This window comes from Ipomoea nil, unplaced genomic scaffold, assembly GCF_001879475.1.
Source record: "Ipomoea nil cultivar Tokyo-kokei standard unplaced genomic scaffold, Asagao_1.1 scaffold0925, whole genome shotgun sequence".
In the NCBI taxonomy this organism is placed as follows: Eukaryota; Viridiplantae; Streptophyta; class Magnoliopsida; order Solanales; family Convolvulaceae; genus Ipomoea; species Ipomoea nil.
The window spans coordinates 98,788-242,966 of record NW_017617353.1 but is presented as its reverse complement, the minus strand read 5'-3'; the positions used below and the strand labels follow the sequence as shown (position 1 = coordinate 242,966).

Here is a 144,179-nt window from a genome sequence, read left to right as displayed (position 1 = left end):
AATAGCTTTCCGTGCGGTTGTGCGGTTGGACGCACTTTAAGCATTAAAATGTCGCACATTAAATATTAACTTCGCGCATTTTAGTTTATAACACTGACGCACCTTAAGCACACAACACACGCACTTTAAGCGCAAAACTTACGCACATTAAGCATAAAACTCACACACACGACCGTTCCAAAAAAAAATTAGGGTCATGTGCAATATCTTAATTTGGTCCTTCTTTTTTCAAGTAATTTCTATATATAAATAATAGTTGTTCAAAAAGTAGTGTCAAAAATTCAAAATATAAATATTGTATAAAAAAAACATAAAATTTCATTTAAAAAGTGACATGCGCCGTGCATATTTAGATGCGAAATCATCCACCAAACTTTTGATATCAACTTCTCCCAAAATCTCATTTTCAATAGAGATTAAAGCTAATTCATTAAGTATCTCTTGCAACATACTTGCTCGTAAGTAAGATTTCACCTTTTCTTATACCTTTTTTAAAAATCTTGCAACAAAACAAGGCAAATTATATCGTGCACCGCGCTTCAAAACGACGTCGTTTTGTTAAATAAAAAGAAACGACGCCGTTTCGCGCCGTTCCGCAAAGAGTAACTTTGTTATTTAGTTTCATTTTGTATACACTGCAGTTTCAGTTGAACACAACTACAGTTTCATTCGACATTTATACACTCAAATATGTAAAAATGTTATTTTATATACAATATAGTTTCATTAAAACACAACTACATGATCATTTCGATATAACTACAACTTCATTGCACAATATACAGTCAAATATGTGAAATATTATTCAGTTTCATTTTATGTACACTGCAGTTTCATTTCACCACAACTACAGTATCATTTTGATATAACTACAGTTTCATTTGATAATATATAAAATAATACGTGAGGTAGTGTCGGTTTAGATACACTGTAGTGTCAGTTTAGATACACTGTAGTTTCAGTTAGTAATTAACACACCAAAAATGCGCGCTACATTACTATTAACGGCGCGCCGTTTCTTTAAGTCACTGCGGTCTACGATATAACGATTTTCTGAATATTGTCAAGTTTTCTGAATATACAAGTCAATCTTTCTGATGAAAATATCTTGTGTAAAATGCTGATAAAAATCTTCTAGATAATTTATCTTTAGGACCTTTATTTATTGATAAATCTCTTTTAGGACCATCTTTCTCAAGAATATCTATTAATTTAGAATCAAGGGCATCTCAATTTCTTGGATCATATATGTCAAATAAAAGCGAATCATTTGGTTTATCATTGTGACAACATCATTTAAACAACTATCAACATTTTTATTATTTTCATTGTCACAGTGATACCTATCATCGTTGTGCACACTATCATTTAAATTTTTTCCAATCTCACAATAATCTTGATATTCTATATGAAGAGTAACATCTAACAATTTTTCCTTAGCATCATCTTTTTGCACATCTATTTGAATTTTTTTTTGTAATGAATTTTTCAAGAGCTCCCTTTTGAGATTGAGTTAGTTGCTTAATTTTTTTTTTTTTTTTTTTTTTACGCTTCTCAAACCCATGAATATTTTTTAGAAGACATAATTATAGAATCCAAAAGAAAAAAATAAGAATTTATTTAGAATAAATAATTAATCAAGAAACAAATTCTTAAATATATTATTCTAAATTCAGAATTACTAAGTCATGCAAATAAAACAATAAATAAAAATTGTGAAATATTTAGTAATTTTAATTACCTGTTGTCATTTGTCTATCGTTGTTGTTTGAGTGTTCGTGAATGGTGAAATTTGCGTAAGAACTCGAGCTACTTATACAATTACTAGTTTTACACGCGCATTGCGCGAATAAGTTAATGCCCAATGTTTATAATTAAATAAATATTTGAAAGTACATCAATGCAAGATTATATATGATAAGTTCATACATAAGTAATTTAATGTCGAATTTGTTTATTTAAATATGTAACTCATAGTATATGAATACAATGTAATATAGGAGATTCATTATAATTGTTACTAGTCAAGCACCTTGTGCTAAGATGGCACCCGGCTTGGACTCTCATATGGGAGGTTGTGAGATTGAGCATCAGTGGAGGCGTTATTGGCTCTTTGTGATAGAGTCAGTAGCATTCAAAAAAATTATAATTGTTACTAAACTTTTTTAAAATAGTAACCAAGTATTTTTTGTTGCAAAATGTTCTAATATATTTAATGAATGCACATATATAAGATCAATGAATGAATCAATGGTACCAGTCCTTTAGGTGTTTTGCTCGGTGTGTTCATTTAGTTCAACCATTATTGTTGAATAAATTATTATGAATAAAGAAATTCCTAATTTAAGGAATTTAGATGTAGTAAAAATTTAAAAATTTTAATTATAATGTAACGCAAAGATATTGGACGATTGGTAAATATGATGTAACCCAAAGATCAAAATGCTAAAGAAAGTGTTTGGTTATTCAACAGTTTGAAATAACAATTTGTCCCAAACCACTGAAAATATAAAAATTTACAATTTACAATATTTTTCACTTAGCGTTTTTTAGAATGATTTCCCCAAAACACCTCTATATTAAAAAAAAAAAACCTTACTGTAGAGCCATTTCGACTCCTTGAATTACAAGAGCCAGTTTCACTGGCTCACTCTAATTTTTAAGGCATTTAAAAGCTTAAATAAATAACGCAATCTATCGTTAAACATCCAAACAGAGCATAAACTATTCGTGAGAGTCGGGGTGCTATGCCACACCTAGGTTTGAGAACCTAGGTGCACAGGCTATACATAAAATCCATAAGTTCAAAACACAAGCCAAGGCACGCAGGCCATCATTAGTACCAATACTAACTAAGCTAAGGCTACAAGTCCAACTAGCGCCTCCTTAGCTACTGATCATCACCTAAAAACATGTCGTAGTAACCGTCGGCGAATAATGCTGAGTAACCCACTCCCACACGTTAAGTACAATAAATATAAATATAGGAAATCATTTTGAAACTGGAATACATATATAATCCTGAGCAACTCTAGCTTTAAAACCAGGATCAAGACTCGAGGCACCATCAATAAGGCAACGTTTCGAATATTATAGAGATACTAACATGCATCCTACGTTTGCAAGGCATAATAGACAAGTAAGCTCATAAATAGCAATTAAAGGCAGCAATGGGATCCAATGTCAATCAATTAGCAAGTAATCATCAAAGCACACAATCCATCTTCCAACCTTATGCCAAGTTCCAATCTTTACTCCTCTCCATCCTTATATCAGTTCCAACCTGTACCTCCAGGTCACCCTTATATCGCCTCCCTTATTCCTCCGGAGCACGCATGCCCCACACTGAAACCACCAACAAGTCCACCAATATGGTAGCACCGAAGTGTCATTCGCATGATCCGTGCTTATAGCACTATAGTCAAGGGGTCAGCGCATATAGCTCTGACATGGCACCGCGACGCTTATACCCTAACCCAAGCCTTTAGCCAGCAAGTCTAAGGGGCGGTCCGTGCCTTTAGCACGATAACCAAGCACTCGTTGTGCTATCTGCCAACAATTCATTTCCACCAATCACAATCTCATTATCATCGATCTCAACCATCATTGCGTAATGATCACAATACACATCATCATTCAATCAATCAACATATAATCAACAATAACAATCAAGGTATAATAGCAACGATACGCACTACACATAAATTCCTAGAACGATACTCAAAGCATCATACGAGACTCATAAGCATCAAATGGGGCACAACGGGACACGGAAAAACAACAAACGGGGGGTGGGGGGAATGACCCGCCGCGCCACCCCGTCCCAGCGAGTGGGCGGTCACATTCCAGCGGGCGGTCGACTGCCCGCCGGTTGCCCGCTGGAACCGGGTAGCGTACTCGCGGGTAGGTGGCAGGGACTCATTCTCCCCCACCTACCCCCACTGGTACGAAGGTAATTTTGTGTTCGGGTGTTCATTAATGGAACCCAGAACCATGTCCAAACACATCCCAACGCGTAACAACAACATCACGGATTCGATTAATACAGATTAAACCAAGAACCATCACAATTACGTTCTAACACGATTCCTAAGCATGCCAAGACTCGACATCAAGGCACATAACGGATCAGGAGCATTTGGAACCTCAAGAACACCAAGCGATCTATATGCAAAGCCCTAAAGACAAGTCCTAAACTGGAATCAATACCTGAGCATGCATAAACCCACCCAATAACACCAAGAACATCACAACAACGAGATTCACGATATAAACCCTAGGGACAAGCTCTAGACATAATTAAATTCAAGATCATATCAATAACCACACAGGGCCATCAAGAATAACAAGAATTCATCGTATAAACCTAAAGACAAGCTCTAACAAGATATACATACAAAATCACTCAATCAATCATTCAATTGGAGCCAATCAATAAACAATAGCAAGGAAAATAGGTTTTGTGAGACATGGGTTACCTCTTAGCCCTAATCAATTTCCTCGGCTACTAAGGTTCTTCCCTAAGATTCTTCTCCCAATCGATCTTCATAAGCTTGATGGTGGGGGAATTCCTTGGCTGGATCTCCTGAGATGTATTTTCGAGTAAGAGAGAGGTGATGATGGTTCTAACTGCTTCCTAATCTTCTATTTATATGTTTAAGGGAAAACCTATTCAGAGTCTGGATGATAAAACTCACTTTCCTTATTCCTTACGGGCTTAAGGTTATAGTTCAGGCAAAGGTTCACGATCCATTGAGGACCGCATAAATTAATTAAGAGAATTATAATTGAATTAAATCCTTTTTAATTATTTTAATTAGCGGAATTAATTTAATAATTAATTCAGGTTTGAAGGCCGTAACACTGGGTGTTACACCCTTCCCCTTATAAAAAGCTTCGTCCCCGAAGCTTAGACGTGACGAGGTCTATCCTAATTTCTTAGCCTAAGGTCTAGTCTATGGTACTTTGAGCGAACAGGTCGGGGTAGCGCTCTCTCATTACGCTTTCGAGCTCCCACGTTGCTTCCTCGGTCCCATGATTGGACCAAAAGGACTTTAACCATCTTTACAGTCTTCCGGCGGGTTTCTCTCGTCTTTGTGTCCAGGATTTTCACAGGCTTTTCCTCATAGGATAAGGTGTCATCCAAGCACACTATTTTAGGTTGGAGTACATGAGTCGCGTCGTGTACATATTTCTTTAGTTGTGACACGTGGAATACGTTGTGTACCTGCTCTAGTTCGACTGGCAACTTCGTAGAGGTAAGCCAGGTTCCCGACTTTCTCTAGGATCTCGTAGGGACCAATAAATCTAGGGTTTAACTTTCCTTTCTTCCCGAATCTCATTACTCCCCGAGTGGGTGAAACCTTTAGCCAAACCTTTTCCCCTGCGGAAAATTTAGCTTGTTTCCTCCCTAGATCAGCATAGGACTTCTGGCGGTCTTGTGCGGCCTTCATTTTCTCTTGTATGTGTTTGACCTTTGTTATGGTGTCTTGTAAATACTGTGATCCCAGAGTTACTGGGTTGACCATGTCTTCCCAACATATGGGAATCCTACACCTTTGACCATACAATGCCTCGTAGGGTGCCATTCGGATGCTTGCATGGTAGTTGTTGTTGTAGGAGAATTCGATTAGATCTAGGTGTTCCTCCCATGTTCCCTGAAAGTCTAACATCCAGGCTCTCAACATATCTTCGAGGGTTTGAATTGTCCTCTCGTTTTGGCCGTCGGTCGTGGGGTGGAAAGCGGTGTTTAACTTTAGTCTCGTTCCCATGGCCATTTTTAGTGATCTCCATAACTGCTAGAGGAATCTAGGGTCTCTATTAGAAACGATGTTTCGTGGAACCCCATGATATTTGACTACCTGATTTATGTAGGCTCTGGCCAGTTGATTCATTGTCTAAGTGTAACACCCCAGAATTTTAAGATATTTAAAACTTATAAAATAAAGGCGAATCTAACATTTAAATCCCAAACAGAGCATAAACTATCCATGAGAGTCGGGGTGTTATGCCACACCTAGGTTTGAGAACCTAGGTGCACAGGCAAAACTAACCGAGCATAGTCAATCCATAAATCGATATTCAATTACAACCCAAGGCACGCAGACCATCTACTATGCTAGAACTAACTAAACTAAGTCCAAGGTTCCGACTAGCGCGCTCCGTAGCTAATGCTCATCACCTGAAAAACATTCGGTGTAATAACCGTCAGCAAATAATGCTGGTAACTCACTCCAACGTGTTAAGTACAATATAGGTAGATATAAGAAACTCATTTTGAAACTGGAATACATATATACTTACGAGACTCTAATTTAAATCCAAGATCAAGACTCAAGGCACATTAACAGACTCAACAGTATAGAATAGTCATAAAGACTAACATGCATCCTAAGAACGCAATGCAAGACACAACAGGCATGTCAGCATATAAATAACAATTAGAGGCAACGAAGGCATTCAAGACAATCAATTAGCAAGTAGTCATCAAAGCACACAATTCATCCTCCAACCTTATACCAAGTTCCAACCTTGTAGTTGTAACACCCCACTTTTCTTAATCTTATTTACAGTTCTAATACCAAAATCAAGATAAACTAAGCAGCGGATAAACAACTTAAATAATAAGCTAGTGGGAATGTCACCGCCACAACCACCTCACCACGGTGATTGCACAGGCTAAGGATGGAACTAAATCATTAAAGCAAACCAACATTCAAATTACATAACTTAAAGTTACTTGGGGAAAAACACCGCGATGTCTATCATCGAACATAAGCATCATAAGTCTACAATCCATCATCGAACATCATAATAATAAAGAGAGTTTAGACTACTAGATATACTAAACTAGTCTAACTCGATCATCTCTCAATTGCTGAGCCCACCTGAAAGGGGTTTTGCAAAACAACACATAGACAAGTAGGAAAACACCCGTTAGCACGAAGCTAAGTATAACCACACTCAACCCTGTAAAGTACTACAGTATATACTTTGGAAAAACATTTATTACAAACTCAATCAAACAATCTCATCACTTAGACAACTTAAGGTACATCATAAACTTTCTATATGCTTGCAACCTATAATATCAACAGGCATGCTTCAAATATAAATAGCTCTTCAACATAAATACTCCAACACATGTTCCTCATAACAAAACTCAACATATCGAACTCATGCTTACAAGCAATTGCATACCATCAATCAATACGAAATTATCTTCATGCTTTCAAGTTCTCATCTTGCAAACTAGATATAGAAGACATCAAAATGCAACTAAAGCAATCATGCTCAATATACAAACTCGGTTAATCATTCTCATTATGCAATCTCATGCAATACTATACTTAAATGCAATCTTGTGCAATACTATACTCAAATGCAATCTCGTGCAATACTATACGTATACTCATACACTCGTTTGTAAAATAGAATACTTTTCTGTGGAGGTTTCTTAGAGTCACGAAGACTCGCTTTCTTTCTCTTGAGTCTCTTGACTCGATATCTTTCCTGCTCAAACTTTCTCATACTTCTCATTTCTCTTCTTGTGCGAGGCAGGTACTCCGCCGCAGCGAAGCCCTAGCGTACGGTGCAATCTCGTGCATCCGCCACATCCGTAACTACGGAACCCCTAACTCATGGGGAGGTAGGTCTTCACGAATCGTGAATGGACCTAACCGGCTCGGCAATCTAGCCGGCCACATACTCAACTCGCCCACAGAACCAATCTCGTGGTTCCAATACTCATACTCTGTGGAATCAGGTATCGTACTTTTAGTGTGCACACCCCCTAACCAGGATTCCAAGCCTGGCGGGCAGTCTCCAACCTCGTAACGTGGGAATGCACTGCGTTACATGATAAATCTGTCGGATCACAATATCCGTTACTTTCTCTATTACTCCGAAAGAACATAGTCCCAACGGGCCCTCCAAAACCTCACTGATATAGATAATATATATATATATATATATATATATATATATATATATATATATATATATATATATATAGATGTGTATTCAAATGAGGACAAGTATATTATAGAGAACTGTGAGGACAGATGTAGTGTGTGCCATTAGCCGGTATGTCGTGTGCATGGCCGAATGTAGTCGTGTGCCACAGTTTGTATGTCGCGTGCTAGATTTTTTAATTTATAGAGCCTTGGTTCGAAACCTGATGTTTACATTTATTCTTGTGTGCCATTATGTATTAAGTTGTATGCCTGGTATTAATTTATTGTGTGCCCATTATTTGTCCTCACAGTCCTCTATATATTGTTGTCCTCATTTGAACTCAACCATATATATATATATATATATATATATATATATATATATATATATATATATATATATCATGTACCAAACCTATGCATGCCTCATCTCAACCACTTCTCAATGCAACAAGATAATGATATACCACATGCTCATGAATTTTTGAAAGTAATACTTAGGCTCACGTTGACCACTTAAGCACATTTAAAACATGATATACTTGGAATGCAAATTACTGTACAACATACTAAAAATCCATATATATCACATAGAACTCTCAAGAATACAATATCATGCTCGGTTTGCAACATATCAAACTCTATATATTTCTACCATCAAAATAGACTTCAAATTCCATTGAACATACAACACATTCTACTCATGCTTTTCTAATAATTCTTATTCACAAAATGATCATGCTTCACTATTCATTACATAAATAGCATCAGGAAGATATCATACAACAATTCTCAAAGGCAGTGAACACAAATTATACCACTGTGAAGCAATTTCGTCACAAAATCCACCATAACGTGCTCATTTCTAATCCAAATTCAACGAAATCAAAGCCAAAACGTGCGTCAAGACGGACGCGAGGTACCGAGCCACAAGGGCTTGTGACACCTGGTCCGAAACGACACGTAGCTGAGCCACAAGGGCCCGGCTACTGCACAAAGATAACTCAGGGACCATGGGGCGGGGCTCAGCATGGCCCGCCCCCTCGGACCGTTAGAATGTCGACCCTGGGCAACGGCCCTCTCCTAGGGCCATGGCTCTAGCCAACGGTCCCCTTGTTGGGCTGTTGGCTAGGGCCGTTACTTCATCTGGTGCACACTGTCTGTGCACCAGATGATCTCTCATCATCTGCAATTCAATCTCAACCAACTCCAACTCATCCAAAACATTATCAACACATCATAGACAAGTAATAGATACTTCCTAGCTCAAACACATCAAAATCTAGCATTTCTACTCATTTTTACCTAAGAAACAAGGCTTCACAAAGCCAAAATTCAAAGTGGGAGTCCATGGGGTTATACCTTTGTAGACTTCTTCTCTTGTTCTTCTTCCTTGTGTGGATCTCAGCCTCCACTCTACTCATACACCAATCCATTTGTAACACCCCAGATTTTCCATACCAAATTAAACTTAATCATGCAGATAATTCTAACCATAAAAGCATACACAGCGGAAGACTAGATATGGAATATATGGAAAACGTAGAGTGTTATGCCACACTCACTCAAGAGTGAACGCACAGGCGTAAACATCTGCACAAAATCCATTATCCAAAATAAAGTCAAGGACAGGAGGACTAAAGTCTAACATCGGCGCACAGGCCAAAACATAACCAAAGTTCAAGGGGTCTAATCTAATAGCCTCTAGACCGCGCTCTTGTTTACTCAGCACCTGAAAGAAACACATAAAATAAGGGACGACGCCCAGTCAGCGAATGATGCTGGTAACCCACCAATACATGTGAAATATCATATGTAGATAGTTTATATATACAAAATCATTTGCGAAACGGGATATAGAATATATATATAAGTTCAAATCCAAGAGTATAAGTCAACACATGACTCTTGCACTCACAATAAAGATAAGGGAACACATCCCAAGACACCAAGAAGTAATAACAACTCATAAGAACAGCTCAAGGCATAATCTACCATCACACAGTAGACTAACACCCGAGAATGAGGACACAACCATCGGCAACACATTGCCTTTGTGACAACACATGTCACAAATAGAGAAATACACAACAACGGCTACACAAGCCTTCGTGACATCACCCATCACGAATTAAGATGCCTTCCTTATGCCCGGTTCCAACCTTATGGCTACCCCCAACCTTATGTCTAGTTCCAACCATTACCTCCAGGGCCCCTGTACATCCAAGTCCAACCTTTTCCCTCATGGGACCGTCGTCCCCCACGAACAAGACCACCGATTTCATAGTACACGAGGGTACCGATCACACACACGGCAACACATGCCACCCAAGAAATACGTGAAGCTTACACAAAGGCCACAAACTCCATAATCGCGTCATGGCCACCACGAGGACCACTGTCGTACCTTGGTGACTAATGTCCCATACCATTAATCGTGCAATCCAGGTACAGCCACACACACAAAACCATCAAAGGAATCAATCAACGGATCACAACGAAGATATGAAACCATACTCAATCAAGGAATGGATCACAGTCCGACTCCAACGATGATTAACACAAGTCATCATCAATAATAGGAAAGTACAAACAACACACATGCTAGCATTTAAACACCGAACTAGCATGTTTATCAAACGGGAAAACCAAACATAGTTCCGAAGAACACACAAGACTCATCACGGGTCAACGAATCACAAGGTTGAACACTTAGCACGATTCAAGACACCAAAACCTACACGGATTCCTACCATATATTTCTAGACATACAAGACATCAAGAAGACGCTCAAATAGTTCCACAAAAGAACATCTGGAAGTCAAAAGACCAAATATCGAGTCAAAAGAATCACGGGGAACAAATCCCCCAACAACACCATATATGTACCCCACGGGTAGACCCCCACCCGTGGTTCCGCCCGCGGGTACCACACCCACCGGCTATGTACCCCGCGGGTGGGGCGGCGGGTGGAGCTCTGCCCGCCGTTCCGCCCGCGGGTACACTACTCTGTACCAAAACATCCCTTCGGGGATTTTCAACACCAAGCTCAAATTCAAGTCCAAAACATGCCAAATCTCACCAAATACAACAAAATGACTTGAATCAAAGGAATAGCCAAGCAATGACATACAAGAACCCTAATAACAAGCTCTAGATATGCATTTTCACAAGACAATGCATAAACACTCACATTTCATAGCAAAACACATGTAGAATCCAATAAATCATCATATAGGTAAGCAAAATAGATTTTGTAGAGCATAGATTACCTCTTGTAGACAAAAACCTTCACTTAACACTTCACCAAGCTCCTAATAAGGTTCACCTTCCACACCCACTTCAAGAACACACCAAAAGATCATAAAGATTCTAGTTTTAGAAAAAGATACCTTAGAAAACACTAAAAACACAAAAGGAGCTTAGATTTTACCCTCCTAGATGCTCAAAAGTAGGAAAGGTGGAATCTTGAAGACAAACTTGAAAGATCTTGATAGCCCTAGATTTAGCTTGGAGAGAAAGCTAACTAGCTTTTTAGAGAGAAGGAAGAGCTTATGATTTTGGAGAGTGTTTGTGAGAAATGAAATGTGTCTCATAGGTTAGCTTGAAAGACTATTGCAAGGGAAATGTCTTATTTACCCTTACTAAGATGAAATGTGTAAGGGAACAAGGGAACTATTCACAAAGCTTTAGGTACAACTCTTGACTTTGGGTTGACTAGTCAATTACTAGTCCCCGACCATTGAATTTTCAGGAATTTAAGGAATTAAATTATCAATTGGATTAGGATTAATTACTTAATTAATCCCTTAATTGAACTTCGGATTACGGGGTGTCACACCATTCACCACCTAGGCACCTCAAAGCGACCACAAAAGCTAGGCCTAAGTATCTCAGAGATTGGAAAGCTAAAGGAAAATAACTCAAGAAGCAAACTGAAGGGATGATGGATGGAGAAATGAATGGCAGAGCACTTACTGTGATTTCTTCTAAGGCTTGGAGTGAAGAGGCAAATGGAATGGATCAGGAGAAACAAGGAAGATATGTTCTATTTATATGGGTTCAAAACACTAGGTAGGAGGCCAATGATTGGTGGAGGGCAAAAGAGGAATTTGACTTGCTTTCTACTAAGATCAGACAAAGTAATAGGATGCTTGTGGTCCACCTTGTAACATGGACCATAGACTAGAAAGGAGAATTTAAAATAGTTTGGGGTCCAAAATACATTTTTCAAAAATACTTTCTAGACAACCACTTAATTTAGATTTCTCAGATTTCTCCCGGTTTCACTCAAATTGACTTTCAGATCAGAAACTGGGTATGCAATGTACCCGAGAATTTAGGATTTAGATTTAAAATAAGTCCCGGTGTTGAATTTATTTCAAAGCAGTTCAAAATAATTTATTCAAACACTGATTTAATCGCAAAAATTTTTATAGAGTGAAAATGGCTATTTTGGAATTTCTTAAAATTGGATTTATAAAATTAAATTTTGGGTTGTCACAGTAGCTCCCCTCCGTCCTTATATCAGTTCCAACCTATACTTCCAGGCCACCCTTATATCACCACCCCTTATTCCTCCGGGCAACTACATGCCCCCTCTGACAAACCACATATCAACCACCAACATATTAAGATGGTGCCGCAGTGCCATTCACATGATCCGCACCTCTAGTGCTAATATCAAGGGGTTAGCGCATATAGCTCTAACATGACAACGCAGCACTTATAACCTGACCCATGCTCAACGACAAGCTAGTCGAAGGTGGGGTTGTGCCTTTAGCGCAGTAACCGCTATGGCATGTACCTTTAGTACAATGACCGGACACAAGTGGTGCCAACCGCCAACAATTCATTTCCACCAATCACAATCTCATCATCATCGTCATCATTCACACCGGCCATTGCGCAATGACCACGATACTCATCACCATTCAATCAATCAACACATAATCAAATAACACTCAAGACACAACAACAATGACACGTATTACACATAAATTCCTAAGACAATACCCAAAACACCAAACGAGACTCATACACGACAAACGGGGTACAACGGGACACAACAGGACACGGGGAAACAACAAACGGAGAAAAACATCACGAACCACATCAAGTTTCCAGTGGGTGGGCGGCGGGTGGAAGACCACCCGGCAGCCACCCGGTAGCGGCGGTCATACCTTCCAGCGGGTGCCCGGTGGGCAGTCGCCTGCCCACCGGCTGCCCGCTGGAAAGAAGCTCGGGCAGCGGGTAGGTGGCGAGCACCCCTGCCCCCACTTACCCCCACTGACTCATAGGCAAATTTTCAGTTCCGGGATCTCTCGTGGAACCTGAAACCATGTCCAGACACATTCAAACACATAATGACAACACCACGTATTCAATTAACGGAATTAAATCAAGAATCACACCGAATACGTTCTAACACGATTCCTAAACATGCCAAGACTCAACATAAAATCATATAACGGTTTAGGAACATCCGGAACCACAAGAACATCAAGAAATCTATATGCAAAGTCCTAATTACAAGTCCTAGGCTAGACTCAAGACCCGATCATGCATAATCCCACCCAAATATACCAAAAGCACCTTAATACGAAATTCATGTTATAAACCCTAGGGCTCTAGACATAATTAAAATACAAGATCATACATATAATCAATCACAATATCAAGAACATCAAGATTATCAAATAAGCACAATATAAATCCTATGCAAGGGCTCTATCAAGACTCAATCACAGAATTACACATACGATTATCAAAGGAGCCAATAAATAAGATATAGCAAGGAAAATAGGTTTTGTTGAGACATGAGTTACCTCTTAGCCTTAATTAATCCTCCCTTGGCTATTAAGGTTCTTCTCTAAGATTTCCATCCGATTGATCTCCCTAGGCTTGGTGGTGGGGAATCTCTTGGGAATAATTTCGTGTAATATAACTATGGGTGGTAAGGGTTCTAATTGCTTTCTAATCCCCTATTTATCGTGTTAGGAATCCTAATCACAGTCTGAATAGTAAAGACCTACTTTCTATTCCTAACAGGTATATAGGTCTAGGATTCCTAATTAGAATATGAGTAGTAAATGCCCACTTTCTTTATTCCTAATAGACTTAAAGTCCCTATTATAAACAAGGGTCCACGGTCCTTCGTGGATCACATTAATTAATTACGGGATCCTCGCCAGATTAAATCCTTTTTAACTATTCTTTAACAGAATTAATTAAATAATTAATCTGGGATTAAAGAGCGTAACACGGGGTGTTACACTCTCTCCCCCCCCCCCCCCCACAAGAAGCTTCGTCCCTGAAGCTTAGAAATTATTTTGGGGATAAGGAGTCAAAACTAGTACGGTGGTTATAAATGGAAATTATCCTACGGGGGAGAATATATAATTATATATCTACGTATACTAGGTTTTGAGGAAGATTGGGGTTGGAAGGATAATGAGAGTGGACGATTCGGGTTTCAAACTTGAGGACAAAGTCAATTAGTATAGGAAATAGGATCAAAGTTTCCAAAGTTGCAACTTAGGAAATAAGGTTGCCACCTTGTATGGTATCATTTGAAATAAGGAAAAAATGAGTTTTGAAAGGGTAGAATGGGTCCCTCAACGAAACGTTATTCGATAGACAAAGAAAGGAAAGGAATTTGGCTAGAATGGGGTTAAGTATTCTTGACTTCGAGTGATTATTCCTGTTTGTAGCTTCGTTAGATTATGACATAACGACGAACTGATGGCCCCTTTTTGTCTTGGCACTGCCTGTCTCTAAGGTTTTCGTTGATCTTTCCTTCCCAAGCTAAAGTCTTATCCATCTTTACCGCTTTGGAAGGAATTCCCGTGATGAATTCCGTGCATACTTTCCCAAAATGCTCAAAAGTCTTGACCTAGTTGGTTAGCACAGTCAATCCTTAGGTCTCAACTCTCGATTCTTGCTGAGATTCCTTAAGGATCAAGGAACTTCGGGTTGGCTCCTTTGTCTTATTAAATTTCATCTCTTCCTTGGTAGATGAAGTTCTTAGCAAGACTTCGTGTCCTCCCTGAAATTTGGTTGTTGCGCCCCTTTTTGGTGATGTTTTTAGTAGTGAGAGCTCTTAGCACACTTCCCTCCTTCTTAAAATGCAGTCGGTTACTGATTCTTGTTGTGAAACGACTTGGCGATCCTTGCGAGTCATTTTACTTCCTTGTTTGATATTTTAGGGTAATTGAGGTCTGGATACCAGAGTGTTCCTTACACTTCCCTTGAACGTGCAATCCTAGGGTGGATGCACAAAACCTATGATAAGAAATGTCCCTTCGACTCTAATCGTCTTCTTTTGTTCTTCTTTGGACGAAAAAGATGTCTCCTTTATTCTACACGGATTCGAGGATCTTTGGTAAGGTAAACAAAAGGGCTAGGGTCTGGAATGGGCTTGCACTACATGTTTCGACATTCTTTCTCTTTACAAATTCTTGAAGGAGTTCTTTGAGGATGCGAACGATAATCAATATTGTAAGAAACTCGGCCCATCTTTAGCGCTTGACTTGAGGCCTTTGCAAGTCCATAGCAAAAGTTCTCAACTCGACTTCTTGGTTTGCATGTTTCTCTTTTTTGTCAATCATTCCTAGTTGGTTGAATCGTAGGGTTCAACTGTAACTTCACAACTAACAATCGATAATACCTTTTTGGAAACGAGACGTGGGTTTAAGTTGTTTACCAAAGTCAACACCTTGTGGTGACCCGTGGTTCCTTTACCCAAGGGTTCATGCATGCCCTTACTAATCGCTCAATAGGTCACGTCTCGTTCATAGTTGGCAATCTTGAGATCTGCATAAGGTAGCTGGCTGTAGTCCAATCTTTTGTCTTTCCCTTGTCTTGGCTAACGAAAAGCCCCATTTGGTCTTTCTTGAAGTTTGGCTTGTCGTCCGATCCCATTTAATCCTTTAGCGACCAAATGTTTAGTGATGCATTTCTCTTTCTTAGAATGCATTTGGTTAACTACTCTCGACGTCGCATGACGTTTGGCGATTTTGTGTGTCGCATGTACTTCTTACGGTGCCTTAAAACCATCAAGGTCCTTATTCCAAAGTAAGATCTTCATTGCAGTGAAGCTTAGTGCACGGTACTTTCTACGCGTCCGCCATCTCTGATTAACACGCCGAGTCCTTTTTAACAACTATCCTAACACTAACCTAATAAGCATCAATCTTCACGCCATTTAGACAAAGCAAGGGGTTTACACTACTTGTAGGGTTTTAGCAAGGTTTTGAAAGAGAGGGATACAAAATTAGAGCAATGGCAATGATTTCAGGCTCATAACGATTTAAGGTTTCTAATGATGAATTAGATGCAACAAGGAGTAAGTAAAGGCATAACGGGTGTTTAATTGCTTTCAAGGATAACCAAGGATTCGAGGAAAGGGTTTCAACAATTATGAATATCGAGAGGCTGGGATTCAAGGGCGAATGATATTTTAAGTTGGGACAAAGGGTTCACAAGTAAACATGATATACTTACCTCGCACTAAAGATTAAGCAAAGGTGTTGTTCATGCGCTACTTCACTTCCTTGCATTTAATTGGCGTTCTAGTTCTCTTTACAGGTGGTCTCCCACTTCCGTTACTCCTTTTCCGGGTCTGGTCCTGAACTCTCTGTTGTAGAGGTTGGGATTCGGTGAAGGTTGGCGGCGCTAGCGTAAGCCTCGTTGAGGGTCCTGGGCTTACTTACGGTTAGAGCCTTTTGAGCTTCGAAGTTGAGACCTGCCACAAACTTCTCTACTTTAATCGCCTCTGTGGGCACCAATTCAGGTGCGAAACGAGCTAGTTCGAAGAGTCGTTTGTGGTATTCCACCACTGTAATTATCCCATGTTTCAGGTGGAGGAATTCTGCGTATATAGTTGCCCTTACATGCGCGGGGTAGAAGCGTCCCCGTAACCGAGCCTTCAGGGTTTCCCAGTTGAATCCCGGTTCTTGCCTACAGGCAGGTCCCTCGTGAACCCACCAAAGATCAACCTTATGTCCGAAGTAGAATGAGGCTGGTTCCACACGGCGTCTTTCCTGGCATTCCACTACTTCAAAGATCTTGTCGAACGTTCGGATCCATTCCTCGAGGGTTGTAGGATCTTCTTCCCCTGCGAAGATAGGTGGGCGATGGCTCGAGACTTGGTGAGCCACGTCTGGGTTCCCATTCGGGGGTGGTCGGTTGTTGTTATTAAGGATGGCGTTGCTCAACGTCTGGGCGACCTGAGTCAACTGTTGTAGGTTCTGGGCTAACGAATCTTGGGTAAGAAGCTCGGGGGTTCTCGACTGGTTCCTCGTTGGCGCCATTCCGGTGTTTACAGGATCAGTACCGATCGTAACGGTAAGTTAGGGGTTCGCATCCTTACCTTGATGCTATAATTATGGAGAACTCTTAAGCTAAGCATAGAATAGAGTAAGGAGAAGTTAAGCAGACAATGATAGATAAATTCACAGCCTCACTGCACGTCCTAAGATTATTAAGTCCTAAGTATCTAAGCATTCTCACCCCACCACATACCATATCTTTAGCTGCCATAATACTGCGCCAACAATAGCTTGGATTATTTCCTAAGCATGCTTCAAAGAAAGTCTGCTTAGGATAATATCTTGCTTTATAAACCCGGGATACTAAAGAGCTAGTGTTAGTAAGCATCCTCCATGCCTGTTTACCTAGCATTGCCAAATTAAATGCTCTCAGATCTTTGAATCCCAAACCCCCAATATTTCTTTGGGATACACAATCTATCCCATGCTTTCCAGTGAATGCCCCGGTCAGTACCCTTCCCCACCAATAACGATTCATTACTCGTTCAATGGTTGTGCAAACAGATATAGGTAGCAAAAAAAACCCCATTGAAAAATACTCCTAAACTGGTCACTGATCTAAGGCCAATAGCTTTGAGTAATATGGTTTACAGAGTTATGGCTAAAATGATTACTCACAGGATGAAACCTATCATGGAGAATATTATATCTGAGTCACAAAGTGCTTTTATACCTGATAGACTTATCACAGATAATATATTAATAGCTGCAGAGGTAGGACACTTTTTGAATAGAAAGCAATGTGGGGTGGTTGGTTGGGAGCCTTAAAGTTGGATATAACCAAAGCTTATGACCGAATGGAGTGGCCCTTTCTACGAGGAATGCTTGTGGCACTGGGCTTTGATGATAGGTGGGTAGAGCTAATTATGCTGTGTGTTTCTACTGTATCCTATAATTTTCTGATTAATGGATCCAGGAGTAATCCGGTTACGCCCACGCGTGGATTAAGGCAGGTGATCCCATATCCCCCTACTTGTTTATTATCTGTGCGGAAGGGCTTTCTTTGTTACTACAGCAGACACGGGATGATGGCTTGATTCATGGGTGCAGGGTTGTTAGGGGCGCCCCCTCCCCCCCCCCCCCCAAATTTCACATTTATTTTTTGCAGATGATAGCCTATTGTTCTTCAAGGCTAATATGCAGGAAGCTACAGAGACTAAGAACTGTTTATCTGTTTATGAGAAATTGTCAGGGCAGGTGGTCAATTATAATAAATCCAGTATATGCTATAGTAAGAATACTTGTGAAAATGATAGGGAGGAAGTGACACAGATCTTAGGAGTTGTCCGGACTCTTAATTTTGGAAAATATCTAGGTTTGCCATCATTTATTGGGAGGAATAAGAAAACAGTTTTTGCGTATATTGAGGATAAAATCAGACAGCGAATTGGATCATGGAATAGCTACTGTCACAGGTGGGGAAAGAAATCCAATTGAAAAGTGTAGTAATTCAATATTTAATTATAATATAATATAATTTTTTTTCGTGCGTCTGGGTGCAATACTAATGTGCACAAAGGGACAAAGGATTAAAACAAACAAGTCTACTCTTTAATGATTAAAATCATTCATTTTTCAAAGTCATTTTCATCCTTTCCAAACGGACCCTTAATAATATCTATATCTATATTCTATATATCTATATCTATATCTATATCATCTATATCTATATATCTATATCTATATAGATATAAAAGCCATAGGGATTCAGCCAATTAGATTTTAGCATTTTCCGCCCAAGAAAAACACAGCGTTTAGATATATATATATATATATATATATATATATATTTTGTAAAGTGTTTGACCAATCAGAGAGTAGGTGTCGGGCTATATTTGTAGGGGAGTGGCCTATTGCGTCTTTGCAGAGTTGGTACTTGGTATCCACTCCTATTTGTAGAGGAGTAGCCTATTCAATTCACTACCTCACTTGCACGCTTATATATAGAAGATAAAAGATACATGTTTAGAGACTTCAACTTCAACTCAAATAGAAGCTGTAAAAAAAAGAAATTTCATATTTATGGGATCAAAGAAGAAGATGTCCACGGGATTGTTGGTGCGCAACTTCGCGTTGTGTGCTGAACTACAAGTTTCAACCTCCCGTCGATGTGCCGCATCCTCAAGGTAAGCTTTTTTCAGTTATCTTCTTCGATTGAATCATCTTTTGCCAATTTTTGGGAATGGATCTGATGGACTTTTGAGTTTCTGGAATAGATTATTCACCGGAAGGATATCCCAAGGATGCTTATCTTCAACCGTTTACCCGCGCCAAGGTTACCCTCCTCCCTCCACAGTACGCAGCCCCGCCACTTAAGCAATCTGTGTACTATATCTGGACCAATTTGGCTTCCTATGTATCTTCTTTTTTGGTCTTGTGTAAAGAAAGAGTGTAAATGCAGCACTCTCCTGTACACCTGCAAATGAATAGTATACATATTATAATTTTTTAAATTTATTAGGTTGTCATCATTATCTAGGTCATTAAAAAAATTCAAAACACTGCTTATGTATTTGTTGACATGTTTTATTTATAAAAGTTGTTGATACAATCATTTAAAAATAGTTGGAGAAACTGAAATTATACTTTTGATGGCATGTGAAGTGGAAAGAACTCTCAAAATGCGAAAAAAAAACTAACAAACTGTTGTAATTTGGCCTATCAACTTGTTAGTTCTCGCGTGATGATTACACGGTAATTACCCGGAGATTATATATAAGATTATAAAGTGTAGAGATGTAAGAAGAGAAGAATGACACAAGATGTAGAGCACAAACATGAGCACTTTATTTCATTAAGCCTTCACATGTATTTATACTAATCCATACAACCCTTCATATGCTTAACATAAACAATATATTAAGTAGAAGGAAAATGGAGAGTCTCAAGATTAATGGCCACTAATAAAATATTTATAACACTCCCCCTTGGCCATTAAATAACTATACTCATGCCTCGTTAAAAACCTCGCTAGAAAAATCCAGTGGGAAAAACCTAGACGAGGAAAAGAGTACACGAAGTATGTTAATCCATGTGTTGCACTGGTTGCCTCATTAAAAACCTTAGCCTAAGAAAACCTAGTGGGAAAAAACTTAGCCAAGGAAAAGAGTACAACCATAAGCCTTCCGGGCATAGTCTTCAAGATTTCAAGGGTCTTCAGGACTATCCACTCAAGTGCACCAACATCGGTTGCCTCATTAAAAACCTTAGCTTAAGAAAACCCTGTGGGAAAAACTTAGCTAAGGGAAAAAGAGTACAACCATATGGTTTCGTAGCATAATCTTTAGGATATCAAGAGTCCTCTAGATTGTCCATTTTAGCACAGCTAGGGGTTATCGCTCCCCCTGAAGATAACAATCTTCTAAGCCTATGCATCCCAATTTTATAAACATATTATTCAAAAGTGGATGTAGGCAAAGACTTAGTGAACATATCTACAAGATTTTTCAGTGGGGCAAACATTCTCAATAAGAATTTTACAACTCTTCTGGAGTTCATGTGTGTAGAAGGACTTAGGTGCAACATGTTTTGTAAGGTTCCCCTTAACAAAACTATTACTTGCTTGTGCAACACAATCTTATTTGTCCTCATATGGGACATTGGGGGTAAAAATATAACATAACCAGTTTTGGACTTAGCATCATAGGGATCAAATAAAAGAGCCAGTGCCCAAATAGCCCATCAAAACCACATATTGGTTTCTTACATAAACGTCAAAATATTTGTACCTCGAAGGTGCTGGAGGATATGTTAAATACCATTCCAACTTTCATTGTAGGGGGAAACACTAAATGTTGCTAGCAATTTCATCGCAAATTCAATATCAGGCCTGATGCGATTATGGAACTTCTAGTTCAATAATAGTGCTCCAATAGGAATGAAGTAATAGACTTCTAGTCCTAAAATATCCTCATTATCATCTTCGAGTCTAATTGGTCTTTTATCTACTTCAAGAGATTATTGGACAACCATTGGTGTGATAAGTAAATAATACTTATCCATATAAAACATCTTCAAGATATTTTTCAAGTAGGCTAACTGGTGTATAAAACTTCTTCAAGGAGAAGCTCGATCTTCAGGTCGAGACAATACTTGGGTTTCCCAAGTCTTTTATTTCAAAACTCCGTCTTTTGGCATGAGCTAATATCACCAAGCTCTCTTTATGTTTCAATAACATTTAAACCATCAATATCGACTGAGCAGATAAATAAATAACTCCATTAGCAATTCGTTAATGAACACATAATGGTACATATTATTTGCATATTCCTTCTTCAGGAGGAAAACACTCAGTCAATAATATTCAAGTCATACAAAGATTTGGCAATTTAATGCTACATGTCGCGATTTTCACTTTCTTTATTTCAAAAGTGTTCAATCCATCAGGGATTTACAAATAAATATTAGCGTCTAATGACCCATAAGTTTGTTGGTCATGACGTTCATCAACTGCATATCTAAATTTATAATTCACTGCCAATAATGTTAATTTGCGGAACGTAATGCCATATGTTGTGGGAGAGAATATTTGATCAAAATTAATTCAGGGTCTCTGCGTAAACCCTTAAGCTACCAGACTCACTTTATATTATGCCATCATATTGTTTGTATTTCTCTTTCGTACAAACACCCATTTGTAACCTACAGGATTAACATTAAATGGTGTACGTGTTATAAAGAGAATACAGTTTTAGCGAGCTGAGCTGTACATGCCTTAATTGCTCCGTTATACATAAAAAATACCAAGGCACAGCTGGTGCCTAGCTCTGGATCCAGATTATCATATAACGAGAACAGTTTGTAAAGGCAATTCTGTTGTCGACAACTATAACATTTTTCATAAATCTCTCCCATATATATAAAATAATGACAATTTCTAATTCAACCAGACTCTAGCCATTTTCCAAAGATATTTTTATCTGGTCATTCCGCATCCCCAGTATTATGATTTTGGGTGCACCTATAATTTTACTGGGGTTTTTCGCCTTCCGGACGAATGTCTTCTGGACGAATATCTGCAGGACATACTTCTTTAAGCGATTTCAAGAGTGACGAAATTTTCTACTAGCTTTAGTTTTCCGCGGATTCTTGTCTTTTATACCAACATGTCTCCACGCTTCTGGCGTCAAGGAGCATTGGTAAATACATACGGTCCAAGTTCGGGAAGATACATGAGACCTAGTCACTCTTTTTATCAGTATATATATTGGCAGATTAATTATCTTCTGAACTTCCAGTTCAGTTTACTTCTTATGAACTTCTAGTTCAGTCTACCTAGTATGTGGATTCAAAATATTGAAGATCAATCATTCATAGAATTTCTCGGCACTCTATAAAATTTGAGCTCTTATCTCCCCCTAATGCCGTGAAATAATCTTCATAAAGTGTGCAGTCAGCGTACATAATTATATATTGATCCCTTATCATGGGCTCTAAAGATTTAAATAACAGACGGAGGTTTATAATCAACATATACATGCCCACAATGTACGCTATGATGGTGATATAGGAAAAAGACTGCACATTGTGAATAAAACGCAGATGGGAAATGTTTGATTTTATACCACGTACTAGAGGTTAGGGGGAATACTTATGATATGCAGCAGGCCATATTGTGATAACAACAATAACATATAAAACTGATGTCCCCAACAAGAAAATATATAATTGCCCAAGGCGATGCACTAACTCATGCTATACTATAAAATCATGTGGGTCTATAAAGCTTTTAAAAGTGCATCGCAATATATGAAGTACCCAAAACATATATGCAATCATCTAAAAGAAACATATATAATCAGATATGAAAGCATACATATCAAATGATATTATAAGGGTACACAACAATCATAAGGAAGCTGTGAAGCTTGTCAAATAAAATAGATCTTCAAGATCTCCCAAAAAATCCTTATTCTCAACTTTACATTAGTTCACTCACTGGTTTGGAAATTGCTTCGTGCAAATTCACATGATATAATTCACTCCCTCATTTGCTTCGGGCAAACTAATATGAAATGATTTATTCCTTCGTTTGCTTCGGTCAAACTGATATGATATCATTTTCTCCTATCTTTCAAATTAATAACATATAAATCAATCATATCATGTAAGGCATAAGTCAAAGATCATTCTTATAAAGGGGTATAGTATACTACCCCTTAAATAACACAGAATTGCACTAAGCCATACTCGGAGAGGGATTCAACATTTTGACATCTTAAATTTAGTCAAAAGATTATTATCATAATTTATTGACAATAGCAATCCTTCCGGGATTGATAATAATTCAATTTTGAATTAGCAACCAGTTAATTTCATACGAGAATCATGTTGCATGAATGAGAAAAAATTTTCATGAGTAAGCATGCAAACTAAGAGGAGTAACTCCGAGAAGTAAACTTCCTCCGGAAAATAAAGCTCCAGAAAGTAAAAAACATTCGAAAAGTAAAATTCAAGAAGTAAGATTAGAAAGTTAAGCTTATAGAAGTAAACTTTCCGAATAATCACTTCGAGTAGTAAAATTAGCAGGGAAAAAGTGAAAAATAGCAAAGTAAAATCACTTTGCATTCATAATAATTTGCGTCCAAAAATAACTTAACTTTTCGAATATTGCGGTCAAGAATTAACTTTTCGGATGCTTCAGGCATAAACTAACTTCTCGGATGCTTCAAGCATAAGCTAACTTCTCCGATGCTTGAAGCATGAGCTAACTACTCGGATACTTCATGCTTCAGGCATGAACTAACTCTTTTTTTTTTGTTTGGCCATGAATATATTTTCATGCATTGTTTAAAACATTATCATGACACCAATCATTTCTTCATCAATACCTCGTCATTTCATTATCAGCATTTATCGCAATATTTGCTTCAGGCAAATTAGCTAGAATCATCAAGATGGGGTTCATTCTCCAATGACCAAATGCTTTGGTGCGCGGCACGTAGGGATCAATGCCCTTCACACCCACATTGATATCAAACCTGCTTCTGGCTAGAATTTTGCCTCGATGAGTTTTGGTCGTCCTTGAATATCTTGATCACTTTGTTTCTTATTCTGAGCTCGAAACTCATACCACACCGGTTATAATCTCGACTGCAACCCCTTATAAAGTTACTCAACTAGGTAACATTATGTGCTTCAGGCACCTGTGCAAAATCAACCAGACATGCATTTTGATTCTTCATCAACAACTAGTTATGTTTCTTAGCCACAAGAAGTGTTAAAATCAGCTTAGGATGCTTCTCATAATTTGTTGTCTTGTACTACTGTTGGAGTACAAATTACTCACACGAAAAGTTGGCAATGTCTTTTCAATTAAATATTTATCTAAAACTTCTTGTTTAGAGTTTCACTTCTGAGACTATTTTGTGCAGAGCTGAATTATAGTCAGTTACTGACTTATAATCTTAAAACTTAAGATTAATCTCTTCAAATTGTGTCTGAGGAACGACAATAGATGACTATTAGTCAAAATGGTCCTTCAGGGACTTACATAATGCAATAGGGACTTTTTCAATCAAATACTCATTTTTAATATCGTGGTTCAAGTAGTGACGTATGAAAATGAGAGCTTGTGCCTTCTGGGCATCGGTTCTCTGTGACTTAGCAACAAAAGTTTGGCTCGATTTCTTAGATGTCAAATATATTCCAATATCCAAAGCCTAAATGAAATAATTGCTATCGACATGAGCGAGCTCAATAAATTCACATTTCCAATGAAAGACATAATCTACAAGATCATCATTTGATGCAACTTTAGGAAGCAATGTGACAACTTGTGAAAAAAACCACTATTTTGAATACATGTTCAAGCAATGGATGAAAAAACACCTTTTACATAAATATGCATATCCGTTTCTTAGCATTCTAATACAAACACAATAATCCAATGCAAACATAATAAGGACCGATTATGCATTCGATCTCCATAATCATAGAACATACATGGATACATATACATACAATTTGGCATATAACCAAAATGTATTTACCATTTCTAAGCATCATGGTTCATATAGAACCTATCTCATATACATGAATTGAGAGAATAAATAAAGATAATATGTATTTACCCAAATTCTTAACCATGTCTTGATGAGGGGTTCATCACTCAAAAGTTGTTAACAAACATGAAGAATTATCACCCATTTCATAGAAAGAATAATTGAAGGTTCCAAACCAAACTCATAGCCACATATACACAAAAACAAAAATGGTGCAACACGAATCGGTGAGACAAACACCAAATTGATGCAGCAAGCATCGACTCGTGTTTATAGCGTCAACTCGTGCTACAAGCAACAAGACACGAATTGTTGCGGCAAACACCAAATTGATGCAGCAAGCATCGACTCGTGTTTATAGCATCAACTCGTGCTACAGGCAACGAGTGGTACGGTGCTTCACTCTCCAATACACCTAATTGATGCTCCCAAGTCATCAATTAAGCTTTAAAGTCTTACTCACTCTTAAGCTTCCACAAAATAAACTTTAACAATCTTAATTAAAAACCATTCATTCATTGCCTAATCAGGCATAAAAACGAATTGCTAATCACATGCAAACGACATATCATAAAAACATAATAATGCACTACATCATATGGTATATAACATACAAAGTATGCGAAATGAAAATAATATGTATACATATATTGCATCTTCATACGAAAAGCCACTTCTATTTACACAAACATATATATCACATGCTTTTCTTTCAATTTGAAGAATCAAAAATAAAATTGGAAATATATATTCAGGAATTTACACAATCATATATATACGAACTAGTATGTGCAATTCATATTTCACATTGTAGAATCAATATGTATCATATCAATCATGCATTTCATAATCATATCAAGAGGTGTAGAATCAACATGTGCCATATAAAAACATGTATTATATGAAACCTATGAACATGCTTGCCTAGTATAAAAACATGTATTATAACATGTCCGAGCATACCGTTCACCAAGGAATATGTTGGCGATTCGTGCTGATAACGTGTTGTAATTTGGCCTATCAACTTGTTAGTTCTCGCGTGATGATTACACGGTAATTACCCGGAGATTATATATAAGATTATAAAGTGTAGAGATGTAAGAAGAGAAGAATGACACAAGATGTAGAGCACAAACATGAGCACTTTATTTCATTAAGCCTTCACATGTATTTATACTAATCCATACAACCCTTCATATGCTTAACATAAACAATATATTAAGTAGAAGGAAAATGGAGAGTCTCAAGATTAATGGCCACTAAAAAAATATTTATAACACAAACAAAAATTCTGGAATTGTACAGTAGCACTAATCTTAATACTATTTTTCCACAATTATCAACAATATTCATGCATATAACATATGTAATATAAAAACGCAGCTATTAAATAGAAAATTAAAGAGAATATAGATTTTCTTCATTTTTTTACATTCTACAAATACCCAGATTTCCTTATAATATTATTTTTTTTTCTGTTTTCCAAATTTAAACTGTAGTATACATTAAAAATATTTTACAATTTTTTCATTTCTTACTTGATTTAGTTTTAATTTTAGATTTAGATATGTGGATTTAAGTCATGTAAATTCGTAACACTAAAAGCTATTATTTAAATATTAAAATTAAAATTATTGTATAATAATCTTTAAGTAATTCAATAGATAATCTTCTTTTTAATTTTTAAAAATTAATTTTGTAAAAAAATTGAATATGTATGAATTTAAGCAGGAAAATTATACAAATATTATGCATGCAAATAAATTCAACACAGAATACAAATTTTAAACACCAAAGGACGAAATTAAATTTCAAACAATTATCTAACCCTATAAAGAAAGCAATATTGGATGTACCACGTATTGTAATCAAACTATATAAATCGGAAAAAAACACACACACAAAAAAAACCAATATATACCTTTGATTTTGCGTAAGATTCGTAATTTCCAACATTCACGATCTACGATTTCTTGGTTCAAAATCAGTTACCAGGACCGGATTAAACTCATGTGAGAACCAAAATAGATAACTATTGTATAATTTTTCTGATATTGTGGATTATTTGGGAAGAACTAGGATGAGTTCGTGTTTGATTTTGGCAAGAGGGTGTGAAGTTTGTAGATTGAGATGGAGGGAGCAGAGAGATACGAGGATAGACACGATAAATTAGGGTAAGAAGAAATGGTCTTTGGGTATGAATTTTCTAGATTGAGATGGAGAGAGTAGAGAGACGGAAAAGTAGGGTAAAAGAAAAATTGTGTGGTTGTGAGGTTTCTAGATTGAGTTAGAGAGTGCAGAGAGACTGAGAAAGATCTTGATAGAGATAAGATATTAGAGCATCTCCAACCCATCTATCTCCAAAACACTAAATTTTTTCAACAAATGTCACATCAGAAGGAATATTCTCAACATATTCTCACACCAAATTTTATTCATCTCCAACCCATTTACACCAAAACACCAAATTTTTACACTAAAATAATTTGATTTTTCAATTATTAGTTCGAATTTAATTAGTTTAATATAACTTGTCATGTAAATAATAATTTTTATTAACATTAATTATTTTAAAAAATCGAATTTAACAATATTTTTAAAATTTTAATTTATTCCACACTAATAATATAGCATACAACATCTAGTACATTAAATTACATATGTGGTATGTATTTTAACTTTTATTATGTTCTATGTTTAATGTATTTGAAATTTTAATTAATATATATTCAATATTAGTCTTGTTTCGATCGTCTCAATGAGGTCTTTAAAATGGTATAAATTTTATTTAATTATACAAACTTTAAATATAAGTATTTAACAAAATAAAAAATTACATATAAAACAAATAAATGATACAATTGTAATTAGAAAAAGAAACAAGGGCAAAATAGTCCATTTTCTACCCCTTTCCATTTGCCGTGAATGAACAGTGTTGCGCCAAATTTGGCGCAGCATTGTTGATTAACGCCAAACCTTTTGGCGTTATGGAGTTTTGCAGACTCACATTGGAGTTGCAAAAATAGCGATATGGGGTTAAAATTTGAAGATTTGATGCCCCATTGGAGATGCTCTTAGGGTAAGAAAAATGTGCTTAGGGCCATATTTTAGCAACTTAATTAAAAATGGTCTTTGGGCCTAAAAAAAAATTAGTCCATGTCTTAATAACTTTTTTTTTAAGACTTTCCTAAAAAAAGTTTATTAACACTTTCCTAAAAAAAAAGTTATTATATATATATATATATATATATATATATATATATATATATATATATATATAATTAAATATTTCAAATAGATTAGATGAAACACAATGTTAATTCAATGTATAGTTTCTTATCTTAATATATATATTTCTAATATTGAGCGAAATTAATATTGTGCAATGCACGGGTGCTATACTACAATCATTTGTTAGAGTTCTTATGCCTTTGTTATCTACAATGTCATATGTTCATAATAATGGAACCTATAATTGATATGTATATTAAAGTGTATATATTATTTCATTTTGTTTTAAAATGTAGCTTTCATTTTATAAATATTATTTTTTTTCTAAATGTAGAATACAAATTTATTTGTGAATATTTCATGTATATTTATATCCACAATGTGTTTTTAATACATTTTTTTTTATAACTTTCTAAATAATAATATTTATATTTATAATATACTTAAAATTAATCAGTGGAACAAGAGTCATTAATTATCATCATATGAATAATGAAAAATAATAATTTGTAGGTATTGAAAAATTACTCGCTCACTCTTAAAGTTGGATCTCAAGTCAATCTACTGCGAAACATAGATCATTCAGCTGGCCTTTTCAATGGGACAAGATTTAATTATTTCTAAATTGGCAGATCATGTTGTTGAAGCCAAGATTATTTTACATAGTAAGTAATGCACTTGAACAAGTGGGAATTGGCAGTAATGCACGTGAACAAGTCTTGATCCCACGATTATCCCTTACACCGTCAGATACTAGGTTACCATTCAAATTCCAGCGAAGGCAATTTCCACTTATGTTGTCTTACGCTATTACAATAAACAAGAGTCAAGACCAAACGCTGTCTACGGTTGAACTTTTGTTGAAAAAAATAGTCTTCGTTCATGGAAAATCATATGTTGCTCTGTCTAGGGTTAGTAATCCGAATGGTCTTAATTTACTTATTTGTAGCGACAATGGAAAATATGTTTCTTCAACATCGAATATTGTATACAAAGAGATCTTTAACAATTTATAAAATTTATATATTATTAATTATTTGTTACCTATGCAATATGAAGTTATGAACTTCTATTTTACATACGTTTCAAGATGTCAATATAATTTGTATATTACTATTAAATAAATAAATAAATAATTATATATATATATATATATATATATATATATAAAAGTAAAATCCTTCAAACCAATTTTCTCCCCAAAACTTAGTGTCAGTTATGTAAATTCATATATATTCTGTTTATGAAAATAATAATTATAGATATAAAAAATTAAATATATTCATTTATATATACGTGTGATATTATACATATATATTAGATGTATATATTGATATTAATAATATATAAATTAGGTAGTAAAATAATAATTAAATATAGTAAATATTCCGTGTGATATATATATAGACATTATATACATTATACAATTAATATTTAATTTAATCTATATATCTATATATACTAATAATAATAATAATTTCATTACCTTACTTACTTTACTTTCTATATTTTTTAAATAAATTATTATACTTTTCTTTCGAATTACTATTTTCACCTATAAATACAAATTTATAGAATTTGGCATTCATTCATCTTCCCTCACACTACTGGTTGTTCATGATTTTCAATATATTCCTGCGTTTTCTTCAATCCTAGCAAAACTCATTCACTTAATCTCTACTTCAAGTAATTGTTTCTACTCTCCAAATTCTTTTGTTCAAATCTAAGTTTGTTGAGATTGATGATGATGATGATCAATGAATAATATGCTTCGCTTATTATTATTATTGGATTTATTTGATTCACAGGTTTCTTATCAAGGTGGTTAGGATGTTATTAAGGTTGATAGAAAGTTTGCCTTCGAGGGTAAGATTTTATATTCACCAAAATTATTATTTTCCCCGAGTATTGTATGTATTGATATTATATGTGATATTATATGATATATGTTATTCATGTGAACACAAGTACATTTATCGATAAATGGTAATATTGTGAGTGGTGATTCTCGAAATATCGAAGTATTGTATTAATACTGGATTATGGACTATAATTATATTTCGGACAAATCATGTGGAGAAAATTGTATTTCTTTTTTTTTTTTTTGAAAAATGTATTTGGAGAAAATTACATATTCTGGAGAAAATTGTATTTTGTGGAGAAAGTATTTATTTGTGGAGAAATAATGAAATTTTGAGAAAATAATATATTGTGTGGTGTCCAAGTAAGAGTGAGTATTGTTTACTTGACTATTTACTACTCACTAGTAGTTGCACCCGTGCGGTGCACGGCAATATGTATACATAATTATAAAAAACTAAATGGATAGCGAAGTTGTTGAAATTTTATTAAACATTATTGAATACTTCTCTGTATACAACATTTGTAGTGGTTTTTTTTTTTTATTTTACATTTTCATCCCAAATAAGAATTTTTAATCCCTTCGGATTACTCACTCTTGACACTGCTACATACAATTGACCATGATTAAAAACCGGTCTCTTCAAAAACAAACCCACGTTGGAGAGTGTCTGGCCTTGGCTTTTATTTATTGTCATTGCATATGACAACATTAGTGGGAATTGCTTCCTTTGGAACTTAAAAGGCAATCTTGGATCAGAAGGTGTTAAGGACATTCTTGGAATTAGGACTTTTGTACCGGCACTTGCACCGCATAGTATTTGAGCTTCTAACACATGATCTGCCAACTTTGAAATTATCATTCTTGTACCATTGCACAACCCCAATGAGTGATCAATATTTCTCAGAAGCATAACTGGAGACCCAACTTTTAGAGTCAATGAGTGATTTGGCACTCCTGAACACCTTAATCCATTTAAAAATTCAGGAGTGTGCAAATCAGCAAGCATGTCAACATTTGAATCTGATTTACAGACCGAGTCACAACTGAGATACGTCCTTCCTTCGGAATTATTGTAGTCATTCATGTATTCATTTACTGCATCCACAATATCCAGTGTTGGTGCCAAAATAGCACGATCTTTTAGATATTGAATATCACTATGACCTCTGCGAAACATAGGGAATATGCTATCAACAATTGTAGAAATTGGATCCTCAACACAAGTTAGCACAAATTCTTCAGGAATATTTATCTCACATTCTCCATGCAAAGACTCACCAATTGTTCCATCACCGATATTAGCAATCCACTTTGCAAATTTTTCAATCTGTTGAACATCAATTTCTGATTGCAATGACCTTAGCCTGAGATTCTTTGTTAGCCTAAATACTTTACAGCTTCTCCAAAGATATGATGCATTGACACTTGCTCCAACAATATCTTGCCTGGTGCCCTTTGGAATGACTGGTAGAATCTGTCTGAAATATCCACCTAACACCATGGTTTTCCCACCAAAAGTCATATCCAAGCTATTTGGATTTTTGGCACGCATGATATCTCTCATACTACGGTCTAAAGCTTCAGAGCAAAACTTATGCATCATTGGTGCCTCATCCCAAATGATCAACTTAAATTGCATTAACAATTTTGCCAAAGGACTGCTTTGGCTGATGTTGCATGTTGAATCTTCATTAACAGCAATTGGTATTGAAAATCTAGAATGCGCAGTTCTACCTCCAGGTAATAGAAGCGATGCTATACCACTTGATGCCACATTTAAAACTATATCACCCTTTGACCTTAAAGCAGACGACAATGCTCTCCATAAGAATGTTTTTCCAGTTCCACCGTATCCATAAACAAAAAACAGCCCTCCAAGATCGTTCTCAGCATCTTGCAAAACATTTGCATATATAGCCTTTTGCTCTTCGGTGAGTTGATGCACCAATTTTTCATTCTCTTCCTTCATGACATTAATATCATATGCTAATTCCTCTTGTATCATACGATTGGTGGTTCTATCATGAATCTCTAAATCCGGCATTGGCATCAACGGAAAGTCTTTCAAACTCTTTCCGATAGCAGAAAGCATTATTTCTATCTCGCGAAGTGCGAAATTCTTTTTCTCATCTTCAGATAAAATCAAATCTATGATAATATAATCAATCGCATATTTTAAGTATGTGTATACAATAAATCTGTACAAAGTGAAATTACAAATATAAAATTTTACCTGTAATCCCCAATTGAGCTCTAATTTTGAATTGTGCATCCTCAGCCAATAGTGCCACGCAGCTTCCCACACAACTTCAAGTTTAGCCATTGAGTTTGACATTAATAGTGTGGCAAACAATCTTCTCAAATTAACACCGGTCGCCCATTGACTTGCTTCTTCTATAGCATGAACATACTCCCTGTCGTCGTCTACTAATCCCCTGGCAGAACACGCATCCCTAAAAGAATCATATTGCACACCATCTACTTTTTTTATGTCCAAAAAACTCGTAGGCCCTTTTACTTTATTCAAAAGACATCTCAAATAAAATATCTCCCCCGTACCAGGTGGCACATAGAAAAGTCTACCGATGGCAAATCCTCTTTTCCTTGGTTGCCATTTCCTAACATCTTTCTTCCATACAAATTTAGTGGGCATTTCGCCATATGTAAGTTTTTTTGCATCTGGGTAGGTTTTATTAGCCTCAAACCATTCTAAGAACATGCTCTGCAAAATTGTTGGACGGCTTAGTATGTTATCAGCAGGATCGTCATCTGCGAATATAACACTTTGTTGATTGGGCAAGTGAAAGCTCAATCGCTCAACAGATGGTGTCCTTAATTGTATATCAAATCCAAACAATCGCCAAGCTGCTTCACACGGAGATATATACCGACAGTCATAGAACATATTGATTTCATCGATCACTTTTGGACTTTCGTCATCGCTGTTGGATTTGTAAAACTCTGCGGTAACCCTATCATGGCCCTTGTTTACGTACTTGAACAAATACTTGATTGACCGGGATTGATTACACCATTCCACATTAATATGAGCCCTATACTTTAGTAACAAATGTCTGTTGTGTGGTACTACGTACCTATTATCCAACTCAATACCATTGCGCATGACAGACCTGCCATTGTCTCTTCTGCGGTATATAGGATAACCATCCTCGTCCACAGTTGATGTATTAACAAACTTCTTGGGGAAGTGTTTAGTACACTTACCATTTGCCATACATGGAGAAGTCATCGGTGCTTTCCCGCAAGGGCCATGCATCATAAACTCCTCAACAACTTTGAAGTATTCTGGATCTCTTTCTTGGTCAGGTAATTCAGCTGAAATGATGTTGTCCAGATTTATCCCACTCTGTGCTCGATTGTTTTTATCCAGAAACAAAAGTATATGAGCATGCGGTAGTCCTCTTTTTTGAAACTCTATAGTATAGATCACTGTTAACAAAGAAATTGCAACATTCATCATATAATATATGGGTAAAATTGTGAAATTTGTATGGATTAAAAACTACAACATTAAAATAGTATCTTATTTTGACACGTACCTCCAATGACTGGGCCAAATAACTTGTTCTTTCGGCATTCTGATAGTAGAGCATCCAACTTCAATTTGAATATTCTACATATTATGTCTGGACGATCTTCTGGCCTCAGATTTCTTGAACTCAAGAACCCTTGTATCTCAGGCCACTTGGGGTTGCAAGTCAACGTGATGAACAAATCTGGATATCCAACCCATCGGCAAATCGCCATTGCGTCCTGGTAATTTTGTATCATGTATCTAGCACCACCGGTAAAACTCGAAGGCAATATTATTCGTTTTCCTTGAGCAGTGGGGTCAAGTTCACCTCTTGTTAATGCATCATTCAAGCAATTATATGATTCGCATCTCAAACTTTTTTGATGCGTCCGTATATATATCAACCTTCCGGACTCAACCATCGTATAAGCATCAACCAGGAATTGCTGGAATAGCCTTCTTGTATGCAACAATGTTGAAACTTCTGTTGTCCTAGACTAGATACGGTAAGAAAAGTATTCTCGAGGGCTTATCCTTTGACGACCACCAGATGTGTTCCCCTTTATCGTTGAGAAGGGAATGTCCTCCCTATAACCGTCTTCACCATAAGGAAACAATAAAGGATATTGCATTGGCAGGTAAGCAGGATTTAACTCAGTGATTCGTTGCAAGAGACCGCTCTTTGTTTCAACCAGAATGTCGCGTTCACCAATATTAGTATCGATATCACCAACAATCAACGCAGCAACCTCTGAGACCTGTGGCAAGTTGTATGTCCTAGCATCCCTTCATCTCTTACCAAGCAATTTTATCTTAACCTCAGCGGTTGGGTTTTTTTTGTAGTTCATCTCGTGCCATGCGAAAGGTTTTGACCAACACATTGTGTTCATCCAAAACAGATTGAATCACATTGACAATCTCAACATGAATGTCGTTTCGCTTACCATCTTGCCTAAAATATAAAACGGTGAACAATTAGATTTGTAATAAAACTACATCATAACAACATTTATAACATAAAATGCCACAGACTTACCTAATAGAATTCACACGGTTGTCCATTTCATTGTTGGTATCATAGATATACAGCTGCGCGAAATGCGGTTTCATGTCATCTACCGGCAATAGACTACCAATGTAATGGAAGTTCTGGCCATTTATACGGAAGATTGGGGGACCACCGTTTCTGTTGACGTTTCGGTCTATTTTCCCACCCATTGAAGTGAAGCAGAACATACTATTGTATGTTCTAATGTTGTGTAGAAATTCCTTGTTCTTTTCTGATTCTCCAAAAAAAAGATCATATATCGGTTGTGGGGGCATCAGCATCTATGACAATTGAAACTTACCATTGTTGCAACACAAGTTATATTTCGGGTGGCCGCGATTATCTGTTTTGTGTGTCCTTTCTTCGTACCAAAACAGCGCTCCACAGTGCTGACATGTTATAGTTGCATCACCAAGATCTTGGTATTCCACTAAGTAGATAATTAAAATAAAATAAATCCAACTGCACTAAATTTATTAAAACACCGTAATATAGTAAATATACCAGTATTGTAAGCAGTTGGTTATGTACCTTGATAGCTATTTGTTGGCTCATCACCGACGTGGCTACCATTTGAAGTCCCAACTGTCGATTCAATTCGTACTGTGACTTGGTTTGTGCATGCAGTCTCAAAAAATTGATTTGTACCTACCATGTACATAATTAATTTTTTTTAGAAATGTTTACAAACCTCCACAAAATATCGTAATGACATTGTTACCATTTACAAAATAATTACTTACCATTTTAACCTAATTAGATATGTTGTTGTGTAATTGGTGACAATCCTAAGCATAATATATGAAATTAGTTTCATATGACTTAAACCAAGAATAACAGGCATAAACATTTGGAAATTACTACTATTTAACATTATACGTACCATGATTTTCTTTCGCGGTTTTTGAAATAGTGTCCATATTGGAAACTTCTTCAAAATCTTGAAACAAATCCCGGTTGACAACATTACACTGGATAATAGTTTTACCCTTATCCATGCATTTTCTTTTGTTGCAATTTGTGTTACCTAAAAAATATATACTTTACAACTTAGCTAGCATAATTTAATCAACATTTATTAAGTTGTACAAAATGACCTAATAAATACTTACCATTGGATATATCGTTTAGAGGTGGGCGTTTGTTCTCAGACATTGTGTGGGTACCTTTTATATAACCAATTAAACATGGAATTTAAAAGAAAATTTTTGTAGCATGTAACTGGAATACAAACAATTAAGTAATTGTGGTCTAAAATGTAAAAACTCACCGTTAAGTATATCGCTTTTTGCACTCGAAGAGAATGTATTTCGGGATCCTAAAACAAAATGCCTTGATTTACTGTTGCTGGTTGTATATTCCGTACTACGCGTACTAATTTGTATATCCAAGGATTCTATATTAACTGAAAAAACATAACACGTTTGTCATATGTTATCCACTGTAAAGAAATTTTGTACAATCTTTAAATAGTTTACCTGTTGTGAGAGCACTTTTTGGCCTCTCACTTGAATTACAATACATTTGTGGTGTGTATTCCATTTGCGGATCATTAATATTTTCTTGTAGCATGGTATGGTTGTTCTCAACATTTTCTGCAAAGGCAAACATTAGACAATAAATAACTAACATATATAACTTGAATTATAAGCTATATATTATAAGAATTAGTGCACTTTTAAAAACATAAATACATTAACCATGGTCCACACAGTACCGTGATACATAATTAAAAACAAATTTTAAAAGTGCAAAATACAAAGTCAAAATGGAAACATTTTTGAAAAATATTACAACCTATGTATTATAGTGAATTAAAATAGTTAATTAAAACTATTAGAAGCTAAGTATTATATGAAATAAGTCATGAATTAGCATCGTCAATACATTGACCGTGGTCCACACAATAACGTGAACCATAATCAAAACTACAATAAAAAAAAATAAAAAAAAATAAAAATAAAAAGGCAAATGCAAATAATGTACATCCATTAAAAAAGTAATGTACCTTATATACGGAGAAACTTAAAACAATTAATCTGAATTCATAATCACCTATTTTTATTTTCGTTAGTTATTATTGAAGGATGGGTTGTATAATAATAGATGCATTAATAAAAATTGAGAATACATTAACCATGGTCCAATAAATATTTTTTTTTTTGGTAGAGATGGTCCAATAAATATACCGTGTAAATTACAAGCAAAAAATAAGTGCTCTTAATGGTAAGAAATTTAAACACTATTAGAAGCTAAGTATTATATGAAATAAGTCATGAATTAACATCGTCAATACATTAACCGTGGCCCACGTAGTAACGTGAACCATAATCAAAACTAAAATAAAAAAAAAAATTGTAAATGCAAATAATGTACATCCATTAAAAAATTAATGTACCTTATATACAAAAATACTTTAAAAAATTAATCTGAATTCATAATCACCTATTTTTTTGTACAAACTTATTATTGAAATATGGGTTTAAAATCTGCAAATCTCTATAATTAAACATTCCCCTAATCAAACCCAATATATAATGATTTTAATACATAGCCCAAACCATTCACCCATGTTTGATAACCCATACCCGGCCCACTTCTTACCCATAACACTCCCCTCACACCCTCCTTCCTCCCAGCTACCTCTCATCCATATCCGAATGCGGACATCCCTATTTCTTTCTTCGCTCTTGAGCTTTGTACAATTTCAGGAAATAATCTTTATGTCCTAAAGATCTTCATGACCTTTAACATCCGATGAGGACGGATTTTCAAAACCCTATCTTCATTTCAATATTTATCAGCCGATCTTCGTTCTCATTCGAAGATCGTGGATTTGAGTGCCCGATCTTCGTTTGTTAATCGAAGATTTTACTATTTTGTGGGCGATTTCGTTTTCACTCTTCCAATCTGAAATTGTGTTGCCAGATCGTCGTTGATTACTCGGAGATCTTCGATTTGAGTGTCGGATCTTCGATTTTCTTCCTCTCGCTTCGTTTTTAGTAGGCGATCTTCAGATCAATCGGAAGATTTGGGTTTTGATTAGTCCATCTTCGCTTACAATGGTATTTTGAAGGTTCTAGGGTTGATGTCACGATCTAGATACAAAGCACTGTAATCTTTTAATCCAGTCGCTATGAGATAAGTTCCCTACAAATTTTATTTTATCCCTATGTTCTATCGTATACTATCAGAACTTGCTTGTAATTAACATTTTTTTAAAAAAAAATTTGCAGATCTGTGTACAAATGTCGTACAGTGTTCATCACCGCAGAAAGACATTCCAGGAATTTTTCGACCATTCGTCGCTCAGATAAGTGGAATAGAAATAAATATTTACCTAAAATCGTAGATTAGCATAGAGTTTCATCATATTATTTCTTAGGGTTTCAACTAACTTAAATACTCTCATCTTTTAGGGGAGCAGTGTTCATAATTGATTGCATAAGAGAAAGATGGGAAGATCAGGATGCATAATAGGCTGTGGTCATTGAAGTAAAAGCAGAAACTGGTAAACTTAAATTAAGAGTTTTAATAGTGTAGAATATACCTTGATTGTTGATTATGTGCTTCCTTTTGCTCCTTATTAGTGTAGATGAATTAAGTTTCCTCATGTCTGATGTTGTTTTGGATCTTTCAATAATGATTTGTGAGTGTAGTTTGAGCATGCATATTTGCTATATTTTGAATGCTTTAGTGGCTGATAATCATTAATGTTTACACATGTACTGAAATGATTATGACTGTTCAGTTTTTTTGGAAAAACCAAAATGCAATAGTGTATTGCTGTCATTGAATACACATGTTTCCCCTATCACTCATGCACTTATTCTTTTTACAAATATACTAACACTGTTTTTAGTATTGGGCAAATGATGAACTTATAATTATGATGCAGTTATATGAAATTTTTAGAATCTGTCTGTATATTTTTAACTTTTTTATTTACAAATTACAAATTATGTGGTTTTTAAAGTCAAAGAGCATTGTGTTTCCAATTTTATATTGAGATTCATTACATTTATAATGATAGATTACATACTGAGTACTTGAATACTTTGTTGGCACATTTGTTACTTATATTGTTAAAGTTGCTATAATAAAATCAGTTAAAATCATTTTGTTCGTTCTTGATTCTTTGGCAAATGATTAAACTTTGTTTGTGATGCATATGTTAAATGACTAAATTACATTTACTATTTGTAGTCCTATTTTTTTTTTTTTGACATTTTTTTTGGCACAGCAGTTGAATACTTGGCAGTGCTGACAGATTCTTATATATCACAGATTCTACATTTTCAGATTACAAATTAGTATATTATATAGTATGTATTAGGGGATGAGTATTTACTCTCCAAGTTTATAAAACTTTACTTCTGTAAATTGTAGATTTTAAATGTTTAAATCTTAGATCCGTTGAGATCAGAAATAGTACTGTATTGTGTACTTTTTAGACAAATTGACATGAAAAATATTTGGTCAATTATAATTTTTACGGTTTTATTTTGTAATGTGCTAAAAAGCGTTGTTAGCTTTTTCTGGTACTTTATAGGCTCAAAGATGTATCACATTTTGTAAAACATGTATAAAAGTTTCATTCCTACATTTTTTTACTTTTTAATCGTATATTACTAATGAATTCTCATATGATAAGGTTTTGTATTTATTTACAACAATCACAATTATATAGGATTTTCAGAAAGCGAAAATATAATCCTTTTTGAATTGACGAAGTCAAAGTTCATTTTTGAAGTACATATGATTGTTTAATTACATTGTTCACAGCTACTTCCAACACTATATTTTTAAGTTTGTAAATATTTTTTTCTACTGTTAACCTTTTGTCTACTGTTAACCTTAATAAATTAGACTTTATTCAAAACAATTTACTCTACATATTCTATTATATAGTAATATGTACTTATACTGTGATCATTTGAATAATTTTGATACAATTTTGACCTTAAAGTCTAATTTATATTTAACTTAACCAAAGTTAATGATAATTGAAATTCACCAAAGCTATATCTGGATTTATTTTAGTTGATATATTTGGGTTTAATTGATTTAGTGCTATCATTGACTATTTGCTTTTTGAATTGACAAAGTCAAATCAAATTTGTATACACTTTTCACTTTCAAAGTGCAGAATATAGGACTATCTAACTAATCTGTTAAATGTATTATTTTGGTTAGAACCTAATTTATGTAGGACTATCCTTTCACTCAATCTATATGTGATTAATTTCAAATTTAGTTTTTTTTTTTTTTATTAACATCATTAGTGTGTTTGATTGAATACATGTTTTCCAAGTTACTTTCTGGTTAGTTTGGTAATGATTCTATTGAAATTGTTTTGAGTCTGAAAGTAATATAGAAGAATGTATATAGTGCAAATAAATAGTTTTATTACAATCTATATTACAATAAATTACAGAATCAGTACATGACTATAGATTTATCACATATGTAGAAGTAAATTAGTTTAAAAGCTTTTCTGGTACAGTGGTTTGTTGTGCTTCATTCTTGACCTGATTGGGACTGTGTTTGCTTCCTTGTCTTTAGTTGCTTGTTAGATTGCTTGCTTGGTAACTTAATTCTTCCCCTGCATACAGTTTCATATATCTAACCAAATAAAGAAATAAACAGTGTAATAAAATTAAGCATAGATAAACCAAAAAGGAAAATAGTCAAACTGAATACAAATGTTCATATAGAAACAAACTGACATTGTTTTAGAAATGAAAATAGATAGTGTGCAGGCCAAAACATTAGTTTCAAAACAGTAAAACCACAAAACATGTGGTAACAGTCTGTAGTATCCAAGATCTTAAACTTTTTCCTTTTTAACAACAACATTTTTCCCCTTCTTCCTTGAGGAGGAAAATTGATCCAGAAGCGATCTCTTCACACCATTAGAATCATCAGTCTCAAGGTCTACACTTTGAGAGTGCTGTATACTCAAGGGGCTGTTGACCTCATTCTCTCCATTTGAAGCCTCCTATATACATGAAAAGTTTATTTAGTCAAACACATATCATAAGAAGACTTTAAAATGTAAGTATAGTGTATACTTTATTAAAAATAAGAACCTGATCAGATTCCTCATCTTCTTCCTCGTCCTCATCTATCATTTTTGTCATCAAGTCCTTCTCTTGGTCTTCAATAAGGTTAGAACAATAGGCAGAGACTAACACTTCATCCCTTAGTACTCTCATCACATTGTAGGCTGAATTAGCTCCCTTCATGAACTCCATCTTTAATGATATCTTAAATATCATTCGCATACCAACTAAGGATTCCAATTCTGCTGGAATGTCTGAAACCTAAAATAAACAAAATAGCATACTTAGAGGTCAAATAGATTAACACAGCTGCTATTAAGGTATTAAATTATAGTGTTTTATGAAACTTTACCTTATTATACTTGAGGTACAAACTGTGTGCTGGGATACCAACTAATTCAGAACACTCCCTATCCCACAAAAGGAAGGGAGCATCTTTTTGACCTTTATCAAGAACAATCACTTTCACTCTATACCTTGCCATGCCTTCTTGATACTTCTTATTACAGTGTGTACAACTGAAATCACCTACTTGGCCAGACAGTTTCCTGTTACATCCTGGTGACATGCATGAGATGTACATCCATCCAAATGACCCTTCAATTCCCACTATTTCAGCAGGAACATAGAATTCCCCATTCTGCCATAGGAAATGTAACTTGGTTAGTATGTATTATAATGACAAATAATTACTGATCTTACTTGACTGTATTAATGATATCAAAAATTTCAGAGTATAACCTGTTTCTTTTTCAACAGATCAGCAACTGGAGTTACAGTCAAAGCACCACTGGTGAAGTCATCAATTCCTTGGGATTGAGAAAGCACAGTTGCAGTGCTGATACTGCGTAAAGGGTTGTGTGATGCACTTAACCTACAGGTAACAAAAACAGTAAATTATATGAATCCATTGCATGTTATGAATAAGTGTTATAAATAATAGATACAGTAGATTCATTGTTGTCTCATGCATTGTTATGTGTTGAGTTGTAAAATGTAGACAATAGATAACATCTAAAAACTGAAAAGGCACTTAATGAAATTTAAAATGCATGCTATTTAAAATGTATACAGTAGACAGTAGATAACATACTAAAATCCATGCTATTTAAAATGTATAGAGTAGATAACATTATAAATGCAATGCTATTTTAAATGTAGTCAGTAGATAAAGTTTAAAATCAAAAAAGGCACTGACATGGTATTTAAAATATAGACAGTAAACAGTATAACACATTATAAAGCACATGTTATTTAAGGCACTTACTGAGATTTAAAATCAGCAAATTCCTGATAAGGTCCATTCAAATGAAGTTGGGTAGCATCATAGCAGCTAGTAATTCTGATTTCACCTATTAGAATCATACATGTTAATGATTGTTGGAAAACCTAGATAAAAATCAAAAGAATAATGCAATGGCATAACTTACCATTCACCACTTTTGCCCGACAAAGTTGAAGAACCAAAATTAGGGGTTCTTGAATACCAGAATCATAATATGGTACCATAGAAGCAACATGATTGTCCCAAACAGTGCACGGTAATGTATTTCCCCTATAGGCAATTATGTTAGAAATAATTTAATGATTAAAAATATAGGCACATAGTTGTTAGTAGAAAACTTACTGATTATCCGCCATTTTGAAATCAAGAAGTTTTGCTGGTCTGCCTCCTATTATTTTGTCCACAGGAGCATGGATCTCGACAACCCTGCCTATTAAATCTGTAAAATAAAAAAAAAATGAATAGTAGACAAAATACATAAATAGAAAACTTAAAAATAGCAAAAGCATGAACTATATACTTGCCAAACAACACCTTGTCATTCACTTGAGTAGGGTCTTTCAAAGAGTCATAGTTTTTGAGCTGAAACATCTTATTAGGAAAACATTTCGATTTGATGGCCTTTACTTGAGTCTTATAGTTTAACCTAATCATATATTCGTGATCACAAGTTTTGAAAGTATAATAGTGGGTGAAAACCAAAAATTTTTTTACAGAATAGAGCTTCCCTTCTATGAACACATTCTTATATTTCTGGACATCACTGTTTTGCATATTCAAATGTATGAAAGTACCCTGCAAGTAGGTTTAGTGAAATAAATAAGACATGTGTATTGCATTGGAATGATTATAAAGCCAAAAGCTTAAACAGTTAAATAAAATCATAAGAATGACACGAAAATACCTCTTTATCACAGACCAAAACTTCTCAACTCTTGATCTCGGTGGACCCTCTGTTCTCGGCTATTTCGTAGCATCTAACACACTTCACTCTTATTGCTTTCTCCCTATCAAGCGGGCCAATGCCTTTTACTGGAACATACATTGGCATTGTTTAGTTGCTGAAAGTTTGGGAGTATTTTTTGTAAAATGCAGGTGATACGAACTGAATATATTCTGAAGTTTGGAGGGAAATTCTCCATCGACACAGGCTTATATAGAGAGTATAAATCAATGGATTTCAAAATCTGGGAAGACTAAAGGGGACTGTCAACCTTTCAGTTTTCAAGAGCATGTTGCGGCTACATTTAAATGTTTATGGAGAAATCGATTTTCAAAGCATCTATCATTATAATTAACACTCTCGTTAGAAGTCTGTAATAATTAGAATTCTATTTAATATTTTTTTTTGTTGGTATTGCAAAAAAGTAGCCGGCTGTATTTAATTGCACGCGATTAATAACAACTTTTTCTCAGGCCATCAAACGGCGTCGTTTTCATTGGGCGGGATTTTGGCATAGGCAGAAACTTAGTGCTTTATTATAATGATAGATTGGGCTTGGAATCACATGAGAGTGTATCACATAAGTTATGATTCAGTTTTCAAATTGTTTGAGTGGTAGTAGGTAGGAAAACTTAACTACTTGGATCATATATTACCCAGTGGCTTGAAATCTTCTGGGTGTGCACATAGGTTTTAGTCCAGTTTTAAAGTGGATTTCAACAAAATTGGTTACTTCTCCATAAATAACTATTTATTCTCCATACAAGAAAATGTATAACTCCACATGTATTTTAGAAAAGGATGAAATTATATGAGTTTTGAAAATATAAAAAATTCAAACCATTATTTTACGGGGTGAAGTGAAACTTACTTAGCTTATGCTAATTTTTGTCTACATTCTGTTTTTGTGTAAAATTATTTATGCAGGTGAACATGGATACGAATTCGGGATGAACAAGTTGAGAAGGAATAAAGTTTAATTATTTGTTATTTTGAGGAAAATATTGTTGTATACTAATTTCAGTTTTAATTACTAAGTTGATTTTGAGATATTATTTGATGTTGTAAATTTAGCATAATCACCATAAATAATTTTAATAATTGACAAATTCTATTAGATAATAAAAATTAGCATTATAAAATCTTTTGTACTATGGATACATTATTTTTAATTATTTCGGTTTAATAATATTATATCTTATTTATACAAAATCAATAGTACAAAATTTATCTACATTATATATTATACAAAATCTTTTATACATTATATACATATTAATAAATATTATATGTATATACAATCTATTATACAATCATATAAGGAAATGCATCTGATTAGAGTTTAAGTTTACTCATACAAAATTTAAAATTTAAATTTTTTTATTAATTTCTAAGTATATATAATTTTGTTAGTTTTTTTTTTGAATGTTACTGACTCTATTACATTGTAGTATCTGTTCATATACTTTCTCAACCTACTGAAACACAAAGAGCCAATAACGCCTCCACTGAGGCTCGAATTCACAACCTTCCAAATGGAAGTCCAACCCGGGAATAAATCAACTTAATTATGTGAATTTTTTCTATAAATTTATCTAAATATGTATTGATTAGAGATTCTATTAACCATACAAAATTTAAATTTTGTATGTTATGAAAATAGATACTTGACCAAATATGTAAAAGTGTCTAACTATATTATTATATTGTACAGTTTAACGTCTTTTCATTTTTGTCTATTTTCAATTTTAAATTCTTAATAACAAAAATTTTTCATGCAACGAACGAGTAAAACACTATATTTTTAAAAAATACAATTGGATAAATGTCATAAATTGGTACAAAGTCATTTCTGTTTATAATAATTAAAGAAAAAAAATAAATAATCCAAATATGTGAACCAATGATTTCAAAATGAAATTAATATACAATCACAAATAAATATAGCATGATTAGATTTACTTTAATTAGTTTTAATTTTTTTTAATGAAATGACTTTTCTTTATCAGTTTTGTATGGGGGACTAAAGGAGTGTTTATGTTGCCGAAAAATATTTTAAAAATAAAAATACTTACTAATAATAAATAATTTTAAAATATTTTTAACCCTTAATAACATGTGTAAATCTTATATTTTTTTAAAAAAATACAAATTGATAAATATCATAAATTAATTAGTACAATATCATTTCTGTTTATAATAATTAAAGAAAAAATAAATAATTCAAATATGTGAAGCAATGATTTCAAAATGAAATTAATCCATCTATACTATTAATTTAATATTAATATAATAAAAGTAAATAATAATTTACACCAATCTATATGTATACTATTAATAAAAGTAAAATCTTCCATTAAAATGTCTCTTACCCCTTTTGATACGAGATTGCCCTTCAAGTTCTAGCATAAACAATTCCTGTTGATGCTCGCATATACCATGACTGTCAACAAAAGTCAGGGTCAAACACTAACTCACATTGGGTTATTACTTAAAAAACCAGTCTTTAATCACGATCAATTGTACGTGACTTTTTCCCGAGTCACCCATCCTGATGGCCTGAAGGTTTTAACTCTACACGAGAATGGACAAAATTCTGTTACTACTACCAATGTCATCTAAAAAGAGATTTTCAATAATGTGTAATTCAAGCCAGTGATATTATAAGGAAATAATAATTTACATCAATCTATATCTATACTATAATTTCGGTTTAATTTTATAAGGAAATAATAATTTATTAATTATTATTTACACCACTCTATATCTATACTATTAATAAAAGTAAAATCTTCCATAAATAATGTTTAATAGTTGACAAATTCTATTAGGCAATAAAAATTACTATTATAAAATCTTTTGTACTATGGACACATATTTTTAACTATTTTGGTTTAATAATATCATATCTTATTTATAAAAATTCAAAGTAATACTTTTAGTACTATTGAATATTGATTGACTAAAAATTATCTTAATTATTATTAAGACAATTAATAGGTATTTTGCTTTAACAAGCTTCAAGTATATGAATTATACATAGTAGCATTGAATCAATTAGTTAGACAATTATATTAGGTAATCTAATTAATAATTTACTTTTTAAATTATATCTCATTTTCAATAATGAATATTTTCTTAAAGTATATACACAGACTATGCTTATCAATATAGAATTAAAAATGTGTGTGTGTGTGTGTGTGTGTGTGTGTGTGTGTGTGTGTGTATATATATATATATATATATATATATATATATATATATATACACACACATACTTAATGTATAATATGTATTCAAAATAATTTTAAAATATTATTTAACCCCTAAACATGAGAAAATTTTATATTTAAAAAAAAAAGATACAATTTGATCAATATCATAAATTAATTATTGCAATATCATTTATATTTACAATGAGAATAATTAAAGAAAAAATAAATAATTCAAATATGTGAACCAATAATTTCAAAATAAAATTAATATACAGTTACAAATAAATATATCATGATTATATTTAATTTAATTAGCTTTAATTTTCTTAATAAAATAATTTTTCTTTATCAGTTTTTGATGGGAGATTAATGGAGTGTTTTGGTTGCTGGAAAATATTTTAAAACAAAAATAATTAAAAAAAATTTCAACCCATAAACATGTGAAAGTTTTATATTTTAAAAAAGATACACTTTGATAAATATCATAAATTAATTATTGCAATATCATTTATGTTTACCATGCAAATAATTAATGAAAAAAATAAATAATTCAAATATGTGAACCAATGATTTCAAAATGAAATTAATCTATCTATACTATTAATAAAAGTAAAATTCTCATTTTCAACATTCCCACCTAAATTAATATGAATATTAATTAAATAGTAAAAAATTAATAAAGCTTAATTGGTAACAATAATATTTCTAATTGACTAGAATGAAAAAAAGAAATTGTCATGATCATTGCATTTTAATTATAAAAAAAAAAAGAACAAAAATTAAAAATTAGACGAAAATATTTCAATATTATTCTACATCATCAATAGGAAATGCATATTTTAAAGTTTAAATAATATAAAGGTAAATTAAAAATATAATGGAAATATTTCAATAAAAATATTATACATCATTTAAAAATGAAACGGAAATTAGGTAAAAATAGGCAATTTATACCATACACCCCGGCATATAGCTCTATGTGCGCCCAGCATCAAAATGACGCCATATGGAATTGTTACGTAACAGACTTTTTTTTATTATTCTGTTAACGCCGTTAATTGGTAAGAAGAGGGAAGTGAGAGAGGGGCTCTAAAGAGATGGTGTCGTCGTGCCGATCATGCATCTTGGATTAGAGAACACGAGAGTGATCTGATTGTTCGATTTGCGCCGTATTCTGCAATTGTTGGATGTAAGTCATGTATGATTCGATTGCGCAGCAGGATGTGGCGGAGACAGAGCATACAACTGATCCTGTTGGAGTGGTAGATACAGAGGATGCTAATCCAGGTATTAATATTTGATTTTTAAGATTTTATTTTGTATTTTTGTTTGATGTATATATTGTACTCGCCGTTGAATTATATAAGAATTGATATAGAATTGTTGTTTGATTGTGGTTGTTTTGGATGTTAGAATGATTTGATTTGAAGATGTTGATTCAGGGAGGTTTTACGTGTATTATATGGTTTGATTTGTTCGTTTTTATGATTATGTGTATTGTGCCATATGTGTATGTGTATTGTAGTTATGGATTATGTACATTAACAGTATGGGATATATGTTTTATGTATTTTAATGATTATGTGTATTGTGCTATATATTTATGTGTATTGTAGTTATGGATTATGTACATTTTCAGTATGGGTAGTTAAACTGTATGTGATTTGCAGCTGATCAGGATTTGGTAGGGATGTCAGTGTGTTCGGTTGATGAATCATATGACATGTATAATGATTATGATTTTAGAGTAGGTTTTAGTGTGAGGAGGGGTAAGCAAAGATATTCTTCTGCTACAAAAACAATGAAGACGAAGATGTTCCATTGTTCGAAGGATGGATTTAAAAGGAGTACAGGAAAAGGGTGTTATTCTAAAATTGATGGTCGTACAGGTTGTGGTGCATATGTCCAATTCGATTTACATGAGAATGGGATGTGGATTGTTTCGAAGCATGAGAAGTTGCATAATCATGAATTGGTTCCACCAAGCAAGAGTTACCTTCTAAGGTCACATAAGATGGTGTCTAGGAATCATATATCCTATCTTACTGATTTGAAGAGCAGTGGTGTGTCTGTTGCAGATGGTGTAAGATTCCTTAAAACACAATCAGGGGGATCACCACTTGTTGGTTTTACAAGTAGGGATGCATATAACTCTCTATGTACCGATGCATTGAATAGATTGCATGGTACCGATTCAAACACATTGATTGAAATATTCAAACGGAGGCAGTCAAGTGAAAGGGATTTTTACTTTGATTTTGAGGTGGATTTGGAGTCAAGGTTGTGTAGTTTTTTTTGGAGGGATGGACGAATGAGGAGAGATTATGATTTGTTTGGGGACTTGTTAGTTCACGATACAACATATCGTACTAACAAATATGACATGATTTGTGGACCTTTTGTTGGCATGAATCACCATTGCATGAATGTTATGTTTGGATGCGGTTTTTTGATGAATGAGAAGATTGAGTCATTTGTATAGTTGTTTAAGACATTTTTGAGATCTATGGATTACAAAAGTCCACAAAGCATAATGACTGATCAATGTGCTGCTATGGCTGCTGCAATTGTTCAAGTTTTTCCAAGTTCACGACATCGGCTATGTATATGGCATATTGGCGAGAACTCAAAAAAGCACATTAAAGGATTAAGAAATCAAAAAGATTTCCTAGATATATTCAATTGCTTGTTGAAGTATACGGATACAGAGGCAGAGTTTGAATTTTACTGGACAAGGTACGTGTCTGATGTATGCTTCGTTATTTTTTTTTTTGTTTTTGTTTTTATTATTAGTTTATATTGGATTATCATTGAATGAATATTTGTAGATTATATTATACAGAATACAGAATTAATTTTTTGGATCAAGTTTATGTGTATCTATTTGATAGTTTATGTGTATTCATGTATAAGATTATGTACATTAGTCTGTTCTGTATGTGATATCCTGACATGCTTGTAGGTTTACTTTAATATATCTATGGCATGTTATTTCAGGATGGTTACAACATATAAATGTCACAATAATCATTGGATTGAAAAGTTGTATGGGTGTAGAGAAAAATGGTTTCCTGCATTTAATAAAGATTATTTTTCGGGTGGGATTTTATCTTCTCAAAGGAGTGAGACCACAAATCACTCTATTTCTAGAAGGTTGTCCAAGACATCTGGTTTGTGTGATTTTTATAACTCATTTGTTGGGGTCATATCAGAGTGGAGAAGTAGAGAGAATGGGGAAGATGTTCGGTGTTCACAAGGTGTACCCACAATGGTGATGGATAATGTTAAGATTCTGTTGCATGCTAGGAAAATTTATACAATTGAGATATACTATTTGTTTGAAGAATAATTTTTGAAAGGTGGATCATGCTATCAAGAGTGTGTGATGTTGGAAGATGGTGTGTATAAGTATCATGTTTGGAGGCCTGATGTTGATATTATTAGGCATGAAGTGATCTTTAATAGTAGACAAATGGACATTGGATGTAGTTGCAAGTTGTTTACTGAATTGGGAATTTTGTGTTGTCATTGTTTACGCATTATAAATGTGCATTGTGTTTCTGAAGTCCCCGAGAAGTATATTTTGAAGAGGTGGACTAAAAAAGTTGTTGAAGTTGATAATTTTGATATAATGTCTAGAGTTGACAGTGGTAATGGTGCATCTTCTGTTTAGTTATTAGAAATCATTAGGAAATTTCATAGGCTTGCTGTTTACAGTCAGGAAAATATCGAAGGACGGAAGATTTGTGAATAAGCAATTGCTGATGCAAAGAGAAGACTTGAAGCTGAATGTGGTGGCAGTTTATTTGAAGATTGTGACATAGGATCGCCAAGTGGTGTTATAAAGGATCCATCTACTAGGCGGACGAAAGGGTTGCGGAATAGGAGGGTGAGCAGCGTTATTTCAAAGAAATATAACAAAACAAGGGGACGGAAGCATCTTGCAAATATGGTTGCTTCCAAAATAAAATCTGTTGTTCAGTCTCAAGTTGAGGATGATATTTTAAATATTGCAAGTGATGGATATCTTGTCCACCCAAGTTCCGGAGGTTCTAGTTTTTGTCACGTTAGCACAATGTCAAGCATGGAGGATAATTAAAGCATATGTTAGTGTTAATCATCGTAGTTATATGTATCACGTACAGAACGATGTTAAATCATATAACTCAGCAGTAATAAAATAGACATTTATTATGATATGTGCTGTTTTAAAAGTTTATGTGTATTCATTATATACTTTATGTGTATTCATTATATACTTTATGTGTATTACTTCATATGATTATGTACATTTTTATCTCTGTTAATTACTTTTATATATTTATGTACATTTCTTTTTTAGATTTGCAGTTATCAGTATAGGGAAATGATATGCTTGGTCCTATGTGTATTATGTACATGGATTATATTCAGTAGGATGTTTGATTGTATATATTAGTGATAGACATATTTTATACTCATATTTTAGGTACATCTTCATAATAATTTTGCATTAATTATTTAATATTATCTAATAATTAGTTCTTTTTATATATAATATATAATATATTTATATATATAATTTATAATTAGTTCATGTTACGTACTAGTATATACATATATATGCATGATATATTTATATATTATTTAAATAAATTTCCAACTTAAATCTACTTAAGCATGCATGCAGGTAATATATTAAAACTTTACTTTATATTTGTTTTGTTTCTCTTCCTTGCAGCACACTTGGTGCAGCAACATTAGCGAGAAAAATAAATTCTCAAAACAACATAGAGAACGAGCGCAACGGAAAGCCTTCGTGCAGTGGACCAATTCTTGCGGCAAGAACGACCGCAACGGAACTTCATCAGCGCAAAAATAGAAATTCAATGGTAGAAAAAAGATTAATCCTATTTTGAGGATACTATAAATAGATGATAGAGTAGTATTGAAAAAATGTTCATTCTTTCCTCCTCTATAGTATTCGTTGAGATTATTATCAATGTCCATTTGTGGTTAATTTCTAGTTGGTTTAGTGAATTGAAGTCCCGGAGTTCATAACGCTGTAAGGTTATTTATTTATTTTTATTATATAATTTTTATGCATTTGGGTATTAAATATTCTTCTAAGTTATTTGAATAGTTGTATCATTTAATTGCTGGGGAGGCCTACTAGTTATTTACTTGATATAATTATTTGCTATATTAGATAATGTTGTGCTACAAATTATTCTAATATTCAGTAGCAACTGAGGTTAATTATTGACGGCTTAGTGATAATTGGTCTCGGGTAGAATATTTTTCCTAAATTAAATGCAACCGATTGTGTTTGTGTTATTTAGTTTGTCGATTTTCCTAGTTCCTATTGCTGCTATTAAATTAAATCTATAGCGCTTGTCTTAGGTTATTTAGTAGTTAGGGGTAATTAAATCGCTTGTGCTTTATTTACCTACAACTAAGGGAAAACAGAAATGAAATAATTTCACGACAAATATTCAATTGCATATTAATTACTTTATTAATCAATGATCAGTGTTGAATTCCGGTGGTGGATCTTTACTAACCAAGGTTTCTTATTATAAGTGTTTTCGATATATTATTTTCATTGCTTTATTCGTTCAATTAAATTTCTTGTTTATTTAAATTCTCTTTTATTTTATCTTTATTCTCGATATATTCCAAACCCCCTACCTTTAATTTGAGCACAAAAGTTAAACTAGTTACTCCTCGTGGGATCGATCCTTACTCCCGCTACTACGTTTGTAAGGTTTTAATTTGGGGGCCTACGACAGCTCGTCAATTAGCCGAAACAAAATATTTGTTAGACTTTTTTTAGTAGTATGTGCACTGTTTTGAAAGTTTATGTGTATTCATTATATGGGTTATGTGTATTACTTCATATGATTATGTACATTTTTTGATAGTTCATAGTTTGTGTAGTATATGCATTGATTATGCACAAAACTATATCAGGGTATATGAAAAATATAGAATACAAGTAAACATTAGATTGTATTACCAAAAGGAGCATATACAAATTTCTGATAATTGTTTATCAACTGAAACTTCCAAAAATTGAACCAAAAATATAAGTAAGTCTGAGCTTGGATTAGCAGAATTGCTTTTTACAGATTCTTGTTAGTAGTTTCACTTCGATTTCTTGTAGTTGTCTCTTGCTGAGTGCATGACTGTTTCCATGTATTCGTTGTTCTTCCACATGAGGATGTTTGCTGCATATTTTGCTCTAAGCGATGTAATGAAAGCAGCCTATAATAAACAAAAGATAGATGTTAAAATTAGAAGAAACAAGAGATAACATGTGTAATGTAGAACAAAGTTGATTATTACTTACATCACTATCACCCCCTATGAAACCAGTTTCCCACTTGTCTACCTCAGTCCCTTTGTAAGTTTCCATGTGGCGCATGCAATACACACCACAATCTGTTGTGTTCTCTTCATCCTGCCATGGCATGTGAATGCACTCAACTTCGATATTCTTCACTTTCCTTGCAAGGGAGTTTTTCTTCGATTGGAGGTATTTGTAGAAAGCTGTTTTCTGCACATTATAGTAATTGTAGTGTTTAATTAATTTAAGTAATGTAAATATTAAACTATAGGGTATAGATATTAAATAGGAGTATTAGTTTATCTTACCAACTTAGCCGGGCAATTCTCATATCTGTTCGTACTTGGTATTCCCTTGGGCATTAGCTTGTTATCAATGATCTGAAGTCTTGACTTGGGGATGTTAAAGCACATTAAGTAGTAGTGATTGTGCCTCAAGATTGTAAAGAAAACCTGAAATGAATAATCAAAAGGTATTTAACAAACTGAGTCAAATACAGACATAAATTCAATAATCTTATAATTCATATATATATATATATATATATATATTGTTTTACTTACAAGACTTGCATCTGTTATATCAATTGCAGTCCTCCTCAATTGGTAGTCAATATTTGTACATAAGTCACTAATATCCATATTCCTAGCTTTTATTTCAACATTTTCAAGCGTCATCTGTAAAGAAGAGGTTGTGTGTCATATAGTACATTGTTTTAATAAATGCTTAGTTCTAGATGTGTACTTACGTAAGCAGCTTCCGAGAAGGAGATCCTTTTTGGTTGATCAATTGCTCTTTTCATATCAAGCACTGTCAATCTGTGTGCCCAGATTTGCAGGATATTTGTAGCTAGTTGCCCACTTGCCAATGTTGCAATGTCCTCCCTCGTTGCAAACAGATCATGGGCAGAAAACAACATTTCACTGGAAATAAACAAAAGAAGTTGATATTACAAAATAAACACTTCACAATTTAAAGTAATCTACTGTTTCCCATAATGTAAATGTATAATGTACATAATGTCATGAAGTAATACACATAACATATAACCAGGATACACATAATTTTGAAATACAAGAATAATGATTATCATGAACACCAATGTACATAATATTATGAATGAATACACATAACATATATCATGAATACACATAACATATATCAGGAATACACATAATGTGGTATATCAACTGAGAACACCAATGTACATAATATTATGAAAGAATACACATAACATATATCAGGAATACACATAATGTGGTATATCAACTGAAAACATCTGTTATAACAAGTTATAAATGAAATACATACTAAGAAGGGTAGTCAGTTTCATCTGCTGGCAGGAACGCATAGTCCGAGATCAGTTTTTCCCTGGCGGAAACATTCTTGAGTTTTGAAATGTTGCTTGTCCAGTACGGGGATCGACAAGCCAGAGGGAGGTTCTTGAACTTTCGATGTGGCCTTTTCCGGACATTGACATCTTCAACATCATCTTCAGATTCAGCCATGATGCTTTGTAGAGACAGAAAAGTAATTAGAAACATGTTTTAACATGTTAAACAGTAGGCATAACAGCATGATTAAATAATTAACAAGGATAAACACACATAAGGATACTGTTAAGTGATAAGTGAGTTTTACCTATCAAACTCAATTTGTTCTGGAGTTTTCTGTTCAGTTGCTGGTAGTGATTGGGGTGAACCATCAGTCATGTCATCAACGAGCTGCTCCAAGAGTGTTGCAATTGGGGTAACTGCTGCTGCTGCTGTATTTCCTTCCGTTGTTTGTGGTGGTGGTGTGGTGGGTGATGCTGATAGAGTTGCTGCTCGGGGTTCAGATGTGGGTTCGGGCGGAGGTGGTGTTGTTTTAGGTGGAGTTGCATTTCTTGGGGCTTCTTCAGGAGTAGCATCACGGCCAGTTGGCGTCAGGAGATTAAAGTTGGTGCAGGTATGTCAGCGGTTGTCATGTTCTTCAATGTTGCTAGGAATGCCGCTTTAAGTTCAGAAACCGCATCCAAGAAACTGGGTTGGTTGTAGATATCATCATCTCTCAGCAAGCTCTCCGGTGGGGTTGGATTCGGGCTTGGGGTGAGGTCGGCAGTGGCGGATAAGTTGTTGAACACATTTTTTATAATCTCAACAACAGAGGTGTTCGTCCCAACACCTGCCATGACCTCACCGAACTCCATAATGCTTGTGGTCATCTTTTTCAATGCGGTGGTGACCTTTTCAACTTCTTGACCTTGTGGCAGTTCACGGGGCGGTGGCAGTTCAGGAGGTGGTGGCTGATGTGCATCTTGGATATATTCAACGACTTTGCCCTTTCCAAAGCCGCCTATGTCTCTTTCAACCTTGACCCTTGCTCTCAAATCACTTGAAGTCCATGAAGTGATGGTGGGAATTTTCTTTCTGACTATCTCTCCTCTAACCTGCATTTTGTCTAGGTATGCCAGCTTCAAATAGAGAAACAAAACAAAAAGAAGAAGAAAAAAAAAAAGATAAACCATTCAAAATCAGTATCAGTTAATGTTTAGGATGACACAGTAGAATACACATAAAGTTATTAAAAGATGTACATAATTATAGTCTACAATGTACATAATGTATATCATGAATACACATAAGGTTGTAGGTCAATATACAGAGTGCATACCATCAGGAAAGTTGCAGGACCAGTGAAGGCTGCATCACACTTGCCCCTCCATGTTGTGGTGGTGTCAACAAGAGATCATATCGTGTAAGCACACTAGTTGAAGTCTTGGATCTTGCTGACATCTTGCAGTGAATACAGGAGCCTGTAGTTGCAGAACATGTTCTTGAAGTCTCTTATCAATGTGGAAACAACATAGATTATGAAGTCACGTTTGAACATGTCTCCATGATCACGCCTCTTAATGATGCCATTCAGCATCTGGCTTGTTGTTGGTGTGCCTGTCTTCACTCCCCACCGCTGTCTCCAAAGTGCAACCAAGTGAGTGAACTGTGGGTCCTTGCTCGTTACTTCAGCCTACACAACAGTCTGTTGGCCTCTGGGGATGCCAAGTGTTTTCTGTACATCATCATCTCCTAGAAGGAGCTCTTCCTCTTCCATATGTATCGAGCATCTACCAACATCAAAGCGCTCTAGAAGGTACATCAGAAGTTCACAATCACACAAGGATAGTGTTGCATTTAAAAGGGATCCAAATCCCATATCTCGAACAGCTTGGTGCTGTTCCGAGCTCAGACTACTGACAAGTGCACAGAGCTACTTTGGGGAGGTCCGCACAGATAAATAATCAGTGTTTCTTGGTTTTTTCTTCTTCTGTTTTTCATCATTTCTTATTCTCTTCGGGGCTTTGTCAGGTTCAGCAGCTGTACTGGCATGGGTTTTCTTTTGTTTTTTGGGAGCAGGTTGTTTGGGGGCATCACCGGCATCTGTTCTGGTTTCAACACCTGTTGATGCAGCAGCGGTATTTTTCTTTCTTTTACCATCTTTGGCAATTTGTCATAATGTAGGATGACACGTGGTTGGAGGCGTTGATGTAGGTGCAACATTCTTTGTTCTGGGAGATCTCCGGGGATTAGTTTTTGTAGTGGTTGACATATCTGTAACAACACAATACACATAAATACAAATATAAGGAATACAAAACACTAATATTAACACCAAACAGGCAGTAGATTGGGATTGGGAATTTTACAGGGTTGCAAATGTATAATGTACATAATCTTATGAATGAATACACATAATATATAACTAGGATACACATAATTTTGAATATAAGATAACTGGTTATCTATGATGAGGTATAGCAACTGAGAACATTAATGTACTTAATATTATATCAGAATAAACACAAGTATAAGTAATATGTAACCCTAGTTGACATAATAACATAATACACATAATCACAGTTCTAAATAATAGGTAACACTAATATTAACACCAGACAGACAATATATTGGGATTAAGAAGTTTACATGGATGCAAATGTGTAATGTACATAATGCTATGAAGAAATACACATAATATAACCAGGATACACATAATTTTGGAATACAAGAATAATGACTATATATGATGAGGTATAGCAACTGAGAACACCAATGTACAAAATATCATGAATGAATACACATAACATATACCAGGAATACACATAAATATATCAGGAATACACATAATGTTGAGTATAAATGATAAGGTATAGGACCTGAAAACAGCAATGTACATAATCTTAAACCAGAATATACACAAGTCTAAGTAATATGTAACCCTAGGTATCGTTGCTGTATTAACACAATGAAGTAATAGCATGAATGTTTGGACTAAGAAGTAATATTAGTTATGCTTACTTGTATCTTTGCGATGTTGTATGCTCCTTTTACAGAAGAATGTGGTGAAGTATTTGCGGTTTTTGGCGTATTTGGCGGAAAAACAGTGATCGTTTTTGAATTTCAGGGAGTGGTAATGGAAAGACTTCGTGAAGAAGAAAGGTTTGATATATATATATATATATATATATATATATATATATATATATATATATATTGGACGGACGGAGAGGCGTCCGTCCCGTCAAATGTCCACTAACGGACTAATCTTAAAACGCCACCGTTTAGCACATAGGCGCATAGACCTACGTGCAACGTGGTGTATGATATAACGATTGGTAAAAATATCACTGCATCTAATAGTCTAATTGACTGAAAATAAGAAAGAATAATTGGCTAAAATGAATATGATATTACTAATTGACTTAAAATATAAAAGGATCACTAATTGACTGATATTCTACCATTATATATTTTCACCCGAGTCATCATCCTTATGGACTGAAGGTGTTAGCTCTAGACGAAGATGGACAAGATTGTGTTGCTATTACCAATGTTGTCTACAAAGATGTTTCAATAATGTGTAAATACAATCGGTGATATTATGTTTTTTTAATGACAAAATTGCTATATATCTAGACAAAAAATATATTTTTCATACAAATGAATTAGGATATCAATTCATTCATATAACTGAGTTGCTAAAGAATGAGCACATTTGCCTAATTTATAAAAATACTGAACAATGATAAATAAAATCTCCAAAGCTACAACACCGCATGCGTACATCTACACATTAGCTATTAATTTGAACAATTATTTGCTCAAATTCAAGCAATGATAACATAAAAACACAAAGGATCCAAACCATACATTCAATTGCACTATATAATATTTGATGTTATAATTTAAATAATTATATATCGATCCAAATATTCTTAATATATTACAACAAATTCATTCCCTGCATCACACGGGTGAAAATACTAATAACAATAATAATCCAAACAAAACCAAATACAAAATAAAATTAAAATAAAATAAAATAAAAAAGAAGAAGAAGAAGAAGAAGGGAAAGGGGAGCCACGGGCTCCCTTTGTAAATGATGTGGGATCATTTTGATCCCACATTGAAAATGTTTGAAAAGAGGAGCTCTTGAGCTCTTCTATATAAGAGATACAAACATAATTGTTTGTCCATCAACGTAGCAAGTATTGAGAAGTCAAAATGTTATTATTTAAGAAACTTTAGGGGGCGTTTACTAACATGAAATTTTCAAGAATTTCCGGAAACAGAAAATTGAAAACAGTCTAGGTGTTTACTATACTCTTTTCCCATTTCCAAAATTGAGAACTATTCTTCATTTTTTCAAGAAATTTGGAACGCAATAAAAAATTGTTTTCAGATTTGAGAATACACGCGTGAATAGTAGGTCTACCCATTGAATCCATCCGCAAGCCTTTTTTTTTTTTTCTTATTTCTTCATTACTTTCTTCTTCTCCGGTGCTTATTTCTTCATTACTTTCTTCTTTCTTTCCGATGCTTTGCTGCTGCTACCCATTGAATCTGCTTTCATTGTTCACCAACGTCGCTGCCCACCTCCGGATCCATATCTTCTCGCTAGCTACCACACCGGAAAACCCTCGCCCACCATCCAAGCTCTGCCCGACGCCGCTGCAATCTGCCGAAGACGAAAGAGATCGCTGAAGCCTACTGTCGTCTTGCAAACATCCAGCTGCACCGTACATGTCACCGTCACATGATTCCTCGACGAGAGGGGCGCGAAGGACCATGACAGCGGGAGTGATCTCATCCAACAGCATTCATCCGAGTGTGGAATTCGCCGGATCCGCTATCACCGTTGACTAGTGAGTTGCCGACTGGAGGGCTCTCAACCGAGTGGACTTTGTTTACCGGCTGGAGGGCATTTTCAGTTGGATTGTGAAATTATAATGCACAGATCTCTGGTTCTGTGTTGTTCAGTAGAAAATGCCAGGCAGTGAAAGAAATAAGGAAAATCACAGCACTGTAGTTTGGAATTATTGCAATTGAAGTAGGAGATTGAAGAAAAGGTTGAGAAATAATTGATTTCAATATGTTATTTAATTAATTAGTTGCTTGGAATTATTATAGATATTTTTTTTTTGAATAAGGAATAAGGAATTGTCTGATGTGTGCCTCCAGTTTTGAATCAATGGTTCATCTCTTTTGTGAATGTCCAGTTGCTGCACAAGTCTGGGGCGGAAGTGATATTGCGAATGGTCGAAGTTTTGTGGCAGTTGTGGAGGAGATTCTGGACCTTAATGACACACCTCAAGACTTGCGCATGGATGTCCGGTTATGGAGTTTGTGGAAGGTGCCTAATGATAAATTATGGAACTCCAAGGACTGGACCATTAATATGATTCTGGTTCATGTTGACAGTTTGGTTACGTTATGGCATCAGACCTTCTAAAAAAAATCAAAACAGAGAATTGAAAACAGTTTTCGAAAACAGAAAATAGAAAACAGAGAATAGAAAACTGAGAAAAATTTTCTATTAGTAAATGGGCCCTTAGCTTTGTTTCTTTTTTTTTTTTTTTAGTTTTTTATTATTTATTTATTATTAGTGGGGTTTGGAAAAGATTAACTCAAAATGTATGTGTTGTTTTAGTTTTTAATTAATAATTGATTGCAAATAAAAAAATGATCCATAATTGACAAAAAAATATAAAGAAATAGTCAGATCATTGCATTTTAATTAACAATTGAAGGAAAATATTTCAATAATAATATTCTACATTATCAATAGTAAATGCATATTTTAAACAATAGTAAAGGTAAATTAAAAATAGAATGGAAATATTTCAATAATAATATCTACATCATCAAATAAAAATTGAACGAAAATTAGGTAAAAATATCATTGCATTTGATATTCTAATTGACTGAAAAAATATAAAAAAAAAATAATTGGCTAAAAATGAATCTGATATTACTAATTACCTGAAAATATAAAATGATAACTAATTAAGTAATATTCTACCATTATATATTTTCACCCAGATAACCCGTTTTGATGGATTGAAAGTGTTAGCTATAGACGAAGATGAACAAGATTGTGTTGCCACTACCAATGTCGTCTACAAAGAGGTTTCAATAATGTGTAAATATAATCGGTGATATTAAATTTTTTTTTTTAAATGAAAAAATTATTATATATCTTGAGAAAAAAATATATCTTCCAAATACAAGTGAATAATGATAGCAATTCATTTCTATAACTGAGTTGTTAGAGAACGATCACATTTGCTTAATTTATGAAAATACTAAACAATGATAAATAAAATCTTCAAAATATAGCACCGCATGCGTACATCTAAATATAGCTATTAATTTGAGCAATTATTTGCACAAATTCAAACAATGATAACATCAAAATATATAAATGATCTAAATATCTTTAATTGTACTATATTATATTTGATATTCTAATTTAAATACTTATATATTAATTCATATAGTATTAATATATTACAACAAATTCAATCCGTGCATCGCACGGGTGCAAATAGCTTAATAATAGTTTACTGACGAGAAACTATGGCGGCTTGCAAAGCGTATGGTGTGCCACGTGGACTCCCAGAATTGGACTAACTTAATAATTAATAATTTTACAGGGTGGAAATTCCTAATTATTGACTTATTACTGCTAATTAAGGATTTATTGTCCCAACTCCTATATATAATTTCACCCATTCTTGTAGTTCTCTTCTGATTTACGGAGTATATGATCTCTCTCTTTCTCTCTCTCTGCGATTCCTATCGTTTTCTGGGTACCAATCTCGTTGACCTGAGTATTCTTTGTTGTATCTGTAATCTGTGAATCCATTCATGGATGGGAATAATTGGAGAACGGCCCAAGCTCAGGGTCAGGCGCCGGCCGGCGATGCCACCGCCCCGGCACCGGTGCCGGCAAACGGAGCTGTCGAGACTGGCGATTGGCGGGCTCAGCTACAACCAGAATCGCGTCAGAGGATTGTCAACAAGATGTAAGTCTCTCACACTTTTTTTTGGGGGGGGGGGGGGGGGGATTCTCTAGGTAATATACATTTGATTTCTGGTGATAATTGTTTTTTTTTTTTTTTTTTTTTAAATTCTTACTGGAGCTTTATGATTTATGGTTTGCAAATTGGAGGGCCTTTCCGAGCTTTTCTATCATCGCTACTGTTAATCCATATCTTACGCTGATTGATAAGCATGAAGAATTGCACATAGATTCCACTGGATATTGCTAATATTCATAGGATCACAGCTAAGGAATTTATCTTAATCAATGGGGCCATAAACATACTCGTATTCAATAAGGCCAATGCTTCTTGTTTTATTTCTTGAATTATTATTGTAACAATGTACATGTTTTGGACATACTATCTATACTCGGTGAGATACGGCTTGAAGGTAGAGAAGGGTGCAAGACTGCTTTTACTTGTCTTGTATTTGCAACTCCTACTGTCTGCTAGGAGAAAAGAAAATCTTAAACACTTTATTAGGTTTGTGTATGATAATCCTTGTACATTTATGTTTGGTTAATACTGGAGTGCTTGGGGTTGGCTCTGAAGTGCTTTTCTTTTACATATGATACTATTTCCATATTTGTTACACTGATGGATATGTCTTTCAACTGTGATGGCTATAGAATGGAGACTTTGAAGAGGCATCTTCCCTTCTCTGGACCAGAAGGGCTTCATGAGCTTAGGAAAATTGCAGTAAGGTTTGAGGAAAAGATTTATGCTGCTGCTGTTAGTCAGGTGTGTATGTGATGTGTGATTACCAATATCTCTCCATTGTTTTAAGTATGATGCATATTTATATATGATAATTATTGAATTGGTTTACTCTTTTATTTTTAGTACCAGAATATTCTGTGTGCAATCTATATATATATATATATATATATATATATATATATATATATATATATATATATATATATATATATATATATATATATACAGACACACACACACACACACACACACTCTCTTAAGGCCTTAATGACACCTTTTCCTTCCTTGTCTAATTTTATTGCAGTCAGATTATCTGAGGAAGATATCTTTAAAGATGTTGTCTATGGAGACAAAATCACCAACTCCCATGTCCAATTCTCTGCAGTCTAACAATACATCTAGTGCTCAGAATCCCCAACTTCCAGGTGAAATAACAGGAGCCTCATGTATTTGTACATTTTGTTCTGCTTTAATTAATATGTAAAAGTCCCAACTTGGTTGAAGAGGACATTTGACTATATATTCAATCTAATTACTCTATTCTCTAAGTTAGAACTTAGAAGATTCTTTTTCATGTAGGTCTTTGTTTAGTACAGAAATTCTTTGGTAGATGATTCTCCTTTGCTATGCTTTATTACCATTTCTGAATATCAATTTTTTTTTTTTTTGTATTAATTAATTTTGGCATATAATATTTAATTTTGGAATATGGTTGTTCATATTTTACTGTATTTTAAAATTTAAAATGATTGCTCTCCATTATTATTGGTGTGCTTTGTTTGTTGTTTAGCATTAGTATGATTTTGACACATTTCTTGGCATTCAATGATCAGTACATTCTGTTGTTTCTATAGGGACACACAATGTAATGCAAAACCAGGTTAACGGCCAAGGACAGCCACTCTCTATTCCAATGGTGACCAATCAATCTCAAACACGACAGCAATTGGTGTCTCAGAACATTCAGAATAATATAACATCAACTGGACTGCCAAGTTCTGCAAATATGGTGCCTGCACTCCCTACTGGCAGCAATTTGGCTCAACCTAGTGTGGCAAATGTTGTCAACCAATGTTCTGGTTTGCAGAATATTCAAGGTATTCCCAATGTTTCTCAAAACTCAGTGGCAAACACCATGGGCCAAGGGATGGGTTCCAATATGGTAGCCAATTCTCAGAGACAGGTGCAGGGAAGGCAGCAACAGGTTATTTCCCAACAGCAGCAGCACCAGCACCAGCACCAGCAGCAACAACAGGTTATTTCCCAACAGCAGCAGCAGCAGCAGCAGCAGCAACAACAACAACAACAACAATCTCAGAATTCACAACAAATTCTTTACCAGCAGCATTTACACAATCAAATGATGAAGCGATCTTTGATGCAATCTCATATGCAACAACAGGAGCGGCAGCAACAGCAAAACTTACTACAACAGAATCAGATCCAATCATCTCAGCAAGCTGTCATGCAGCCTTCTCTTCCGCAGAGCCAACAAGCTTCTGTTCAACAACCAACTCAATCTGTACTTCAGCAACGTTCACAATCAGTCCTCAGGCAACAACAAAGTCAACAGCCTCCAATGATTCATCAACAGCAAGGATCACTGCTGCAGCAGTCACTGATGCAAAACCAACAGCAGCAACAACAGCAGCAGTTGATTGGTCAGCAGCAGAGTGTTGCAAATATCCAACAGAACCAGTTGATAGGCCAACAGAACAACTTACTTGACATGCAGCAATCTAGGGTGATTGCCCAACAAAATAACTACTCAAACATACAACAGCAGCAATTAATTAATCAGCAGAATAACCTTCAGAATATACATCAGCAATTGAGCAGTCAAGGTAATGTCGTTGGGCTACAGCAACAGCAGATGCCTGGAAATCAATCCTCTAGTTCTGGATTGCCTACTAATCAGCATCCTATCCAAATGTTACAACATTCAAAGGTTCCAGTGCAGCAACAAATGCTGTCAAATTCCACAATATTGCAAACGCAAGGTCTTCATTCGCAAGCACAGCAGACACAGCAGCAGATGATGTCTCAGAGTCAAGCACAACCTGGAGCATTGCAACCACCATTAGGATTGCAGCACCAACGAATTCAAGCATCAAGTCCCTTGCTTCAACAGAATGTGATTGATCAACAGAAGCAACTTTTTCAGCAGCAGAGGACCACTCCAGAAGCCTCATCAAGTATTTCTTCTCTTCTCTCCTGAGCTGACCCAATTTTAAACTCATGTTGCATATTTCTGATAGATGTTCTCTTTATGCTATAAATTCTGAAGCATCTTCTATTTGCAAATATCTGAACCATCTTAATGGGACTGTCAGTGTTTTCCAAGTCACCTTTTGCTTTTGGATTTGCTTCATATAATGTTGACCAAATAGTGGCTGTATCCTCCTGAATCCATTATCCATCACCATCACCTTTGTTATTGTTATTGTTGCTGTGGGACTGGGGGTTGATGTATAAAGAAAATTTCCTATTTAATTGCAACTTCTGGCCTGTTTATCATTTTTATTGCATTTTGTACAATTTGTTTCTGCAGCTGTAGCTTTATTTAAGTTTTTCACCATTAAAAGCTACCTAACTCTATTCTACATTTATAATTGTGGTATAGCATCTCTGGATTCAACAGCTCAGACGGGAAATGCAAATGGAGCTGATTGGCAGGAAGAGGTTTACCAAAAGGTACATCTCTCTTTTTTTTTTTTTTTTTATTATTTTTTTTAACTGTAACTTCATGAAAGGTAGTAGATTCACAGAAGATTACTTAAAAGGATTCTGTCTGGGTGCAGAAACGGAGTGGACTTGTTAAATTTGACCGGTCATTAAAACATATCAATAAGAACTAGCTGGAGATGGGAATATATCATTGAACATGGACACAAAAACCACTGGGGATTAAAAAAACAATTCTGACATTTCATTTTTTGTTTAGTGTTTACACATTTGGGTTATTTGAAACACCATTGTAGTGTTTTTCTATACGATTCAACTTGGGATAATCATCTAAATATTTCTAGAGTGCGAAGATCGTTATGCTTGAAAGTGAGAGGAAAGACTTGGTGAGGGTTATGAGCTCAGATTTAAACTCAGAGAGATTTGCATGCAATGACTGTAAGAAACTAAACAGTACTGACATATAAGTCATATGGTGTGTGTATGCCATCTGTGATTGCTATAGGATGATGTGTGTATACTATGAACTATCTGTGATTGCTGTGGGCCAAGAATAGAGGAGAAGACAATAATATCTTCTTATTGTTTAATGAGTTAATAATCTGGACTCTGGGACAAGATAATCTCAACAACTTCAATAAAATATGTTTTCTATGAGGAAAACGTCTTTTCTATTCTAATTTTCTTCGACTTAGTTGATGATGTTAGACACAAGCTGAAGTTGTGTGAATTCCATGTTTTCCCTGTTAAACAGAAATGCATACAAGTGAGTTGCAGAATTGTTTGTGAGTTTCTCTATTTTTCAGCACCTACAAAGTTTTAGCATTTGCATTCTATGACCATGATATTTTTAATCCTTGTTCTTAGTGATATTGCTTCTTCCATTTTCTTTTTGGGTCCATTTGGTGGTCTGGTTGTCATGTGAAAGTATTATGATAGGGATATTCTATGATGTCTGGAAGGATTTTTAACCCTGCAACTGAATCTGTGAAATTTTTATGCAGATCAAGTCCATGAAAGATATGTATTTTATGGATCTTACCGACTTGCATGGGAAGATTTCTACCAAATTGGCTCAGGTGAGATGAATGCATTTTACTTATTATATTGCGTCAGACCCTCTGAACATGTTAAGTTGTTAACTGTCTGTGTATAATAAGAGGAAGAGACATGAATCCTTGATGGCTGTCGATGCTCTTTGTTGCACTATATTCCTGACTTCTGTGTTAGATTCTATCCTAACACAATTTGTTTGTTCTTTGCAGTGTGAGTCTCTTCCTCAGCAACCCCCAACTGATCAAATTAACAAGCTCAGGAACTTTAAAAGTATGGTGGAACGCTTTCTACATTTCTTGCAGCTTAACAAGAGTGAGGTTCAGCTGCAACACAAGGAGAGAATGGTTTCCTATGAGAAACAAATACATTATTTTCTTGCTTCCAACAGGCCCCGAAAACCTGTGCAGCAAGGGCAACCTCAGCACACACATACTCATGACAATCAAATTAATCCTCAGATGCAATCTGTAAATCTACAGGGCTCCATGGCAACAATGCAGCACAGTTCATTATCATCTGTATCTGCTGTTTCAGGCTCTCAGCAGAACATGATAAACACCCTTCAACATGGTACTGGTGTGGATTTGGGGCAGGGTAGTTCATTAAGTTCACTGCAGGCGGTGGCTACTGGATCTTTACAGCAGAATCCTGTCAGTGGTCCTCAACAGATAAACATGAGCTCACTATCATCACAAAGTGGTGCAAATACACTGCAGTCAAACCTGAGTACCTTACAGCCGAGTTCTAATGTACTTCAACACCAGCATCCTAAACAACATGAGCAGCAGATGCTGCATAACCAGCAAATGAGACATCAAATGCAACAACAACAACTTTTGCATAAGCAACAGCTAATGCAACAGCAGCAGCAAATAAAGCAATCACAGACTCCATTGACAGCACATCAGTTGCAACAGCTTCACCAGATATCTGATTCTAATGATATGAAGATGAGGCAACAGATTGGTATGAATGGTATCAAATCAGGTGTGCTTCCACAGCATCAGTCCATAGGCCAGCGCGTGGCAGCACAGCACCCCCATCATAAGTCAAATATTTCATCACCTCAACTTCAACAGGCCTTATCTCCCCAGCTGTCCCAGCATCCATCTCCACAAATTGACCAGCAAAATATTTTGGCTTCTCTGACTAAAGCTGGAACACCTCTCCAATCTGCAAGCTCACCTTTTGTTGTCCCTTCTCCTTCAACTCCCTTGGCTCCATCTCCCATGCCTGGGGAGTCTGAGAAAGTTAGTGCTGGCATTCAGTCACTCCCTAATGCTGGAAGCATAGGGCATCAACAAGCTACTGGTGCATCTGCACCAGGTCAATCTCTTGCAATTGGTACTCCAGGGATATCAGCATCACCTTTGCTTGCTGAATTTTCCAGTCTAGATGGAGCACATGCAAATGTGTCAACCGTTTCTGGAAAGTCGAGTGTAGAACAACCCCTGGAACGCTTGATTAAAGTGGTAAGAATAAATTTTCTTGCTTATTTTGCATTGTACTATTCTTCTTCAAGTGGTAAGAATAAGTTTTCTTGCTTATTTTGCATTTTACTATTCTTCTTCAAATCCATGTCTAATTTATATGGTTTTATTCAGGCAAGTAGGATGTCTCCTGAGGCATTCAGTTCATCAGTTAGTGACATCAGCTCCGTTGTCAGCATGATTGACAGAATAGCTGGATCTGCACCAGGAAATGGATCAAGGGCAGCTGTTGGTGAAGATTTGGTTGCCTTGACAAGGTGTCGTCTGCAAGCAAGAAATTTCTTTACACAGGATGGACCTACTGGAACAAAGAAAATGAAACGGTATACAACTTCAAATGTAGTGTCATCTAGTGGAAGTGTGAATGACAGTTTTAGACAGCTGATTGGCTCTGAAACATCTGATTTAGAGTCTACAGCAACATCCAGTGCCAAAATGCCAAGGATTGAGGTATAATGTTCACTGTCATTCTTTTTCCTCAGAAATAAGTATCACCCATGACTTTCCCATTGCTATATGTTTTCTTCACTTTCATAAGGTATTCACATTCACTGCTGTTGCATCTTCTTATTCTCTTTCATTTAGTAGAAGAAAAAGTGACTGATTGATTCTTGGGTACAGATCATTATCTAGCCTTTGTACTCATAATTTACATAAACACTAGTATTGGCCCAGTGTTGCATGACAATTAGGATTCTTCTCATTCAGCAAAGACCAGTTAATGCCCTAGAGTGGCAGAGTGCTTGCATGATACCTCTGATTCTCTTAGAAAATAAGGAAGCATCAGAAAGGAACTGCCAAATCAACCAGTTGACTTTCTTAAACAAGGTTCCATCCATTACACTTGACTGCAATCCCCTTCTTCAGACTGCTTGCTCTTTTGATTAACTTGCTTAGTAAAGCAAGATAGTTGACTCCATTATTTTCCCTTTAGCTTTTCTCCTATTTGTTTCCAATTCCAGATCATTTGTTCTTTGTTATAATTTAAGATTGGGTTAGGGTCATTCAATTGGGCTATAATGCACAATGGGCCAAACCACACTAAAAGATTGAATATTTGAATCCAACCAATTAGCTAGTCTTACTCATGGCCTTATAAACCCCATATGTTCTTTCTTATTTTATCAATGTGGGACTCTTTAACATTCTTAAATGGTGGTTAGGGTGTTCCAGTTATTATCTTAGGGGGCGTTTGGTTCAGGTTATATTATATAACCAAGGGAATGTGACATTCCCGAGCTTACATTCCTATGTTTGGTTCATTTTCTCTGAGGGAATATAACATTCCCAGGGAATGCAACATTCCCTCCACATAGGATTTTGAAGGGAATGTGATTCCCTTCATTTTGTTAGGTAATGTAGGATAACCTTGCATATTTATGAATTTTGTCATTTTAATTCTAATTATTTAAAGATATATATTTTATGTTAGCTTATATATATATATAAAAGATAAGATAACCCTAAACCAAACATAATTATATTACATGCCTCAATTTTAACCAAACACAGGAATCTAACATTCCCAGTAATCTAACATTCCCAGCAATCTAACATTCCTAAGGTAATCTAGCATTCCGTGAACCAAACGGCCCCTAATGTGTTGATTTGTCTTTCTCAATGTCACAAGCATGCCAGTGGGCAGTTGATTATCTTGTGCAGGGAAATTACTTTTTAATTTTCTTTAGCCTCTCAATATAAAATATTGTTATTTAACTGTTGCAGGTTAATCATGCACTCATTGAAGAGATAAAGGATATTAATCGACGATTGATAGATACTGTAGTCGAAATCAGTGATGAAGGTGTTGATCCAAGTACTCGAGCTCCTGCAGCAGTTGGCAGTGAAGGTACCACCATTAAGTGTTCGTTCAATGCTGTAGCTCTAAGTCCAAATTTGAAATCACAGTTTGCTTCAGCACTAATGGTAAGATTTCATTCCACGCAGATTTAATTGCATGCAACAACTTATATTCATTTCTAGTTTGTTTGTTTGTTTCTTTTTTTAAATTGGATATTTTCTTTGTCTGAGCAGTCACCAATTCAGCCTTTGAGATTGCTCGTTCCTGCTAATTATCCGAAGTGCTCTCCTATACTCTTGGAGAAGTTCCCAGTTGAAATAAGGTCAGGAGTCAACTTCTAATTTGTTTTTGCCCCCATCATACCTATCTATCTCTGTCTGCAGTCTGCACACATACACACCACATGTTTCCAGACACCAAGAGCCACTTGGTTGCTTCATGCAGTGTAATTTTTTTCTTTGGTGAATAATACATTTGTCAAAATTTCTGGTTAAAAAGAGAAAAACTAATTAAAAAGGTGAAACCAAAAAGGGAGTAAGAAAAAAGAAAATTTCTATATGCCATTCCATGCTGCTGCATGCTTTAAGATTGTTATGAAAATTCTCCAGACCCTGATCTCCTTCTCTCTTTCCTTCCGTTTACCACTTGTACCTGCAAATTGAAGTATTATTGTGTTCACCATTCACTGATTGAAATGGTTTATGTTTGATATGCAGCAAGGAGTACGAGGATCTGTCGATAAAGGCCAAGTCAAGGTTCTGTGCATCTCTCAGAAGTCTATCTCAACCGATGTCATTGAAGGAGATGGCAAGGACCTGGGATATCTGTGCACGTGCAGTCATCTCCGAGTACGCGCAACAAAGCGGTGGGGGAAGTTTCAGCTCAAAGTATGGGACTTGGGAAAGCTGTTTGAGTAGCGGATGAGCAAACTCTTCTAATAATATACAGAGTAACATCAAAAGGATGTCTGGCTTTTGTTGCCTCCAATTCCGAGTATGGTCTGGAGTTTCAATGGCATAAAGGTTTTGTCAGCAGCATACTATTTTTTTTCCTCTTCCATACACATTTCTGTTTGTTTTCTTACAGCCTTGAGCCGACTGCCGAGCCATAGTAATGTTAGGTTGCTTTGCTTTTATTTGATCTGGCAGAGGCAAAATAGTGGGTATGTGAGGGGCAAATAGTAAAAGATTATATGTATAGTTCCAATAACATGAAACTATGAAAGGCTGCCTTGTGAGATGAGTTTTTTTTTTTTTTTTTTGCTGAAATGAAAGGATTTGCATTCCTTTTTCTCCCCTGTTGCCTGTATATGGACTATAAGTTTATATTATTCTCATGAGTTAATTCCAGCAACGGTCCTTTGACTATTGTGATTTTCCAAAATTAGTCTTCGACTTTTAATTTGGACGAAAAAGACACTTGACTTTTGAATTTGTTACAGCAATAGTCCTTCCGTTATCCATCCGTCTCTTAACCGTTAGTTTAGGGGCCAAAATAGTCTTTTCATCTGCTTGCTCTCTTCTCCATCATTTTCGTCCGTATATGACGCAGAGAAGCAATAGGAAGAACTCCATTGTTTCTCTGATCTGGCATGGTAGCAGATTGAACAATCAAAAGCCTCTACTCTCTTGGCAACTGCTAAACTAATTCTTCAAAGCCCTATAATTTCAACAGTTTTGCCACTAAACTGCAAAGTATGGTGGCAACAAATAAAGTTAGAATGAGTATTAAACTATCCATCCTTAAATGAATACAAGCTCTATACTTTTAAACAAACTTCTACCATTCTTTCGTAAAATTCTAGTCCTGAATGTAGATTATTTCAGAGTATTTCACCAAGCACTTAGAAGGCATATAGGGGGAAAACAAAGCAGAGAGGACCAAAATTAAACTATTTTAACCAGCACAGTTTTGTTCTCTGTAGCTAAAAATTCGATCTTTGTACTTTGTCTATAGAAAATGACATAAAAAGAAGCGATTGAACCTTGGTAGTCAACTTGAAGTCACCCGTCTTCCACAACCCTGTCCTCACAAATCGATCACACTCGCAAATCCTTCGGAGCACAACCAACATCAACCCGATTGCCAAGTCGGCGACATCCTCCGTCAACACGTCGGGGGTATTGGTAACCCGAATTCCCTTCTCCCTGCACTTGGCCAAGTCGATCTTATCCAAGCTGACGCTGAAACTGGAGACTATCTCCAGCTTGGGGAGCGCGTCAATCAGCTCCGCGTCAGCCCCGACGGAGGTGTTTCCGGTGACGACGTGGATCGCGTTGGTGTTCTCCCTCAGGAATTCCTTCTTCTGCGGGAAGTTCCAGAAGCGGAAGAGCTTGAACCGCTTGTCGAGTTCCTGTTCCAAGTGTGGGTTCATCGGAATCGCCAGCAGCACTCCAATACTCTCGATTTATTCTTCCCAGATCCGGAGAGGACTTCAATTGTGTTTAGTTCTTCCTATTGCTTCTCTGCGTCAAATCGAAAATGAGGGAGAAGAGAGCAAGCAGATGAAAAGACTATTTTGGCCCCTAAACTAACGGTGAAGGGACGGATGGATAACGGAAGGACTATTGCTGGAACAACTTCGAAAGTTAAGTGTCTTTTTCGTCCAAATTAAAAGTTGGGGACCAATTTTGGAAAATTGCAATAGTCGGAGGATCATGGCTGGAATTAACTCTTATTCTCATTTACTCCCTATATGTTCTGAAGGTCAAAAACTTCATTATTTTTTTCTTGAAAGCAAACAACTTCAATTAAGAACATTCCAATTAAAAGTAGGGGGAATGAATAATCATTCTGTAAGATGTGACAAACAAATGACATGCCTAGCAAGTACTTCCCGATTTGCAAATCATTTTACAAAAGTGAAGATTAAATTAAATTATGAAACTCTCTAGGCAATGTGTTGATATCTCTCACCAAAATTTTGTTTCTCTTTCACGGAGCGCAATTGCGGTGATTTTAGTGTCCATAAAAATCTATGACTATCCTCTACAACTTTCATATTTAGAGTTTTAAGAGATTCAAGATAAATAAGAGTAAAAAGTAGATAGATTTTGACGCACCCATGGACATAGGCCTGTGATATGCTAATAGTAGTTTGGTCATATCTCTTTCATATAAAGTTCAATTGATGTTATTTAAGTTTCCTTGGAAAGTCAAGAGAGTCCTCTACAACTTTCATGTTCAAAGTTTTCAGAGATTCGGTCCAAAATATGAAGAAAAATAGAAGAATAAATCTACTTGCGTGCCAATTTTATAGAATCTATTTAAGCTGCATTTTAACCTTTTTGGTGGACTTTTCAACCATAGGCTTCAAAAAATGTTCCAATGAACATCTTTTAAAACCTTGCTTTCCAAGGAATTAGCTTTGCAGAAAAGAAAGCAATCGTTCAAGAAAAAGATATGAGAAATTCTAGGTCCTTGTTTGGAGATAGAAATTTCAAGAACAGCACTAAACTGCTCCTATTTTCTAATCATGCTACTTAAGCCTTCAAGTGTGGAGAGCTGTCATTGTATTAACAGTGATGGAAGACAGGAAGCAATATGAAGGTTTATTCATGGTGAACTGTACAATGCAAAAACTGAACCAAAAGTATCTAAGGCTACTGTTTTATATCAATTTTAGTGGCAGTTATAACAGAAATGAAAGGGAAAGGAAATTACAAGAATATCCTTGTCTTCTAAGTGTATTTCATCACACCCCCCCCCCCCCCCCCCCCCGCGTAAGGTAGAGCATGAATGTCTTAAAGGCCCAGGTTAGAGTGGAAGTTGTCAAACATCAATCTTGGCAATGTCTTAGTGAATCCATCAGCAACTTGTTTTTTGTGAGGGTATGGACATCATCTTTATTACTCCTTCATATACTTTATGTTTAACAATATGACAGTCTATCTCAATGTGCGTAGTCCGTTCATGAAAGACATGATTCTCTCCTATTGCAATTTCAGATTTGTTATCACAAAATAGAGCAGTAGGGCTGTTAGGCTTCACTCTCAGGTCTGCTAGCAAATATAGAAGCCACTGAATCTCACAAACTGTAGATACTAGAGCCCTATACTTAGCTTCAGAGGATGATCTGGATATAGTGGCCTGTTTCTTTGTTTCCATGAGATTAAGGACTCTCCAAGATAAATGCAATAGCCAATAACATACTTTCTAGTTTCTGCACAAGTGGCCCAATTAGAATCAGAGAACCCTTGAAGTCTGATTTTAGAGATTGTTGGATAGAATATCCCCTTCCAGGAGACCCTTTCAGGTACCTCAATACCCTGTGAGCAGCCACAAGGTGTGTGTCTCTAGGCTTGTCAACATACTGACTTAGTTGTTGAACTGCATAGGAAATATCTAACCTAGTGTTGGTTAGGTACAATAACTTTCCAACTAGCCTTCTGTAGATTTTTGGTTTATCAAGGATTGTCCCTTCAAGAGTTTCAAGTTTTTATCCTGCATTGATAGGTGTGTGCAGGTTTAGCATCCAAGAAGCCATTCTCTTCTAGAATTTCTAAGGTATATTTCCTCTGGCATAGATTGAGACCATCGGAGGTTCTGGATGCTTCAATCCCCAAGAAGTAGTTCAGATGGCCAAGATCTTTTATCTTGAAGGTCTTGTCCAAGAATTGCTTCAACCTATTAATCTGCTGAGAATCTGAACCTACAACCAAGATATCATCAACATAGATGAGTAGGGCAATGAATGATGTGTCTGAAACTTTGGTAAATAGGGATGGATCTGCTGTGGACTGCTTGGAGCCATTGTCTTGTAGAGCTTTTGTTAGTTTAGCATTCCATTGTCTGTTCGCTTGCTTTAAGCCATACAAGGACCTCAACAGTCTGCAAACCTGCTTGTTATAATTCTGAAAGCCAGGGGTGAGACCATATACACTTCCTGTTTTAAATCTCCATGTAAAAAGGCATTATTAATGTCCAACTGTTGGATGTCCCATCCCTTTGTAGTGGCTACACCTAGAAAGGTTCTGATTGTTGTCATCCTAGCCACAGGAGAGAATGTTTCAATGTAGTCCACTCCTAACTGCTGAGTGTAGCCCTTTGCAACCAATCTAGCTTTGTGCCTTTCTATGGAACCATCTGCTTTATGTTTCACCTTGTACACCCATTTGCATCCAATGAGAGTTTTTCCTGGTGGCAAATCTGTAAGTATCCATGTTTTATTCTCAACCAAGGCATCTATCTCACACTGTATTGCTTTCCTCCATGCTGCTTCTTTAACTGCTTCATTGTATGACTGTGGCTCCTGTGTGGCCAGAATAGAGGATGTACATATCCTATGATTTAGAGGTAAGTAGTCATATGAGATAACCTTGTTAATTGAATGTGGTGATGATCCATAATGATGGTTGCCTGTAGTCATTGAATGTCAATAATAGTCTTGTAGCTTTGTAGGTATATTCCTTACTCTTTCTGATCTCCTTGGTTCTGACTGAATATCTATTTGAACTATTTCTTCTTCTAGTGCTGTGGCATTACATGCCTCATTGGATAATTCATTGTTTGGACTGTCATTTGTACCCACACTATCAGTGTTGTAAGGCAGATGACTGAACATGTGAACCCTTTCTGATGTTTGGTTCTAATTTTCAATATTGTGAGCCAGAGGTCTGGGACTGTCAACCCTTTCTGACACTTGGTTCTAAATTTCAGTTCTTTCTCTGGTTTCCAAGGGTGTTGTGTTAATCTCAGTGGAAATTGGGATCAAGGGTAGCACAGGATCAAACATCAGTTTTTCATCATGGGATCTTGCATTGGCTTCTGGTTTGTGCCCCTTAAGAGGATAGATGTGTTCATAGAACTGAACATCCCTGGAGACAAAAACATGCTTGTTAGCAATATCATATAGTATGTAACCTTTCACATTGGCAGGAATTCCCAAGAATATGCATTTCTTGGCTCTTGGTTCCATTTTATTTCCTCCTTGAGGGATAATAGATCTAAAGCACAAGCAACCAAAGGCTTTGAGGTGATGGTACTCCACACTTTTTACCAAACAATACTTCAAAGGGGGGCTTCTCACCAGACTTGGCAGGGGGCAACCTGCTAATAAGATAAGAGGCATGCATGACACAATGACTCCAGAACTCTATAGGCAATCCAGATTGGAATCAGAGTGCCCTGGCTACATTTAGGACATGTTGGTGCTTTCTTTCTGCAACTCCATTCTACTAGGGTGTGTACACACAAGACTTTTGGTGCACAATTCCCTTTTCATTGTAAAAGTTACTCATTAGAAACTCAGTGCCATTATCTGTCCTCATGGCCTTAATTTTAGTGGAAAACTGAGTCTAAACATAGTTGTAGAAGTTCTGGAATAAGGTTTTAACCTCTAACTTGTTTCTCATTAGGTGTAGCCATGTAAACCTGCTATAGTCATCCACAATTGTCAAAAAATAGTGTTCTCCTTTTATAGAAGCCACAGGAAAGGGGCCCCAAACATCCATATGTAAAAGATCAAAACACTTTTCAGTTCTAGAATTACTGATGGGAAATGCAGACCTTTTATGTTTTTCAAAATGACATGCTTCACAAACAATATCAGAAGATTTACACAACTGAGCATCTTTTATTCCATTCAAAGATGGTATCTTATTCACAAGATAGTGCCCTAGCCTACAATGCCACAGTTCTAAAGATAGGCTATTACATTTGACCATTTCATTAGGCTGAGTATTCTTCCTTTTAGCAGGAGGATTAGTGATCAGAAGTAAGCCATTCCTTTCTTTAGAAAAACCATCCATCATCCCATGATGGCCCTGAATATTACAGGAATCAGTACCCATAATGATCTCATATGGTCATTGTTTGATTAGCTTGCTAGCAGAGATAATATTGAATGTGAAAGAGGGAATGTACAGCACATTACTTAGCAGTAGGTTTAAATGCAATCTGATTTCACCTATGTGTGTTACAGTTACTGTCTCTCCATTAGGCAACTTGACAAAAATTCCATAAACTTTGTGATAGCTTTCAAAATAGTCTAGTGAGCATGTGATATGGTCAGTAGCACCTGAATCTAAAATCCATATGGTAGAGGAAGATATGTCATTATTAATGTGAAGATTAGAGATGAACCTACCTTCATTGGATTCTAACTTCTTCCCAGAATTGTTCATTGTTATAGCAGTATTTGTGGAAATTTGTTTCTCTTGGTTCTGACTATGCAGTAAAGTCAGAAGTCTTTGAAACTGATCAGCAGACATCCCTATATCCCCAACCTGATTTATAGAAGCATTTGGACATCTTGATTCTGCATATTTTTGGATTTGTATCCTGCTATCCAGCCAGGGGGATAGCCATGCTTCTTAAAGAATTTCTCAACAGTGTGACCACTCATATTACAGTAGGTGCACTTAGGCACATTCCTTCCACCATTATTGTTGAATTTTCTTCTTGTTATTAGAAACAAAGAATGCCACAGTACCAAACTCATTTGTGGATTGTCCTTGGTTATTCTGAAACGCACTGGATTGAATCACTTCAATGTTCCTTTGACTAAGGGATCCATTGACTTTTCTTTCCACTTTCTGTGACAACTCAAAAATAATTTTCCTAAATCCTATTTTATAAATTTCAAAATAGCTATTTTCACTCTTCCAAAAAAAATTTATTTCGAAAACGGTGTATGAATTAAATATTTTAACCGAGTTTTTAAATAAATTCAACACCAAGAATATCCTATTTCGAAAATCCTAAGTTTCGGATACATTTATGTATCAAGTTTTGAGCCAAAAAGTCAATTCGAGTTAAACCGGAAAGGAACCTGTGAAACCTAAACCAAGTGTTTTAACTAGAAACTACTTCTAGAAAATCTATTTCTGACCCCAAGTTATCCAAAATCATTTTTGAGACCTTGGTCCATGATACAAGGTGAACCATGAAATTTCTACAAGCTTTGTCTGATATTCTTAGAAGCAAGCCAAATAATTCCCTTGTCCTCAACCAATCATTTGAGACCTTCCTAGGGTTTTGCACCCTATATATTCATCACTATTCCATCGAAATTCCCGGATCCCTTTCATTTGTCTCTCCACTCTCTAAGTCTGCTAAGGAGAAAGAAGAAACACAGTGGTGAAGGAGGTAGTAGTTGAATAGAGAGGAAGAAGGCATCCACACAAGAAGAAGAAGAAGCTCAAGGTATAAACCATGGACTCCCAAACTAGGCTTTGACTCTGTTAAATGCTAGAAGTGAGAAATAAATGCTTAGAAATGCTAGTTAATGTTTGTTGTTGAGCTATTTGTGTGTTGTTGATGATCTATGATTGATTTATTGAGGATTGGAAGTATTTTTGTTGATCTAAGAAGGCTACAGATGAAGAAGTTTGGGTCTGGTGCGCACAGATGGTGCACTAGTAAGCCCAACGGACCTTGGTAAGGTCCGCTGGCTAGACCCGTGAAGCTTCCGACCAAGGCAACGGATCACAGCTAGATCCGTTGCCAAGGACCATAGCTTGGCGGAGCCAAGCGACGGGGCTTCACAAGCCCCGTCACCAAGCTCAGCTATGCCAAAGTTGGTTCTGGTTGGGCCCTCTGTGGCTCATTTACGTGTTGTTCGGACCTGGACTCGTGGGCCCTTGAGGCTCGAACACTCGGGCTCGTTACGACGCACTAGTAGAAGTTAGTTTCGTTGGATTTGGAGTTAGAAAGCATGATTTACAGTTAGAAATGTGGAAATTGAATGCTCTGTTAATGTGGTAGTCTGTGAAATTGCACCAGTGAATGAAATTGCTAGCATCTGAGTATGTTTTGAGTTGAGAAGTATGTCTAATATTTGTTAAGTATTTATTGAGAAAATTTGCTAAGTATTTAGATTTTAGTATAAAGCAGTGCATATTTCCTTATTTCATAGTGAATGAGAATTAAAACATATTATCTCACAGTAAAGAGCAAGTCAGTAGATTTCATTGCCTAAAGTGCATAAATGGCTCTAAGTAAAGCCTAAGATCTATTTCAAAAATCTATATCTATTTTGAAAAATCATTATCTATTTGGATTGAGAAGATTGCATGATATTTGATTTCCAAAATGTGAGAAAGAGAAGTTGTTGAGAATTATGTGCATGAGCTTGCATAAGTAGAGTTGTTGCATGAGAAAGAAGTGCATGAGATATATCTATATGTTATCTATTGTGAGAAAATAGTATTTTGGAGGCCCGTTTGGACTTGGTCCTTTCGAAAGAAAAGAGAAAGAAAGAAAGTTTGAGACAGGAAAGAAACGGCCAAAGATGACTGACAGATTTTATGATGTAACTTGGTCAATATTCCCGAGTTGCTAGGTTGGATACTACCCGCCGGGCTTGGAATCCTGGTTAGGAGGTGTGCACACTGACAAGTACGATACCTGATTCCACAGAGATTGAGATAAGAACCACAGAAAAAGTATTTCTTTTTACATAAGAGCGAGAGTGTATATATATATATATATATATATATATATATATATATATATATATATATATATATATATATATTGAATCCGGTGCACCCCCTTTGTTAGATGAGCCCGTGAGCTTTAATCTTTGTCGTTTGTTTTCATTTTTTAACGGCACAGATGTTATTCATTTTTTAGTCATGTGTCGATTTTTTTTTATTAAGTTAGGGGGTAGTTTTGTCTTTTGCGCCGGGTCTCTTTATGTCAAGTCCTTGATTCGCGTGATTTGGGGTCGTGTCACGAGTTAATTTAGGAGTCTTGCACGTCCTCTCTCACTTTGCCGCCGTTTCAAAGGTTGTAGCTTCATCGTTTAGGTTCATCTTCATTCACGTAGTCTGGGGGGCTTCCTCGCTTCTGTGTCGATTTTGCGGTGCTTGTATCGGTGTTGTTCATGGCAGGGTTGAGCTCGAGGAGTTCTAAGAGACTTAGAGGGTTTGCGCCCGATCCCATTCCAGATTTTAAGTTTTTGTGTCCTATTTTTTGCTTTGATCGTATGGTTTTTAATCTTTTTGCATTTATCTTTTGTGTTTCTGGGTTGTGTAGTAGTATCGTGTTCGGTGTAGGTGTGTTGGGTCACTGATTTGGGTTTTGTTTGGGGTTCCGGGTTGGGGTCAGGGTTGCTCATTTTTTATTTTTTCCTTTTGTTAATTTCTGGTGTGGGCTTGGTGGGATTCTGATTTGGGTATTGTATGGGGTTCTTGTTTGGTGGTTTTTCTGCCGGTATGGGAGGTTGGGGGAATTTCTGATTTCCGTTGTTTATTTTTCTTTTTTCTTCGGTTATAGGTGGTTCGTGTGTTTGTGTGTCTACGGCGGTAGTCTGGGAGTTGTTGTATGGGTGTAGTTCGTGTTTTGGCGTGGGGAGTGGTGCGGCTCATCCTCTTTTTTTTAGTAGTTCTGTGGGTTTTTGTTGGCGTGGGCGGCCTGGGTGTGGGTTTTTGGGTTTTAAACTAGGATCATTATTGCGGTCGCTGCATGAAATATGGCCGGAAATACAAACCGTATGCGTCAAGTTGAAGATGACAGTGTATTGAAACTGGTGATGAGAGAATACAATAGCGGCATAACAAGTTGTGTGAAGCCAGTGCCAATAGAAGGCACGTTGTGCTTCTAAAAATGTGGTAAGTCTAAATTAACAGTTTCCACATCCTGAATTCAATTTTCCATACTTTGTAAATGACATTGTAATTGAACAACAGCTGGTGCCTAAAGTTGCTCCCAAGAAAACTATTAAAGCACAAACTTTGGTTGCTTGGTCGGTGCGTAGTGGTGCCTCACTGTGTGCATGTTGCGTTAATCTGGACTTGCCATTACAGGTTTACTATTTTAAAATTGCATGGTTTGTGCGTTCTTGTTTTAGTGTGTGAATAATATGATGTTATGTTAGCAGGTTTTGGGGCTTAGAATGTTTGGTTGCCTGGTCTGTGCGTAGTGGCGCCTCACTGTGTGCGTGTAGCGTTAGTCTAGACTTGGCATTGCAGGTTTATTTTTTATTTTCTTATTTTGGTTGTTTAGTTTTAGAATGTGTTTTTTTAATTATTGTCTATGATTGTTACAGACAATCTATTCAATTCTGTGTGTGCTTCTCTATTTTTTTTCCCTTTAGGGTGACATTTCGAAAGTATGTGTCATCGTTTTGGGGTTTGTGTATTTGCTTTGGTAATTGTCACGGGGTTGATATTTTCTGGTGTTTGGGTTTGGGGTTTGGGCTTGTGCATCGTGGGTGTTTTTTCATGTGTTTTTCCATTTAAGTGGGTGCGTTATGAGTCTTTTGTTGGCGTTATTTTTGAAGGTCTCACAATTAATTCCTTGTAGGGTTCGATTACCATGGTGTGATGCAAAGAACAAAGTTGATTGTGGCGTGTTTGCGATGCGTCACATGGAGTGTTGTGTTGGCTAGTCCTACGCTTCATGGGACTGTGGCCTTCGTAGGGGTGATACGCATGCGTTGCTGGCTTTACGTGTTCACTTCATGTATGATACATTGATGTTTCAAAGCAACACTCATCGCCTCTCGAATGTCGACTGTGTTATGCGGTCCAGCGCTGCGGCTCGTTGAAGGCCATAATTTTGTACTCAATTTTTAACATTGTCCCCCCACATTAATTAATGTTTTTTGTAGCATTGTTTTTTGTTCCTGGATGTTTGATAGGTTTACGTTTTTTCTCGTCAACATTGCGTGTTACAGATGTATACCATATTTCACTTACAGTGTGTGGTTGTTGTTTTTTTTTTTCCCTCTTTCTTTTTTTTTTTTTAAAAGTTCGTGCAAACATGGCTACTTGGGGGAAAAATCCAAATCAGGAGAATAACGCCCACACTGTAACAGCGTTATGCACTAACTTTGATCCTCTTATGCTCACACCGATACATGCATGCATAAGCCTCCGCGATATGCACAGACTGATGTCCTACTGCGCACATAGCGGTGCACAGAGATGCATACGTACCATATTATTATTTAATAATGGCTCTTGTTTTCACTGTAATGCATTTACCTATATACAATTACGCACACAGCATAATTCTAAAGCAACACAAATGCCACGGTTGTGCAAACATGGGTTTCTTCAGAAATCTAACTTGAAATTAAAAATTAAAACCCACATACAACAGATACCATGCACTAACTTCTATTCACTAATGCACACGCGCGACACATGTTTTTTTTTAAGCCACATCGGTTTGCACTGACTGGTGCCTTGCTACGCACGTAGCAGTGCGCGGTGCTGCATATGCATCATTTTAATATTTAATAACATCTCTTGTTTACCCTGTAATGCATTCACCTGCATACAACTACGCACCCAGCATAATTACAACGTTTTAAGTTTTTAACAACCAAAATTTGTTTTTTAAAAAAACACCCACAAAATTTTCAACATAGCCACACGTTATGCACGTACTCATCTTCTTATACGCACATCAAAACTCACATAATATGTAGTGCTCAACAAAATCATGCCTTTTCACAATTCATAAATTCCGAATCTCACACACACACACATCCCAATATATTTAGGTCGTCGAACAAAACAAACAACCAAAAAAACAACCCCAATATCCTAAGTTACATGCAGTCGCTATGCAAATGCTTCTGTTCACCTACGCACCCTCCACCGTAACGATCATCATACTAAGTTGTAATCACCATTCATGCCATTCCACACTGTCAACAATCACTATCTTACGCACACACTTCTCATTTCAATTATGCAGGCCAACCAAACTCTCGAATATTTTTTAAAAAATTAACGTACAAACAATAATTTCACCATTCGCGGACGATATGCACATACTCATGGTCGTCAATGCATCCTCTCCCAGCCTATAGGTTTCACAATCAGACCCATATGTACCCACCTGAACACACACACGCTATGCACATCACCATAACTTCTAGTTCGTCATACACGCTATGCACATACGAGAACACTAAAATGCACACGCTATGCACAATCAGACCAATATGCACCCGTTCGTTTTCACCCCAACCCTTATTCACTCCATGTTCAGTTCATCAGAGTTTGTAAATAATTTAAAGTATTAATTTCCATTTGTAATTCCCAAAAATAATGCTTAAGATTCCAGTTCTATTATATCCATAAATAAACATACAACTACAATTACTATTCAATCCTTTTGATTGGATATTATCCTTAATTACTACCACAATCTCTTATAATCTCAACCATTCATGGAAAATGAATCAATGGATATCAAGAGGCCTCATGGACTCATCTAATCTAGGGGTTGCACTGGATTCGAAGCTTTTATATATATATATATATATATATATATATATATATATATATATATATATACTTATATAGCATCTTGACATTTCCTGTTGTATGATTTGCATGTAGAGTATGATGAGAAGTACAGTACTTGTTGTTGTTTATGAGTTGGCATGATAGCATGAGCTTGCTTGTTGAGTTTTAAGTATCTCTTTATCTATCAGTTTGAGCATAAGTATTGCATGATGAGCTATGATTAGAGATATCTGTTTAAAGCATGAGAATTGTGTTAAGTTGAGTTTTTTGAGAAAAGCATGTTTATATGAAGTATAGGTTGTAAGCATATAGAGTTGTTTATGAGCATGTGTTGAGATTGTTAAGTGTTGCAAAGTACTTGAGACTACGTGTGATCGTCAAACGTTTTCCAAATCTATATCTATAGTACTTTACAAGGTTGAGTGGTTTTATACTTAGCATTAATTTGCTAACGGGTTATTTTCTATTTGTTTTTATAACCCCTTTCAGGTGGGCCCAGTATTTGAGAGCGCACGAGTTAGATTAGTGCGTAGTTATGAATTGATAGATTCTAGATTAGATTCTACTTTGGATATTGATGTTTAGATAATGTTGACTGATCTTTTGTTGGTGTTTGAACACCGGGGTTTGTTCCCCAAGTATTGATGATGTTTTGATGAGCTTGACTCTAGTTAGTATCATTTTGTAGCCTGTGCAGTCACCACGAGTGGTGACTGTGGCGGTGACACCCGTATCTTTTGGATTGGTTGGTTTTTCAGTTAATTAATCCTACTTATCTTTCTTCTTTAAGTTAAAGTAATTGGGATTTAGATTATAAAAAAGTAGGGTGTTGCACTTTCAATGCCATAATAAGGACATTCTCCATAAATGGGATTGGATCCATAACAAGGACTCTTGATTTTATGGATTCAAACTCATCATTTAGTCCCTCTAGGAATCTAATGACCTGATCATCCTCTTTCTCCTTCTGTATCTTACTTAACAGTTTGCAGGAGCATCTAGGATTACATTCACAAATTGGTAGAGGCCCCAAGGCGTTTATTTGTTCCCATAAGGCATTACATTTTGTGAAATACTCATTTATAGACTTGTTACCTTGAGGATTCTTGAATATCTCATTCTGCAGCTCGACTATTCTGTGAGAATCTGCTTGTGAGTATCTATCTCTGAGTTTGATCCAGATATCTTCTACCTTCTCGTAATAAAGAACATTTTTAGAAATGGTGGAGTTGAGAGATTTGAGGATCCATGAACACACTATTTTGTTACACCTCTTCCAAACAACAAATTTGGAGTCTGATTGTTCTGGACATGGAATCAACAAGGCCAAATTTATTCTTCACTTCCAAGGCTATCTTCATGGATCTGCTCCATGAAGCATAGTTGAGCTCCGATAGGGGAGGCGACACGAGAATCAGGTTTGGATTCTCAATTATGTGAAGATAGAGCGGATCATCGAACTCATCACTTCACACATTCTGATTCAGAGATGTGTTTGCGATTCCGGCTGGATTTCCTTGATTAGCATCAGTGTTCATCATCACGGCTGCGGCGTAGCTCTGGTGTCGCTCTGATACCATGTGGAAAGCTCAAACACACACAGTTGCCATTGTATTAACATCGATGGAAGAACAGGAAGCAATCTGAAGGATTATTCATGGTGAACTGTACAATGAAAAAACTGAACCAAAAGTATCTAAGGCTATTGTTTTATATCAACTGTAGTGGCAGTTATAACAGAACTGAAAGGGAAAGGAATCCTTGTCTTCTAAGTGTATTTCATCATCAAGTACTAAAATGAAGAGATAAATAGATAGTGGATCCCATTGTTTGAGTAAACTCTTAGGCACAATAGGACCCAATAAACCACCATTCGACAAGATGTTATCATTCATTGAAGAGATAAAATTCCAGATAAGTTTAACCACTTATCACATAATCCCAATTTTATCAAGATAACCTTTAGGGATTCCCATTTGAATCTGCACCTAGTACAAAACTGCACATCTGCGACACTTGTATAAGAGTATCTGCGAAACTTGTACAAATGTCACATATACAGGTGTCACGGAAAGCCTTGATTTTCCTCGACACTTGTATAAGTGTAATATCCAGTTATTATATTAGTACTATTTCGACATGGATATTATTATTTTTAAATAAATTATTTTACTATATGGTTCATAGTTATACAAGTTTATTATTTTATTACATTATGTGACCCAAAATCATTTGAGACTAGTTTACTATTATTATTTTATGGTTTTCTTTTACTTCTAAACTTAATATAATAACTAATTCCTAATTTCTTAAACTTATATATATATATATATATATATGGAAGAGTTCTCGTGCGGTTGTGCAAAGGACGCACCTTAAGCATTAAAATGGCACACCTTAAGTACACAAACCACGCATCTTAAGCACACAAACAAAACACCTTAAAAACACAAACCACGCACCTTAATAACACAAACCACGTACCTTAAATACACAACAAATCACCTTAAGAACACAAACCACGTACCTAAGGTTTTTAAATGGTTCACCTTAAGTTTCACATAAACGCACCTTAAGCATACAAATCATGCACCTTAAGAATGAAAACAACGCACCTTAAGAAGGAAACTCACGCACCTTAAGCACAAACCTCACGCACCTTAAGCACAAACCTCACGCACCTAAGCACAAAACTCACGCACCTTAAGTTTCAACAACTACTCACATTAAGTACACAACTCATGCACCTTAAGCACAAAATTCACGAACCTTAAGCACAAAACCCACGCACCTTAAGCACAAAACTCACGCATCTTAAACACAAAAATCATGCACATTAAATTTGACCTAAATGCAAAGATTACCAAGTTACCACTGCATTTTTTTTTTAAATTTGGTAATTCTGGACATTGATTTAATCAAAATCAATGGCTCTCCTCTCACCGCACAACCGCACCTGAGCGCACCAACCGCATTTGAACCTAATTATATATATATATATATATATATATATATATATATATATATATATATATATATATAAATGGGTTCCTGTGCAGTTGGCCTTCTTAGGTGCGGTTATTAAGGTGCGGGGTTTTCCTTTTTAAGGTGTGTGAGTTGTTGAAACTTAAGGTGCGTCATTTTAAAACATTAGGTGCATGATTTTCCTTCTTAAGGTGCGTGAGTTGTTTAAACTTAAGGTGCACCAGTTTAAAACCTTAGGTGCGTGGTTTATGTTCTTAAGGTGCGTGGTTTCTGTACTTAAGGTGCGTGGTTTCTGTACTTAAGGTACTTTGTTTGTGTGCTTAAAGTGCGTGGTTTGTGTACATAAGGTGCGCCATTTTAATACTTAATGTGCGCCAACTACACAACCGCATGGGAAGCCTATACCCGCACCTGAACCATTCCATATATATATATATATATATATTTTTGGATCAGGTGAGATCACCCTATTTACATGAGAGTGTGAGATCAAATCATAGTCATTCAATCTTTTGTTTGGATGGCTGTGATTTTATTGGATTTTAAATTAATTAGATGCCTGGTTCATATTTTACGGGGTAGTCTGTAACTTCAATTTGGAGATCCCGTAATTTCCTCTCTCTTCTTTGCTTTGGGATTTTCTGCGCTGATTTTCCCCTTTTCCTTTTACATTGCCGTTTCTTTTTCCTTATGCCTCCAAGATTCCCTATGCTTTGGCTTCTCAGTTCTCATCCACCATTGCAACCGCTTTTCTTCTCTCGCCACCCTCCACTTTCACCATGAAGAGAAAATCACCAAAATCTTTGTGACACCCCGTAAATCTAAATACTAATTGAGGATTAATTGAAGAATTAATCCAAGCTTTCTTTGCTAATCCATTTCTAAAAATCCTGAAATTTAATAGTCGAGGGACTAGAATTGGACTAGTCACTTAAGCCTATTGAGTGTACCTTGTGCCGTATGGTTTGTACCCTTGTCTTTCCAACCTTAGTAAGGGTAAAAGTGGCTTTTCACCCATGAATTGTTGTTCAAGCCATCCCTAGCAAGACAATTCATTCATTCATCATTCAAGCCTAAGCTTCAAACACTCTAACATCTCTCTAAGAAAAACCTAGCTTATTCTTCAAGCAAGAAGGTGAACCTCCTAGCCTTGCAAGATCCTTCACCAAGATTCCTACTTTCTTCTTCTTGAGCATATGAAAGGGTAAGATTCTTAGCTTTTTGGTGTTTTTAGCCATCTTTTGGGTGTCTTTATCTAAAGTTAGAATCTTTCTTGTGTTTTGGCTTGTGTAAGAAGTTGGTGAGGAAAAAGAGCTCTAAGAAAGGCTTAAGAGGGTGGAAAGGAGAAGTTGTTAGGCTACAAAGGTAACACATGCTATACAAAACCTATTTTCTTACCAAAATGATGATTATTGGCTTCTATTTAATGTTCTTGATGTGATTTGTGAGATTTGATGTATGATCTTGTGATGATGCATGTTTAGAGCTTGTATTTAGGTTTCTTGAATGTCATTTCTTGGCTATTTCTTGGGTTCAAGTCATATCTTTGTTGTGTATGAGATTTTGGGTGTTTTGGACTTGAACTTGACCTTGATGATGAAAATCCCCGAAGGGAAATTGTGTACAGGAATGATACCCCGCTGGTGGAACGGCGGGCAGTGGCCTATCCGCCGCCCCACCCGCGGGGAACAGGCTGACTTTCGGGGTGTACCCCGCGGGCAGGCCCACGGGTGGGGGCCTACCCGTGGCCCCACCCACGGGGAACATGTGATGTTTTGGTGGGGATTTGTTTCCCGTGATTCTTTTCTTCTTGGTGTTGATGTTTTGACATCCCGTTGCTTGATTATTGAGCTTTTGTGAGTCTTTTTTATGTTTCGTATGTCTAGAATGATGTGTTAGGAATCCATGTTAGGATTTGGTGTCTTGAATCGTGCTAAGGGTCCAACTTTGTGATTCGTTGGGCTAATATGAGTCTTGAAAGTTAGTTGGAACACCTTTTGGTTTATGTGTGTGTTAGGATTTGATGAGCATGCTAGTTTGATGTTGTTTTGCTAGTATGTGTGTTTGTTCCTTCTTGTTGGGGTTGGCAACTTGCGTTGTCAATCATTTTGATGATGGACTGTAGTCCTTTGTAGTTGAGTATTGCTTCATGTCTTCATTGAAGTCTCTTGATTGATCCTTATGGTGTGATCTTGTGCAAGTCGTTGTACCCTTTGTTGATACTCGATTGGGCTATTGATGAGCCTCAATCTTCTTGATGATGATGATGGATGTGTGTGATTATGTTTGAGATTGGTGGTAATATTATTGAGCTTTGCTCACGAGATCAGTGGTAATATTGTGACTTTATAGTACCCTCGTGTACTTGAGATCGGTGGTAATACGGTTCGGATTGGTGGGGGACGACAGTCCCAGGCGGAATAAGGTTGGACTCAGAAGTACAGGGTGGCACTGGGAGGTAAAGGTTGGAACTGGTATAAGGCCGGGGTAGCCATAGGGTTGGAACCGGGCACATAAGGTTGGAACTATGGAACTTGAAACATGAAATTGTCATTATGTGATTGAGTGATCCCCTTGCTTATGCATGCATTGATGTACTATACCTTGTGAATGGTAGGTTGCATCCTGAGTTGCGTTGTCTATGATGTTTGTGGTCTTGCTGTTGTGTTGAGGTTGATGATCCTCGTTCTTGTTGAGAGTGTGACAAGTCTTTGATGTTGATCTTCTTCTGGTTTTGAAATGACTATATATTGTATTCCTTAGTCTCAAACGCTTTTGATTATTTCTATCTATACTATGTTATTTAACGCGTATTGATGGGTTACCAGTATTATTCGCTGACCGAGTGTTATCCCTTATCTTTTACAGGTTTTGCTTAGTTGGAGCGCGCTAGTCGTTGTTGGTAGCTAGTGCAGTTCCCTCCCTCTAGTTGTTATGTTTTGGGCCTGTGAGCCTTGGTTAGACGTGGCCTGTGTGTCTTAGACAATATACTGTTTTGATGATTTGTTGTAGACCTAGCCTATGCACCCACAGTTTATGGGTGTGGCATAACGCCTTCCTGTTTAAATTAGCTTCCGATTTTGTTTGCTTTGATGATTAGTTGTTTATCTTTAAATTTAAGTTTTTAAAATGTTGGTAAAATCGGGGGTGTTACAATGCTTCTCTAACAACTCTCATTCACAAAATGCTCATGCTTCTCTATTTAATACTCAAATAGCATCAAGAAGATAATAACAAGCCAATCCCATAGGCAGTGCAAGTTTGATGAACTCATATTAGCATTTCTGTAAATCATTTCATCACAATTTCTATCATAACATGCTCATTTCTAATCCAAATTCAACGAAATCAAAGGTCAAACGTGCGTCATGACGGCCCCAAGGTACCGAGCCACAAGGGCCAGTGACACACAGTCCAAAACAACACGTAGCTGAGCCACAAGGGCCCGGCCACGGCACAGGTAGCCAGCAACGGTTCTAGCGGCGGGGCTAGGGAAGCTCCGCCGCCTAGAGCCGTCCAACGGCGGCCTAGGGCCAAGGCCCTTGCCTAGAGCCGTGCCCTAGGGCCGTCCAGCTATGGCTCTAGCCAACGGCTCCCCTTGTGGTAAAAGCTTGGCTAAAAAGTTGCATCAGACAAAGCTCTTGGAGTGGTGTGGTTCACCATACTCCATGGACCATGGGCTAGAATTGATATTTAAGGTAGTTCGGGGTTGAAAGATAATTTTCTCAAAAATACTTCCTAGACAACCACTTCGTTTATGTTTCTCAGATTTCTCCCGGTTTCACTCAGATTGACTTTCGGACCAAAAACTAGGTACGTAATGTACCCAAGGATTTAGGATTTTAGATTTTTAAAATAAGTCCCGGTGTAGAATTTACTTAAAAGTGGCTCAAAATAATTTATTCAAACACCGATTTCATCGCAAAACTTTTTATAGAGTGAAAATGGCTATTTTGGAATTTCTTAAAAACCGAATTTATAAAATTAATTTTGGGTTGTCACATTCTACTCTCCTTAAAAGAAGTTTCGTCCCGAAACTTAGAAGGAACGGACGGATTTTCTCAGAACGGAAGCCTTCGAAAAGATGGTAAGAATCTCAATGATTGACTTAGGAGTTCTCTTGGAATACTAAGAACAAATGGAATCTCTGAGTTCCCAACAACTAAGGCGCTAAGCTTAAACTAACTACTAGAACTCATTGACTTAAAGTTTCCGCGTTACTCCTTTTATTCTTATCGTTCTTACCACATCTTCAACCTCAATACTATAGTTCTTCTTTGAGTTCTCACACATCTTATCATCCATACATCCACATTCTTTTACTTGTCCCTTCTTATCTAATTCACTTCTTAGATTCCTCACACTTCATAGGATCACACGACTTATTTACATTGCTTCTTCGTATCCTCTCATATAACAGGGTTTAAGGTTATGGGTCATCATCTTAAACTTCACTCCTTCGGAGTTCACAACCTCTAGTTCACCTCTTCCTTAACTAAGGAACTGTCTTACTTATGAATAACCCAATCTTAAGTTTCAACTCTCTATGTTTCTAATTCGAATTTTATTCTTTGAGTCTAACCTTTAAAGGTCTCTTCACTATCAACCCAAAAGCATAACAGTCACAGAAGGTTGAAATTCCATAATCAACTATGTTACTTAAACAGGCATGGCGTTTATTAGGAGTGTACCTGTCTCCATGCCATCAATCTTCACTTGAGCTCTCCTCATCAGCTGATTACCACTACCACCATTTTGATCTTGATTTTCCTTCCTATTTCTCTTGTTCTTGATACTGTCGTGGTTGCCCCTTTGTCCACCTTTGTCATTCTTGTTTCTAGACCGATTTCTATAAGATCTCTTCTTCAGCTGGCGTCCACTCTCATCAGGTCCTTGACCTAAGGCGTTCCCTTTCTAATTTGCGTAGCACCCATAGGCTCGATGCCCAACCTTTCCACATTTGAAGCACCTTATTGTGTTCCCACTACAGTTGGTTCTTGGGTGATCCTTCCCGCACTTCTTGCAATGATAGTGTCTCCCTCCAGTCTTGTTCTTCCTTGCTACACTTGGGTCTTGACTTGGGCTATCCTTCTTGTCCGTCGTGCCATGGTTCCTTTGAAAGCTCTTGACTTAATCATAATGGCTAAGTCTTGACTTCTTCTCTACTTGCTTCACGTCTTCGCTAGCGCTTCTCTTGCTTTGGCTTTGCGTGCTTCCTTGGATCTGATGTGCCTCGACGACGGAAAGATCCACTCCATGAATGCTCCAGGTCCAAACGTTGCTTCTTGGCGCCATTACGATGCTACAGGAACTACACTTAACCACTAACGCTTGTCTCATTCTAACACTTTACGCACAACAAAAGCACACCAACAAGATACAAACATAACTCTTATAATTATCACATTAACAACTTTCACATAACTCTCAACTTTCAACTTTTCAAGGGTATAAACAAGACTAAACAAAACAACTACTTAACTAACAAACTTGAATTCACCAGATAGGTACACACTTGATATGAAGGAATTTGACTTCACAAAAGAAGAAAGTAAGAGGTTTCTAAATTGGGAATTCAAGAGTACTATTGGTCACAACCAAAGTCATGAATATCAAAGTCACGATTTTCCAAGATTCAACAAGGTCTCGTGAAACAAAAGCTGTGGATCGAATTTCCAAGAGAAGGGCACAACAAGGAATAATCTCAATGAATTAACTCAATACTAACGGATTCCAAATAAAGATGCAATAAGGATTTAATCTCAAAGAAATAGAGCAACTCTAGTGGATTCCAATTGGGGATATAAAAGAAAGATGATCTCAAATCAATAGCTCAATAACAAGGAAGGAATACTACAATGGGCGATCTCAAGAAAATAGCAACAGGATCCGAGAGTACAAAAAGGACACATAGTCAATAAAATAGCTCTTCAAAAACAAAACACTTTCAAGAATACTCAACAGATATAAGCTCATAGGAATTACTCAACAAATACGGATTCCAATGGCATAACAACATCGAATAGATCTTGACTCAACAACTCAATGGATTCCAACAATGGGGATTCAATGATAATAAGCTCAAGTCAAATTCAACGAGATTCCAAGAATAAAGCTTACAACAAGGTCATACTAGCATCAAGAACTAATTATACTAGCATGCAATCCAACGAAAGGCTCACTAGAATACTTATAACGAATTAATAAGCATTTGGATCAACAAATTCAAAATAGCTCATAGGAATATCAAGAATAGATTATTTCAAGGGATTCAAGATTCAAACTCAATTAGAGCAAGCCTAAAATACCCAGCTCTAGACTCCAAAGAGTTCCAATAAACATTCCAAACCAGATAGGAGCAATCAGGATATCACAGTACAAGAAAATAGCCAAAATCTCAAAATCAATGATTATCATGCCATCAACAACAATGAATTCGGAATAGAAGATTGGCACAATAAACACAACAATATACTCAGGATTCGACGTTAAAACCAAGCGTATGAACAAGGAATATGCTTAGACAACCAACAACACAATGAATGTTCATATATGGAGTGAAATAATAGGTTTCAAGGACAAGGAGCTTATGTGCACACTATCAGGGTACAACAACCACAGATCTAAACAAGCAAATCAAATCACATAATAACAATAAGCATGCGCAAGTAACTCACAATCTCAACGTGTTCCTAATTGATATTTGGAGTCCTTCTTAACCCTAATTCACATACTAGTCACCGAACTTAGAGTCTTTCTCATTTTAATTTTCATAACTTAGGGTTCATTCCCTAATCTTATCCTTCCTAGGATTTCTCTTAAGCTCATCTTCTTAACTTATCCTACTTAGGATTTCAACTTAGAGGTCATTTCCTAATCGGCCCTTCCTAGGATTTCTACTTAGAGTTTCTATACTCAACCTAAGAGTCAAACTTTCTAAGTTTCCCACGGTTCGCACCGCTCTGATACCAACTTGTAACACACCACTTTTCTTAAACTTAATTAAAGTTCTAAAACCCATTTAAGATAAACTAAGCAGCGGAAAATCAAACTTAATTAACAAACTAGTGGGAACGTCACCGCCACAACCACCTTCCCACTGTGATTGCACAGGCTAAGGATAGAACTAAACATCATGTCAAACTAATATCCGAAATTTACTACATTAAAGTAACTTGGGGAAAAATACCCCGGTGATTATCACCAACAAAACAAAAGGTGTCTACATCCATAATCTCAAAAGTAACGATAAAAGATCAAAGATTTTAGACTACATAGCAACTAACTACACTAGTCTAACTCGAGCACTCTCAAAAGTTGGGCCCACCTGAAAGGGGTTTTGCAAAACAACAAGTAGACAAGTAGAAAACACCAGTTAGCACGAAGCTAAGTATAACCACACTCAAACCTGTAAAATACTACAATATATACTTTGGAAAAACATTTGTTCACATTCTCAAATCAAGCAATTCAATCACTTAGACGAACTTTAAGATAAACCACAGGTTTTCTATATGCTCGCAACTTATTATATCAACATGCATGCTTCATCAACAAACAGCTTATAAACATAATCATACTAACACATAATCAACATATCAAAACTCAACTCTATAGAACAACTCCATAACAATCTCATGCAATCAATTTCTCAACGTGCAATTAAGAGATATCAACTTCAATATGCAACTAAGGCAATCATACTCAATATACAATCTTGGGTAGTCATTCTCAATATGCAATCTAGTGCAAACATTCTCAATATGCAATCTCATGCAAACATTCTCAATATGCAATAAGATGCTATAGGATAAGTCTACTTATACACTCGTTTGTAAATAGAATACTTTTCTGTGGAGGTTTCTTAGAGTCACAATGACTCGCTTTCTTTCTCTTGAGTCTTTTGACTCGATTTCTTTCTTGCTCAAACTTTCTCATACTTCTCGTTTCTCTTATTGTGCGAGACAGGTACTCTGCCGCAGCGAAGCCCTAGCGTACGGTGCAATCTCGTGCATCCGCCACATCCGTAACTACGGAACCTCTAACTCGTGGGGAGGTAGGTCTCCACGAATCGTGAATGGACCTAACTGGCTCGGCAATCTAGCCGGCCACATACTCAACTCGCTCACCGAACCACTCTCTTGGTTCTATGCTCAAACTCTGTGGAATTAGGTATCGTACTTTAGTGTGCACACCCCCTAACCAGGATTCCAATCCTGGCGGGCAGTCTCCAACCTCGTAACGTGGGAATACGCCGCGTTACAAAACATCGGATCTCAATGTCCGTTACTTTCTCTTTTACTCTGAAAGGACACAGTCCCAACGGGTCCTCCAAAACCTCACTTATAGATAGATAATATATGTATATCTCTCATGCACAAAACTTATGCATGACACAACTCAACAACTTCTCAATGCAACAAGGTAATGACATACCACATGCTCATGAATTTTGGAAAATAATACTTAGGCTCACGTTGACCCTTTATGCACTAATAAAACATGGTATGCTTGGAATGTAAATTACTGTACAACATGCTTCAAATCTATATATCACAGTGAACTCTCAAAGAACACACAATCATGCTTGGTTTGCAAAATAACATACTCTGTACATTTCTACCATCAAAATAGACTATAATTTCCATTGAACATAAAACACATTCTAGTCATGTTTCTCTAACAACTCTCATTCACAAAATGCTCATGCTTCTCTATTTAATACTCAAATAGCATCAGGAAGATAATAACAAGCCAATCCCATAGGCAGTGCAAGTTTGATGAACTCATATTAGCATTTTTGTAAATCATTTCATCACAATTTCTATCATAACATACTCATTTCTAATCCAAATTTAACGAAATCAAAGGCCAAACGTGCGTCATGACGGCCCCAAGGTACCGAGCCACAAGGGCCCATGACACCCGATCCGAAACGACACGTAGCTGAGTCACAAGGGCTCGGCCACTGAACAGGTAGCCACCAACGGTCTTAGCGGCGGGCGGGCTAGGGAAGCTCCGCCGCCTGGAGCCGTCCAGCGGCGGCCTAGGGCCACGGCCCTTGCCTAGGGCCGTGCCCTAGGGCTGTCCAGCCACGGCTCTAGCCAACGTCTCCCCACGTGGGCCGTTGGCTAGGCCCGTGACTTCCACTGGTGCACACTGTGAGGTGCACCAGTGGCTCCTTCTTCACCTGTAATGCAAAACCAGGCAATTTTCCACTTTCAAAACATCAACAATACATCATACAACATCAACAAGGCATCCAATAGCTCAAACACACAACATTCTAGCATTTCCACTCATTTCTAGTTATTTCACAGTGGCTTCACAGAGCCAAAACTAAACTGGGAGTCCATGGGGTTATACCTTTGTAGACTTCTTCTCTTGGCTGGGATTCCACCTTCTTCCCAAGCTAGCTACTACCTCTTTCACCTCCTAGACACCTCAAACAAACCACACAACAACCTGAAGGACTAAAACCTCAGAGATGAAAGCTAAGAAAACATGAAGAAATGGAAGGCTAGAGCTTAGAGAAACTTATTGGGACTTTTGTGTGTAGAGCAAAATGGTTGGGGAAGCAAAGAGTGGAATCAAGAGGCAAATGTCTGCTAACTATTCATTTTATGGTGGCTCAAACCCTAGGTGAATCAACATGATTGGTGGAGGGAAAAATGGTAAAAGCTTGGCTAGAAAGTTGCATCAGACAAAGCTCTTGGAGTGGTGTGGTTCACCATACTCCATGGATCATGGGCTAGAATTGATATTTAAGGTAGTTCGGGGTTGAAAGATAATTTGTCCAAAAATACTTCCTAGACAACCACTTCGTTTATGTTTCTCTGATTTTTCCCGGTTTCACTCAGATTGACTTTTGGATCAAAAACTAGGTACGCAATGTACCCGAGGATTTAGGATTTTAGATTTTTAAAATAAGTCCCGGTGTAGAATTTACTTAAAAGTGGCTCAAAATAATTTATTCAAACACCGATTTCATCGCAAAAAGTTTTATAGAGTGAAAATGGCTATTTTGGAATTTCTTAAAAACCAAATTTATAAAATTAAATTTTGATTTGTCACACCGGTAAACCAACATCACCTGCTTGAAAAGCCATGTGAGCCTGAGGAGCCGGATCCTGAGCATATCTCTAAAAACAGGTGTGAGCGGTGTGACCCTGAGCGTTGCAAAGCTAACAACGCGGGAATATAACGGCCGCCACCACGACCGCACTGCTCACGTCCGTTCCGTCCACCAGTCCGGCATCCACGCTGCACGGCCATTGCTACTGGACCAGACGGATTTCCCCCAACATCAGCATCATCCGCACACACAAAATCGTGCGCAACCAAAAAATCTGCAAGCTCGGTGAGAGTGACCAGTTCACCGGTCGTGAGAGTCGCTGCAAGAGGTCGATACTCCGATCGTAGGACACGAAACACATATAAATTCTGGTCGTCTAATGTAACATGATGACCCGCCAAGGCCAGATCCTCGACAATGACCTGCGCAGGACCGAGGTAATCAGCGACGGACTCGCTACCTTGCCAGAGGTTCTGGAGTTGCCCAAGAAGCAGGAGAGTCCGAGCACGAGTGGTTGACCCAAGAGCACGCTCCACTGCTTGCCGAACCTGGCGAGAAGTAGACCGCCCCACCGCAAGATGCATGACCTCCTCCGAGAGAGAAGAGATCAGCATCGAAAGGACTGCCTGGTCTTGCTGAATCCACGTCGCACGAGTGGCCGATGAGTCAGTTACGCTGGAGTCAACCTCGGGAAGGGGCAGCAACGACAGACGGACAGGGGTATGTGCCATCAACAAAGCCAAGTAAACCTTGGCTACTGAGAAAGGGAACCAACTAAGTCCTCCAAAACAAAAAATTGTGAGATGTAAGCTTCACTGAAACAAAATGGTGAGCAACTGACAAGGTAAGGTTTGCCGTAGGAGTCGGGACTCCCCGAGCCATGAGGGTACGCTCAGAGGAAACACCAGCGTTGCTAGATTGACCATCCATCGGGAAGAAATAAAAGATAAAGAACCCGGGACTGATGATACAGATGAGTGTGATTGTATTCAATGATAATGAACTGAATAATATTACAAAGGATATATATGATAAGTAGAGCTAGAGTCCTAGTCTATCATGTAAAGGAACAGAGTTCTAGTCTACTGTAAACATAAGTCCTAACAGAAATGAAAGTCAGTGGAGAATTCCTGGAAAATGATGAAATGAAAGCCGATGGAGAATTCCCGAAATTATGTGTATAAAAAGTGGCTTGGTAGAAAAATTCTAGGTTCACTTTGGGGCTTGAGCTATTACTCGCTGGGCTTAGAATCACAGTTAGGGAGTGTGCACACTTAAGATAGCGGTCTTGTTTCCATATTAGTTATGAGATTTGTGGGTGAGACGTTGATTAGGCCAGTTGAGAATTCCTGAGCCTGGATAGGTTTATTCACACATGGTGAAGTTCCTACCTCCCCACTGTTATAATATGATGAGATTGATGATATGATGAGATGAGTACGGTTCATGGAAAGTATGATAACCCCGCAATACGATTATATATATATATATATATATATATATATATATATATATATATTACCATTGTGCCTTGAAGGAGTCTATGATATTGATTTCATGGCTAGAGTTGACTTATTTGATTCTTCATGTTATTGTCGGATTGTCTTGATTCTTGATCATGAATGTTATGCTGATTATATCGTTATACCATCTTGCCATGACTTGGAAATTCACATGTTTGTATGCCATTTTAGTTATCCCTTGAATTACTTAGTTAAACCGAGTTACACTTGTTTATGAGTTTTACCTATGAGTTAGACCTTATTCTTGAATATGTACATTTATACGTACTTGTGAACCTGTTTGACTTATGTATATGATCTTGATTGACCCAATGTGCTAATGTGTAAAACCACCTATTTTCAAATCTATATCTACATGTACTTTACAGGTTGGAGTGGTTTATACTTAGCATTCGTGCTAACAGGTTGCTTTCGTATACTTTTTACTTAATCCCTTTCAGGTCCGACCGATGATTGCTGAGAGCGAATAGAAGGACCTAGATTAGTATAGTTTTGTACAATTGCATACATTTGGAGTGTTACTGCCTAATTGCACTTTTTTTTTTTTTTTTTTTTTCGTTCAGTGGTCTAATTGCATTTTCAGGTTACGTTCAGTGGCCAATTTGAACCTTATTCCTAATAATAATAATAATAATAATAATAATAATAATAATAATAATAATAATAATAATAACAATAATAACAATAATAACAATAATAACAATAATAACAATAATAATAATAATAATAATAATAATAATAATAATAATAATAATAATAATAATAATAATAATAACAATAACAACAAAAATCACACATGGCAATCTAATTAGTGAAAATTGGACATTTACCAGCTAAAAATGCTAATTGCAAAATTTTCCGAGTTCGTGGATTGATTTGGAGCTTTCTGGGATTCAATGGCTTAATTGTAGTTTGTCAAATAGTTCGTGGTCTATTTGTACGTTTTTCCATATTTTAATATTAGGTATGAATTTTTACGCATCACATGTACAAAATGCTAGTGTAATTGAATAAGTCTTATATTTTTCTCGTGACATTAGAAAAAAAAGTAGGTTGGACTTGATTTTAAGTAATCTAATTCATAGTTGACCTAAACTTTCATAAATCAAAAATTCCACATAAGAATAATTTTTCCACCTTCTAATTTTTTTTTAAAAAAATTCAAACTTTCAAAACTACCTAAATCGTCTCAAAATGAACTGAATAAAACTGTAAAGTAAATCAAACAATACTATACTAGTGCACTAGAAGGCTAGAAGCTCATCACAGAAAGTAAACTTTTGGAACGCATTAACCTTATGCATACACGCCAAATCTTATTTTTAATATAAAATCACAGATTAATTTATGAAAAATAAGGAAAAGACACTTGCCCACAGATCAAAGGGCAAAAGGCTTAACTCCGATTTTGGTCCAGAAATAACAAAATCGTCTTTTTTCTTTTTCTGAAAAGCTCTTCCAAACATTCTCTACTGTCGACGAAAATTGAAAAATACTGAACCTGAGATAGTGAGATTTAAAACGAAAAAAGAAAGTTCAGAGGAAATTCGTCTCCACCAACTCTTCAGCTCCGTGTAATTCCAATTTCCAAGTCAACAAAAGGGAAAGGAAGGGAAGAAATCTCAGGGAATTTAGGGTTAGGGCAGACCCAAATTCTGCTCATCCAATTCCTGCGTCTTCTTCTGTCACATGCACGTATATATCTGAGTAAATAGTGGAGTAGGTGGTGCAAAAGAAGTGAAAGGGAAGGGGGATTTGACTTTTGAGCACGAAGAAATATGAGCAGTCAATTGGCGGCGGCGGCTCCACCGCCAAGACGGAACAGTTTGGTGCAGAAGAACCGCCATTCCTCAACTGGCAAGAAATCATCAACTCCTTCTGAGAATGGAACCGCCACCTCTAATGGCACCAACGCCAAACCCTCTTCTCCTGCTCACCAGTAAATACTTATCTATGCGTTTCTAGTTATTGATGTTTATTTCTCTGTTTTCCCTCCTCTTAAACAGAAACAATTTACCAAAGTAGTGTTTTTTTTTTCTTTTTAAATTCTCAGAGTTTAGTTTGTAATTAACCATTGTCCGGCACATTCTAATTGCTGTTATGACTCAGGCAGGAGATGATTGGTACAAATGTTTTTCTATATGTAAATTTGTTCTCTTTTCTACTTATAGGCCTTTCAGTGGGGAGAGAACGGTCAAGAAGCTGAGACTGTCCAAGGCGTTGACAATTCCAGAGGGTACCACCGTATCGGATGCTTGTCGCCGTATGGCAGCACGGCGTGTGGATGCTGTCCTACTCACTGACACCAATGCTTTGCTCTCTGGCATTGTCACTGACAAGGTTTACTTATAGTAATCCGCTTCTTTAGTTTTTGCTAATGGTGTTCTTATTGGCAAGGTTTCAAGATTCGGAAAAAAATTCTAAACAGATTTATAAAACATGACATCACTTCCCTTCCCTCTGAATCAAGTGTGTGGGTTTTTTAAAAAAAATATTTTGATTTATCTTTTTTTTTTTTTTTTTTTTTTTTTTTTTAATATTGTGGGAAGCATAAGTAAATGAAAAAACCTTCATATGCCCCTTACCAACAAGGGTGGGCCTCTGGATTGAATCATTGATTTGAAAACTTAAAGGACTCTTCATTCAATTACTAACATTGCATTCTGTGTTTTCTATTATCTGAAAGGATATTGCAACCAGGGTTATAGCTGAGGAGCTGAGGCCTGAGCAGACGGTAGTTTCAAAGGTCATGACAAGGAACCCTATTTTTGTAAATTCGGATTCACTGGCTATTGAGGCACTTCAGAAGATGGTCCAAGGTTACATTCTGACCCTTCCCTTCTACAAGAGAGTGCTGTTCTAGTAGGTGTTACTATTTTCTTTGATTTGATCTAGCTTCTAGAAGAAATACCTTAGCGCTATCACTTATTCAGTTAGTGAATTTATCAAATACTTTTTGTGTTGCCAGTCTTCATGGAACCATCATCATAGACTTTTCTTCATTAGTTATAGTTTCAGGGAGGACTGACCTTGTTAACCTAATTTTAATGATTTAGATGTTTAGTTAGCTAAAATTTTCTTTTAGCTCATTATTGCATTTGATAATTAGATGCAAAATGAAAATTGTTTACTTTGGTATAAATGTTTGTCATTTATAGTATTACAACCGATCACTACTTATTTTTTTTTTTTTATTTATTTTCTTCTAACTTCATTCCACTTGGTGGATGGACGTTTGAGACAAAATTCTATGTTCTTAGATACCATGTATTGATCATATGTTCGTATGATAATAAATTAAGTTGATAGATATCAGAGCTTAGTGTTAAGAATTAACGAGTTGGAAGGTCCAATAATAGCAAATAGTGATCAAGCGACAGTAAGGCAGAAGCTATATATGTTAAGCAATTAAAATAAAGTAATAAACTATATAATTACTATAGAGGAAGAGATGAGATAGGATAGTAGACTGGTTGATTGATTACTTTGATAGATTGAATGATTACAAGGCAGATATGCATATCTAGGCAATGGGAGTCTCATCACTATAAACCATGTTAATTAAGGGACTTACTAACCCAATGACACTTGAAATTCCAGCATGAGTCTGCTGTTAGTTTTCCAACACTTAGTATCATTATTTTTCATTTGCATCTTCTGTTTTATAAAGGCTTCAACACCTTTTTTTATTGAAAGGGGTGGAAAGTATGATTTATGGACACTTTATTGTATTTTTCTCCAATAGTAATTTGTGTGAAATTCCTTTATGGGACATCTCAAAATGTGTGGTAAAATCAAACTCTATTCCAAACTTTTAGAAAGTCAAACATGAAAGGAATGTTGTTAAATAACTTGTTTAGGAACCTTAGAAAGAGTTGAACAAAAGCTATCTTTGCCATAGGAAAGAAAGTACAAGTATAATTGATACCAAAGATCTAAGTGTGACCCTTAGCTATGAACGATCCTAAAGCATGTCCACTAGACCATCAAGACCAACTTTAACTATACATACCCTTTGAAAGCCAAACACTAGGTAAAGGAACCAAATCAACCAATTCTCAAGCATTGAAGGAAAGAAGGGAGGCTATTTCATCAGCCCTAGCCTGCCGTGGCCCAGAATGAGACATTGCTTCCCAAAGTAACTTAGCAATGAAAGCAAAAAGACAAAAAATAGATGGAATCATAATACAATGGAGAAAGGCAATAAATATATAGGGTAAGGAATTTGAGTAACACTTTTTATCTATTTGAGTAGCAATAGGGGAACTAGCAACTAGATCAAGGACTACAGTTGGACATGACACGAGATTTGGTAGTCGGTTGAGCACTATCCTCCACTGAATTGTTGTTGGTTGGAGGTCGGGAATGACATTGGAATGCATATTGGAATGGAGATATAAGAGGGTCTGAAGAGGATGCTATACTGGTTGTTGGAGAAGAGGATGGAGTAAATTTAGGATGCAAGGATGGTTCAGCATAGGATGGTAAGGGAAATTTATCATTGCTGGTAGTATGGCATATCCAGTATAGTAGTATCTAGAATTAGTGGAAAAAAATGGTGTAGATTCAAAGAGTGCACACCATCAGACATGTATAAATTCTGTAATTAGGAGAGTATCACCTATATTCCTGTTGAAGCTGAGAATGGCCCTTAAATGTATACTTGAGAGATTTAGCTAAAAACTAATCCTGACCTCGAGAGATCCCTTACAAAGCAAGTACCTCCAAAGATGCATAATGGAAGCTTATATACAGATTTTTGGGAACACAGCAAAGTTATGAGGAATTTTTCGATGCAGAACAGTTGAAAGGATGCAGTTGATAAGATAGCATTAGTCAAGGATGGAATCACTCCAGAAAGGCGGAAATGATGAGGGACTTCTATCGAAGAAGCTTGGTATGGCTGTATGACAGTATGACCTATTTCAACTAAGTAGCAACCCCATTTTGTTGAGGAGTATCCAGATAGGAAGACTCATGAAGGATTCCCGGTAAAGATAAGAATGCAGAAAAGGTTTTGGCAAAATAGTCCTAGGCATGATCAGTGTAAAACCATGATGAAACACCGAATTAATTTAAATGTTCAACAGCTACTGATTTAAATTTATCAAGCTCCTAATTTAAATGATCAACAGCTGCCAATCAAAATATTCCCATACAGGTTTTTTGTAGTTTGAAATCTCAATGAGCTCTTGATTTGAGTGATTAACGATTCCTTACCTCATAAATCAGAACTCAACTGCATATGACCAAGAATGAAAATTTTGTGATCCATGTGAATTCTTGCTGTTCTTGGTAGAGGTGGTCTATCCATCAGAAACAATTTTCATGGAATTTTTTGTCGACTGACAACATTGACACTGCCAGCAAAATGCATCAGGGACTAGAAAGGGTGTGAAAAAGGCCAGAGAATCAAATTGGAAAGTTTTGCTGGAAAAGGTTGGCAGGGAAGTTCTCATGCATAATGTATTAATGTGATAACTGCTGTTATTGTGGACCTTATGGTGGCACTTGGAGGCATGTGGGAATTGAGATGTTAGGTGGCTGCCAGAAAGAGATGGGTTGATTTAATTTTTTGTAACAGATAGTTACATGGTTTTAGTACTAGATTCCAACTTCCACCACTTATTTGATATACAATGATTTATTGATGCTTTAAGTTGAATTGAATTTTATACAGATAACCGTTTTAATTTTCATCTGTATCTCTTATGTTTCTTGCTGAGTTTTCTCTTCACCCCTCTTTTTCATCTCATTGTTATAGGGAAATTCCGCCACCTTCCTGTTGTTGAAAATGGTGAAGTGATAGCCTTGTTGGATATCACAAAATGCCTTTATGATGCTATATCAAGAATGGAGAAGGCTGCAGAGCAGGGAAGTGCCATTGCAGCAGCTGTTGAAGGAGTGGAACGTCAATGGGGAAACAATTTATCTGGTGGTTAGTTATGTGGCTGTCTATACAAAATTCATTCATGATTTCACAAAAATTTCTAAGATCTGTTATTGTTCTTATATTTTGTATTATTGTATATATGGTTGGTCATGTGTAACTTTTGTTTTGCTTTGCCATTGTTTTTATCCAGCTCCATCTGCTTTCATCGAAATACTTAGGGAGCGCATGTTCAAACCCGCTTTGTCAACAATCATTTCTGAAAATGCCAAGTAAAAAGTTGAACTTTCTCACTGCTTCGCTTCTCATTTTGAGGATGTAAATTTTCTTTTGATTGTTGTTGCATGATTAAGTTTGTAGCTTTTAATGATATCAGGGTTGCAATGGTACTCCCATCAGATCCCGTGCACGTTGCTGCTAAGAAGATGCGTGAGTTGCGGGTTAATTCAGTCATAGTTATAACTGGGAACAAGATTCAGGGGATACTAACGTAATCTTTTTGTTTCCTCAAACTTCTTAATATACTACATTTTGCAGTTCTCATGACTTGAATTTATATCAAGGGGATGTCATCCCTTTTTCTGGTTCATATAGAGGTGGCAATTTGGGCAGGTTGAATTTGACCTACTTCTAGAGGGGGTAAAAATGTGCTATAAGAGGAAATGATATGAAATTAACTCAAAACATTATTTCATATTCAAAATATCATCATATTATTTATCTAGTAATATTTGAATCTGAATTTTCATGAATAATCAAGCTTTAATATACATCGCTAAAATTTTATAGTGAGTAAAAAATGTGTCATATCCCAAATAAGTCATACTTAAGTTGGGTGAGTTGAAAGCCACCTAAATTTTATTTTCGACTCCTTTTTACCCACCCAACCTGTACATTTGCTACCAGTATTATGATTGAAGGATTTCTAATGCCAGTCTGTTGGGAATGCTATGCAGTTCTAAGGACATCCTGATGCGTGTTGTGGCTCAAAACCTCTCCCCGGAGCTGACACTGGTGGAAAAGGTTTGAAAATCTCATCCAATGAGCTGTTTCAATCATGTCCTGTGGCTTACCTTTTCATTACCTGAATAAAGTGTTTTCTTCTTATGACACCTGTTTTAGAAATATCTGTTTTATTGATACAAACCATTATTTGTGTATTTATCTTTTCTTCATCTGTCTTTTGTTCTGATTTCTCATCTGCTGTGTTATGTTCTCGGGTGAAAGCACGCGTCAAAGGGCGATTAGGGTTATTGGGGATGTCTATGTTGAGGGATAAATTTAAGGAACAAAGATAATAGGAATGTTTTGAGAGTTTTCCCACCTCTTGATTTTAACTTAACTTCTTTCTTGCTTGTTATTTTATTAGAATGAAAATCCCCTTTATATAAGAGGGTTACAAAGACTAGTAAAACATAAAAAGGAAAGGAAGACTACTAAAACATAAAAAGGAAAGGAGAATCATTAAAGCTCCTTACCATAATTATTTCCTATCTCTATAGGAAATAAATCAATTCTAATAGTAAGGATAATAAATCAATTCTAATAATAAAGATATTTCCTTAATCATATCATGCTGTTACTCAAACCTGTAAGAATCTAGTTGTTCAAGGTGGTACAGCAGGTTTAAAGTATCAACTTAGGGTTTAAGGATCAGGAAAATTTCGAAAATTTTCCAGTTTTCCGCTTTTTTAAGTGATTACCGTTGGTAGGAATGAGAAAAATTAAGTCTTCCTCGTACGCTTGCAGATGTAAATTTAAGTTGTGCAAAAGTGCAAGTTGCATTAAAGGATCTAATATCATGCTATATAGAGTGTGGACAAGATATTGGAAACTTGAAAGGTTTTATATATTTTATGTACCATTAACATTTTATTCAGTAATTTTAATGTTACAAGTGAAAGGAAACCTAGAGTGAGCAAAAAGAATGTTTTTTCTTAATGAAATGAATATTATAAAGCATCTTTGCCTGTATCATTTTGTCACCATTCTGTGCAATGTGCATTATAAATTTGTAGGCAGTGCATTTTGTGCACTTGAAATTGTAAACACTAGATTGTTAATATTCATTGATTTTCTACTCATATTATAGATGGCGAAATTCCAGTATGTTGTCAATATGATGTACTACTCCCTCTGGCCCATTTTACCTGCCCTGTTTACTATCCATTAATCAAACCAACTCTTTATTCTTTGCTTATTTTCTTTAGCATTTTTTAATTATTTTTAAATGAGATTTTTCTTTTTTGTGTGTTCAATAGTACTTTTAATGTAGTTTCTAAATATATAAATTTATGTACTAATACTAAACTTAACATTATGAAAAATTGAATTAAAAATAACTTCAGTCAAGCCTTGTTAACTGAACCAGACAAGTAGAATATGAAATCATAAATTTTTGCTTGATAATTGCCTATGTTATTGAAGACTCATTTGATCTTTCAGAGGCAGCTACTTTCTTTGTCAGACATTTTACGTCAGCTCCAGTTCTCCACTAGCATAGTGTTGTAGGATGCTCCTATTCTGACACTTCCATCAGAATTTCCCGTTTATTATTTCTTCCTTTCTTGATGCAATCCTGCAGGTCAATGCTTATACCGATTAAGTACACATAGATACTTTTCACCCTATTACTTGCCCATCTTGATGCAATCATGAAGCTCTGCTTTAATTGGTAGCATGTGTTAGATATAAACAGTTATAGAAGATGGAAAGGCATAGAATTAAATAGACTAGGAAGTGAAGAGTTGTAAAACAGTCCATTGTAGTAGTATATATATCTAAGTGTAGCAGGGAAGAAGAAAACACAGAAAATAGAACAAACACAGTTGATGTCCCTTCTTTCTAGCAACTTGGTATCAGAGTCGGCGAGAGTGAAGTAGTGGGCCTTGATCGGAAGGAGGAGGCGACGCCAGGTCTCAAGCCGCGCCGCCATCAGAGCTTCCACGCGCCACCACGCGCCGCCGTTGTCCAGCTGCTTCGACGCCACGCGCCGGCGCGTGAGGCGTTCTCCGGCCACCATCGACGACGGCGATTACTCCGGGGAACTCGCCGTGAGGAGTAGGCTCTGCCCAGGTATGTTGTGTGGAGTTTTGGTTTGTGGATGATTGCACTTAGGGTTTCCGAAGCTAGGTTGAACGTGAATAAGCAGTTCATTGTTGCTTTAAGTTTTTGGGTTGTTGAATCACTGCTTCCAGAAGTCTCCAAATAGTGCTCTATCTATTAATTTGTAACAGCATCAACGTGAATAGGTAGTCATGGCAGAAGGAAGTAATAAGAATATTACTGTTGTATCTACTCCATCTAAATTAATTGATGTAATGTTGGCTGCTGATGGGTCTAATTTTGCTGAATGGAAATTCTTGGCTAAAATTAATTTAGATGGAATGGGTAAAGGTGACCATTTAGATAAAGATTGCCCTGCAGATAATAAAGAATGGGAAATAGATGATAAAGCTTTATTATCACGGGTAATTAATTGTATTGATAGAAAGGTGATTTTATCAATGCAACATTGTACCGCGGTTAAAGCAGTGTGGGAGTTAGTATCTGAATGGTTCAGTGGGACAAGTAATTTGGGAAAATTATATCAGTTGTCTCAAGATGTCTATAGACCTAATCAAAAAGGTCGAGATCTGAGAGACTACTATTATGATTTTAAAAGCTTAAGTGAAGCTTTATGCACTGCAATGCCTATTACAACTGATGTGAAAACAATGAAAGAACAACGTGATCAGTTAATTGCTTTTAGTTGGATTTCTGGGCTTGACAAAGAATATGAGATTCTTAGGTCACAATTATTGGGAAACAAGGAATTAGGGTCGTTGGACCAAGTATTTTCTCAGATACAAAATGCAGCAGTAACTGTTGACAATAATGAACCGGTTGAGAAGAGTGTTTTTATATCACAAGGGAGCAATAGTGATGGAAGTGTGTTTGTATCTCAAGGAAATTATACTAATGAAGGGTATAATAGTCGAAGTGGAGGTGGTCACCAACGAGGACGTGGTGGAAGAGGCCGTGGAGGAGGTCGTGGAGGACCAAGGGTATGTTTCAATTGTGGAGAACCGGGCCATTTCAAAAATCAATGTCCTAAATTACCCAGGCAACAAAGGTTTGCTAACACAACCTCCGGATCTGAAGGACATATGGTAATTATGACAGATGAGGAGTTAGCAGCGTTCAATCAACTGAAAATGTCTTCTCCTATGCAGTCTCCATCTCAGTTTCAATCCAGTCAACCGTCTTCTTCTGCAACCTTTGTCCAAACAGGTAATCCTGTTGCGTGTGTCTTCTTCGTCTACACAGTGGGTCATTGACTCTGGAGCTAGTGACCATATGACAAGTAATTCTAAGGTTTTTTCCACATATTCTCCATCTAATCCTGGGGTTATGGTTACTCTAGCAGATGGGTCATCCATTCCAGTTTTGGGAAGAGGTAGTGCTGGTGCAGCCTCATCATTACCCTTGTCATCTATATTATATCTTCCAAAGTTTCCCTTTAATTTGCTCTCTGTTAGCCAGATCACACGGTCTTTGAATTGTTCTGTCTCATTTTTTCCGGGTTATTGTTTCTTTCAGGATCTTTTGACGAAGAAGATTATTGGTAAGGGGAAGGAAGTCGGAGGACTGTATGTGTTAGAACAGTCTATATCTCCATCCAAAGCCATGTTGAGTGATACCTCTCCTTTCCAGCTACATTGTCGATATGGTCACCCATCACTGTCAGTCCTAAAGAAACTCTTCCCTAGCTTAGAATCACTGTCTACTTTGCAGTGTGAGTCGTGTGAGTTTGCTAAGCATTGTCGGGTTTCCTACCCTCCTCGTGTCAATAAAAGAGTACGATCTGTATTTGAACTTATTCATTCTGATGTCTGGGGTCCTTGTCATGTCACAGGGAAGAATGGGTTTAGATATTTCGTAACCTCTGTGGACGACTTCTCTAGGTGTACATGGTTATATCTTATGAAATCTAGAGATGAGTTGTTTACAATTTTTTGTAGTTTTTGTGCTGAGATCAAAACCCAGTTTAATAAAACTATTAAGTGTGTGCGAAGTGACAATGCACAAGAATATTTCTCTAAACCCTTTTCCACTTATATGGGCCAACATGGGATAGTTCATCAATCCTCGTGTGCGTATACACCTCAGCACAATGGAGTGGCAGAAAGGAAAAATCGTCATTTGTTAGAAATAGCTCGGGCAATTTTGTTTCAAATGAAAGTGTCTAAAGTCTTTTGGTCTGATGCTGTTCATACAGCATGTTTCCTGATCAATCGGATGCCTTCGTCAGTCCTTCAAGGTCAAATTCCTTATTCTTTAGTGTATCCGACTGAACCTCTTTTTCATCTCCCACCCAAAATATTTGGATGTACTTGTTTTGTCCAGGATGTTCGTCCACAACGCCGAAAACTTGATCCAAAATCTCTTCAGTGTATATTCCTGGGATACTCGCGTACTCAGAAGGGTTATAGATGCTATTCACCTGACTTGGGGAGGTATTTAGTGTCAGCTGATGTTACTTTCTTTGAAAACATGGTGTTCACTGGGGGTGTTGGGTCGTCTGGGTATGGATCTACTCAAGACAATGACTTTCTTACATATACTGTTACCATACCTGTCGAGTCTATTTCTAGACCTCCCATTACACAGGTGTATACTCGGCGGCCGAGAGATGAAGTGGCACCACCCGAACCACAAGTGAATACTTCTTCCTTACCAGAATCTTCGTCAAATGATCTGGATCTTCCCATTGCCCTTCGTAAAGGTAAACGACGTTGTCAAAATCCTATTTCATCTTTTGTGTCTTATGATCATTTACCATTATCATCTCGCACCTTTCTATCACGTTTAGATTCTGTGTCAGTTCCAAACACTTTGAGTCAGGCTTTAGCACATGATGGGTGGAGACATGCAATGGAGGATGAGATGACTGCTCTTGAGGAAAACCATACTTGGGATTTGGTACCCCTCCCGGTCGGTAAGACTGCAGTTGGTTGCAAGTGGGTTTATGTTGTGAAAATGAACCCTGATGGGTCTGTGGCCAGACTTAAATCTCGTCTAGTAGCAAAGGGATATACATAGACTTATGGTGTTGATTATACAGAAACTTTCTCCCCGGTAGCTAAGATAGCTTCAGTTCGTATTTTGATTTCCTTAGCTGCATCTAACCACTGGCCTCTGTATCAGCTAGATGTCAAAAATGCCTTTTTACATGGTGATTTGGTTGAGGAAGTCTACATGGAGCAACCTCCTGGGTTTGTTGCTCAGGGGGAGTCTGGAAGGGTGTGTAAATTGAAAAAGTCTCTATATGGCCTGAAGCAATCTCCACGAGCTTGGTTTGGGAGGTTTAGTAGTGTGATTATGGAGTTTGGTATGCAAAGGAGTCAGTGTGATCATACTGTTTTTTTCATGCATACTAATGTTGGGTGCATTCTCTTGATTGTTTATGTTGATATAGTAATCACAGGTAATGATGCAGTAGGTATTGAAGCTCTTAAATCTTTCCTCAAAGAAAAGTTTCACACGAAAGATTTGGGAGTGTTGAAGTATTTTTTAGGGATTGAAGTTGCTCGCTCTCGGAAAGGAATATTTCTCTCCCAAAGGAAATATGTGTTAGATCTGCTTGATGATACTGGGTTGTTGGATCAAAACCATGTGAGACCCCTATGGAGCAGGGTGTGAGACTTGTGGCTGGTGAGGGGGAGGCCTTTGATTCTCCAGAAAGATATAGGAAGTTGGTGGGAAAGTTGAATTATCTCACCATTACGCGTCCTGATATTGCTTTTCCAGTCAGTGTGGTAAGTCAGTTCATGCAAACACCCATGCGAACTCATTGGGAGGCAGCAGTTCGAATTGTAAAGTATCTCAAGAATGCACCAGGTAAAGGCATTCTATATGCTGATCATGGACATGCCAGAGTTGAGGCATTTTCGGATGCTGATTGGGCAGGTTCGTTAAGTGACAGGAAGTCCACAACAGGGTATTGTGTGTTCGTAGGAGGTAATTTGGTTTCTTGGAAAAGCAAGAAACAGACTGTTGTGGCTCGGTCCAGTGCAGAATCTGAGTATCGGGCGATCGCTCATGTGACGTGTGAAATAACTTGGGTGCACAATATGTTGAAGGAGGTTGGTGTGGAAGTGATGAAGCCCATACGTTTATGGTGTGATAATCAAGCAGCGATACATATTTCAAACAATCCAGTGTTCCATGAGCGTACCAAACATATTGAGGTAGATTGCCATTTTGTGCGTGAAAAGATTCAACAAGGCCTCATTTCCATGGCTCATGTTCGTAGCGGCGATCAACTAGCTGATGTGTTCACCAAAGGGCTTAGCAGGGACAGGGTTGAGTATATTTGTAACAAGCTGGGCATGATTAATATCTATGCTCCAGCTTGAGGGGGAGTGTTAGATATAAACAGTTATAGAAGATGGAAAGGCATAGAATTAAATAGACTAGGAAGTGAAGAGTTGTAAAACAGTCCATTGTAGTAGTATATATATCTAAGTGTAGCAGTGAAGAAGAAAACACAGAAAATAGAACAAACACAGTTGATGTCCCTTCTTTCTAGCAACAGCATGTAAAGAGCAAATAATAACCATATTCTGTGATTGGTGCTGTTTTTAATTTTGATGGCAAGATGAATTTTATATCTGCTTTAATGTAAATTTGATTTGGCCTTTTTTTTTCAAGGTAATGACACCAAACCCTGAATGTGCAACACTAGAGACACCAATACTTGAAGCGCTGCATATAATGCATGATGGAAAGTTTTTGCACCTTCCTGTTTTAGATAGAGGTGAGATGTGTACATTTTGCTCTGTTTTGTATATTTATATTCTGAGAAAGGTTTGACTTAACTTTCAAGAGCTAACTATTTTGGCAGAAGGAAGTGTTGTTGCTTCGGTAGATGTGTTGCAGATAACTCATGCAGCAATTTCCATGGTAAGTGAACCTATGATAAACTTTTTACGACTTATGGGTATCTTTTTTTTATCTGCAGAGTGATCTGAAGTCAACACAGTAATACTTAATGATGATAATGTCCACACTTTGTAACCGATTTGTTATTACCTCTGGCTGCCAATTGAACTACTTGAAGTGTTTTCCTTGCCTCCATGGTCTACCAAATCATTATGATCTTTTATATGCATTATTGATCCTTATTTTTGTGAGGGTTTTCTGGTCAGATTGGGTGATAACCAAATATATTATAGATGTTGAGGAATTTCTGATCCTTCCCTGAAATCCTTTCTCATTGGCACTCCAACTTGTGCCTTTGATAAAACACCAGTGGATTGTTTACTCAAGAGAAAGAAAGGAAATCAGGACACAAATGAAAATGAGAATCAATCAAGCATCATAATTTTAGATTACAAATAAAGCATAAGTCATGGGATTGCAGCAGGGAATCAGGGGAGGATATTATGCTATTTACTTTCCTATACAATATGAGATTATAAATAGGGAGTCTTCCTTAGTGTTGAGGCAGGCAGTAGTAATTAGAATAAAATAAGGGCTATGTATAGCTGGGCAAGAACCATTTCTTGCTGGTGGATATTTACATATCCTTGTTGTTTCCTTTTTCAATTCAATTCTTCATTGTTCCTTCCTCTACTGCTCTCAACTCTAACAACCTTGGATAATGAAATTAGACAGAATTGAAATCTCTATTATTATAAGATTTGTGAATGTCAATCTCTCAATAGAGGGCATGGTGGAGCCTGGAGGGAATATCTGAAGGATCTAAGTTAATGTGCATGTTTTCTCCAGGTTGAGAATAGCTCTGGTGCTGTTAATGATGTTGCAAATACAGTAATGCAAAAGTTCTGGGATTCTGCGCTTAATGTGGAACCACCAGATGATTATGACACACAAAGGTATTTTTCTTATGTTTTACTGATAATAAAGATGTATATGAAAATGCACCTTATGTTATGACCATTATGATATTTGTGTCCAAAATGTGTTTACTCTCATGACCTAGATTAAAACAAAACCTGCACAAATGGCCTTTTATGCAGTGAGATGTCCATGTCTGCAGCGATGACATCTGATTGGACAGAACCAGGGAAGTCTTCATATCCATCCCTGGGTCTTGGAAATTCATTTACCTTCAAATTTGAGGACCTAAAAGGGCGAGTGCACAGATTTAATTTTGGTAAGTCTTATTTAGATTTGTGATTCCTATTCCAGAACCCTAAAACTTCCAAATCTTGGTGGCATCAGGCATGGAGTAGAATAATTCTCTAATATAATATTCCCTCTGTCCTGAAAAAGATGTCTATATTTCTTTTTTAGGATGTTTCAAAATGTTGTCCACTTTCGTTGTAGGCAAGAGGAAAAATATACTCTTTTCTCCAATATCCTTAAAATGTGTTGAAGTAAATGGGACAATCTTTTTGGAATGGAGTAAACTTATTTCCTCTCAAGTTTATTTTAGTTATATATTCTTGTTGTCCCTTGGAAGACATTTACTTGTATCTTGTTTTTGTTTTTTGTCACTGTTAGTGCAACACTTTTAATACTTCCAGTTATCTAGTTATGTATGAACCTACACTTTTCTTATTTGTTGGTGTGGTGAGGTAATTTATAAGAAATATTGAATTCTTTTATTGCATAAATATCTGATTTTTCTAATTAACAATATACATGCGCCGAGGAAATACTTTGTTCATTTTATTTCTAAAATGTCTCTATTGTCATTCACGTTTTTCAGGCACAGAAAACTTAGCTGAGCTTGTTTCTGCTGTTATTCAAAGGATCGGGATAACTGATCTTCATGATCACCCACAAATTTTGGTAAGCCTGAAAATATGAAAGATGTACCTTCCTTTCCTTTTCCCCCTGTTATATATATATATATATATATATATATATATATATATATATATATATATATATAAACTTTTCCTGATATAACATTCCTTTTTTTGTTTGTTTGTTTGTTTTCCTGTTTGTGTAGTATGAAGATGATGAAGGCGACAAAGTTCTGCTGACAACTGATACTGATCTTATTGGTGCCGTTAGCCATGCCAGATCAGTGGGATTGAAGGTATGATTATGATCTATGTTTGCATTGGATTCGGCATTCTATTATTCTTCTATAAATATAAAAGTGCACTATAAAATAATCAATCTATCTCATCTTATGCATTTTAAGTTTTTTGAAGACACATTGCCCGGCTAATTTAGCCAATGCATTCACCTTTTTTGTTAAAAACAATTCTATTATGATCTAATCAGATTAAATTGGTTAAGCTGTGGGAAAAGCATACTGCACTCTATCGAAATATAAAATCATTCTCATTGTTGGGTGGACAAAATGACGTCACTAGCCTCCCAATGAAAGTTAAGCAGGAGAAGAGTGAAAGGGGAAGGGAAATGTCAAACAATTGGAATTTGAACCTTGTAATTACCATTCCAATGCCTCTATGCAAACATATAAGTATAAGTACAAATAAATAGGAGAAGAAGGGTAGTGGGAATATTCACATGTATGCACAAATCAACTCGTGACAGGCTATTTAACTCTTAAGTGCCTTCTCCCAACCCATAGATGGACCCCAATATCCATGCCACCTCAAATCTGTTCTAAGTACTGCTTTTGAAATTCCATTCTTCATTGTCTGTATTGATATACAGCATCCCTTCTCTATGACTCTATCTTTACAACAAAATGCTCCAACTGGCTTACTGGCCAAAGGAAAAAACTGCCTGGGGAAACTACAAATACATGGGAACATAGAGTTTATTCTACTTCTAATCCTCAACTTTGTTGTTCCACTTTTAGTTCAAAGTGTCTTCACTTTTTAACCAAATTTCTAAAATTGAAATGAGGACTAAAAGTGGAACAAATCAAAGTCAAGGACCAAAAGTGAAAATACCCCACTATAGTCAAGGACTAGGAGTGGAAAAAATTCTGAGAAAATATATTGGTGTCTTCACAGTAACTCCTTTCTCACTAAGGATAAACCTTAAATTTTGAAAGGGGAAAAAAAAAGAAAAAAAAAAGAAGAAAATGCCAATTCCTTAATATGCATGAATCCATTGACTGTGCATGCAAGTGCATTCATGATCATGTCATGTAATGCAAATATTCATTCACCATTGCCTCATCTCTGATCAATTAAAATAATTAGTGTGTACATTAACATTGCTGGGAGGCAATTTATGTTTCCATCTCTTTACTCTAGTTTTTTCTTTTTTTGGTTTGGAGGCAGGGGGTTAGGGTAAAATATTAATCTTTTAGTCGGTGAGTGATCTAATCTTTTAGATTTATGAGTATACACAACTGTACCCTTGAGCCTTGCCACCGGTCCACTTGAGCTTGCCTTCGCGTCTCTTGTACCATCTAGCCTTGTGGATGAATTATTGACCTACGATTTAGTTTTAAGAGTTGTTACCACCTTACATTTTGTCTGCAGGTCCTGAGATTGCATCTGGACTTATCTGATTCACACAAAAAGAGAACTCAACCACCACCAACTACCACCACTGTGGAAAAGACTAAAGGAGTCTCTCTCCTTCCCGGGATTTTTGCCGGAGCAGTTGTACTAACAAGCATTGGTGTATTAACCTACTTAAAGCGCTCGAAGACATGATTAAGAAGATGGGAGTCATCAGGTTCGGAGTTTTGGTGTCAGAGCATGATATTTTGTAAAATTTCTTCAGTTCTCCAATACACTGTCTGTTATCAGGCAAAGGATAAAGGTCAAAGCATGTAGACTTGCAAATGAAAAGTAGGGTAAGAAATATGGTAGAAAATGAAGGAATTCTTTTATTTTATATTCCTCAGCATATGCTGGATATGCTGTTTTTTTTTTTTTTTTTTGGGGTCATAAATACGACTATACGAGCACATGGTTACAAATGCTTATTGTATTTGCTATTAATTAGCATATAACTTTTTTTTTAAATGAAAAAATCTCTGAAGAGTACGTATCTCCCCGATCTGAGAACTTTTGTACTGAATCAGGCCTTTTCAGTCTCCCTGTGTGCGAAAGAGAGCCTCTATGCTATACAATTCAATAAATCTTAAAAGAACTCTTGTATAAATAGTGGTGTAAATTCACTTTCCAAACCAGTATGGGACAAAAGTTACACTTTTTCCCTTCATTTTTTCAACCCAATGAGTTTACTTTGAGAATCAATATTTCATTCATCTATTATCCGTTTTAAGCGTACAATATATCATTCTCTTCGTCTCACTACGAAGAACCTGAATCCACTTTGATCTGACCCAAAATTGGAAGTTGACCCACTGATAATTGTACCACAAAATAGCCACTTACCATGTCATTTTAAGCTGTTTTTTCCAACAATCTCCCACATGAATGAAAAATTGATTTTCAGGGTATTTTGAAATCGGAAACAACTGTGTTCAACTGTCGATCCCTGAATAGGATAGGTAGAGGGTACTGTACCCTTTGAACCATCCCTTGTGAAGATATGTTTACTCTACTAACTGTACGGTAGAACACGATATCTTTGAACCGACTGTCGTTTGTGTAGAAGATGACATATCTCACACAGGAACCTCCCAACCATGCTCTGTTCTCATGACTGTGCCCGTTTTGGTCGTGGGTCACCGTTCTTGGTTCAACACGAGCTTATAAAGAATTGTGCCCACCAATTCTCCTTTGAAGCGACCCTCACTTTTTCTTACATAAGTGATTCTTTCTCGAGTATCCTGCATATTCACGCATGTCAATTACATTCGAATCATTAAAGCATTAACGTGCTAACCTCGTACGTGAGTCACTGTTTTAAAGATGAGTGGTAAGGAGTCTGAGACCCCCACAGTGATGCGCTCAGCTCGTTCCATAATTTAGTTGTTCCATTGAACCTAGGTGCCAGCTAGGTTGGGTATCCACTATAGAACTTTTTAGTCCAAGGGTTTTGACCCATTCCTCATGTCAACTTCTCCACAACTTCTTTGCCTAACCGTTTGGTCAGCAGATCTGCTATATTGTCTTTTGACTTTACGTAGTCAATCGAGACAACACCAGTTGTGAGAAAGTTTTCTAATGGTATTATGTATACGACGCACATGTCTAGACTTACCATTATACATATGACTATATACTCTCTCAATTGTGGCTTGACTATCGCAATGCACACATATCGGAGGTACAGGTCTTTCCCAATTAGGAATATCCTCTAGAAAATGGCGTAGCCATTCAGCCTCTTCACAACCTTTGTCCAAGGCTATCAGCTCAGATTCCATCATGGATCTAGCTACCACGGTTTGCTTAGAGGATTCTCATGCAATGGCTGCACCAACTAGTGTAAACACGTAGCCACTCGTGGACTTAGAGTCCTTAATATCAGATATCCAGTTAGCATCGCTATACCCTTCAAGTACAGCGGGATATCTCCCATAGTGCAGTCCAAAGTCACGAGTATACCTCAAGTATCTCATAACCTTTACTATTGTCTTCCAGTGCATATCACCGAGGTTATTCGTATATCTATTGAGTTTACTAACCGCAAAGGCAATATCCGGCCTAATACAGCCCATAAGATACATCAAACTACCAATAACCCGAGCATATTCTGCCTGTGGAATACTTTCTCTATGGTTCTTGGTTAGATGAACGTTTGTATCAAACGGTGTTCTAGCCAATTGATCATCATCCTTGTTAAACTTTTCAATGATTTTGTCAGTATAATGTGATTGGCTCAACACAAGACAATCAGGTCTTCTAATGATTCTAATCCCGAGAATTAAATCAGCCAAACCCATATCCTTCATGTCAAATCTCACATTTAACATGTTTTTGGTAGACTTGATCATCCGATCGTTACTACCAACGATGAGCATATCATCTACGTATAAACAAAGAATGACATAGTCGTCTATTGTTTCCTTAACGTAGACACATTTGTCACTTTCGTTTATTTTAAACCCATTAGTTAACATCGCATGGTCAAACTTATTGTGCCACTGCTTAGGCGCTTGTTTTAAACCATAGAGCGATTTAACCAACTTACACACTTTCCTTTCTTGGCCCGGAACCACGAACCCTTCAGGTTGTTCCATATAAATTTCCTCATCTAATTCGCCATTTAGGAAAGCGGTTTTAACGTCCATTTGATGAACTTCCAAATTCCGCAACGCGGCTATGGCAAGTATCATCCTAATAGAGTTTATTCTCGTCACGAGAGAATACGTGTCGAAGTAATCAAGGCCCTCGCGTTGCCTGTAACCCTTGATTACAAGCCTAGCCTTATACTTCTCGATGGAACCGTCCGGTTTCATCTTCCTTTTAAAGACCCACTTGGATCCTAAGGGTTTACTACCCGGAGGAAGATCAACAAGTTCCCAAGTGTGATTCTGTAGGATAGAATCTATTTCACTTTTTATATCATCTTTCCACATTGGTCCTTCCGTAGAAATCATGGCTTCTACATACGTCGTTCTCTACCAAACAAGATAGAAAATCGGGTTCATTTTCTAATAAACAAGTTAGAGTACCTGAATCATACTCTAACAAGTAAATTAGAAAATCAGGATCAAATGATTTTTCAACTCTTGTCCGCTTACTGCGTCTCGGCTCGAGCTCGGGTTCTTTCTCAGATTCCCCACTATCATTATCCATAGTTTCGTCAAACGTCCGTTTTGACGTACTTGGTCCCTCATTGGACCTACAAGGAAATACATGTTCAAAGAAATATGCATTCCTCGATTCTATTATCGTGTTCTCATGTACGTCAGGATTATGAGACTCGTGCACTAAGAACCGATAAGCACTATTGTTATGTGCATAGCCGATAAAGATACAATCCACCATCTTAGGACCTATCTTTAATTTCTTAGGTGTTGGCACCAAAAGTTTGACAAGACACCCCCACACTTTCAGGTACTGGTAAGAAGATTTCCTACCGTTCCACAGCTCATAAGAAATCTTATCGAGCTTCTTGCGGAGTACCTTATTTAAAAGGTTATTACTTTTCAAAATCGCCTCACCCCACATACCTTGAGGTAGGCCCGAACTTATAAGCATCGCATTTATCATATCTTTCAATGTACGATTCTTTCGTTCGGCAACACTGTTCGATTGAGGTGCGTAAGGTGTCGTACGCTCGTGTATGATACCTACACTTGCACAGAGGTCACCAATCGGTACTTCGTACTCACCACCTCTATCGCTTCTAACCTTCTTAATTCTCCGATTAAGTTGGTTTTCCACTTCATTCTTATAAAGAACGAATTTATCAACGGCTTCATCTTTGCTCTTAAGCAAATACACGTAGTAGTATCGTGTGCTATCATCGATAAATGTGATAAAATACTTATTAACACATCTTGTTTGTATCGATTTAAAATCGCACAAATCACTATGGATTAATTCTAGTGGTTCAGTTTCCCTTTCAACCGATTTGAAAGGTACTTTCGTTAGTTTTGCCTCAATACAAATATCACATTTGTTATTTGTATTAATTTGAAAGTTAAGAATATGGTGCATGCTAATTAATCTACATATAGAATTAAAATTAACATGACCTAGTCTACCATGCCACAAATTGGAAGACTCAAGCAACTAAGTAGAATTAACTTTGCTTTTATTGATAACAGGAATTACACTTAGCTTAAAAAACCCATCAGTTACATATCATTTACCAACAAACATCCCTAACTTAGACAAAACTACTTTGTCTTATTCAAACACCATGCAGAACCCATGCTTGTTCATCAGCGAGCCAGACACAAGATTCTTCCTCAGCTTCGAAACGTACAGCATGTTGTTCAACGTCAGTTCCTTCCCAGAAGTCATCTTTAGAACCACTTTGCTCATGCCTTCCACATCAGACTGAGCAGAGTTACCCATCCACACATTTTCACCCTCAACGGTCTCAAAGGTGTTAAACATCTCTCGGTTGCAACATAAATGCCTGGTTGCACCGGTATCGAGGTTCACCTCGGTCACCATATCCGAAAGGCTAATCTCGACCTCCTTCTGACTGCTCTCTCCAACAACGTTGGCTTCAGAACTCTTGTTCTTCTTCATTGGAGCCTTGCATTCAGATGCCTTGTGGCCAAGCTTGCTACAATTGTAACATGTACTAGGAAACTTGTTCTTGGTAACGCCTCCTTTCGGACCTAGCTTTCGCTTGTCCTTTTTGTTCCTCTTGGAGCTTTTACCGTGCTCCACAACGTTGGCCTTAGTGCCATTAACGACATGAACTATCCTATCATTCGTCATGTTCCCCTCCAGGTTCATCTCCTTTCGCTTATGCTTAAGGTAATTCTTGAAGTCCTTCCAACTTGGAGGCAACAAGTGGATCACAAATCCCACTTGGAAGGCTTCACTCAACACCATGCCCTCGTCACGCTTCTCGTCGAAGATTAGTTGCAAATCTTCTACCTGACTTAGCACGGTCTTGGAATCAACCATTTTGAAGTCGAGGAATCGGCCAACCACAAATTTCTTTGCGCCAGCATCCTCACTTCTATACTTGTGATCCAAATCTTCCCACAACGCTTTTGATGTGCTTATCTTTCAATACACATCGTATAGCATATCACACAATCCGTTTAGGATGTAATTTCGGCAAAGGAAGTTCGAATCCTTCTAATAGCCAACCGCCATCACGGATTGAGCATCTTGTTCCTACAAAATAAGGATTATTATTTAACAGAAAAATGGGAAGGAAAGGGTGATGGAATGTGGCTCGGGTTTGGGCTAGGTGGTTAGCACAAGTCGAGCGAATCACTCTTTCCTTAAAACCTTATTTGCTACCTCCCACAAGTGCTAGGAGCGTTGTAGCATAGGTTTCCCAGGATAAAATGTGCTATGATTCAATGTTTGAGCACCCAAACAAAGAAGCCCGTGAACGAGAGCTATGAGATGAACATAGTAGGCTAAGAAAGGAGTAGAAGCAGAGAGTTTTTGAGCTAGAAAATTATGCTTTCTTGTTGTGAAAATTTCTGCTGCTCTACCCTCTCTTATATAGGGCTTGAGGATTAAATAACATTTAATTTTGGCACTTAAACTGATATAAAATCAGTTTGCAACAGCTGAAACAGCAGGCCACTACCTGAAAATTAAATTCAGAATTCAAAAGTGGAATTAATGCAAGATTAATTCCGTAACGGATGAATTTAATCTTCACAACAGTCACTTAGGCTCTTGCCGTCAGCACACGAGAGCTCCAGGTTCGGCCTCTCAAAGCCGAACCAACAGCAGCAGCACGAGAGTACAACTCTTGTGCTATGGTTGCAGCCCGAGAGCACAACTCTCATGCTCTAGTTGTAGCACGAGAGCACAACTCTCGTGTGTGCTTTGGTTGGAAAAATGATACCGAAGTTTGGCATAGCAGATGCCGACGTACATGAGTTAAGCTTGAATCAAGCCTTTTCAGTCTCATTTTGGGCTTGAGGATTAAATAGCATTTAATCTTGGCATTTAAACTGGTATAAAATTAGTTTGCAACAGCTGAAACAGCAGGCCACTACTTGAAAATTAAATTCAGAATTCAAAAGTGGAATTAATGCAAGATTAGTTCCATAACGAATTTAATCTTCAAAATGATACTGAAGTTTGGTATAACTTAAGCCTAGCCGTACACAAGTTTAAGCTTCTTGAAGGTAACGACTTTCCCATATGAGAGGTCATGAGATCGGGCCTCAGTAGAGGTGGTGTTAACTTTTTGTTCTTCAACCGGTTAAGAAAGTATTGACTGAAAACAAATCGTGACGTTGACTTTTTGTTCTTCAACCGGTTAAGAAAGTATTGGCTGAAAACAAATCGAACCTGGTCTCATACCATAATGGTTCATGTTTAGAATTTTAGTAAAGAATATTTTAAATTATTTAAGTGCCCAAGAAAAAGAAAAAAAAAAACATTCTAATGAGGAATCGCTTGTTACCGTTAGGAGCCTTCAGTGCGAACAGTCAGACATGCAGCACTTGACGTGTATATATATATATATAAAACAAACGAACCAAACACGAGACAGAGAGAGAGAGAGAATAGTGAGTCCATCAGATATTCAACGGCAATAATGTCGTCTTCGTCTTCCTCAGCCTCTGCGTTTACCTCTCTCATCAGGATGAATACTAGTACCGACAGAGATGTGAGCTACAGGTTCTTCATTTCATTTCATTTCATTTGTATTCTAGTTCTAGTAGATGAGATGAGAGGACTAGTGTTTTGTTGTTGGGTTACAGAAAATTAAAGAAACTCTTTTTATTATTGATGGCAGGTGTGGGTGTTGCGGATACGCACTGAACCTGAGCTCCTGCAACCGCAATACCTCTGTTATTGGGTCGGAATACGACAAGGCCATGAAGCGAGGGGTTATCTCATTCTTTTGTATTGATGAGACCAGATTCACCCACATTACTAAATTCCGGTGTTTGCCGTATTTCAGGTCCAAACACTCGTGGGGTCTCTTTCGCCGCCACACCAAGCTGCTCTGCCGGGAGTGTGGAAACTACATTGGTACATTGCCTTCTTCACTCAACCCACAATCACAACAATGGGATGGCCTTTCTGCATGCCGCAGCTATGACATCAACATTTCTTCATTGACACCATCATCTCAAGATTGATTTCCAAGATTCATTCTCAGCAAGTGAGTAAAAGAATAAAGGCAACCAAGAGCTACAGTAATTCATTTCAACAATTTTTATTTTTGTGAGTTTTGATGATGCTTACTCAAAAGCTGATACACTTCAATTCTTAGCTAGCTATACTATATGCTAGCAAGTATGTACAAGAGAGGCATTATATTGGTTGCTACCAAACCAAAGGTTTCAAGGAAAATAATAATGTACCTTGTAGATGTGTCATTCAACCCAGTTTATATCCAATTCCTTTAGTTTTGTGAGCCACTTGTGTGCATCTTGTGAAACATAGGCTCTAGGGGTCTTCTCCTCACCATTTACATCAAATTTCTTCTCCTTGCCAAAGCTTGGTTGTCTGTTGGGATGCCTTACCTTGAGTGACAAAAGACGTGAGACTTCATGAAGCCCACCCCATTTTTCCAATGCACGAGCAATATCGTATCGACCTGTAACAATTATTAATTATTCAACTACTCACAACTAGAGCTTTATTAATCAAAGTTCAAAACACACACTCTATGCACCTGCTCGTTCAAAAGATTTTCTGCTGGGCATATAAGATGGATCCATTCCCCAGCTCCTCTGGAAGCGACTAATCTGAAACATTCAAGATTGATTGGTCTTTAAACTAGAAAAGAATGTAAATAAATCTAGGCATTTCATTTTGCATAAAAGAGACCTCATCTTGCAAGTTCTCTAGGTTATCCCAGTAACCTTTTGGCTTGCGGTGTTTGTAAGCAAGGGAGAGATTCATCAAAAATGCAATTCTTCTGAATCCACCCATTCGAGTAATTGCTTTCTCAATATCCACCCTTCCATGCTTACGTAACTGCTTTCTCATCGGCATAAATCCTTCCTGTCCATGCTCTGAGATAAAACCCAGAAGCTCAGCTCTTAGAATTTCAATATCCCTCTGCAATCCTGGAACTTTGGGTCTCTGTCTATGTGACTCTGAATTAACAGAATCTGAAGTCTCCTCATATGGGCTAATAGAGTCAGCAGATAGGTCCTTGTCAGGGGTGATCTTGATCTCTGCCTCACCATATGTTACATATTCCTGTGTCTTCTCAGCATTCTCTGCCTCTAATCTCTCAATGTAATCTCGAATTGCACATAGGTTCGAAGGGAGATCTTCATATATGACCTACAATGTCAGGAGAACTATCTATAACTAAAATTTTAACCTATATATATCCACTGTAAGATGTAGTTAGTAGAATGCTTTTATATGCAAGCAGCATCTTTCAACAACAAAAAAACAAAAAAAAAAAAAAAAAAAACAAATGCACTACATCATACTTTGATTCTGGAAGTGAAGAGAAACAGCTAGAAATAATGACCTCTTCCATAATTGCTTCAGAAAGAAATGAGTTCTTGTGCATCTTCGACTCCACGCTATACTTCAATAGTGTATGATGACTTCCTAGTTGCTCCAGGATCCATTTTCCTTGAAATGAATCAAAGTCCCCCTCAACCTGCTCGAAGCTAATTTCTTCTTCAATTTTTTCACACAAGTCTAGGATAACACGTGCATGAAGTACCATATATAGAAGACCCTTGCATCCTTCCTGCAAAATGAAGACTAACTATCCGCATGATGATGTTTGGCATGTCCATGGCTCCATGATATAAATCATTTGAGTTGTACAAGGAAACAAACAGTATTAGAACAACAACTAATTCCCATCATGAACTTGTAGTATTAGAACAACAACTAATTCCTATCATCAACATGTAGTAACTTCATTGAGAACAAAGAGCATGGTTAGTTATTAAACCCAGCCTGTGCAAGTGGTTGAAGCCTTGATGCACCGAACCACCCCTCTTCAATGGGCTGGGCTGACCTTTCACTCAAAGTGAACTTGGTCTGCTCCTATGAAACTGGCAGGTTTCCTAACCTTTGGAACCCAAGAGGGCTACCTCTTAGACCACCACCAACACTCCCTCAGATAACGTAAATAAATAAAATTATAAGAAATTGAGTTGTTCCTGTTAGGAGTGTAGACTTAACCCCAACCACTCATTAACAACAAATATTGTTATAATTTCATTGACTGACAAAATAAAATAAAATAAAATAAATTTACTCTGGTCAGACCTGAAGAATGCGAACTTTGTTATTTTCTCGTGATAGGATCTTACTGATAGCTAAATTGGGAACTATCCTGCAAGTTTTAAGAGAAAGGAAATAATCAATATGGACTGCATGGATGTTGAATACATTACAAGGGAGTTTCTAAGGTTTTTAGATGAGAAAACAATTGCACTAGCTCTGATACTAATATATTTGTACACACAATCTCCGATTTATATCTTATCTTTACATTATCTTCGCTTCCTCTTTATATTTCTGTTTCTTTCTAGTTTTTGTCTACAGATATGCACATAAACTTTTTCTCAAAGTAACCACACAAAATGAAAAAGCTCTGAAGGTATTTAGCAATTTTTTAAGCATACAATATTATAATAAATATGAGTAAATCCTAAAGCAGTTTGAAAGCTAGTAAATGCAATAGGCTTTGTATAATCTTAAGATTGGGCCAATGTCTCTCAATTGGGGCATTATAAAGGCTCTGATACCATGTTATAATCTAAGAGCAAGGCATATGTTTTTCTAATAACCCCATGTTATAATCTAAGCTCAGATACCATGTTATAATATCATGTTATAAAGCTTTGATATCATGTTATAATATAAGATTGGGCCAAATCCTTCCAGACAAACTTTGATACTATGTTATAATTTAAGATTGGGCCAATGTCACCATGTTATAATCTAATATTGGGCTAATGTCCCTCAATTGGGCTATATTGCACATGGGTCAAACTAAGACAAATCAATTAGCTAGTCCAACCCATGACCTTATAAACTCATATGTTTCTCTCATTTTTTTAATATAGACTCTTAACAGGTTTATTGTCACATGGCCAAAGTTAACTATGATTTGATAAGTTGCACATGGCTAAAGTAAACAAATATTATTGAAAAAGAAATCAAAATGAATGTGAGTAACTTGGCAACATGATCAAATCCTTAAGCAATTTGAAAAAACTGGTAAAATGCAATAGGTCCATTGTCACAAAGTTAAGTATGATTTGACATGTTTTTAGAAGCCTCCTATACTTGCTACTTCAATCACTTTGACAACTTACAAATCAGTTCCTTTCCAAACGCAAAATATTCTTCAGGAAGAGAAGTATTTCACTTTAGGATAAAAAGACTAAATACTTGTATTATAAGTTGGAAATGAATGGAACTGGTAGAAAGCTTTACACGTGAGAAATTAAAGGATCAACCAAAACTCGATTTAAGCCAAATTATATAGAGCTGTCTCATATTATATCATAATTTAGTGCAAGGACTTTTTGCAAATAAATTTACAATATGATGACAGTTAATCATTGATACACGCATTAAGGTTCCAAAGGCTAATGCTTGCAAAGACTTAAAGCATGGAACTGAAAAGCTACATTACTTACTCAGGAAGACTCTCATAAGAAGTCAAAACATTCCATACTTCACGAACAGGAGCCCTGACTGTTATGCTAGCCACGACGCAGCGATGGACACCACCATTTTCCTTAAGTTGAAAACCAATATATCAGCAGGTTATTAAAGTCAAACAATATGACTTTTCACAAAAAGGAAAGCGCAGTGTAGAGTCAATTACCAATAGGCCATCAAATCTGCGGAGATGAACCTCATCCACCGTGCATGTCTTGTTAATTTTGCAAGTTTTTCCAAAAACTCCCCAGTTACTGTTCAGATCACTAGTAGCAGGTGCCACAGGGCCAAAAGTAGCTTTTCCAAGTTTCTCTTTGAGTGCACCAGTAGAAATTTTATTCTTTTCAGGTATGGAAACATCAACATTTGTGCTTGATGAAACAAGGGAAGCAAGAGAGTCTGCACTGGCACCCGCATTTATAGCAACTGTATTCTGATGACCCTCAAACTTGCTTTCGGCTCGGCAGGCTAATGCTTGAAGATTCACAGGAAGGTCTGATCTGATAATTCTCTCCAAGAATATTGCTGGGAAGTTAAACCTTGGAATAACATTAACTTCATAACACAACATAGTCGTTGAAGCTCTGAAAAAGAATGTAAAGAAGGTTTTACTTTTAAATAATAATTAAACAAAATAACTGCATTAAGATTCTTCAATTTACTATGATTCTCTCTGGGAAATATATCCATATTTTAAAAACAGTAAAAGGTTGCTAACAATAGGATAGTGATTTATGTGGCAATATGATTGAATCTTTTGAATTAAAGTAAATGAGTTTTGAAAAAGACCAAGTCCACACATAGAAGTAGTTGAACTACAGGATTTTCAAGTCCTTGTATTCAAAACTTCTTCAAGGATTCTGTGATTATAAACTGACCATTTTTGCTTTCATGGTCCAAAGTTGGTACCACCAGTATATTATGCCCTAGGAGTAAAAGGAGATGGACCAAAAAACAAGAAAATAAAAAGAACAAAGAATAGTATTAGTATTACTTATACATTTTACCTTTTTCCAGATTTGAGAAACCATTTACCTTCAAACTTCTTGAAGTCACCATCAACCATGGAAAAGTGGAGTTCACGAATATTTTCCTGAACATATAGAATCAACAACAGCTATAAACAGAAGCTTGACAAAATGAACAATGTGAAACTCCTGAATTATAATAGCAATACTATTTAATGAACCATTTGCTAAAGGAAAAGGATAATGTAAGCTAGTCAATTGAATTAGTAAATTTTCGGTTAAATGAACGACTGAACATAAGTTTAACTTCCAGAGCATCCACCTGCTCTTTCCCTTCCAAACAATGGTGTCCACTTCCTTAAAAATCAAAATCGGACCCCTACACAAATCCATAACCTTTTTAAAATAATAAAAATTAAAGAGCCATATGGAGTTTGTACTTCAAATATTGAAAGAGTTGGCTCTTATTAGTACAAGGCCAATATAAGGATAGAAGAAGCTATGGTAAATATTGAATAGGAAATTATTCCAATTTTGGTCCTTGACTACACCTACTTTCCTGTCTAAGGTGTTTGGCTATCAATGTTTCCAGATTCAACGCTTCATTTTTTATAATCGATCTATTTTTGTCCTTCCATTAGGATTTCGGTCAATTTTGGACAGTAATGAGAGTATAACGGAGTTTTCACAGCCTTCTTCCTCTCTAATTTTTTTAAAACAGTGGACAGTGGCACCCGGCAACAGTCTAGCCATGGCCTTCTTTCTCCCTAGTTTACAAAAATAAAAAATTAAAAGAGAAGGAAAAGAAAAGTATGTGCTTGGCCACGACCTTTCTATAGCCATAAATAAATGAATAAAAAAAAAAAAAAAACATTTTAGCCAATCCAGCCATGGCCACATTCTTTTATTCTTTTTATTTTTAACTTTTTAATACAAATTGGGATGATGAAGGCAGTGAAAAGTCAATTATACACTCATCATTATGGCACATGCCATTTTCCATCTGAAATTGAAAAAAAGAAAAGAAAAAAAAAAAAACATAATGGAGGACCACAATTGGCCAATCTCCAATAGCGAGCACTAGATTTTTTAAAAAACATATTATAAAACATCTTACATGGAAAAGTCAATATAGTTCAGGGATCAAAAGTGAAAAGCTTATACTTCCTCCATCCAATTTTACATGATGTACTTGTAAAGGCTAGACTCAAGTTATTTACAATTCAAATTTGTTAACATTTAAATTAGTATTAGTTAATAAATTTTTATATTTAAAAACTAAATTAAACACAAAAAGTTGAACTTAAAAATTATAAAAAATTGTTAAGGAAAATAAGGGAAGAAAGAAGAGTTGTTTGATTAATGAATAGCAATGTTGCAAAAATCGTGCCTAGGCGTTAGATAGTGGCTGGCCGCGTAGAATTTCGGCTGAATTGCCGTTCTAGGTGGCCGGCCGCATAGGCGCCGACTATGTCGCGGTCGTCTAGGCGGCCTAGGAGGGCATTTAGGCTGCTGGTTAGCTATTTTTCCATTTTTTTTTAAATGGGTTATTTCGCTCAAACCAACGCAGTTTTTAGTGAAATAATGTTAAATTGTTCAAATCGGTCGCAAACCTAAAAAATGTAATAAAAAAATTGAAATCAAGTACTCTAATATTAATACTTTGTGAGTTGTGACTTTGTGTTGTGCTTTGATTCTTTAAATCTTTATACAATTTACAATTCTAGATGTTTTTTAGGTTAATATTTAATATTTTAGTACTAACTATTAAAATGTTAAATAGTTTATAATTAAAGTCTTAAATAATTTTTTTTTAAATCTTTTAAATTTAAAAAAAAAAAAAGAAAAAACAAAAAACAAAAACAGGCGCCCGAGTAACGCCTAGTTATTTTTGCAACCTTGATGAATAGTGAATAGGTCATATAAAATGGGACAAATGGAGTACTTATCTGGTTATTACAAACTCTGAAGTACAAACTGAGAGGGAGTTAAAGAATCTCTAGAGACAAAATTAAAGATACTTACTGAGTTGATAAATTCTTGGAGATCCAACACAACATGAGCTTCAATGTGCCAATATAATGCCCGTTGCAGACCCCTCTGTTCCAACCAAATCCGTCCAGGATGAGGACAAGGAATTCTCTTGCTAAATTGTCCCGATGATTTTTTTAACATGGAAAAAGGAGATACCAAGAAAGTCAATATCAAATTTAGAAAAATATTTAGCTAATTGCCTATTTGGTATTTCGTTTTTATTATATCATTTCGTAATTAAATAAGCATATAGATTTTTGGTTCAAGTGTGTAAGAGATAGAAGAAAATGATCTTTACTTTCTTCGATTGAATATTCTTGGTTTGGTGATATTCAAATAAGTGTTTAAAAACAAAAATGCACAAATACGCGAAGAAAATGGTACCAACCTGCTAACCAGATTGGGAACGAAATCCGCAAGGCATTCGTAGTCAGTGAGAGCATCCCAGACGGAATCGACGTCGGCGTTGACGGAAATCTCAGCTTTGATTTTCCGCTCCCGCCAAGACACCACTTGCACTTCGCAATGCACCACTCTCGGCATCTTATTATCGCCGTCCTGATCCAATCCGCCATAATTAATGCTACCACCGGCACCGCTCAGTTTAGGAACGCGGTGGTGGTGGTGATGATGATTCTCTGAGCCGCGGCCGTTCCATCTGATGGACTCGGCTGAGCTTCTTGTGCTGCACGACGGCGCCGCTGATCTTCTTCCACTAGTTCTACACCAGCTACTGCGGCGAGAAGAATAATGTGAAATAGAGGGTGTCTTGTGGTGGATAGTGGATTTGGATATGAAATTAAGGGGCAATTTAGTAGGCATTGCTCCCCGGAAAAATGTCGAAATTGAGAGCTGGGACAGACAAGAAGGATGGATCACTGAGTCCCGCCAGTGGACTCGAAGTGGATTTTTTTTAGCATTTGTATCCCTTCGACCGTTATTTCCTGTCCACAGATTCATTCCACAAATAAACGAGAGCTTCAGAATAATAGACAATGTAGGGCCCCTTTTAGCAATACCAAAATGTTAAGCCCCCACGAATAAATGGTTGTTTTCTTGAATAGCATGTTTGATTCATGGAATATGTTGGAAATGGAATACCATTCATGAAAAGAGATATATTACAATGTTTGTCTTGACTTTTTATTGTTGAGAATAACTTTTTTGGGAATGAGCTATTTCCTTTGTAGGGGAAATAACAATTCCTAAAGGGGGCCTTTTGGTGTTAGCTATCCTCAAAGAATTAATGATAAGTTATATACCCCGGGTCCGTGTCATAGCTTACAGTCGAGTCGGGATCTCGCGGTTCGAGTCTTGGCCTGCGGGTCGGGGTCAAAGGTGACTGGTCAAACCCGACACCTTAAGCCTATAAAAGGGCCTAAAGCCCTTTGTGGCAAGGGGAGGCCATTTTGGCCATCTCTCGACCCCCTCTCTCTATAGCCATTATCCTCAGGCTAAATGACAAGAATGTGTAGTCAAACTAGGAAATTTCCCAAAGTGTGTTGCCTTTTTTTTTTTGACAAAAATATGCAAAACTCACTTACCACTTGCGTTTTTGGTTGTGGCCCGCCGTATTTTTTTTTTTTTTCGTTATTTACGTAAAACGCAAGACATGGTTGCGTTTACGTATTTGTATACGTAAAACGCATTTAGCAATTGCGTTTTCTGGATGATACGGTATTGGCAGAAAACACAACTTAGTCTTGCGTTTTGCGTATAATACCAAAACGTAAGAGCGAGTTGCATTTTCTTGTTTATTTGTACCGGCAAATATCCGGCGAAGCACAAAACGCAATTACCACATGCGTTTTTATAATTTGGATAAAACGCAAACTGTAATTGCGTTCGTAATTTTTATAAATTTCTCGACCAGTTTCCTATTTTTATAAATTTTCCGACCAGTTTTCGGGGAGGAGAAAGTAACGTAAAACGCAACTGTCAGTTGCGTTGTGTATTGTTGAAGTAATTAGTATTTAAAATGGAGCATGTGTTAACAATAGATGGGTTAGCGTAGTTGGTAGAACCTTTGGTTCATTATGTGGTTTGTTAGGGTTTAAATCCTCTTAACTGCGTGTACATTTTTTATTTGACGTTATTCGAGTTTGACTATAAGTATTAATAAATGCGATGATAATAGTGAAAGATGTATAGCTTAGTTGGGTGAGCATGTGTTTGAATACGTTGTTGTCCAGGGTTTGAATCCCATCTATATGTCAGCGTAAGAAGCATGCGGAGAAACATGGCAATATGTTGAAATTGTAAATTTTTTAATGTGGTTGATGAAATGTAATGATTTTGATGTTGACAAAAGTGAAACGATTTAGTATAGTATTTCATCTGAAATTTCGGTGAAGGCATGTTGTGTATTGTGAAATCTAATTTCCAAAAGTAATTTGACTATATCCGGCTATGTGACAATTTATATTTTTCCAACATTTTTTTACCCAAATAGTTTAACAGTTGATTATTAGTGGAATGTAGTTTTATTGGAATTGTATTGTTGACATAATTTCGTAGCCCTAAACACGAGGGTAAGGATATTGAATGTGTGTAACGAAAATTGTTTTTTGAACTGAAATCTGTCAAAAGCAATGCGTTTGAACTGGAAAGAAATATAATTGATATCATAAATTCATACATTTACATTTGCATCTAGTGAATTCTAATTTCTCTACTGCAAACAAATATTGTCGTCCAAACGGTTGGGGGGGGGGGGGGGCTGCCTCTTTGGAGTTTTGGGGGGGAGGTCCCCAATTGGTCCAATTGGCCAGTTGCAAGTCTAAGTTGCTCTGGTGTACTTCCTCTTTAGGTAGTACACGATCAACCTTCCTTGCTGACTGGGCAAGCCGGAGTGTAGATGGCTCGTCTAGGAAATACGGAGTGTGTGGATGACATTTATCATCCTTGGAGTAGAGCTCTACGACGGAAATTATGGGCAGGCCCCTTAAACGGAAACCGAAATCGCAAAATTTAGTTGAAATTCTTTTGGCAGTGGAGACACCCTGGAATAAAATGTTGGTATGTAGTATTGGGTATGAAGAAAACAAACTTCCCATCTCGTATGCAGTAGATAAAAGAAGTAAAGTTGAGTTGGAATAAAATATGGGGTTTTCATTGTGAATCCGCGAAATGTAGGAGGTGAATATATATAGGGAAGATATTTCGGGACCAACTAGTGTGAAAACGCAAGTGCGACATGCGTTTAGTCCTTTTGCCTTAATATGCAAGTCCAAGTTGCGTTTTTCGTATGTTGTACGATGATATGATAGTATGGGCCACCATGTGCTGATATGATAGTATAGGCCCATGTGATGATAGTACCATGTGATGGTTGAAAACGCAAGAACGTGTTGCGTTTTATAGCCATCATGTAAGCTATGGGCTGACGGATGAGAAGATGGATGAGAAGATGGGCTGACAGATGATAAGATGAGAAGATGGGCTGACAGCTTGAAAACGCAATGCGTTGTTGCGTTTTATACTGCTGACAGGCCCAGGGTTGAAAACGCAACAACTTGTTGCGTTTTATACCTGACAGGCCATCCTATCAGGCCTTAGCCCTGGCCGACCAGAGTATAGGCCCAGGGTTAAAAACGCAACTACGTGTTGCGTTTTATACCCCCAGGCCATATGCACCATTTGCTTTTTTTGTTTCTTTTTTTGTTGAGTGAATTGTTCGGAAAAAATGGACGTCCGATTAATTATTTTTTACACTACAATATAAATACTGTAAATGAATAATGTTATATAAGGGGGTTAGTCATATGGTGGGTTAATGTTAGATGAGAATAAAGGTTGTGAGTAAAAGAAGTATAGAACAGGTATCATAACGTTGTTGATGTAACCGGATTGTTTTATTACTAAAAATCATTACATTGACATCGATAATTGATGGATTTCACCAAATTCATTATCGATAATTTGGTAGTTGATTGACTATGGATAAATCTTCTCTACGTTACAGGCGATAGTAATTGGTAGCATGAGTATGACATGTTGGTTGACATTGAAGAACACAACACGGTCACAGCCATCTAACTGAAAATGATCATATATTTGCTCCCATTGTTCGTCATGGAATACTAAACTGTAATCGTAGTAGAGTTCTAGTTTTCTATCTCCTGGACGAATATTAGGGGCCCATCGACTTCGATGAAATCTCGGAGAAATTCACTCAACTGCTCACGCTACATTTTTGAAAGAATATAATTGTTAGTACTGATCTTAGTTACGGTTTATACTGCGATAGAGATTCTTACCGCGAATAGCGTGCCGAAATTGTGATACAAGGATCTACAACGCTCTAATTGTTCAAAGTCAAATGTTGGCGGTATTGCAGACCGCGCTGGCACGTTGATGGACACTGTAATTTGGACCTAAGTTTTAGGTAGTAAAACTCAAATATGACATTGACTTTTAGGGATGCAATTGTAATCTTACCGGTATCGAACCGTCTAGTATTTCTTCTGGGGCCAAATTGATTGAACTCTCTCTTTGGACTGTAAGAGTCGACGCTAAACAAGTAGCATTTCTAAAATGAAGTAACCTGTATGTCGAAATATGACAATGTCTCCCGGGTATAAATCATTTTCTACCTTAAAATCGCTAATTCCCGTTGTAAATTGCATATCGTCTACCCAAACTTCTATCCATGCGCTATGATGCCATAGTATTGCTTTTGTGGTCAGATGTTGCATTAGATGGCGATGCATACAATTTGGAATTCTCTAATATAAAATCAAACGCACCTTGTTAGAAATACAGCAGTTATACTACGTAGATAATAAATTGTAATAGTCTTTTGTTAACGTATTACCATGGGTAGTTCAAATGAGACTTGGATTGTAAACCAAGCAGTTGCGCACTCACTGACATCTGGCATATGCATTATATCGTTGCAAGCTATGAAAAATAAATTACATTCATATTTACATAAAGCAAGGCAAAATCGGTGTTTATTAATTACCAACGCAATGTAAATCTTACGCGGAGGGAAGTAGAGTTGACGTAAACTTTCAAAAATTTGGATCGCATATCCTTGGGCTTGATTTTGATTTGTGAAGATCCGTGTTTCGGGCACTGATATACCCAACTCAATAGATATGTTCCCCATCCACGTGTTGGATAACATACAAAAGTATTGCATGTCCTTCGATCAACATGCGCATACCGTAGCTTCCTTCCGTGTATGCTGATTGCATGGTAGAGAAGGCGATGACCAAAGTTGGAAGTGATGTCCTGTAGTATTTCAAAATCATCAAAAAGATCCATTACTAATCGAAACAGAATAATGTAGGCGAGTTCGAATGTGTATTAGAGGACGGAACCGTAAGCAGTAAAATGGTGCCCCCCGCGTCAGACCAAATATATAATGCTAACCCATAGAGTTGTACATTGTTTTGCAAATCACGCTGGGTATCTTCGATCTGCGCAATAGGTTTTTGGTAAGAGTAAAACGCAATTTTGACTTGCGTTTTACATGAAAACGCAAGTCAGCCATGCATTTTACCCTTTTTCCTATAAATATGGTTTCCTAATGCGTGGTTGCCTATATTTTTTTAACACTGAGGTGGAAATGTACGTACAGTATGCCAAACACCCACAAAAAAGAAGACGAAAAGATGTTAAAGTTAGTGTTATGGGTTGTATCTACTATGTACAAGGAAAAAAGAAACAAATTTACGGTAAGAATGTTGTTTATGTATATATATATATATATATATATATATATATATATATATATATATATATATATATATATATATATAAACGTATATTGTCTATTATTTTTAGTTAATGTCCAAAATGTTTTTGTTATATTTTGTAGCGATAATTCCATGCCGGAGCTGCATTTCAATGGGCCTCAATTAATTCTCGCGATGTGTTGACGAATTTCAACTAAATTTCGCGACATAATTCAATTGTTAAATTGGAAAATTGTCTCGAAATTATAATTAAATAAATTTAACTGTAAATGATGCTGGTTAGATTGTTCGGTCTTCTTTTGCACCAATTATCCTAGCCAGTATTCATATTTATAAAATTTGGAAATGGGTGTCAATTGTAGTCACAACTGAACCCATTACATATTTATGTAGACATTTTTTCCATTATATTATATTGTTCGACGTACTGTGTAATGTCAGTAGCTGTATAAGTCCGACAAAGTACGGGTGTGTTGATGAGATGTCATGTTTTATGTAATATTTTTCTTTTATTTCTTGATAGTCACAACTGAACCCAAACACTGATTGACTTGTATAAAAGGATCCCACTTCTACGTCAGTATATATATAAATTATGTAATATTTGTTATTATACATCCAATTTTCCACATTTTAAAATGTTCCCGGTGTGACAGTTAAAAATTAAAGGAAAAGATATAAACCAGTTAAAAAATTACTACCAAAACACGGATGTGATTTTAGTTTTATTTGAGTTTCCCGAGGAAGAATAAAAAACGCAGCCCCCACTTGCGTTTTGCATGACACCCCTATAAGTTAGTGAGAGCAAACACTCCATCATAAGTTGAATAGCATTGCCGTAGGGTTTCCCGTTGTTGATGGCACTTTTTCGAAATTCAAATCACATAGGTAGCAAGCACTTCAGCTTCTTCATATTCCAACCCCCTCAACGCAAAACAAAACTTTTACATGGTTAGTAGACAAATTCAAAGTCTTTTGTGTGCATTAATGTTTGTTAGTATTTCTTGGTGGTCATGTGTTTGGTATTCTTTGTAGGTACACAGTACGTGATTTGAGTCTCATTTAACTCTCGCGAATGAAGAATGGGTCCCATTTAATTCTCGCGACATATTTTACTGTGTAGTCAATATGTCGCGAGAAATTAAACTTATTAGCAAATAAGCAGGGGGTCAATTGCTTGCTTGTTGCTTGCTAATAACATATATCATATGACAGCTGTCAACGAAACATATGGAGTACAAGTTCGTAATCGGTAAATTAGATTAGTGGAAAAATGTAATTTGGAAAAAAACATATGTCCGTCGAGTTGTATCATATACTGTACCTACGTCATTCTATGTAAAATTATAATCGATTAATAAATCAACTTTTATGATGTTTAATGCGTTAATTTATTATATGACTTGATTTTACAATTTTTAATTCGTAACTAAATGCGTGACAAAAAAAAAAATTAATTGTTGTTGAGTTGAAAAAAAAAACAAAAAAGAATTAGTGGAATAGCGTGACCTAAGTCACGCTATTCGACGTGACTGTGACCAGCGCTGTTGTCAGCGTCTGGTCACGTCGACTGACGCAGCACGTCATTCGCTGCGTCAGTCAGCGGCATAGACTGCCGTGTTGACTGACGCAGCGTGTCAGTCAACACGGCACTCTATGCCGTGTCCATTGGGCGGCATGACCAGCTTTGCCGCGCCCAATATGAACTTGCTTACTGACTTGACATTTTTAATGGTCACGTCAGTTAGCAATTAAAATCTGAATTTTTGGTGCATATATAAATATAGTTCCATTTTACATGTAGCAAACTTTAACCAGAAGTCTCTTCTTCTACGCACTGTAAACCCTAAAGCCTGAAATTTAAATACCTTAGTAAAACAATGAGGCAAAATTATCTACATCCGGGTCCAATTGATCCCGCGTTGTTAACCTACCAAGAATTGCATCGGTCAGAGTCGGTATGGCAAAATCTGGCGTACCCAGCGCTATTGTCATGTGTGCGCAATGCGGGTGCTGTTTTTAGGAACATTCGGCTCAATAATCGCGTTGAGAATTTGCTACGGGAAGCTGGTTTTTTCCCAATAATGACACGTTTTGGAAACTTGAAACTCGACCACCACCTCATCAGTGCATTAATCGAGAGGTGGCGGCCCGAGGTACATGCGTTCCATATGCCATTTGGGGAGGTATCGATTACCCTACAGGATGTGGAGGTCCTATTGGGACTAAAAGTTGATGGTAGGGCAGTAGTTGGTAATACTGAACGAACTATACCTGAGCGTTTTTTCCAAATTCAACAGTTTTTAGGCTTCACTCCACTGAACGAGGATGCTTTCTCTGGTACCCTTATAAATAAGGTCGTTTTAGAAGAACACGTCGCTGCCATAAACATAGATCAGGCAACTGATGAAGAGTTACACCAATATGTGCGCGGCATAATTTTGTTATTTATGGGTGGGGTGTTATTTCCGGAAACTACTAGAAATAAAATTAAATTATATCTACTAGATATGTTAGAAGACCTTTCTACTGCCGGGCAATATAGTTGGGGATCGGCAGTGCTTGCTTTCCTATACAGATCACTGTGCCGGGCGTCTAATTTTGGGAATTCTATTGCTGGGGGTTGCCTAACGTTGTTGCAGTTGTGGGCATGGGAGCGTTTGCCATGTACACGCCCATGTAACGTTATTCTAGCCATCAACCTAAACGACAGACCTTATGGTGCACGGTATGCATTTTATCGATTTTAAAAAAAAAAAAAAAAAAACTAAAAGATATACTAACTACAATTTTGGACTGTAGGTGGCATTGTCGACACACGTGGACCTTTACATCAACACACACTTTCAGGATATACCGGGATTTATTTGACAGATGTCAAACTGATAACGTATGGCAATGGAATATATATATATATATATATATATATATATATATATATATATATATATATACACACACACACACACACACAATTCACCGTACGTATTATTTATTTAAATTTTTTCGAATTTTGTAGTTTGTTTGGATGCTGTACAATGTAGACACGTTGCCACTCTGTTCTCGCGCCGGACAGCACATTTGGACAGCCCGTGTGCCGTTAATATTTTTTTTTGCCGTCGAGTGGCATTATCCAGATAGGGTTATCAGGAAGTTTGGCGGGTACCAAGACATCCCGGACCATGTTGTGTACAATCCCAATTTGCACAAATTGGATGGGCGGTCCAAGATTAGTGATTGGCAAACTCACCACCAACTACATGTTGCAGTTTGGGAGGATCGTTACAACAACGTGATTGCAATTTCCCCACATGCCCCGTTAGGTCCATATTGTAGTTTGGCCTACGAGCAATGGTTCTACCGGGTCGGGAGGCGTTTGATTGGAAATCCTGAACATCACCATACGGAAGGATACATTCACACATCACCGTCATACGCGGCGACGGTGACACCCGAATTATCTCCCATAATATTTTATAATTTTTGGAGTTCATGTTTTTCACTTTATTACCAAATTATTGATAATATTCGTAGGTTGAAGCTTTGTGGCACATCCACATTTGTGGTGAAATGGCGGAGGAGCGGGGAGAGACCGGGGAATTTATGCATGAAATACAAGAAACAGCGTGCGCAGAACTGAATTGGCTCAACTACGGCTACCTGATGGATTTTCCTCGGCCGGAGAATTACGAAGATATATATTACCAGCCTTTTCAGCAAGTGCGACACGCTGACAGACGAAGAGACGTTAACAGGCGGGGCCGTCAAGCTCAGGGTGGTCATCGTCGTCAGCAGGTTCCCCCGATGAACTACAACGCCGATGATGTCCCCGATGAGGAACCTGAAGAACATGGACAAGGCGCAGAAGAGGAAAATGTTTTTGGAAACCAATATATGGGCGACAACACACAACTTCAAGTACAACAATTTCCCATACCACATTCCCCTAACAGGATGCTTACTCCATATATGCCATTGCCCTATTCTGAGCTCGGAGAATCGTCCCATGAAATGCCTGTACACGCCGATCGTGAAATGCCCAGCTCTTCTCGCGCGGTGTCTAACACGCCATTTCACCATCCTTCCATACATGAGTTGTTTAAGGCTGACGAACGGGTCGATCAATCTCAAGTGGTTAACCCTACCCAACACAACGATGCAACACTCGTACAGTACGAACGCCGAAGGCCATCTCGCAATACCAGGCGCCCCCCATGTGGAACGTAAATGTATTGAAAAATTTCGGACCAAAAATATTAATTATATACTGTTGGTTTATCACCGTGGTTTATTACCGTAACGCGCCTATTCTTTACCAATACCCCTACAAAATATTGAGAACGGTAGGTGAAAAACAGGAAAGTAAAAATTTAATCTATTTCATTTATTATATATTATGATGTGATAGCAAGTACTTGCTGTCACATCTGCGTGCAGTCACCATTATTAATGACAGTCAATGGGCTGTCACATTATTTAGGGTGTCATCCGTGACACCCACCTTGGGACTTGGAAAGTGTTGAAAATGTACAGTTAATAATAAAAGTAATGCGTTAAGCACACATAAAAACAATATATATAAAAATGTAAATGACACTAAAGGCATTCGTGGGCCAATTAATAGGCCACCAAAAAAAAAAAAAAAAAAAAACCAAAACCATTCCACTACAGTAACCGAAAATTTCGAACGGAGACAATAAACACCACAATAAAAATGGTATCGTGGAGCGTGACATTCCTATTCACGACCATCGCTTGATACATGAATACATTTTCTGACATCATGATTGGCTGATCGGCAAATGCCACATCTTCTTCCTTGCAGATCCATTTCGTTTGGAATTCTTCGACTAGGACACCTACCCCGTCTTTGGGGAACACCTTGCGGTGGCAACACGGTGTAAGGTATCAAAAGCCAATACTCGTCAGAGAACAGAGGCATTATTGTTCCTTCGTAGCATTTTATATAATTTTCAAGGGAATATTTTTCCGGAACCATACCATCAGGGACTCTACCCACATAATGGGAAGCGGCATGAGCGTGCACACACGGTAATCCATCAACAGCCCATTGACCGCAACTACAGTAACCCGCATGCATGTTAATGGTTTCGAACTTTGGCCTTCCCGAAGGAGTTACAACGCCTTCTATTGCAATTGCGTAGACCCCCTCAACGCCATCGTGTCGTTTAACTTTTGCGCGAAACTTGTATGTATCCCTTTCCAACATTTCGTCTAAAATTTTCCTTGGCCATTGCAACCCGGCTTGACGCATCATCAATCCCTTTGTTCGCCTATCCGCAAACTGCAACGCAAATTTCTCTAACGTGACCTTAACAATGGCCGAGACGGGAAGGAATCGAACACCTTTCAAAGTGTTGTTGAAAGATTCCGAATTGTTAGTTGTCATTAGACCATGTCTAAAACCACCATTGTGGCTAAGGGTCCAAAACCGCGGCGGTATCTCGTTCAGATAATTGTATGCCGCCTCATCAACAGCCCGAATTGTGCGCATTGTCGAATTAAAACCCCTCTCATCAGGTGCACACCCCGCTTGCCAAACCAAACTGTTTAATTCTTTGTTTTTGAATTTCATCATTACATTGGACCGTAGATGCCGGAGACAGTATCGTCGTTGTACCATTGGCTCGCGCAATTCGTCAACGGTGCGAAATGCCGCGTCAATCCCGAGGTGACGGTAGATATAATGCATATGTGCTCGCGATCCCCAAACACATGTGTTGCTAACAATTTAAGGAACCACGTCCAACTATCCCCGGTCTCAGCGTCAACTACCGAGTACGCAACCTGATAGATCTCTTTGTTAGCATTGTAGCCAACCGCCAGCAATAGATGGCCTCCATACTTCCCGTAAAGATGCGTACCGTCAATGGTAAGAATGGGCAAGCAATATTTAAACCCGTCCAAAGCGGGCTTAAATGCCCAAAATGCGTACTTGAATGCAAACTCATGCGTTGTCGGTGTGGACACTGATTCAAAATCAACAACAGATCCGGGGTTCGTTTGTTGTACAGCCAAAAGAAGTTTTGGCATTATATTGTACGACTCATCCCACTTTCCGTACAACTTCTCCAACGCAAGAACCTTGGCATACCACGCCTTCTTGTACCCAACGCGCACACCCCAGTGTCCAAGAACATCATTGATAATATATTTTATCTTGTATTGGGGATCCCCTTCAATTTTAGATAGAATGTAATCGGCTATGACCCTGCTCGTTAGGTTGTAGTCCGCTCCCCCTTTCGTATAATCAACCCGACATGTGTGCTCCGCTTGATACTTTTTGACTTTCCACTTTTCCGTGTTGGAAATCTGGCCGGCTGAAATCATCCACTTACACTGTTGGGGATACAAACATCCCGCCTTCCAATAATTCGCCCTTTTGCACAACGTCGTGAAATGTCTATGCGTACGTAGATTATGGTGGGCCACCATTGCCTTGAGCAGTGCGTAGCTGTCGAATACCATGCCAGGATGTAGGGACGATGTTCCATGTGGAACACCATGATCATACGCTTCATCGTCATCATAAAAACTCGCACCCGCCGTTGGCGTGGAAGCTGATGCAACGATTAATTGTTCAGGAGGACTACCACACAAATCATCAGAAGGATCGTAATCATCATCATCGTCCCCAGAAGATTCCCAAAAACCATAATCATCCTCGCTATTGGTCTCGGTAAAACCACCGCTTTCGCCTACGACATGTTGGAAATCACGAACCACTGGTTGTTGGGCCAACGTTGACCCCGATGCCACTCCAATATCAGTATGCCCTCTAGACCCCGGTAGTGGATCCAACGACATTCGACATGGGAACAAGTCCAAAGCACCATCACTGCGACCAACGCTTACATTCATAGTGGAGGACGAGACCGTTTGGCGTTTAACAAAAAGTACTAACGGTACGGAAAACGTAGACGTTGCACCCAAAAAATATAACCATGACTGATTATTATTAATTGGAAACGGAAAAACAATGCCGCCATCATGAAGTGGATTTTGCTGAAATTTACCCCAGACTTTAACAATCTCATATTCACCACGAATTTGGAGACAATTATTCACCCCCGCCACTAGTTCCTCAAATGAACTTGTTTTAGACACAAACAACACATTTTGTGGAGTAATATTGAAGTCAATATCATCCGTACAATCATGTGTAGTTGAAGAACATAACAAAACCGGAACGTTCGTACCTACAAAAAAAAAAAAATGTAATACCAAAAAATTTATCGAACATATAAAATTCGTTACACCTCCATACCTTCCATTTGGTAATGAATAACCTGAAAACAATAAATAACAAATGAACAAAAAATTATATAGACAAAACAATGATAAAATTCTTATACACAATTATTTAGTGTGCCTTACCTGAATTGTCTTCAAAAATAACAAAATACAATTGTGAAAGGCACAACTTTCACCAACAAAACAACACACGTTAAACTGTCAAAAAACAACCGCGAAAATTGCTCACCAGATGAACACAAATAAAATAAAAACTACGAGACCCATTCACTTGGGTCTCGTCGTTTCACGCCCTGACAAGCCCATGAGGCTTGTCAGGATTGTGACAGCCCTAGGGAGCTGCCCGACAAGTGACAAGGCCACATGGCCTTGTCACTTTGTTGACAGCCCACTTGGGCTGTCAACAAGTTGACAGCCACGTGGGCTTGTCAGAAATTGACAGCCCATGTGGCTGTCTCCAAGGCTATCACTCACGTGACAGCTTTAGTATTACATGGGCTGTCAGCTTTGCTGACAGCCCATGTGATAATGGACAGCCCCATGTGGGCTGTCCATTATATTACTCCGTATGTGTACATTATATATATATATATATATATATATATATATATATATATATATATATATATATATATATATATATAATGTACTATATATATAATGTACTATATATATATATGTAGATATATACATACATCTATTTGGTTTGTCGTTTTATATATGTTTGCCTATAAATATTTTGAATCATTTCATTTTAGTTCACATACACACTCAACTATCTTTCGTCTACATTACACTAATATGTTTGATACGAACATGTTTTCAATTTTTTTTTATTTGTCAGTTCGAAATTCTACTTTTCAATTTTTCGACCTCAATTTACTATTACTGTTATACGACAGTGAAGTTGAGTTGGACTTTAAGTGAGTTTCAACTAAATTTCGCGAATGGTGATTGGTATGGTGCTGGAACGTAACCCCGTAACCGAAGGAACAGTTAGGAAAAGAAAGCGGCCAATGCCTCCCCTCTGAAACAAATTCATCGGCCGCCACATGAAGTTGGAGACAGATTCTCAAATCTTCGAATCCTACTCCACTCCTCTCCTCACAGCTGTTCTTTTCTTGGGTGCATGTACGCCCTCGGGTTGCACCTCGGGTTCCGTTTCAGCTTGTTCTCTGGAAAAATACACCAAAATATTTTGGTGTATATCCAATTCATTCTTGTATCAAATTCTGTTCTGTCAATTTTATTACAATGTTGTTTTTATAATGTTATAATCGCTGCAATTCAAAATGTACACCTCCATTAACAATTGCCATCAACTGGTTGTAATTTTTTTTGTGAAGTACAACTGACTACAATGAAATAAATTGTTCTGTGCCTATAAATACCCACAAAATCATTCATGCACTTTTCACTCTACTAATTCGCAACGGTAGCATTTAACAACCTTCTTCCAAGGACATTCAATGGTATGCATTTTTCCTTAGCTTTACCTCTTCTTTGCATTACACCTATGTGGATAAATTTATGTTTATTACTAGGGAAAGACATATGTGGTGTTTGTCGGTCGGCAACCAGGGATCTATGACAACTGGGAGGATGCCAAAACGCAAGTACATCGCTATAGCGATAATTTATACAAATCATTTACCTCCAAAGAAGACACCGTTCGTGCATTCAACAATTATACGGCTAAACATCTACATGATTTCCACCCGAACACTACAACTGCAGGTTCAACTTCAAATGCAACGCCAACAAATACAAACAAATTATCCAATGCCGAAATTTTACGTCGTATGGAAGATGAACTAGAACGTGCGAATAACGATCATGTCATCAGAATCCATTCAATCGTTGAAGATTTTAAACAACTACTTTCAAAATAAATTTACATGTATATATATATATATATATATATATATATATATATATATATATATATATATTGTTCCAATAAACATTTGTATGCGTTTCCGTAAACATTTGATGTCGCCAAATTTTTAATTTTTGGTTTTGACAACAGATTATAACAACATCGGGGGTGTTGCTACGCGCCGACGGTGTAAATGCTCCGATCTGCAAAATTAAAAAACAAATAATAACAAACATCCAAAACAAAAATAAAAACGCAATTAAAATTTGCGTTTTTATGGTGCAGATAACGCATTTACGACTTGCATTTTCCCCCATGACATGATGACAACCCATCACTGACATGACAACCCATGCCCGCAGACAACCCATACCCATTTGCAGGCAGTAAAACGCAATTGGGACTTGCGTTTCATATAAAAACGCAAGGCCCACTTGCGTTTTAAGCTGCTTTATTGGGCCATCACTGACATGACAACCCATCACTACTTACAACCCATCACTGCTGACAACCCATTCGCACGCCATCAGTATAACGCAGCTGGGACTTGCGTTTCACATAAAAACGCAAGGCCTAATTGTGTTTTACGCAACAGTACTTTATAGGGCCTACACATTTAATTGAATACTTCCTTTTTTTGGCCTATATATACCACATTGCGTTCGATGATTATGAGTAAAATCAACATCTTTTTTTTTTTAATTCGCACCATTGTTACTTTACTTATTTATTATGTGTAATTCCTTTTGTTTTTACCAACTACCTCATGCTCAACATTTCTACTTTAACGCTATACTGTGACGTGAAACAAGCGGCCAATGAATTTCAACTAAACTTCGCGACTACTGTAACACCCCAGATTTTCAAGACTTTTTAAAACTTATAATAAAGGTAGAATCTCATTAAATCCCAAGAAATAAATACAAGCGTACGGGGTGCTATGCCACACCTGGGCTAGAGAAGCCAAGTGCACAGGCTAACTAACTAATATCCTCAAAGCGTAATTACGTAAACGTGGCACGCAGGCCAAAAGGGAAAACTATCTACTTCTATACTCCAAGTTCTAGCGCGCTCCAGTGACTTAATCTTCTGTGCCTGAAAGCCAAATATATCTGTTCAGCGAGAGATGCTGGTAACCCACTCCAACGCGTTGAAATACAATACATATAGAGATATATATAGATATACGAAAACAATTTTGAGCATGAAGATATATCCTACGAACTCTAGCTTTAAAACCGGGAATGACTCGACAGATAAGGCCAGACACAAGCACAGTTATAACGAGCATATGCAGTTCACAACAGATAAGGCGGATAAGGCAAAGCATAAACAATGATCATAACCCAACATGAACAATCCCCAATATAAATCCCATAGTCACATCCCCCAAGACACTCGTAATCACAACTCGTCCATGTCACAACACATAACACACTTTGTTGGCGCCACAGGACCAATCGCATGCCCATACATGAGGGTCAGCGCATATAGCTCTGACACAGCCCCGCAGCACCCTGCCCCGTATCGCAACACGGAGGGGTCGATCGCAACCGACCGATGAACCGCAGCTCACATAGTGTTTGATCGCAACCAAACAGTGGACCGCAGCCCAAGAGAATGTCATCTGACCG

The 144,179-nt window shown here is 36.6% G+C and overlaps 7 protein-coding genes and 2 long non-coding RNA genes across 18 annotated transcripts; 5 read left to right on the top strand and 4 right to left on the bottom strand.

Moving 5' to 3' along the window:
* Positions 1-19,076: 19,076 nt before the first annotated feature.
* On the bottom strand, positions 19,077-27,568 carry LOC109179469. Its single transcript, XR_002053907.1, has 2 exons — positions 27,212-27,568; positions 19,077-19,703 (listed from the first exon to the last, which is right to left on the bottom strand). It is a non-coding gene; the product is annotated as an uncharacterized LOC109179469 (long non-coding RNA).
* A 14,051-nt stretch (positions 27,569-41,619) lies between these two features.
* LOC109179477 lies at positions 41,620-43,467 on the top strand. Its single transcript, XR_002053908.1, has 3 exons — positions 41,620-41,695; positions 41,793-41,913; positions 43,414-43,467. It is a non-coding gene; the product is annotated as an uncharacterized LOC109179477 (long non-coding RNA).
* Positions 43,468-47,672: 4,205 nt separating this feature from the next.
* Positions 47,673-49,825, top strand: LOC109179471 (protein FAR1-RELATED SEQUENCE 5-like). Its single transcript, XM_019328958.1, has 4 exons — positions 47,673-47,763; positions 48,147-48,756; positions 48,997-49,212; positions 49,474-49,825. Exons 1-4 carry the CDS (start codon positions 47,673-47,675, stop codon positions 49,823-49,825), a joined length of 1,269 nt encoding a protein of 422 aa, XP_019184503.1.
* Positions 49,826-60,792: 10,967 nt separating this feature from the next.
* On the top strand, positions 60,793-70,210 carry LOC109179482 (mediator of RNA polymerase II transcription subunit 15a-like). 7 transcript variants are annotated; one of them, XM_019328976.1, is made up of 12 exons: positions 60,793-61,148; positions 61,796-61,907; positions 62,191-62,311; positions 62,741-62,757; positions 63,001-64,081; positions 64,510-64,580; positions 65,576-65,650; positions 65,837-67,099; positions 67,232-67,567; positions 68,843-69,043; positions 69,152-69,240; positions 69,635-70,210. In XM_019328976.1, the coding sequence occupies exons 1-12, from the start codon at positions 60,991-60,993 to the stop codon at positions 69,840-69,842; spliced, it is 3,732 nt and encodes a 1,243-aa protein (XP_019184521.1). In that variant the 5' UTR covers positions 60,793-60,990; the 3' UTR covers positions 69,843-70,210. The 7 variants fall into 7 exon arrangements, with proteins under 7 accessions (XP_019184521.1, XP_019184519.1, XP_019184518.1 ...); XM_019328974.1 differs by having other exon boundaries at positions 62,741-63,090; positions 63,142-64,081; XM_019328973.1 differs by having other exon boundaries at positions 62,741-64,081; positions 65,837-66,219; positions 66,256-67,099.
* A 335-nt stretch (positions 70,211-70,545) lies between these two features.
* Positions 70,546-71,310, bottom strand: LOC109179483 (hydroxyphenylpyruvate reductase-like). Its single transcript, XM_019328978.1, has 2 exons — positions 70,903-71,310; positions 70,546-70,605 (listed from the first exon to the last, which is right to left on the bottom strand). The coding sequence occupies exons 1-2, from the start codon at positions 71,290-71,292 to the stop codon at positions 70,570-70,572; spliced, it is 426 nt and encodes a 141-aa protein (XP_019184523.1). The 5' UTR covers positions 71,293-71,310; the 3' UTR covers positions 70,546-70,569.
* Positions 71,311-98,119: 26,809 nt separating this feature from the next.
* LOC109179479 (CBS domain-containing protein CBSCBSPB3-like) lies at positions 98,120-114,392 on the top strand. 2 transcript variants are annotated; one of them, XM_019328968.1, is made up of 14 exons: positions 98,120-98,651; positions 98,884-99,052; positions 99,399-99,531; positions 102,477-102,650; positions 102,796-102,874; positions 102,979-103,092; positions 103,559-103,625; positions 110,298-110,403; positions 110,491-110,549; positions 111,378-111,484; positions 111,629-111,765; positions 112,324-112,406; positions 112,570-112,659; positions 113,824-113,850. In XM_019328968.1, the coding sequence occupies exons 1-14, from the start codon at positions 98,491-98,493 to the stop codon at positions 113,833-113,835; spliced, it is 1,491 nt and encodes a 496-aa protein (XP_019184513.1). In that variant the 5' UTR covers positions 98,120-98,490; the 3' UTR covers positions 113,836-113,850. The 2 variants fall into 2 exon arrangements, with proteins under 2 accessions (XP_019184513.1, XP_019184512.1); XM_019328967.1 differs by lacking the exon at positions 113,824-113,850 and adding an exon at positions 114,032-114,392 and having other exon boundaries at positions 98,126-98,651.
* Positions 114,393-120,475: 6,083 nt separating this feature from the next.
* LOC109179478 lies at positions 120,476-128,644 on the bottom strand. 3 transcript variants are annotated; one of them, XM_019328965.1, is made up of 11 exons: positions 128,075-128,644; positions 127,678-127,798; positions 125,692-125,777; positions 124,851-125,268; positions 124,660-124,760; positions 123,278-123,344; positions 122,520-122,747; positions 121,859-122,323; positions 121,704-121,776; positions 121,390-121,625; positions 120,476-121,216 (listed from the first exon to the last, which is right to left on the bottom strand). In XM_019328965.1, exons 1-10 carry the CDS (start codon positions 128,506-128,508, stop codon positions 121,402-121,404), a joined length of 2,217 nt encoding a protein of 738 aa, XP_019184510.1. In that variant the 5' UTR covers positions 128,509-128,644; the 3' UTR covers positions 120,476-121,216; positions 121,390-121,401. The 3 variants fall into 3 exon arrangements, with proteins under 3 accessions (XP_019184510.1, XP_019184511.1, XP_019184509.1); XM_019328966.1 differs by having other exon boundaries at positions 120,476-121,105; XM_019328964.1 differs by lacking the exon at positions 120,476-121,216 and having other exon boundaries at positions 121,226-121,625.
* On the top strand, positions 120,569-121,409 carry LOC109179480 (uncharacterized protein At4g08330, chloroplastic-like). Its single transcript, XM_019328969.1, has 2 exons — positions 120,569-120,697; positions 120,816-121,409. Exons 1-2 carry the CDS (start codon positions 120,615-120,617, stop codon positions 121,162-121,164), a joined length of 432 nt encoding a protein of 143 aa, XP_019184514.1. The 5' UTR covers positions 120,569-120,614; the 3' UTR covers positions 121,165-121,409.
* Positions 128,645-138,129: 9,485 nt separating the features above from the next.
* Positions 138,130-138,906, bottom strand: LOC109179470. Its single transcript, XM_019328957.1, has one exon. It carries the CDS (start codon positions 138,904-138,906, stop codon positions 138,130-138,132), a length of 777 nt encoding a protein of 258 aa, XP_019184502.1.
* Between the last annotated feature and the right edge of the window lie 5,273 nt (positions 138,907-144,179).

Excerpts from the sequence above, each read along its gene's own strand:
- LOC109179471 (XM_019328958.1), top strand. The coding sequence starts at position 47,673 with ATGTATGATTCGATTGCGCAGCAGGATGTGGCGGAGACAGAGCATACA. Across the intron at positions 47,764-48,146 it reads TACAGAGGATGCTAATCCAG|CTGATCAGGATTTGGTAGGG; the intron begins GTATTAATATTT and ends TGTGATTTGCAG. Across the intron at positions 49,213-49,473 it reads TTTGAATTTTACTGGACAAG|GATGGTTACAACATATAAAT; the intron begins GTACGTGTCTGA and ends ATGTTATTTCAG.
- LOC109179482 (XM_019328970.1), top strand. The coding sequence starts at position 60,991 with ATGGATGGGAATAATTGGAGAACGGCCCAAGCTCAGGGTCAGGCGCCG. Across the intron at positions 67,100-67,231 it reads TGGAACGCTTGATTAAAGTG|GCAAGTAGGATGTCTCCTGA; the intron begins GTAAGAATAAAT and ends GGTTTTATTCAG. Across the intron at positions 69,044-69,151 it reads AGTTTGCTTCAGCACTAATG|TCACCAATTCAGCCTTTGAG; the intron begins GTAAGATTTCAT and ends TTGTCTGAGCAG.
- LOC109179470 (XM_019328957.1), bottom strand. The coding sequence starts at position 138,906 with ATGCGCACAATTCGGGCTGTTGATGAGGCGGCATACAATTATCTGAAC.
- LOC109179478 (XM_019328965.1), bottom strand. The coding sequence starts at position 128,508 with ATGCCTACTAAATTGCCCCTTAATTTCATATCCAAATCCACTATCCAC. Across the intron at positions 127,799-128,074 it reads GTTCCCAATCTGGTTAGCAG|CAAGAGAATTCCTTGTCCTC; the intron begins GTTGGTACCATT and ends GGGACAATTTAG. Across the intron at positions 121,626-121,703 it reads AAAATCTTTTGAACGAGCAG|GTCGATACGATATTGCTCGT; the intron begins GTGCATAGAGTG and ends TAATTGTTACAG.
- LOC109179480 (XM_019328969.1), top strand. The coding sequence starts at position 120,615 with ATGTCGTCTTCGTCTTCCTCAGCCTCTGCGTTTACCTCTCTCATCAGG. Across the intron at positions 120,698-120,815 it reads GACAGAGATGTGAGCTACAG|GTGTGGGTGTTGCGGATACG; the intron begins GTTCTTCATTTC and ends TATTGATGGCAG.
- LOC109179479 (XM_019328967.1), top strand. The coding sequence starts at position 98,491 with ATGAGCAGTCAATTGGCGGCGGCGGCTCCACCGCCAAGACGGAACAGT. Across the intron at positions 111,485-111,628 it reads GATGATTATGACACACAAAG|TGAGATGTCCATGTCTGCAG; the intron begins GTATTTTTCTTA and ends CCTTTTATGCAG. Across the intron at positions 111,766-112,323 it reads AGTGCACAGATTTAATTTTG|GCACAGAAAACTTAGCTGAG; the intron begins GTAAGTCTTATT and ends CACGTTTTTCAG.
- LOC109179483 (XM_019328978.1), bottom strand. The coding sequence starts at position 71,292 with ATGAACCCACACTTGGAACAGGAACTCGACAAGCGGTTCAAGCTCTTC. Across the intron at positions 70,606-70,902 it reads ACTTCAAGTTGACTACCAAG|TTTAGTGGCAAAACTGTTGA; the intron begins GTTCAATCGCTT and ends CATACTTTGCAG.